This window comes from Lactuca serriola, chromosome 5, assembly GCF_051521515.1.
Source record: "Lactuca serriola cultivar US96UC23 chromosome 5, Lser_US96UC23_V15, whole genome shotgun sequence".
NCBI classification, from domain to species: Eukaryota; Viridiplantae; Streptophyta; class Magnoliopsida; order Asterales; family Asteraceae; genus Lactuca; species Lactuca serriola.
The window spans coordinates 62,681,153-62,825,331 of NC_136412.1; the positions used below are offsets into that span (position 1 = coordinate 62,681,153).

General features: G+C 37.0%; 1 protein-coding gene across 1 annotated transcript; it reads left to right on the forward strand.

The window, feature by feature from the left end:
- Window positions 1–57,469: 57,469 nt before the first annotated feature.
- Window positions 57,470–60,134, forward strand: CYCT1;3 (cyclin T 1;3). Its single transcript, XM_078998420.1, has 7 exons — window positions 57,470–57,583; window positions 58,173–58,420; window positions 58,630–58,711; window positions 58,819–58,947; window positions 59,020–59,195; window positions 59,276–59,427; window positions 59,505–60,134. Exons 2-7 carry the CDS (start codon window positions 58,185–58,187, stop codon window positions 59,921–59,923), a joined length of 1,194 nt encoding a protein of 397 aa, XP_078854546.1. The 5' UTR covers window positions 57,470–57,583; window positions 58,173–58,184; the 3' UTR covers window positions 59,924–60,134.
- Window positions 60,135–144,179: the final 84,045 nt, after the last annotated feature.

Sequence of the window (144,179 nt, forward strand, 5' to 3'; positions counted from 1 at the left end):
TTTGGACCGAACTGGACCGGCCCGACTCTTGGACCAGACCAGTTATGGAGAATATTGTAGATCGCCGACCGGACCGGATGAGTCGTTTCCGTGTCCAGCTCCATGTCCGAGTTTTCCGGTTCTTGGACCCGTTTGGACCGATACAACTTTAATTGCATAGAGTACAAGTCGTTAAAATAAGTTTTTGGGTTTGATATAACTCTTTAAAATGAATATTTTATTGGGTTTGATACGATACAACTTGTAAAAATGATTACGTTTCCGTTTCATGCATAACTAATCTACCTTGATGTTAGATTATTATAACTTGCAAAATTAATTTTCCAAATAAAAGCAACTAACATATAAATCAAGTTCACCATGATCCCTTTCATATGATTTATCTTTCAAATATACATAAAATTCATAATTATAGTCTAAGATTATAGTTAAAAAGTTGAAATATTTTAGCTTTGATAGCTCAACTTTGAAGGATTGTAACTCACTGAATATAATACCAAAATCAACAAAATTATAGTATAAGTTCATCTATAAACTGTAAACTAAATCTTGGAAAAAACCACAGGTCAATCCGATTTAAAACAAATGAGTTATGGTGGTTTAAAAAATTTCACAGATTACAAAATTTTAAAAATCTTGCTGAAAAACTAAAAATTTTCAGCTTTGATAGCTAAACTTTGAAAGATTGTAACTCATTGAATATAATACCAAAATCAACAAAAAAATAGTCTAAATTCATCTATAAACTGTAAATTAAACGTTGGACAAAACCGCATGCTAATCCGACTTAAAACGAATGCGTTATGGTTGTTAAAAAAATTTCACATATTACAAAATTTTAAAAATGTTACTGAAAAGCTGAAATTTTTCAGCTTTGATAGCTCAACTTTGAAATACTGTAACTCATTGAATATAATACCAAAATTATAGTCTAAATTCATCTACAAACTGTAAATTAAACGTTGGAAAAAACTGTGTGTCAATCCGACTTAAAACGAATGAGTTATGGTTGTTTAAAAAATTTCACAGATTATAATTTTTTTTAAAATCGGGTCCAACTGGTTTTAAACCCGGTAATAACCGGATCGGACCGGAAAAAAACCGGACCGGTTTTGATGGATTCCTAGAACCGAGAACCGGCCCGGGGGTTTAAAAAACGGTCTGGTTTGGTCTGTTTTGGTCCGGTTCACCGGTCCGGTCTGGTTCATCGGTCCGGTCCGGTCCACCAGTCCAAATGCTCACCCTTACTTGGACTAACGCCCATGTAAGGGATTTAGGCCCAATTTAGAAATTTGGGCCGTGTTTGGCCCTTGTAAGATTATTTTGGTTATTGGGCCACAATTTGGGCCTTGGGTGGCTAATTAGGATTTGGGCCTTTTGGATTGTGAGTTTGGGCCTTAGTCTTGGACCAAACTAGCTAAGGGGTAAAATGGCATTTTTACCCTAATTATGGATTGGAATCCAATTATTAATTGGATGTTATTTGGTAATGATAGCTCAGGGATTTGTCGGACCAGAAGCCAAAGATCTTTCAGCGTGATTTAGCAATTCGATGTGAATTTCGTCACTGTGTTTAGCGGGTCGAAGACACCAATGCCGACCTATGATAGGCATTGTCTGTGTGTCACTTGTATATGTATGTGCCTGTATGCTTATTGCCTGGGGCCCAATGGTTATTCTATATGATATTATCTATTATGTTTATATGAATTGTATGTGGGTGGGGCTCGTTATACTCATTGGGAGGAGCCCGTTATGCAGTTTGTGTGGGGCTCGTTATACTTGGTGGGCGGGGCCCGATGCGAGTTAGAGGGGACCCGTTATACTTATTGGGTGGGGCCCTTTGTGTGTTATATGTATGGTATGTGGTATTGTGGGGAACTCACGAAGCTTTGTGCTTATGGTTGTCAGTTTATGTTTCAGGTACTTCTAGTTCCAAAGGGAAAGGCTCGTGATGATTGTAGAGCACACACTGTGACATCCCCATTTTCACGGCCAGAAAACACCGATTTTGTTTATGCTTTGTTTGAAAATCAGAGTAAAATTTTAAATAAAAGTGTTGCAGAATTTGTCCCAAAACAAAATATGATAAAGATTTATCAAAAGCATTTCCATAGAAATGTATTTCATTAAAAGACTTGGGATGTCATGTTCGTACAGATCAAAAGTATAAAGAGTACAATATAAGCTTTACTACATTATTTCATATTTACAGGCCTATATCCGTAATCCCTCGTCCAAACATCATATCTATGCTCAAGCGTCACTACCTGTAATACATAAAACTGAGTGGGTCAGGCTTGGGAGCCTGGTGAGCACATAGGGTTTTCAACCAACAATAAATAAATTTATTAATTTCATCAATCAACAATAACCCGATTACGCGTTCCTGTTATCCTCACTTTACGTCCCTAAACACCTATCATAAGGGACCTAGTCTAAGGATCATCATCGGGATGGACACCACTGCTAAGGAGATTCCTTAACAATAAATGTCCTAAATGCAACCATGTGGGGGATGGAGTACACCGGTGAACACATCGTTCACAAACACCTATAGGTTGCGAGCCTGCTAGTGTTCCACTGGACTGTCTAGAAGAGTCCGTGGTCATCATCCATACTCCGTTAGATGACAGAATCAACAACATCAACATCGAGGCCTCTCACCATTTTATCACACATCACCTATTACATCTACCCATGTTTTACCCCAACATTTTCGTAGATATAAAATACATATACAGTTTAAATCATTGAAAACATGTATAATAATGTTCATCCAGCATAGATACCAAGTATTCAGATAATATGCACACATAGCATGTAATTTATATAAAATACTTCATATCTATGTGTAAGCTGAAAGTAACTATGCACTCACCTGGTAAGGTTGTGACTCGGCACTCGGACAGCTCTTCGTTACTTCTTAAAACAATTTTTCCTTGACCAAAACCTAGTATTAATACCAGAAGAGTTTAGTTTTAACGTTAATCGCGACTAATTAATAGTCTAGCTATTATTACTATTATATAAGCGTTAAATAACACTCAATATAACTCATAATAATAGCCCAAATAATTATTTTAAGGTCCTAATAATTTTACTATAATTAAATAAAATCTATATTAAATATAGTATAGGCGTAACTCACTTACAGCGGGTTTTTATTAAAAACCGGGCTTCGCTGGAGCAGCGTTTCCGAGCCGAAAGCTTTTCTTCTCGGAGTCGTCGGGCGCTCCGGGGCTTTCTTCTCATGATAGGGAGGTTCCCTAGACTTGGGAGGGGTTTAGGGAGGTTAGAGAGAAGTTAGAGAGAGAAAGAAAGGTTTGAAGGTGTGAGGAAATAATGAAGAGTTCATCTCTTATTTATAGGAAGTGTATAGTAAAGTAGTCTCCAAGCTTCGTCCGTAACTTTTGCATACGAGCTCCATTTTTGTCTGTCTTTTTACCGTTGAGTTCCTATTAATAAGATCTTCAAATTTCATTTAGACCTCGTTAGCTAATTCTCATTCTATCTCGGATTTACAAAACTGTATCGAATTTGTCGCGCTCGAAAAGTAGAGACTAAGCTTCGTCCATAACTTTCGCATACGAGCTCCGTTTTTGTCTTTCTTTTTACCGTTGACTTCCTATTAATGAGATCTTCAGCTCTCATTTAGACCTCGTTGGCTAATTCTCATTCTATCTCGGATTTACAAAACTGTATCGAATTCGTCGCGCTCGAAAAGTAGGGACTAAGCTTCGTCCATATCTTTCGCATACGAGCTCTATTATCAACGTTATTTATATCCACGCATTGGTATTTACGAGTACTACAAGTTTCATTTAGATCCCGTCGACTAAAAATCGATCGATCTAAAATTCAGATTTCGGGTTGTGCACTGCTATGCTAAATCTTAGAAAAATCATAACTTCCTCATACGAAGTCAGATTTGGGCGTTCTTTTTATCGATGTTCTTAGTTTAACATATTCTACGCCTTTCGTTTAGAGAGCTAAGGCTAAATCTCGCTCTATCGTAAATTCACTATTTACGCTTCCCGGTATCGTGCCGGTTCTGTCGCGAAACTTCGACGGGTCATAACTTCTTCGTTATAATTCGGATTTCGGCGTTCCTTATATCCCCGGAATCCTTGTTTCTACCACTACAACTTTATGTAGAGATATCGGGTTTATCTCACACTTTAATTTTAACGCTTATTTTTATTCTTTATTAATTATACATTTATAATTAAATAATAAGCACAATAACACAGATAATTCACATAATACTCAAATATTTCATCTTTATTACTTCAAAAAGAGTTACAATAGTTGACCTAGACTATTACATTGACAAATATGCTTAGCCCTGAAACCCGGGCGTTACAATTCTCTCCCCCTTAGGATGATTCCGTCCCGGAATCATGCATCAACAAACAGATGTGGATAGCGACTCATCATGTCATCCTCTGTTTCCCAAGTGAGATTCGGCCCATTCGAATGTTTCCATCGGACTAGCACTAAGTCGACCATCTTGCGTCGTAACTTCTTAGTCTTACGATCAACAATTGTCTCGGGCTCTTCGATCAGCCTTTTATTTTCATCCATCCTTAACTCTGAGATTAGATTTATTTCGGGAACATCTCCCGCGAATTTCCTCAAATAACACACATGGAAGGTCTTATGAATACCATTGAGTTCTTTGGGAAATTCCAGCTTGTAAGCTTGGTTCCCAATCTTTTGAAGAACTTTGAACGGTCCAATAAACCTTGGACTCAATTTTCCTCGTTTCCCAAATCGTATAAGTCCCTTACATGGTGAGACTTTTAGCAAAACCGAATCCCCAACTTCGAATGTTATCGGTCGTCTTTTCTTGTCAGCATAGCTCTTCTGACGATCCTGGGCTGCTAACATCCTTTCCCTAATCACTTTCAACTTTTCAGCAGTCTCATGGACTATCTCAGGGCCCATAAACTGCTTCTCTCCGGCTTCAAGCCAACAAGACGGCATACGAAATTTCTGTCCATACAAGGCTTGATAAGGTGTCATCTTGATGCTCGAGTGGAAACTGTTGTTGTAGGAAAATTCTACCAGAGGTAAGTGCTCGTCCCAATTCCCATGGAACTCGAGGGTACATGCTCTCAGCATATCTTCCAGTGTTTGAATCGTTCTTTCGCTTTGACCATCAGTCTGCGGATGGTAAGCAATACTCAAACACAACTTTGTACCCAACTCCTCTTGTAGACTCCTCCAAAACCTTGATGTGAAATGACTATCACGATCTGATACAATTGTAAGAGGAACACCGTGAAGTCTTACATTTTCCTTTACGTAAGCATTTGCGAGCTTATCCATAGACCACTTCTCGTTGGCTGCTATGAAGTGTGCACTCTTGGTGAAACGATCCACGACCACCCAAATCATGTCGTGACCGCTCTTTGTCCTGGGTAGTTTGGTCACAAAATCCATGGTGATGTCTTCCCATTTACCCATGGGTACAGGTAAAGGTTCTAAACTCCCATACGGTTTTTGATGTTGTGCCTTAACCCTTGCGCATGTTACGCACTCGGCCACATACTTCGCAACATCGAGCTTCATCGTCCGCCACCAATAGTAGGGTTTTAGGTCCCTATACATTTTAGTGCTACCGGGATGAATTGAGTACATGGTCTTATGTGCTTCTTCCATCAGAAGGTCTCTTATTCCTCCCGTCTTAGGTACCCAAATTCAATCTTGGAATACCTTCAGTCCTCGACTGTTTGTACCGAACACTAACGTTCTTCCCAAACGTTCTTCCTTTCGGTCATTCTTCTCTAAAGCTTCTTCCTGAGCTTTCCTGATACTTTCCACAATCATTGAGACGACTTCAATTCTCAACGCTCTTGGCCTTTTCCTTTCAAGATTGACTTTCCGACTGAGAGCATCAGCAACAACATTTGCTTTACCTGTGACAACCCGATATTTCGAGACAATATGATGGATATCAAGTCAAATTTAGGTCAAAATTTAACTTTCCTAAACTCTTATTTGGGTTAAATAAAGTAGTAGGAATCGTATCAAGGTTTTCGTACATATAAAGAACCCTAGAATCCGAGTTATAACGAAGAAGTTATGACCAACCGAAGATTCTCAGCAAAACCGGCAACACTGATAGACGTAACACAAGAAGTTTCAATACAATAATTTTTAGCCTTAGGTATCTAAATGAAAGTTTTAGATATCATTAAACCGTAAACGTACATGAAAAGAACATCCAAATCTGACTTCGTGTGAGGAAGTTATGATTTTTCTAAGTTACGGATATAGTAGTAGACAGCTAAAAACTCGAAATAGAGATTGAGAGACTTTTAGCCGAAATAAACTAAATGAGAATCGAAGGTCTCAACAATAGAAGTGCAACGGTAAAAAGTCTGACGGAAACGGACGTCGGATGAAGAAGTTATGGAACTTTAACAGACTTTTCATGTCCCGACCTATTATAATATAATATTAAAAATAAAGTCAAGATTTGCCGAGAAGTCTAAACGAAAGTTGTAGATCGTAGTCTCACCTTCGTGTGGATATAAAGAACGTCGAAAACGGAGTTCGTATGAGGAAGATATGAATTTTTTAAGTTTACTAAATAATTAAAATATAAATTTAATTCAAAATCCTGTATTATCTGAAGGAGGAGTCATCGGACCAATCCAAGTTACCCCCAGCGTACTCGGATGCTAGGCTCCGGCTCGTCCACGTTGCTCCAATGCTTCGACCGAGGATGCGCTCATGCATGACGTTGCGTACGCCCAGCGTACGCGAGGGATTCAGACCCTATATAAAGGGTGCGAGGATGCCGACCATTTTTGCTCAATTCTTCCCTTTCTCGCGCCGAAGCTCTGTGTTTCAACCCTCGGAGTCATCCCAAATGCCCGGTTTTCATATCCAAGTTGGGAGAGAAGTTTTACGCTCCCGAGATTCCCAAGAATCCCGAGAAATCCGCTTTCTCGAGTAGAAGTTCTACTCGGTTTTCGTCTCGCTTTCTTCAATCAATCAGGTGAGTTCATACCCCTATAATCGCCACTTTTAAATGTTTTATAAATGTTTTTATATGCTTTTAAGGGGGGGAATACAAGTAAAACACACAATTATTATCGTGTGTTATATAAAGTTTCATTATACACTTTTTATGAACGGAATCATATGTGATTTATAACTATTATAAGGAAACTTTCATATGCAAAATATATCACGATAACATCATATCTTTTGAAATGAAAAATGTTGTTATATATGTATAAATCAAACACCTTGCTTATACTGTATGTATATGTGTCCATCTTAGGCACTACAAAAATTATACTTTTCATAACAAGTGAGCGTTTCACTAGGGATTACTATACAAACAAGACACACTTTTAGAAAACTATAATAGGTATAGTTTTACGAGAACATCACGAACTTTTACATACTAAAAATACTATTTCAAGGAGATACATTCATATACAATAACAAACGAACATTTTCATATGTACTTCAAATCGTTTTCTCAAACGTTTTTACATGTTGAAATACTTTTAGAAACTGTCTTACAAACTATAGGTTTCCTTTTTGAATCTGTTATAGTTGTGCTTCAAACAAAGGTTTTCTCACACTTAAACTGTTTTGTCAAACGGTTTTCGATTCGATTTATAAACTGACATCAAGTCATAAATTCTTATTTATTAAACTTTTCAAAGGTTTTACAAAACTTCTTTTATGCTTTTATATTATAAATTGCATGCTCTATATGTATAGTTATATAAAAAATGTTTAAAAGACTTAGGAAGGCTATCCACCCTGTTTCCTTTTCCTCGATTTGGATGTGGTCTGATGGGATATTGGATACTCGTCCAAAGGTCGTTTTAATATTAGTTATATATCATATGTACATATATAGTCATAAATGTTCCATCAGTTAATTCAGTTCCGACACTCTTGGGTAGCAAGGGTGTATAAACCTACTTGGACACTCATCAATTACATTCTAGTAAAATATTATAGGAATAGTTTCGGGGATACAAAACATTATCCCTATTACAAGAAATCACACTAGAGTCAGTTCATTCATGAGTCTAGACTACATGCTATATGAAGGGATACTCTTACAGAGATTCCTCTTACATAGATACATTTATATGGATACTCTTATAGAGATTCCTCTTACATGGATAAATTTATATGGATACTCTTACCGAGATTCCTCTTACATGGATACACTTATAGGGATACTTTTACATAGATACTATGTGGTAAGAAACAATAAGGGACTAACCATTCCTAAACCCGACTGTTAGCAACAGAGGTAATGATCATCTACGTATATTTACGGTTAATACTTATATTAGGAAGACATTTAAGGAACTAACCATTCCTTCCACCTGCTGTTAGCTACAAAGGAAAATGAACATCTACGTATATTCACGGTGAGAACGTTTCGGCAGTCGCGATGTCGTGTTTATCCTAATACCAAAGGATAATACTTATATGGCTATATTTTCCCTATTACTTTTATTTTGTGATACATTCACGTAAACGATGAAGTAGACTATATATATTGTTAATAGTAGTCAAAAAGGGGAAAACCATCTTTGTTACAGCAAAACATACAAGTCTTCAAAACATTCAGGTCTTGGTAGAAGACTACTTTTTATACTACTAGAAAATATGGGATTTTCTAGGAGTTTTCAAAACATATACAAACAATTACATTGAACGATTTCAAATGTTATCATCAAACTTATACGAACAATGACATTAAATACTTATGAACTCACCAGCTTAAATGCTGATCTACACTTTCAAAATAACTTGTATTCTCAGGTCACCAATATATAGGTACGATGACCAGGTTTTGCGAAGACGAAGCAGTAAAGACTCGTCTTTTATTTTGATTACTTGTTGTAATGTCTTATTTCTATGAAAGAACACACATGTATTAAACTATTACTATTAATGCAATGGACGATGTTGTTGCTTGTTTACTACTTTACATTGTTGTGATACATACATGACGTCCTCCGCCCCAGAACGTTTCCGCCGTTCTTGGTTTTGGGGTGTGACATTACCTGGGTGGTAAAGTATCTCACAGTCGTAGTCCTTGAGTAGTTCTAGCCAGCGTCGTTGCCTCATGTTCAATTCTTTCTGATTAAAGAGATACTGGAGACTCTTATGATCAGTGAACAACTTGCACTTCGTGTCGTAGAGGTAATGCCTCCATATCTTTAGAGCGAAAACTACCGCTGCCAAATCCAAATCGTGAGTGGGGTAGTTCTTTTCGTGCTCTTTCAATTGTCGAGATGCGTATGCTATCACCTTTTCTCTTTGGGTCAGAACACAACCCAAACCGACTCCAGAAGTGTCACTATAAACCGCGAAATCTTCAACTCCATCGGGTAGAGAAAGTATCGGTGCTTCACATAACTTCTTCTTCAGCTTCTCGAATGCCTCATCGTGTTTTTCACTCCATGTATACGTAGCTCCTTTATGGGTCAAAGCTGTTAACGGAGCAGCTATCGAAGAAAATCCTTGGATAAATCGTTGATAATATCCGGCTAATCCTAGAAAGCTTCGAATCTCCGTGGGGCTTTTCGGACGTTCCCACTTCATCACAGCCTCGATCTTTGCGGGGTCCACCATTATTCCCTCCTGGTTAACAGCATGACCCAAGACTTGATCTTCTCGGATCCAAAAATCACACTTGGAGAACTTTTCAAAAAGCTTCTCCTTCTTTAACACTTCTAATACTTCCCGTAGATGCTTTCCATGCTCCTTTTGGCTTTTCGAGTAGATGAGAATGTCGTCGATGAACACTATCACGGATTTATCGAGGAATGGTTTACAAACCCTGTTCATCAAATCCATGAATGTTGCAGGAGCATTGGTTAGTCCAAATGACATAACCAAGAACTCATAGTGTCCATATCTTGTCCTGAATGCAGTCTTCTCAATATCCTGCTCTCTCACCTTCAGCTGATGATATCCTGACCTAAGATCGATCTTTGAGAAGTAGCTCGAACCTTGCAGCCGATCGAATAGGTCATCAATCCTCGGCAATGGATACTTGTTCTTCACCGTTGCCTTATTCAGCTCTCGGTAGTCTTACACATTCTCATACTTCCGTCCTTTTTCTTCACGAATAACACCGGAGCTCCCCAGGGTGATGAACTAGATCGAATGAACCTGTTTTCCAACAGCTCCTGAAGTTGCGTCATAAGCTCCTTCATCTCTGTCGGTGCTAATCGATAAGGTTCCTTTGCTATCGGTGTTGTTCCTGGTAACAAGTCTATACGAAATTCCACTTGCCTATCAGGTGGTAATCCGGGAAGATCTTCGAGAAAGACTTCTGGATAATCACACACAACCGGTATATTCTGCACCTCTTTCTTCTCCTTCTTAGCATCGATTACGAATGCCAAGTACGATGCACATCCTTTAGACAAACATTTCCTGGCTTTCATCAGGGATATGATTCCAGAATTCACTCTGCGCTTGTCCCCATACACCATAAATGATTCTTTTCCGGGTGGGTTCACCCTTACTATCTTTTTTCGGCATTGAATCTCAGCATCGTTGGCGCTAAGCCAATCCATACCCAAAACGATGTCGAAACCGTTTAACTCTATGGGTAATAGCTCTTTGTGGAATTTGTTTCCATTTAGGTCAATGATGATGTTCCTAATACGATTACTAATAGGTACGAATTTGCCACTGGCAACTTCTACAATCAGGGTATTATCTAGTTTTTCTACAGGCAATGCTAATTTCCCACCAAATTTATGCGACACAAAGGAGTAGTTGGCTCCGGAATCAAATAGTATATTCGCAGGAAAACCATTTACAAGAAAGGTACATGAAGCGACGTCTGCTGCCTCCTTCACAGCCTCGAGTGTCATCTGGAAGGCTCTCGCCTTCGACTTTGGTGGTATGTTGGGTCTTCCTGCCTCCTTCTTCTTCGGGCAATCCTTTGAAATGTGCCCCTCCTCGTTGCACTCATAACAGACCTTCTTAGTGAACGTGCATTCGTTGGCATAGTGCCCAGGCTTTCCACATTTGAAACAAGTGACCCCTCCGTTACACTTCCCAGAGTGCTTCTTTTTACACTTGTCACACCACTTCGCTTCTGATCCTCTTCCTCTTGAACCAGACTTCGAGAATCTACCCTTCTTACCGGACCTCAAGGATCCGTCAGATTTCCTTTTCTCTCCCACCTCCACTCTCTCCAGACCCTTCTCTCATATCTGGGTCTCCACATTCTTAGCATTCTAGATGGCGGCTTTCAGAGTGGTAGTTTGCTTGACCATTGGACCGAAGTCCGCTGGTAATCCAAGGGAAAATTTTTTAACCTTGGAGAGTTCAGTTGGAACGAGGTGAGGAACAAGCTTCATTTTCTCAGTAAAGCTTGCAGCGTATTCAGTAACGCTCATTCTTCCCTTCTTCAGATTCTAGAATTCGTTGTTGATCTCCAGAAGATCCTGCTCAGAGCAGTATTGCATCTTCAACTGTACCAGAAAATCCTCCCACGACATCTTGCTTGCTTCACCTTTGGGCATTGAATCAGCTAGTAGCTTCCACCAACTTAGTACTCCAGATTTCAACAGAGGAACCGCGAGAGCGGTCTTCTGCCTGTTGCTACACTCGCAACTCTCAAACATCGTCTCCATTTCAGAGATCCAATTCATGACTTCCACCGGTGTCGGGCTTCCAGATAGACTCGGTGGCTTGGATGCCATGAAATCCTTGTATTTTCATCCACGTCCGTCATTTCCTCCATCCTGGTGGTTTTGCCTAACTATCGGTGGGTTGGCTTGACCAACATTCCCACTGTAGTTTCCCTCCTCAGTCTGCCCTTCGTTCAACTCGGGCTGTTCAATCTGAATAGTCTCTTCCTCTCGATTTTGCTGGACCAAACGTCTGGTTTCCTCCATTTGACGATCCAACATTGCCTGGATCATCGCTTGCACTCTGGCCATCGTGACTGGCTCAGGTGCAACTTCTTCAACAACAGGTATTTGCTGAACCACTAGGGGTTGGTTCTTATCTCCATTTGCGTTCACTTTTCCGCTACGGGTCCTTGCCATCTTGATCTATACACCGAATAAGGTGAATTTAGATCTTTATTTAGGATAGACATTTAAATCGTCCTTATCACTCCGAAACGTTTACATGCTAGTTCTAATATCGTAGTCGTACGTTTAGAATCCTAAACACATAAGGATTCTAGATCCGGTCGGCAACAGACCATAGATCCGAACAAATAACAGCATATCATGCACAAAGCATTTAGCACATAAAATCATTTTAGGCACAATTCCTAAAATAAGCTAGTGCTCACACCTCACAATCATCGCTTAGCATTCTAAGTTTAAGTCTAGAAATCCTACAAATTCCTAGTTCACTTAAATTAATGCTCTGATACCAACTGTTACATCCCCATTTTCACTGCCAGAAAAGACCGATTTTGTTTATGCTTTGTTTGAAAATCAAAGTAACATTTTAAATAAAAGTGTTGCGGAATTTGTTCCAAAACAAAATATGATAAAGATTTATCAAAAGCATTTCCATAGAAATGTATTTCATTAAAGGACTTGGGATGTCATGTTCGTACAGATCAAAAGCATAAACAGTACAATATAAGCCTTACTACATTATTTCATATCTACAGGCCTATATCCGTAATCCCTCGTCCAAACATCATATCTATGCTCAAGCGCCACTACCTGTAATACATAAAACTGAGTGGGTCAGGCTTTGGAGCCTGGTGAGCACATAAGGTTTTCAACCCACAATAAAAAAGTTTATTAATTTCATCAATCAACAATAACCCGATTACCCGTTCCTGTTATCCTCACTTTACGTCCCTAAACACCCATCATAAGGGACCTAGTCTAAGGATCATCATCGAGATGGACACTACTGCTAAGGGGATTCCTTAACAATAAATGTCCTAAAGGCAACCATGAGGGGGATGGAGAACACCGGTGAACACATCGTTCACAAACACCTACAGGTTGCGAGCCTGCTAGTGTTCCACTGGACTGTCTAGAAGAGTCTGTGGTCGTCATCCATACTCCGCTAGATGACAGAATCAACAAAATCAACATCGAGGCCTCTCACCATTTTATCACACATCACCTATTACATCTACCCATGTTTTACCCCAACATTTTCGTAGATATAAAATACATATACAGTTTAAATCATTGAAAACATGTATAATAATGTTCATCCAGCATAGATACCAAGTATTCAGATAATATGCACACATAGCATGTAATTTATATAAAATACTTCATATCTATGTGTAAGCTGAAAGTAACTATGCACTCACCTGGTAAGGTTGTGACTCGGCACTCGGACAACTCTTCGTTACTTCTTAAAACAATTTTTCCTTGACCAAAACCTAGTATTAATACCAGAAGAGTTTAGTTTTAACGTTAATCGCGACTAATTAATAGTCTAGCTATTATTACTATTATATAAGCGTTAAATAACACTCAATATAACTCATAATAATAGCCCAAATAATTATTTTAAGGTCCTAATAATTTTACTATAATTAAATAAAATCTATATTAAATATAGTATAGGCGTAACTCACTTACAGCGGGTTTTTATTAAAAACCGGGCTTCGCTGGAGCAGCGTTTCCGAGCCGAAAGCTTTTCTTCTCGGAGTCGTCGGGCGCTCCGGGGCTTTCTTCTCATGATAGGGAGGTTCCCTAGACTTGGGAGGGGTTTAGGGAGGTTAGAGAGAAGTTAGAGAGAGAAAGAAAGGTTTGAAGGTGTGAGGAAATAATGAAGAGTTCATCTCTTATTTATAGGAAGTGTATAGTAAAGTAGTCTCCAAGCTTCGTCCGTAACTTTTGCATACGAGCTCCATTTTTGTCTGTCTTTTTACCGTTGAGTTCCTATTAATAATATCTTCAAATTTCATTTAGACCTCGTTAGCTAATTCTCATTCTATCTCGGATTTACAAAACTGTATCGAATTTGTCGCGCTCGAAAAGTAGAGACTAAGCTTCGTCCATAACTTTCGCATACGAGCTCCGTTTTTGTCTTTCTTTTTACCGTTGACTTCCTATTAATGAGATCTTCAGCTCTCATTTAGACCTCGTTGGCTAATTCTCATTCTATCTCGGATTTACAAAACTGTATCGAATTCGTCGCGCTCGAAAAGTAGGGACTAAGCTTCGTCCATATCTTTCGCATACGAGCTCTATTATCAACGTTATTTATATCCACGCATTGGTATTTACGAGTACTACAAGTTTCATTTAGATCCCGTCGACTAAAAATCGATCGATCTAAAATTCAGATTTCGGGTTGTGCACTGCTATGCTAAATCTTAGAAAAATCATAACTTCCTCATACGAAGTCAGATTTGGGCGTTCTTTTTATCGATGTTCTTAGTTTAACATATTCTACGCCTTTCGTTTAGAGAGCTAAGGCTAAATCTCGCTCTATCGTAAATTCACTATTTACGCTTCCCGGTATCGTGCCGGTTCTGTCGCGAAACTTCGACGGGTCATAACTTCTTCGTTATAATTCGGATTTCGGCGTTCCTTATATCCCCGGAATCCTTGTTTCTACCACTACAACTTTATGTAGAGATATCGGGTTTATCTCACACTTTAATTTTAACGCTTATTTTTATTCTTTATTAATTATACATTTATAATTAAATAATAAGCACAATAACACACATAATTCACATAATACTCAAATATTTCGTCTTTATTACTTCAAAAAGAGTTACAATAGTTGACCTACTATTACATTGACAAATATGCTTAGCCCTGAAACCCGAGCGTTACACACACCTTGTTCCACGTTTTGTGATTTACTCTGATTTCATATAATGAATGATACACTTGTTTTATTTGGATTGTATTGAGGATGTTTTTGAAATACTGATTTTATTAAATTAAAAATGAAATTTTTGGGTCTTATTTTTGGGACATTTCAAGTTGGTATCAAAGCCTTGGTTTGAGGGATTCAGACATACTCTTGGGTGTGTTTGAACTCAAACTAAGGATTTGGTTAAGTTTTTCAAAAAGAAAGGTGTTTTGAGAGACGAGTTTTCTAAGACAAGAAAGGGTGTGGTGCATGCAATCAGTCGATCTCAAGTAAGTTTTCCCAAAATACTCATACATGTTATCTAATATGAATTGATCTATGAATCTATGATTCGTATGCTAGTTAGGGCTAAGGATCTGCTCAGTTTTTGCATGATATAATGCTAGGGGATATGCCTTTTTATGCCTATTGTATGAGCTGGTAGACTTGCATGCTAGTACTTATTAGTCAATGATAGGATGGCCTGATTAGGGTATGCTTGGTTCTGGTTACTTGATGTCCGAGTGTTGCTTGCTTTGTGATTTCTAGGAGTTCTAACTAGCTTCAGCTAACTAGTAAGTAGATATGCTAAGTTACATATTATGGGAACTAAATAATTCTAGAAGGTTGGGTTCTAAATCTATTGAACAGCTCTTGTTTGATTCCAACCGTTGTAATGTGAGACCTCTCATTCGAAGAATTATCAGGTTTTAGTAATATGTAATTGTATTGTGAGCTAGTTAGAGGAAGTTAACGGGAGTTCCTTCTGCAGCTGATGGTGGAGAGCGGTGTAGAGTTTTCCCTAGGAAAACCTAGAATGAGATCTAGTGCTGGGAGCCTTATCTGTGTGGGGAAGTTGTATGGATATAAAGTGACTTGGTAGAGTCAAGGCAATCCTAGAGGAAACTACGGATAGATGTGGAATGTAGTATGCGCCCGTACTACTAGAAGCAAAGGATCCGTACTAGATTCAAGGAGAGTTGCGATGAAACCAGGAAGCTTGTGGAGTTTGTAATCCCTCGATGTATATATTTTGATGTGTATTCTGATGGTTTATATGGTCTATTTTTCAGTATGATGGCATTACGAGGAAGGCCTGTTGGCAGTTATGGTGTTGATGAAGGCTCGGGCTTAGGTTCTAGAGTCGATCAGCTAGATGACCAGACTATGGAGTTCATCTTGTCTGAGATTACGTGTTACAGTCTCGAGCGTACTCCTTTTATCTTTGGTATAGTCAATGAGTGCATTTTAGAGATTCTGGATGAACGGTTGAGCGCCTTTCGCTCTGAGATGGTAGCCTTGGTTGGGGCGCGTTCATTGACCTTCAGGGAGTTTCGAGCATGTGGATCTCTAGATTATCACGGGGCAAAGGACCCGATTGCGAGCAGGAAGTGGTCGGCGGATGTTGCTAATGCCTTCCGCACCTATAGTTGCACCGAGGGGGCAAAGGTCATACTTGCCTCCTGTCTTCTGAAGAACAAGGTACGAGATTGGTGGGAGGAGGTCGGGTGCGTAGTGGGTCATGTTGTTGTTGATTTGATGACCTGATGTGATTCTATGACCAGGTTCAGGCTGATTTCACATCGGTGATTGAGGTGCAGCAGTTGGCGCAAGAGTTTCAGGATCTCCACCAGACTACTAAGACGGTGGTTGAGATCACCGCGATGTTCCGGGAGAGGGAGCTTTTGGTTCCGCAATATGTCACGGATGAGGAGATGAAGAAGGATCGGAATCATGAGATGTTGAGGAGTGACATTTGGTAGTTTGTGAGCCGATCCAGCTGTGACAACCCGAAACTTTCATCCTATGTAATTGGTCCGCGTATTGGCTTTAAATCTTGAATTCATCATCCTTTGTAAATCTTATGGTTCCATATGCGTGTTTTGGACATAATATAGTCTAGATATGGGTCTTTGGAGGAGTTGGAAAGTGGTTTGCATCATGAAATCGGATCAAACACACCAAAAGAGGTGTGTGCGGCCACACTCTTGTGTGTACGGCCACACACCCATGTGTGCGGCCGCACACCCAACCGCATACCCTCTAGCCTCACACCCAAACCTATATATGGATGGATACCCTCTTCATTCATTCATTTGGATGCTCCTTACTCTCTCTCTACTTTCTCTCTCTAAAATCTTCAACCAAGAACACCTTGAAGGCCTCCTATTTGTGATCTAGTTCATCTTCAAGCTAATTAGTGGTAAACACTTGAATCCTAAGCCTTAAAACTCATCATGTTCATCATATTCATGGTCCCTTGAAGGTGTACGGCCGCACACCTTCATGAGGGGGCAGCACACATTCAAATCTCCTTAGTGTGAAGAGCAAACACTTCATATGGACTCACAAGAGGAGTGTACGGCCGCACACACACTATGTACGGCTGCACACACATGTGTGCAGCCTCACACACCTTTCTGGCCGCACACCCCATCCGCACACTCACTTCCAAGGCCATACACTCACTCAAATGCCCATATTTGGCCCTAAACTTGCATAGATCATTATCTTGGATCATGTGACACTTATTCTTAGTAGTTCCAAACCATAAGGGTGTTTTCCCCATCATGTTTAAGCATGAAACACCTTAGTTCTAACTCAATTATGTGTCATCACATGATTAATAGGGACCAGTGGCGTTCAGGGCATCCGTTAACACTCGAACCCTATGTTAAACTGTGAGTTCATACCCCTACCCTTTTTAAATGGTTTTTCAAGGTTTTCAGGGGGGGAATATAAGCAAATTACAAATGTTTTCAAAACATAACATTGATGAATTTCAATAAATATCTGGCAAATTATAATTATTTTTAACCCTTATGTATTATGCTGAGCATAAGCGATGATTTATCAATCACAACTATATGAAATTCAGTTAAGGAAATAACCAAACTAATCAAATTATTATGGGAAAAATTTGGGGTCCTTTAGTTCTTGTTTAATCACATACTGATGTGTATATAAAATTATTAGATAAACTATGTCTGATTCAGTTTATCTCCGTATCTTTTGAATGTATTGCCAGATAGTTTCATTATATGTATCTGTATTCACTGTATTATGCTTCATAATCTTTTGTATGTTTGATATCGTATGAGAACCCTGTGAATAGTTTAGTACTAGCTTGTGAGTTCGTCACTACCCTTTTTGGATGATCAGTAAATCCTCCCCGGAAGTGTAACCAGAGTCTCCTGGAGGGAGAGCGAGGAATTTGTGAATAGATCTATTCGGGACTGACAATCCCACACCTTAACTGCTAGCTACAGTTAGGCGGGCACGCCTGGGGTGACAAATTCTGGATATCATCCGACGTCTGACAAACGTCAAGGAGGTCTCGTTGTCGTATCAGCATGGTTACCCGACTCACAATACGTATTAATATAAGAATATTCACGGTTTGGGTTTGGGTTTGGTTTTAAATTTGATTCCATTTCATATCTACTTTCTGTTATAGTTTCTATATCTAGTTCGGGATGATAATCCCATGATTTCCAACTTGTATCTAGTACGGGATGCTAATCCCATGATTTCAACTATATCTTATACGGGATGCTAATCCCATGGTTTTCAACTATATCTTATGCGGGATGCTAATCCCATGGTTTTGAAACTATATCTAATACGGGGTGATAGACCCATGGTTAGGAATCTATATCTAGTTCGGGATGGTAGTCCCATGGATTTCAACCTATATTTTCAAGTATATCAAACTATTTTGTGTCACATACGGGATGTTAGTCCCATGGTTTTCAAACTACTTTCCATCTACAGTCACGTATATCAAAGTAATCTATATCTAATTTGGGATAGTAATCCCATGATTCTCGATATATAGTTTTATGTATTAAACTATACTCCGTGATATACAACCGGTCTTGCAATTAGGAAAATATGGGATTTTCCTGGGGTAAAATACAACTCATAATCGAATTGGTAACAAGGGTTAACTAAACTAACTTTACATAAGAAAATATGGGATTTTCTTGGATAACAAACCTTTTCGGAAAACTAAAGGAAACTCGTACATCTTATGAACTCACCAGCTTTATGCTGATTTTCAAACTGCTTGTATTCTCAGGTCCGCGTTAGACAGGTACCCAGTGATCTTTTTTTTGGTGAAGACGGAGCGTCTAGAAGGCTCGTCTCGTTTTGTTCATATAATATGTATCACACTTGTTCAATTTACTTTTGAAACAAATGTAAACTTTCATATATATATATATATATATATATATATATATATATATATATATATATATATATATATATATATATAATGTAATGTAATGGTTGTTTACTTTGATTACTATGTACATTGGATTTGATACTCAACGTGGAGTCAACCCTGGAAATGTTTCCGCCTTTGGTTTTCGGGGTGTGACAGATTGGTATCAGAGCCCTTGTTTATAGTGAACGGAGTATACCAAACCTTACATGGTATAAAACTATAAACACTAAAGGGGCTAAGCGCTCTGAACTAAAAGTATCCTTCAAAATATAAGTATTTTCAAAAAGTATAAAAGTATATCGAACCGTCGAGATCCGTAACTACAAGTAGAACAGAACATAAGTAAATGAGTGTTGTATGATGCGGTTAAACCTGGGCAGTTATGTAGTCGTGTCTAGGGTCAATATAGCCTGGCCAACTATATTCATTCGAGACACGGCCAACATGTGCTTGGGAGTGACTGTGGTACGCAGCATACCTATAACTTACCCAATACCCCAAACAACGATTCGTCGTTGTAGCGAACCATGAAATACTATGGGAGTTTTTCTCGAGTCAATCCTTTGTAGAAAATCCTCGTATACGCGTTGTTCCTTGATCATTCCTCTAGCGATAAAATTTTCTGCCTTGATAACTCTTTTTTGCTTTATCGCTTAATATGATGCTATATCTGTCTTGATGAGAAATCCTCTGTTCCGTATCTCTTGGTCCAATTCAGAGGACTTATGATCCTCTCTTTCCTGATCTTTTTAGATCACGATGCCTCCAAGGAAGAGACCCAGCTCGAGAAACACCAACAACCCTCCGCCACCACCTCCTCCTGAAATCGACCCCGTGGTATTTTAGGCAGCTGTTACCGCCGCGGTGGCAGCTGCAATGTCTCAAATGAACACCGGTGGTTCTGGTGGTTCGGGAGGTGATACTCAAAACCAAAATCAAGAGAACAGTCAGGGACACCGAAAAGAGGGTTCCTATAAAGACTTCATGAACGCGAAGCCCACATCCTTTGATGGCACTAGAGGTGTGATTTCCCTCACCCGATGGTTCGAGAAAGTCGAATCAATCTTCGAAATATGTGCCTGTTCGGAGTCTGACAAAGTAAAGTTCGTCGCCTGCACCTTCCTTGACAAAGCCCTGACTTGGTGGAACGGTCGAGTAAAATCCTTAACTCTACCTGTAGCAAATGCTATGGGTTGGGAAGCTATGAAGGAGCTTCTACTTGCAGAGTATTGCCCTCGGGGTGAAATTCAAAAACTAGAACACGAACTCTGGAACCTAAAGATGAAGGGTTCCAACATAGCCGCTTATACCTCAAGATTCGATGACCTGGCGTTACTCTGTCCGGGAATGGTTACCCCGAAGAGTAAAAAGATTGAGAGGTTCATCTGGGGGTTGACCCAGCCAAAAAAAGGAAATGTCTTGGCTGCGAAGCCAGACACCTATGACAGCGCTAAATGTCTTGCGCAAACCCTGATCGATCACGAAGACAACTTTGAAGAGGAGGCTACCACTCCCGAGCCCGTCACTAGCGGAGGTGGAAGCAAAAAGAAATTCTGGAATAAGCGGAAGGCCCAAAGTACGCAAGGGTCTTCTAAGAAACAGCAAACAGTAGCAGTCCATGCTGCTACTGCCCCTGTTGTTGTTTCAGCTGTCGGTTCCACGGCCCAAACTCCTACCAGTGGATACACCGGTACCCTTCCTTGGTGCGGTAAATGCAGCTACCATCACCGTATTCCTGGTCCATGTCGCGAAAGGATCTATGACAACTGTGACAAGAAGGGCCATCTTGCTCGAACCCGCAGAAAACCAGTCAAATCAACAAACCAATCTTCCGGATCGGGAATCAGTCCAGCCTGCTATAGTTGTGGCGAAGTAGGGCACTTCAAAAGAAATTGCCCCAAAGCAGCAACAACTAGCAACACCGGAAGAGTCCTAGCAATAGGACGAGAAGAGACAACTGCTGATCCCACTGTCGTCGCAGGTATACTCTTCTTTGACAAATCTTATACCTGCAACTCTTTTTGATTTTAGTACTAAAAGGGAAACCTGTTATCTATCCATTCGAACATCTTTCTAAACTCAATCCTTCGTTAGTAACCGAAAATGTGCACTGTCGAGATGACTAACCAATGAGATAGAGAACGCTAACTTCGTACTTGTAGATCGTATTCTCAGTCTGGAGGATTATTCTGTTCCATTCGATTTAAATGAGAAACTTTTCACGAAATACTTTGATGCTATGTTTAACATGTAATGACTGAGTCTTATTCATGTTGTTATCCTTGGTTTCAAAAGGGTCGCCTGTCTAGATCTTTTCCCCGACCGACTCTCGTGATCTTCGGCATCAAACCTTCGTATCATTTCATGCTTTAAAGCACAAGAAGTTTTTCCGATAAAAATTGCCATGCATTCCTCGTTCCTATGATCATCGGGAACCAGGAAGTCTGCAACTCTTTCCCTAAATGTCTTTCCCGAAGGATTCCTGAGAATTCCTTCCAAACGTCTAGCCTAGTCCCACATCGGCCTAATCTCTGGAAATACCTCGTAACCAAACCTTAGTAAGAAAGACGTTTCCAAAACGGTGACCAAGAATTGATATGATCACTATGGGTTAGTAGTGGTACCTTTCCGGTCAAATCATTTTCCTTGATCATGTAGCTAAGCAAAGCAGTCACACCCGTGAACTTTCCAAAAACTAAGGCAATAGGGAATTAGTCGGCACCAGAAATACCCATAGAAACCTGTCGATTCTTGGGTCCCATCGACTAATATCACAGACTTACCCATAAATTTCTTCTAAAGCCATCAAACCCTTAGCTACCCGGCTCCATGAGGATGTGCTTTCCTGTTGGAGCGTGTGTCCTGTTGATGGCTGTATCCCAGAAAAGCATGATACACTTTGGGAAGTGTAAAATACTTTCGTCGTGATACATTAGACCCTTCGTGATCCTTGTAGAATCGATTTCGTAACCTTCAAACTCTGGCTACTCTCAGAACTTAGTAATATCCATCCGGTACTTCACGTCTCGAATCCTTAGAAGTATCTACCTGACGAAACCCTAGTGATTCCTTTGAGGAGACCGAAGTTATCAAAGGTCGGAACCTCCATGGGAGAACAAATTGAGATCATGGATTGAGAGAGTCAATCTACGAAACAAAGACACATCCCGATAATGAGGGTTCGCTGGAACGCCCAGCGGAGACCGGAATTCACTTGGGAGCGCGAAGACTCAATGAAGTAGAAGTACCCACATCTCTTTCCAAATCCTTGAATTGTATCTTAATTCTGAATTTCGGGACGAAATTCCCTCTAACGGGGGGATGATGTGACAACCCGAAAATTTCATCCTATGTAATTGGTCCGAGTATTGGCTTTAAATCTTGAATTGATCATCCTTTGTAAATCTTGCGGTTCCATATGCGTGTTTTGGACATAATATAGTCTAGATATGGGTCTTTGGAGGAGTTGAAATTGTTTTGCATCATGAAATCGGATCAAACACACCAAAAGAGGTGTGTGCGGCCACACTCTTGTGTGTACGGCCACACACCCATGTGTGCGGCCGCACACCCAACCGCACACCCTCTAGCCTCACACCCAAACCTATATATGGATGGATACCCTCTTCATTCATTCATTTGGATGCTCCTTACTCTCTCTCTACTTTCTCTCTCTAAAATCTTCAACCAAGAACACCTTGAAGGCCTCCTATTTGTGATCTAGTTCATCTTCAAGCTAATTAGTGGTAAACACTTGAATCCCAAGCCTTAAAACTCATCATGTTCACCATATTCATGGTCCCTTGAAGGTGTACGGCCGCACACCTTCATGAGGGGGCAGCACACATTCAAATCTCCTTAGTGTGAAGAGCAAACACTTCATATGGACTCACAAGAGGAGTGTACGGCCGCACACACACTATGTACGGCTGCACACACATGTGTGCAGCCTCACACACCTTTCTGGCCGCACACCCCATCCGCACACTCACTTCCAAGGCCATACACTCACTCAAATGCCCATATTTGGCCCTAAACTTGCATAGATCATTATCTTGGATCATGTGACACTTATTCTTAGTAGTTCCAAACCATAAGGGTGTTTTCCCCATCATGTTTAAGCATGAAACACCTTAGTTCTAACTCAATTATGTGTCATCACATGATTAATAGGGACCAGTGGCGTTCAGGGCATCCGTTAACACTCGAACCCTATGTTAAACTGTGAGTTCATACCCCTACCCTTTTTAAATGGTTTTTCAAGGTTTTCAGGGGGGGAATATAAGCAAATTACAAATGTTTTCAAAACATAACATTGATGAATTTCAATAAATATCTGGCAAATTATAATTATTTTTAACCCTTATGTATTATGCTGAGCATAAGCGATGATTTATCAATCACAACTATATGAAATTCAGTTAAGGAAATAACCAAACTAATCAAATTATTATGGGAAAAATTTGGGGTCCTTTAGTTCTTGTTTAATCACGTACTGATGTGTATATAAAATTATTAGATAAACTATGTCTGATTCAGTTTATCTCCGTATCTTTTGAATGTATTGCCAGATAGTTTCATTATATGTATCTGTATTCACTGTATTATGCTTCATAATCTTTTGTATGTTTGATATCGTATGAGAACCCTGTGAATAGTTTAGTACTAGCTTGTGAGTTCGTCACTACCCTTTTTGGATGATCAGTAAATCCTCCCCGGAAGTGTAACCAGAGTCTCCTGGAGGGAGAGCGAGGAATTTGTGAATAGATCTATTCGGGACTGACAATCCCACACCTTAACTGCTAGCTACAGTTAGGCGGGCACGCCTGGGGTGACAAATTCTGGATATCATCCGACGTCTGAAAAACGTCAAGGAGGTCTCGTTGTCGTATCAGCATGGTTACCCGACTCACAATACGTATTAATATAAGAATATTCACGGTTTGGGTTTGGGTTTGGTTTTAAATTTGATTCCATTTCATATCTACTTTCTGTTATAGTTTCTATATCTAGTTCGGGATGATAATCCCATGATTTCCAACTTGTATCTAGTACGGGATGCTAATCCCATGATTTCAACTATATCTTATACGGGATGCTAATCCCATGGTTTTCAACTATATCTTATGCGGGATGCTAATCCCATGGTTTTGAAACTATATCTAATACGGGGTGATAGACCCATGGTTAGGAATCTATATCTAGTTCGGGATGGTAGTCCCATGGATTTCAACCTATATTTTCAAGTATATCAAACTATTTTGTGTCACATACGGGATGTTAGTCCCATGGTTTTCAAACTACTTTCCATCTACAGTCACGTATATCAAAGTAATCTATATCTAATTTGGGATAGTAATCCCATGATTCTCGATATATAGTTTTATGTATTAAACTATACTCCGTGATATACAACCGGTCTTGCAATTAGGAAAATATGGGATTTTCCTGGGGTAAAATACAACTCATAATCGAATTGGTAACAAGGGTTAACTAAACTAACTTTACATAAGAAAATATGGGATTTTCTTGGATAACAAACCTTTTCGGAAAACTAAAGGAAACTCGTACATCTTATGAACTCACCAGCTTTATGCTGATTTTCAAACTGCTTGTATTCTCAGGTCCGCGTTAGACAGGTACCCAGTGATCTTTTTTTTGGTGAAGACGGAGCGTCTAGAAGACTCGTCTCGTTTTGTTCATATAATATGTATCACACTTGTTCAATTTACTGTTGAAACAAATGTAAACTTTCATATATATATATATATATATATATATATATATATATATATGTAATGTAATGTAATGGTTGTTTACTTTGATTACTATGTGCATTGGATTTGATACTCAACGTGGAGTCAACCCCAGAAATGTTTCCGCCTTTGGTTTTCGGGGTGTGACACCAGCTGCAAGACGTTAGAAGATATGATAACCTGGGCTAGAGAGATAGAGAGAATGATCCAGAGATGGAGAGGAAGAGGAAGCCAGATGAGGTTCATATATCAGGGGTTCGGGCATGAGGCCCAAGGTTGTGGATTTGAGAGGGAAGGGCCAGCAGTTGCGGTAGGTGAGGTAGGATGCACGATGGAGCGTGCAGGGTGGGTGGTTCTGGTTGCTTCAAGTGCGGATTGACTGGTCATGTTAGCAGGCATTGTACTGTTACTACCACCATCACCCGATATCATATCTAATTTTCTTTCATTTCAATCATAAGGGGACACAAGAAGGCCCATTGTCCGAGTTTGGCTGCAGCAGGAACGGTATCAGCACCCACTCCTACAACTCTTTGGATTAAACGGCCACCATGGTTGGATAGATACACCTTGGTGAAGAGCAGGGCTTTCCAGTTGACAGCCGAAGAGACTTGTGCGGCACCATATGTGGTGACGGGTATGTATATTTTCCTTATCTCTTTATTTATATTGAATTGTTTCTTATAATTATGTGTCTTATTTTCTCGTGAATGGTATTTCTACTTTGGTATTGTTTGATTTGGGGGCTACCTGATATTTTGTGTCGCTTGCATTGAGCAAGAGGTTTGCTGGAGCTCCAGGGGAGTTGGATTGTCCTCTTGATGTCATGATTGCTGACGATAGGTCTGTTCGGGTTGCGAGGGTTCATCGGGGTTTTACCCTTCAAGTTTTTAGTGAGTAGTATTTAGTAGATTTGGCTCCCATTCCATTGCATGGGAACAAGGTTATTTTGGGCATGGATTGGTTGAGCCATAATAGGGCAGTGATTGATTGTGAGCAGCAGTTAATTTGGGTTCAGACCCCAAGTGAGGGAGAGTTAGTGGTTCATGGGGAGAGATCTCAGCATGGGCCGATTTTGTGTTCAACAACAAGGGTTAGACGTTATTTTTAGTAGGGAAGTTCCAGTTATGCCGCCTATGTTATGGATACCCTTGATAAAGGTAAGGCGACTGTGGATGATATGGAGATTATGTAGGATTACCCAGATGTGTTTCTGGAGGATTTTCATGGGGTGCCTATGGAGAGATAGGTTGAGTTCAAGATTGATTTGGTTCTTGGTGCGGCTCCGATAGCCAAAGCACCGTATCGGTTGGCTCCTTCTGAGATGTAGGAGTTGTCTATACAGTTGCAGGAGCTGTTAGACAAGGGGTTCATTCGACCAAGCAGTTTGCCTTGGGGAGCACCGATCTTGTTTGTGAAGAAGAAGGATGGGTCTCATCACATGTGCATTGACTACCGGGAGCTGAATAAGGTAACGGTGATGAACCGTTATCCATTCCCGATTATTGATGATCTTTTTGACCAGCTTCAGGGTGCATCTTGGTTCTCCAATATTGATTTGCGGTCAGGTTATCATCAAATGCGGGTTAGGGATGAGGGTGTGCAGAAGACAACTTTTCAGACTTGTTATGGACATTAGGAGTTCGTGGTGATGCCTTTTGGGCTCACCAATGCTCCAGCCGCGTTCATGGATCTCACGAACCACGAGTGCAGACCGATGTTGGATCGATCTGTGATTGTATTCATCAATGATATCTTGGTTTATTCCAAGACTCAGGAGCAGCACGAGGAAAACTTAAGGGAAGTGCTGGAGACTTTGAGGAGGGAGAGACTTTACGCAAAGTTCTCCAAGTGTGAGTTCTTGTTGCACGAGGTGCATCTTCTGGGCACCTTGTCAATCAGAATGGTATTTTGGTCGATGCGAACAAGGTTGAGGCCGTGATGTAGTGGGAGGTTCTGAGGTCTCCATCTGAGATTCAAACTTTTCTAGGTTTGGCGAGTTATTATCGGAGATGCATCCAGGATTTCTCCAAGATAGTTGTTCCATTGATCCGACTGACAAAGAAGATGGTTACATTTCGCTGGGGGTCTGAGCAACAGACAACTTTTGAGACCTTGAGACAACGGTTGTATGATGCACCGATTTTGACCCTACCAGAAGGTGTTCAGGATTTTATGGTTTATTTTGATGCATCAATCATAGGGATTGGGGAAGTGTTGATGCAGAGGGGTCACGTGATCGCTTACGCTTCAAGGCAACTGAAGCCTCATGAGGCAAATTATCCGACGCATGATTTGGAGCTGGGGGGGCGTGGTTTTTTCCATCAAAATTTGGCGGCATTACCTCAATGGGGTCCATTTTACTATTTACACGGATCACAAAATCCTGAGGTACCTGATGGATTAGTCGAATTTGAACATGTGGAAGTGTCGATAGTTGGACGTGGTAAATGATTATGATTGTGAGATCCTTTATCACACGACGGAAGGACAATGGGGTGGCCGATGATCTCAGCCACAAGGTGGTCGCGACTCCGTTTAGAGACATGTGTTTGAGGATGACCGTGATTACTCCATTGTTGGAGAGAATTCGTGAGGCTCGGGCAGAGGCTATGAAGGAAGAGCATAGATTGAGCGTACTATGGGTCAGGTGGCTTCCTTCGATTATGATAGTCGTGGATTGTTGACTCTGCATCGACGGGTTTGGGTTTTGTATTGGGGTGGTGCGCGTCAGGTTCTGATGGAGTAGGCGCACAAATCTAGGTTCTCCATTCATCTCAGGGCAACAAAGATGTATAGGGATCTTCGTCCTCATTATTGGTGGCCCTGCATGAAGCGGGATGTGGCCTGGTATGTGGAGCGGTGCTTGACTTATTGGAAAGTCAAGTCCGAGCATCAACGAAATCACGATAAGATGCATCAGTTGGAGATCCCTGTATGGAAATGGGAAGATATTACCATGGATTTTATCACGAAGCTACCCCAGACTGTGCGCAGAGTGGATTCAATTTGGGTCAACGTGGATCGTTTGACCAAGATCACGCATTTTATTCCAATTCAGGAGGTATTTCTATAGAGAAATTTGCTGAGATTTATATCAGGGAGGTTGTGGGACATCATGGGGTGCCGGTATCGGTGTTTTCTGATAGAGATGTCCGGTTTACTTCCAGGTTCTGTTGGTGCATGTAAATGCTCCACAAATAATGAGTGATTATTAGGTTGTATTTTCCGTTTATTTTGTATTGTTGGTGTAAATACTCTCCCTCCTATATAAAGGGAGAGTTGGTCATTTATTTCTTTAAGCTAGCCACTTTTACTTTTCTTAGTTAGATTACTTTTCTCACAATGTAATCTAGAGAGAGAAAGTTGGTGGGTTCTCCCACCCAAGGAGAGTTTCTCTCCCACCATGTTCCTCATGCAATATATTTTATCTCTCTTTGTTCTTAGCTCTTTTTTTTATGAACTCATAATATGTTCTTCGTGTTCATACTTCCAAAAACACGATTAATCTCGAGATATCTTACTTCCGCACTCACTGTTCGTTATAAAAATGGGTTCCTTCAATTGGTATCAGAGTCGTACCTTGAAGATCTCACGATTAGTTCAAGGGAACGACTCCCGTTCGGTGATTATCTTGTGATTTTTCCGTGTTTCTGCAAGAAAAAAAATTTCGGGTTTCAAACCGGAATTTTTTATGAGTTCTTTCTTAGTTCTATTTTCTGGGTGATTCTTTCTCAATAAAATAAATTTTGTTGCTGTTGCTGCTCGTTCTATTTATTGCTGGAAGAAGATGTTCTTAAAAGTTATTATTTTTGTTGTTGAAGAAATGAAGAAAATGGGAGAAGAAAGTATTTTTGTGGTCTCCAAAATGTTGAAGAAATTGTTCCAGGAAGTTCTCTTATTCTTGGATGAGAAGACACAATTAATGGGCTTATTTTCTTTGAAGTGGTGCTCTTTTTTTTACCTAGCAGCATGGAAATCTCCTTGAGGTATGAAATTCTTTATTCCTTATTTTCTTGTTGTGAATCTTTAATGTGAAGAAATTTGGACGTAAATTTTGTTTGTGAAAAGCATTTTGTCCTTTTTGCTCTTTTGGGTAAAGAGTAATTCACTCATAATTACCTTCCCAAGCAAAAACCATGTGGCTAAGACAAATCTGTCACACCCCCAAACCGGAACGGCGGAAGCGTTCGGGGGCGGATGACTTCATGTGGTAACGTAACAATTGAATACATAGTAAAGAAAGCAATATAACCATCATATATATAATTGAAATTTTACATTGTTAAAAGATACATGTTCAAAACCAATTACAATATGATGCCAAAATATGAATTTAAACTGGTGTCGCAACGTCCCTTCTTCAAAAGCTGTTTGTTACCTGTAATTACTGAATCTCTGGGACATACAAGTAGTTTTGAAAGAGTAGATCAGCATTTAAGCTGGCGAGTTTCATAAGTATTAAATGACAACGTTTGTATGAAATGAAATGTTTTTTTTTTGTTTGTTTGTTCCTAGAAAATCCCATATTTTCTACTAGCATAAATGTAGCCTTCTATCAAGACCAATGTTTGTTTCTAGAAAATATATGTTTTTCCGTATGTGGTTAGTGGTTTGGAAGTTCCAAAATTGTATCATAATAAGATTTTTCATGCCCAAAGTAGTTAATTTATGTACGTATAAAATTTCCAATATGTTTGAAAAACCCTGTAAATCAATGTATTTTTAATACTCCATGTGAGTTTTATAATCATGCTATTGACTAGAAATGCTTATACACAACGTTCTTCAGGCGTAGGAATGTTCTGACATTTGTCACCCCAAATGGTGTACTGTAGCTAACAGCCAGGGCGCGGGGTTGTCAATCCCATGTAGATCTATACACAAACACCATGCTCCCCCTCCAAGGGATTCTGGTATATAATACATGACTTGAAATGTGTACTCGAACGTACGTGAAGTTAATGTCTCACAAAACTTAGTATAAAACAGATTTACGTGTGAAAATGTTCGTTTGTTCTTGTATGTGAAAGTAACTTTTTGAAATAGTGTTTCTAGTATGTAAAAGTTCGTGATGTTCTCGTAAAACTATACCTATTATAGTTTTCTAAAAGTGTGTCTCGTTTGTATTGTAAACCTTAGTGAAATGCTCCCTTGTTATGAAAAGTATAACTTTTGTAGTGCCAAAAATGGACACATATACATACAGTATAAGCAGAGTGTTTGATTTATATATATAACAACATTTTCATTTCAAAAGACAAGATATTATCGTGATATGTTTTGCATACGAAAGTTTCCCTATAATAGTTATAAATCACATATGATTCCATTGATAAAAAGTGTATAATGAATCTTTACATAACACACGATAATAATCGTGTGTTTTACTTGTATTCCCCCCCTTAAAAGCATATAAAAGCATTTATAAAACATTTAAAAGTGTGGATTATAAGGGTATGAACTCACTTGAAAGATCAAAAAAGGCAAGATGAAAACCGAGCAGAATTTCGACTCGAGAAAGCGGATTTTCTCGGGATTCTCGGGAGCACAAACGACCTTCGGGACTTGATCAAGGAAATCGGGGCTTCGGGATAGCACGTGCACGGAAAACGAGGCAAGAACGCAAGAAAGTTGAGAGAAATTGAGCCATTTCTTCAGAACCCTCTCATCCTTTTTATAGGGGCTGGGAACCGCCTCGGTACGCTGGGCGTACGCGAGTACGTTGGACGTACGCGTGTGTCATGCGTGACCGCCTCCTCGAATGCCTCGGAGCTTCGGATGGGATGGGGCATAGCCTCACATAGGGGCGACGTGGACGATCCGAGGCCTAGTCCTCGAGTACGCTGGGCGTAACTCGGATCGACCTGGTGACTCCTCCTTCGGATAATGCCGAGATTAATTAATAAAATTTATATTTTATTTATTTAATAAACTTCAAAAATTCATATCTTCTTCATACGAACTCCATTTTCGACGTTCTTTATATCCACGCGTAGGTGAGACTACGCTCTACAACTTTCGTTTAGATTCCGTCGGCAAATTTTGAAATTATTTTTATTATTTATTTTTAAAAGGTCGCAGTAAGAAAATTTCGTAGAAATTCATAACTTCATTATCTGACGTCTGTTTTTGCCAGACTTTTTACCGTAGTAAAACCATTGTCGAGACCTTCGATTCTCATTTAGGTCATTTCGGCCAAAAGTCGATCGATCTCCGTTTCGAGTTTTTAGCTGTCTGTCGCTAAGCCGAACTTGGAAAAATCATAACTTCTTTATACGAAGTCAGATTTGGGCGTTCTTTTTACGTACGATCACGATTTAATGTCATCTAACGTAGTAGGTAATAAATTTGATATTTTTGGACATTTTATTTTCGAAGTTAATTTCATTATATCAAAAGTGGTTACAATACTTGACTTTTTAGGTCATTACATAGAGTTGAAATATCGGGTTGTCACAAAATCCCATCATCTTTTGTCCCATAAAAACTTCCTGTATACTCTTCATTTTGCCTTCCCAAGACCCACTTGTTGACTTAAATGCTTTACAAAATATTTCCCTTATTAAAATATGAATAAATGGCCTTTGCAGTACCATTTTTCATGAAAAAATAGCATTTTTCGTCACCTGTTCAGCCCTTTCCGAACCCCCGAACCGCAGCCAAAACTGACTACTGGAGTCCCCTGAGAAGCCTCTTACCACCCCTTCTTAGCCCTGATCCGAAGTCCCTATCCACAGCCTCGGTCAGCAGCCCTAGAACCGCAATCAATGCTTTTTGTTGCCCTAGATTCGGATCTCTGTTGTCTTGGACCGTAGCCTCGGATCCGCAGGTACCGACCCGCAGTTCGGACCACAGGCTCTCTTCTCGGTTTGGACCACAACCTGTCCTAACTGAAGGCTCGCATCTGAAGTCCCTTGCTCCTCGCACCACAACCGCTTGTCTTCCTTTGCACCGCATCGCAGCTACTGCAGTCAGCCTAGCCCGTCCGCACCCAAGACCCCCTTCCACCGCACCCACAATCTGCAACCACACCTCCGCCTCCCCCATCTGACCGCACCCTCCTTAGACCCGCAGCCCCCTCTCACTTCGGATCCTCTCTCGAGCACCCCCTCCTTCTTCCTTCAGCCACTCTCTTCAACCCCTCCCTCCTCCTCCTCCCTCCCTCTTTTCTTCCTTCTTTTTTCCTCCCTCCCCTCCTTTCTTTTAAACCCTTTTTTTCTAGACTTTTATTTTTTTTTAATTCAGTTTTTTTTTTACATTATTTTTTTTCAGCCATTTTTTTTATTTTTTAGCCAAATTTTTTTTAACACCAGTTTTTTTATTTAGTCATTTTTTTAACCAATTTTTTTTTATGAAAACCAATTATTTTTTTAACACCAATTTTTGCCACCACCTACCCATGGATTGTCACATTGGTTATTCATTTCATGCCGGTTATTATTATTGGAAGAATACTCCTACTGCAGTCGGACTTCATATTATCTTTTTGTAATGCTTGCACCGCAACGACGATTGATCAACAAAGTTGTTTCACATTCTTCACTTTATGGGATATTGTGACATGGCGCTCTTGATTTTTGGTTGATGAATCATGTATCTTGAGCATGTGGACATTATTCTCTATTGAAGACCACTTCAAGTGTTCCGGCACCGCAGTTTGGATATTTGGATATATTTTTGGCACAACAGATTTTCTCAGCACAGCTTCAACAACTATGTCACTCTCCTTCTCATTACCGCAAGAGTATTTATTTTACTCTTTCTCGTTTCTTATCGAGACCCTTCATACATCTAGGGAGAGATTCTCTTAGCTCTTGGTATCCGACACTCTCCATCCAATGATTTGTTGATTTTTGATATCCGGTCATTGGTTATCAAAAATAGGGAGAGAATATCATCCGGATTTGGTTATTATTGTTTGAGTTTGGATTTTTGAAGACTTCTGAAGACGATTATTTATTTAGTGATGCGACGTGGCACTTATTTTTGGTCTTCACGGATCAAATTTTTGGCATTACTTGATGTTTTCCGATTCAGATTATTTATTATTCGGACTCTACCATAGGATGATTTTGTGTTCGCATCTTGTTCAGTTCTTATGGTTTCACGAGTTTGGATTTGTGATATGTTGAAGACGAAGATTATTTTAGCGATGTGACGTGGCACTTATTTTTGATCCTTGGATCAAATTTTTGGCATCGCCGGACCATGTTTTTGGACTCACATTATTTTATCCGGACTACATTTTATGGATGCTTCACATTTTTAGCAGGTTATTCTTTGAAGAATTTCGGTGTATTATGATTTGAGAACTCGAGATGTTTTTCAGACTTGTGAAGCAGAAGTATTTCTTTTATTGGATCTTCTACTTGCTCATGGTGACCTCCTTCTTCGGGTGATTATGACTGGTTTGAAGATTTGGATCTTATCTTTTCTGCTTTATTGGTTGTACTTTGAAGCCGAAGACCTTCATTGTTAGAGATTCATGGCAAGTTTCAGACTTCACAGACACTTCAGAGTTTCAGAGACATTTCAGCACTTTGATCTCATTTTATTACCACACTTGCTAGTCGAATTACTGTATTATAGCCTTGTATCACTTATTGTATCTCTCATCATTTGTAAGCATTTAGGGAGAGAATCTTGGTGCATGTAAATGCTCCACAAATAATGAGTGATTATTAGGTAGTATTTTCCCTTTATTTTGTATTGTTGGTGTAAATACTCTCCATCCTATATAAAGGGAGAGTTGGTCATTTATTTCTTTAAGCTAGCCACTTTTACTTTTCTTAGTTAGATTACTTTTCTCACAATGTAATCTAGAGAGAGAAAGTTGGTGGGTTCTCCCACCCAGGGAGAGTTTCTCTCCCACCATGTTCTTCATGCAATATATTTTATCTCTCTTTGTTCTTAGTTCTTTTTTTATGAACTCATAATATGTTCTTCGTGTTCATACTTCCAAAAACACGATTAATCTCGATATATCTTACCTCCACACTCACCGTTCGTTATAAAAATAGGTTCCTTCAGGTTCCATGGCAAGTTGGGCACTCATCTCCATTTCAACACAACATTCCATTCGCAGACCGATGGTCACAATGAGCAGACTATTCAGACACTTGAGGATATGTTGCGGGTGTATGTTCTGGATTTCAGGGGGAGTTAGCATACACATCTTCCGTAAGCGGAATTTTTGTATAACAACAGTTATCACGTAAACATTGATCGACCTCCTTTCGAGATGCTCTATGGGAGAAACTTTAGGGACCCGATTTATTGGGGTGAGGTTGGTCTGTGGGTTATGGGGAGTATCGAGGTGGTACTCAAGACCACTGAGCTGATTCGACAGGTTCGGAGTAGGCTCCAGACAGCTCAACGTCAACATAAGAGTTATGTCGACGGTTGTTGGTTAGATTTAGAGTTCCAGGTAGGAGATATGGTTCTCCTAAAGGTGTCACCTTGGAAATGTGTCATCCGGTTCAGGAAGCGGGGATAGTTAGGCCCCAAGTATATTGGTCCTTTCAGGTTTTTGGCTTGGGTGGATCGGGTTAATTATCACTTGGATCATCCAGATGAGCTCAGTCAGATTCATAACATGTTCCATATCTCTCAGTTGTGGAAGTGCTTAGTGGATGATTCTATAGTGGTACCATTGGAGGATATTCAGGTGGATGACCGCATGAATAATATTGAGAGACTGGCGATTCTGTATTGGAAGACGAAAACCTTAAGGAACAAGGTTGTCCAGTTGGTGAAGGTGCAATGGCAGCATCGCAAGGGTTCGAAGTAGACTTGGGAGCCCGAAGATGAGACGAGGGAGCACTATCCACAGTTATTCGAGCAACGGACTTCGAGGATGAAGTCTGATTCAAGTTGTAACATCCAAAATTTCAAAACAATTAAAACTTTTCAAAATCACCCATTTTATTAACATTGTTGCAAAAAGGTTTTCAATACATTATTAAACAGAGTAATTTCCCAGGTTCATATCATAAAACACCAACGCGAGGAACAGTACGATCACGCCTTTGCCTTGCCACAGGCTCTTGAGAACCTGAAACATAAAACCACAACTGTAAGCTCGAAAGCTTAGTGAGATACCCCCAATATACCAACCACATATACGCCCTTCCAGGCCACGACCTTCCGGTCCATACATATCGCCTTCCGGCCCATAACATATTGCCTTCCGGCCCATAGCATAAAATGCATACATAGCATAACAAATCATAGAACGACCCTGCATACCGGGTCACACCCCAGATCTAGCAATCATACACATAACACATAATCATATAACAGTTCACAGTTAGCAATTAATCAACAGATCACATAACAAAGCATTACTCTAACCAAGATACCGGACTAACCAGTCACTAGCATAACATAATCATAGGAATCAGTCATCATACTAATTATAAACATACGCCTTTCCAGGCCATGACCTTCCGGTCCACATATTAATGCCTTCCGGCCTGTAGCATATAATGACAACTACCCGGATTCCCATCCGGTAAAAAGGGGTCGGCCTTGGTGCCATAAACCCTAACGATATAGTGAGGATAACTCACCTCGAAACTGCCGACTGAACAGATAGCTCAAGCTGCTCCGATCACTGATACGATCCCCACCTCTGAACAGTCACCAATGCACTGAACTCAAACAATAAACAACAATTACCAAAATACCCCTGGAACCACTGGTCAATCCTTGGTCAAAGACAAGGTCAAAGTCAACCCCTGACTGACCCTACTCGTCGAGTCAACCCTGTGACTCGCCGAGTCCCCATACTCAGAACTTCACTTAACCCGCGACCTAACTCGCCGAGTCACCCCAAGACTCGCCGAGTTCAACGACTCCGAGTCCACTCGCCCTTGACTCACCGATTCATTAAGATTCCCTTTCTACACGTCGAGTATCCCCTTTTTACTCGACGAGTTCCTCCTGGAAGAATCGCGGGGCCACCCCGACTCAACTCGTCGAGTCTGAAGAACAACTCGACGAGTCCCAGTTATTCTTCAAGCTACTCGCCGAGTCTGTTCATCAGACTCGTCGAGTCCATGCCATGCAGTCGATCAAACTGCTTCCTGAGATAAGTATTGTCCCGAAATACACAAGCATGGGACCCTCTGGACCTCTAAGGTCCTAATACAAGGTTATAGTCGTTTGGGGACTAGGGTAACACTTAATCTAATCACAAAGGGGTTCCATAAACCCTAATTCCATGACACATCAACATAGCAAAGCATAATTCGAATTCTTACCTGAATAATGTGCCCTCTGTGTCCCCAAATCCTCAGAACGTGACTCCCTTGCTGTTCCTTTAGCCAAGCCCTTCTCTTCCTTGCACCACAACCCTTCCAAGATCAACAATGGCCCTTAAACTTTGCTCCAGATGCACCCAATCGATTTAGGGTTCTTCTCAGAAGGCCAAAATGAACAATGACGGCCAATAAGTGCCTCTTATACGTTCCAACCTGAACGGTTAGGGTTTTCACCAAACAGCGCAGACTCGCCGAGTCCATATCTGGACTCGTCGAGTCCAGTCGCGAACCCGCGACCCGGTCTGCGATACTACTCGGCGAGTCTAGGCTCCAACTCGCCGAGTCCCTTCTTAAAACACCCCCAAATCATAGTTATATCAATATTTGAAATTCCGGGCTGTTACACAAGTGGAGGAGAATTGTAACGCTAGGATTCTGGTATGTTCCTTATTTTCCCTTTATATTAAAACTATTGCATTTGGACCTTGGAGTAGTATGTGGGGCATACCACTTGGTACGCCTAGTGTACTAGCTAAGAAGCTAGTACGCGGGGTATACCACATGGTACACTTAACGTACTAAGGAGGGAAATGATCGCGGGTGCGAGACCTCGAACCTTTGGCGTACAAGGGTTACGCTTAACGTACTCGAAGGTTAATGAAATCCTAATTTTAGGGTGTCACACCCTATATAAAGACCTTAAGTCCCTAGGGTTGGCCTCTTTACCAGCCTCCATTACCCTAAATTCCTAAGATCGACCTTTAGCCTCCATTTTTGTGTTTTTGAGCTCTTGAGAAGAAGTTGGTGTTTGCTTTGCTTATTTTGAAGAGATTGAAGAAGGTTGAAGGTTCAAAGCTTCATGGGAAACTTAGAGATCCAGAATAATCACTCATTTTACAAGTCTTTTGAGGTATCAAGTTCATCCTTTGGCTTTTGAATGCTTAAATCTCTTTATATCTTGGTTTTTAAGCTTTTGATACCTTTTTGGGTTATTTTGAGGTGTTAAGTCATTTTGGGGGCTTTTCCTTTTAGATCTGATCATGTTATGAGGTTCTTAAGCATAAAGGTGCTAGATTTATGGGGTATATGGTCACATCCATGCATTAAGTCACATATTAAGTCCTTCTTACCTATCGGAGCTTCATTAAGCCATGCATGCACGTAAAGTTAGTAACTTTACGTGATAAATCAGCTCAAGGAAGTCAAATCTAGGTTTTGGAGTAGAGTATGTATGGATTAAGAGCTAGAAATGAGATTTGGCTGAATGGGTGAGTACGTTGGGCTTATAAGCTCGTACGTGCTGCTTACAAGCCCTAAAGCGTGTACGCTTAACGTACAATCTGGGTATGCCCCGCATACTTAGCCAATTAGTATTCGCAAATTGGATCTTCGCTTTGGGCCATTCTTTTGGGATTAGATGTTTACGGCTTGTTGGGCCATCTAAATTCTTGTGTTTTTGGGCTGGGGAGATGTTGGACCTTGGATTATGGCCCATGGAAGGGATTTAGGCCTAATTTGGAAATTTGGGCGATGTTTGGGTCTTGTAGGATTATTTTGGTTATTGGGCCATGATTTGGGCCTTAGGTGGCTAATTAGGATTTGGGCATTTTGGATTGTGAGTTTAGGACTTAGTTTTAGACCAAACTAGGTAAGGGGTAAAATGGTCTTTTTACCCTAATTATGGACTGATAGTTATGGATTGGAATCTAATTATTAATTAGATGTTATTTGGTATTGATAGCTCGGGGATTTGTCAGACCAGTAGCCAGAGATCTTTTAGTGTGATCAAGCAGTTCGAGGTGAGTTTCCTCACTGTGTTTAGCGGGTCGCAGACACCAATGCCCATCCATGATTTGTTATGTTAGAATACTCATTGTCTGTGTGACACTTGTATATGTAAGTGCTTGTATGCTTACTGGGCGGGGCCCGATGGTTATTCTGTATGCTATTATTTGTTATGTTTATATAAATTGTATGTGGGCGAGACTCGTTATGCGAGTTTGGGTGGGGCCTGTTATACTCAGTGGGCGGGGCCCATTATGTATTATATACGTATGGGATGTGGTATCTTGGAGAACTCACTAAGCTTTTTGCTTTCGATTTTCAGTTTATGTTTTAGGTAGTTCCAATTCCAAAGGGAAGATCTCGGGACGATTGTAGAGCACACACCACCTCGTTCCGCGTTTTGTGATTTACTCTGATTTCATATGATGATTGGTACACTTGTTTTATTTGGATTATGTTGATGATGTTTTTGGAATACTGATTTTATTAAATTAAAAATGAAATTTTTGGGTCTTAGTTTTGGGACGTTTCACCATGTTAGTAGAGGGTGTTGAATCTATTTTCACTCCTTATATATCTTTAACGAATGTGTATTACATTCCCCCACTTGCTTTGAATCTTACATCGGTCAGTCATTTATGTAAATATGGTTGTTGGATCTTCTTTCTGATTCATTATGTTGTGTACATGACATTCGGTCTCGGAGGGTGACTGTGATAAGCCATACACTTGGGTAGCTCTATGTTTTGGAACAGGTTCATGTTGTTGATGTTGCTGCATCTAGTGTCGATTTGTCATCATTTCGTTTAAACCCTTCGTCGTCTGTTTTTTATCTTTGGCATTTCCGTTTGGGACACATGTTAGCATCTCGTTTACAGTTTTTGGTTTCCACTGGTGTGTTAGGTTCTTTGAAAATTGATGATATTTCTGTTTGTTGTGGTTGTAAATTGGGAAAATTTTTGCTTGAATATGTTTAATAAAAGTGTCACTCGTTATGTTGCTCCCTTTTGATATCGTGCATTATGTTGTGTTGGTCCATCTCTGATCACCTTTAAGTCGGGAGCTAACTATTATGTTTCATTCATTAATGATTACACTCGTTATACGTGGGTTTATTTTATGAAAAGCAGGTCTGACTTTTTCACCATGAATAGTGAATTTAGAGCTCTTATCAAGACTCAACACTCTGCTGTCATAAAGTGTTTCTAGTATGATTTGGGAGGAGAATTTACCTCCAATGATTTTAAACAGTTGTTGTCATATGATGGCACTGTGCATCAGTCATCTTGCATAGACACTCCACAACAGAATGGCATTGTAGAAAGAAAACATTAACATCTCCTAGAAACTATAAGATCCTTACTACTTTCTGCTCAAGTTACCAATATGTTTTGGGGAAAAGATGTTCATACCACCACTTACATTGTTAATCGCATTCCTACTGTGTACACTTCTAGGAAGCCTCCTTATGAAATGTTGTTTGAACAACTTCCAGATTATTCTTCATTACGAGTGTTTGGGTGTACCTGTTTTGTCTTGAAGCCTCATGTAGAGAGATAAGTTGTCTTCAAAATTAGCTCTTTGTATTTTTCTTGGATATGGTATTGTTCAGAAAGGTTATCGGTGCTATGATCCATCAAATCATAAATTGTATGTCTCTCGCATGTCACATTTTTGGAGCATATTCTGTTCTATAGCATTCCTTGTTCATTCACATGATGCAACCCGGGAGGAGCTTCTTACTAGAGATCTGTTTAGCATTGATATTGATGATCCATCACATGTCAATGATCCACCATCTGTTGTTGATCCACCATCTGTTGCTAATCCACCACCTGTCATTGATCCTCTGCCTATAGATCATCAACACCCCCTCCATCGAGGCCTTATCATAATAAGAAGTCCACAAAGCTTCCTGATTTTGTCTATTCCTTGTACTCAGTAGTGTTTACCTCCTTTATTTCTAATGTACATCGTCTCTCTGAGCCAACATCTTACAAAGAGGTCGTTTATGATCCCCTTTGGCAGACTGCTATGGATGAGGAACTTGCAGCTATTTATTAGACTCATACATGGGATCTGGTTCCGCTTCCACCCTGAAAGCACACAATTGGTTGTCGTGGGGTATATAAAATCAAAATAAAGTCTGATGGATCCTTTGAGCATTATAAATTTAGACTTGTTGCGAAAGGGTACACGCAAAAGTGTGGTATAGATTATGAGGAGAAGTTTGCTCCTGTTGCAAAAATGATGACTGTTCGGACCTTGATTTCACTTTCTTCTATTCTCCAATGAAAGATTTATCAGATGGACGTCAAGAATATGTTCTTGAACGATGATCTTCATGAGGAAGTATACATGTCTCCTCCCCTTGGTACTACTCACTAACCAGGTGAAGTTTGTCGACTTCAGAAGGCACTATATGGCCTCAAACATGCCCCTCATGCTTAGTTTGAGAAATTTTCTATGGTGATTACTTCACTTGGTTTTTAACCAAGTAACCATGACTTGGCTCTATTTGTTTGATGTACGAATGCAGGTCGGATTATTCTTTCCTTATATGTCGATGACATGATTATTACTGGTAATCATCATGATGGTATAAAGTCTTTAAAGCGTGATTTGGCTCACCATTTTGCTATGAAAGACTTGGGTTTTCTTTGTTATTTCTTTGGGATTGAAGTTGCTCAGTCTCGAAATGGTTATATTTTATCTCAAATGAAGTATATTTCAGATTTGTTTGAATGTGCACGACTCATGGATAATCGGACAGTTGATATGCCTATAGAGAGTAATGCAAAGTACTCTCCAACTAATGGTGTCCCGTTATCAGATCCAAGCCTTTATCGTACCATTATATGTAGTTTGGTTTACCTGATAGTCACTAAACCGGATATTGCTCATGCAGTTCATGTGGTTAGCTAGTTTGTCACTGCTCCTACTATTGTTCATTGAGGAGATGTTCTTCATATTTTGAGATGTCTACGTGGTACTCAGTTTCACACTCTTTTGTTTCCATCTACATCCTCTCTTGAGCTGCGTGCCTATAGTGATGCAAATTGGGATAGTGATATTTATGATCATAAGCCCACTACTGGGTATTATGTTTTCTTAGAGATTCATTGATATTATGGAAAAGAAATAAACAAGATGTTGTCTCTCGATCTTCTACAAAATCTGAGTATTGAGTCTTGGCTATCGCCACTTGTGAGATTGTTTGGTTGAGATAGCTTCTTGCAGATATGGGCGTTCACATCTCTCAGCCTACCCCTTTGTATTGTGACAACGAGAGTGCGATTGTAACATCAGGAATCTAGAAGGTAAATTATGGAAATAAAACCTCATTTCAAAAGGCCAACTTGTCGTGTTTGGGGGAAGAAACTCGACGTGTTGGAAGTGTTGGTCGAGCATGTTTTTGAAGACCAACTCGATGAGTTGGAGAGGACCAACTCGATGAGTTGGACGTGGTTTGGGAAACCCTAATTTCGGGATTTTGCACCCTATTTAAACAACTTAAACCCTAAATGTTGGCCTCATTTCCAACCACCATTGTCCTAAACCCTAACCTTGAAACCCTAAGGCATTTTTGAACGTTGTGAGACATTCTAAGTGTTTTTGTTGTGTGTTTGAAGCCATTGGAAGGAAGGGAGGCTTGGTGATAGTTGGTGATATAAGAAGGAGCTGCTAGATCTCGAATCCTTGCTTCATTTTTGACACTTTTTTGGTAAAAAGTCTCAACCTTGCTTTGTGAATTCATAGATCTCCTTTTTTGGGTTCTTTTGCATGTTTTGGTCCAAATGGAGTGGTTGTTGGGAGTTGGACGTCTCATTTGGACAAGCCCTTTCAAATCTAGGGTCCAAGGGAGTTCTTTTGGCATAAAGGTGCCAACTTTATGGTCTTAAGGGCTCCATGCATCCATTAAGCCTTTCTTCTAGCTTATTTTAACCTTTTGAGCTTCTTTTAGCCTTGCATAAGAGTAAAGTTGGAGACTTTACTTATCAATACAGCCTTAAGGGACCATATCTGCAATTTGAAGCCTTATCTTGTTGATTAAGTGGCTTAATAGATTAAGTGGGTTTGCAGACTGAAGAACTCGACGAATTCATAAGAGAAATCGGCGAGTTGGTTTGGGATTGTCCCGATTCTAATGAAAATGAGGGGAAAACTCGACGAGTTGAAGGGAACTCGGCGATTTGGATCGATTCTTCGTGATTCTGCGGTTTGCGGAGAACTCGACGTGTTGGGTCACCTGGACCGTTGACTTTGGCGTTGTCTTTGACTTTTGTCTTATGCTTTTGACCAAGTTAGTCTGAAAGGGGTGTTTGAGGTAACCTAAATTGTATTCGAGGAAAATTTGGGCTTAGGATAAGGCCTATATGGGATCGGGCCCAATTTGGAAAATTAGGCCATTAGTGGGCTTTCATGGATTTTTCTGGTTTTGGATCTTGTTGGTTTTGGGTTTGCGCTTTAGTTATGAATCTTATTGGGCAAGTGGTAAAATGGTCATTTTACCCCAAGTATGGATTTTGGATCATGGTTTGGATCCCAATTGCTAATTGGGTGATATTTTGGTATTGTTAGCTCGATGAGTTGTCAGGACATCAGTTAAGGATTTCTTGCAGTGAGCTTCAACATTCGAGGTGAGTTTCCTTACCAGGTATAGTGGGTCGAAGGTACCAAGGCCGACCCATGTTTATACTATGTTGTTAGTATATTAGTTATCTCCGTGACTCTTGAATGTGTTATGTTTATATGTTTTTCCAGGTCAAATCCCGATGTTGGGCGGGGTCCGATGGATATCTATATGCTATGTATCTTTGTGATTATTGCATGTGTATGTATTTATTATGATATATGTTATTATACATTGGGCGGGGCCCGTTTTATCGAGCTCAGCTTGATACCGGACGGGGCCTGATGTCGTACGGGGTGTGAAGCCAGGCGGGGCCCACTATATGTTATTGTATGATTGGTATATGTTATTTGGGGAACTCACTAAGCTCTGTGCTTACAGTTTTCGGTTTATGTTTCAGGTACTCCAGTTTTCAAATGAAGAGTTCGGGACAATCGTTGTGCATACACCCTTGTTTTTTGCAATATGTGATCTTTGAGAACGAACTCTGATAATTGTATTAATTGAAATACTTTTTTATGTCTAGAACAAAACTACAATAGTTTTTTGAGTATAATAAAATTGAAAATTTTTTTATCTTGAAATTTTGGGATGTTAAAAGTTGGTATTAGAGCCTTGGTTTGAGGGATTTGGGCATACTCTCGAGTGTGCCTGAACTCAAAATGAGGTTTGGTGAATTTTTTTATAAAATGACCATTTAATTAAAAAGGAGTTTCTAATCAAAGAAAGGGGTGTGATGCGTGCAATTGGTCGAGCTCAAGTAAGTGGTTCCCAAAATACCATTGTATTTTTATTATGTGATATGATTATGTGAATCGCATGGAATATTAGGGCTAAGGATCTGCTTAGTATTATGTGAAAGGAGATATGACTTTTATATTCCTGATTGTATGTACTTTAGTATTGCATGCTAGTCTGTATATCTGATAAGTAGATGGAATGGCTAGTATAGAGTATGGTTGTTAAATTTTACTTTGCCTGAATGTTTCTTGCTTTGTGCTTTGTGGGGGCTCTTAGAAATGTGAGTTAGCTACTAAGTGGATATGCCAAGTCACATGTGGCACATGCTGGATAATCTCAGAGTGATGGACTTGACCCTATTACGCGGCTCTCGTTTGAGTCCAACCATTCTAGTATTGAGTCTTTTACTCGAAGGATTATCTTATCTTTGTTGCATGTGACTATATTTATGAGGTAGTTAGTTGACATTAATGGGAATCCTTCGACGGCTAAGGGTAGGATGAGGTCGGGAAGCTAGGAAAGTCTAGGATATGCTCCAGTGGATTGGTGGTGCGGTTTAGTGGGTTTTAGTGCTTTGGCTTGAGGAAGTGACTTAGAGGATTTAGGAGGATTGTTGGGGAAAGTATGGATAGGTGTGGAAGGTAGTATTGGGCCCGTACTACTGAAAGCACAGGGTCCATACTCGAATCAGTGAAAGCCTTGGAGAATCTAAGAAGCTTGTAGGGAAGGGATTTTAGATCATGTTTTGATCATTGGCTTGTGGTATTTCAGATTGGTAATGAGCACGCATGAGGAAAGTTCAGGGTTTGGTTCCAGCTCAGGTGATGATCCAGTTAGTGGAAGGACTAACAAGATTTTGAGTTCGTGTTGGATTGAGGAGATGGAAAGTGTTTTCTGCACTAGTCCTTACCCCATAGGAACCAAGGTTCGGTTTGCCTTGGATCTCCTGTATCGGGCGACAAAGGGTTGTTGGGAATTGATTGTGCGATCTTCTTCGCCTTCTAAATTGGAGACAATGTCTTGGGAGGAGTTTGTGACCCGGTTTAGGGTAGGGATGCTCCATTTATTGCAGTTCAGCCATTGGCAAGTGAGATGGTGAGCGTGTTAAGGTACCAGGCTCTGAATGATATGGTTTCTAGGACCCGGGGGCAGGAGATCAATTTGGAGCACCTCGAGAAGAAGGGATCAGATCAGGTAAATACAGTGGAGGGTCCCTGGAAGAGACCCAAGATTTTTTATCAACGTTTGAGAGGTTAGCAGGACCGGGGATAGTGCATCACGTGTGGGAAACGACACAATGGAGTTTGTCGTTCCAAGGGTATGGGTTGCTACAAGTGTGGCAGGGTTGATCATGTCAGCAAGGATTGTCCTCAAGGGGAAAGCTCGTTATGTTTTTTCTGTAACCAAGTGGGCCACAAGAGATCTGTCTGTGCAAGAGGGAGTGGAGGAGCAGTGAGTGCACCTGCTCCGGCTATTTTGCAAATCTTTGATAGTTGACAAGGTAGGGTAGGAGCCCCAGCAGAGAGGACTCAGACTCTACAGTGTCAGACAGGAGATGTCAGGACTCCAACAGGCGATGTTGCGGGTATGTATCTTTTGCTTCCTTTCAATTTTAGCTGCATTTTGTTGTGGAAATTTTTGTTTGGTTTGGAATATTGTAACGGGTTGGGTAAGTGTATATCTGGTTTATTTCTCTGCTTATGTTTGATTTATATCTTCAAGAAATGTTATATGCCTTTTACATGCCATGAAATGTTAGTGGATTAGTAAGGGTTATTTATTGTGTAGCGGGTTGTAAGTGTTCGGGTATTATTCTGGTTTTCGTTCGGGCTCGGTCAAGGGCATCGTGTTGAAGACTTATGGTCCGGGTTCAGCAGAATGATTCTCCAGCATCGTTAGGGTTTGATGGCTTTATCATGGTGTTGGGTTGGCCTTTGGATGCGCCAAAGGAAGTGGTCTATTGTGTAGGTTTTGGTCTGAGCATCTGTTCTTTGGACTTTAGGATTTGAGTGTGGTATCATTTTATAGTATTTAGGGTTATCATTATTGTTGGGATTCGGGAAGTGCTCAGCTGGTCTTTTAGGGGTTGTGTGGTATTTAGGATGGATAGCGTTGGATCTCTAGCTGTGGTAGGCGCCGGTTGTCTGTAGATCGATCATTGGAGGGCAAGAAAGATTGGGAATCCTTCAATTCTAGTGTGCTGCAAGGACTTAGTCGAATCAAAGTGGGGGAGAATCATTCAAGAATTTAGGCGCAAGAACGGGTATGGAACTAGGATGGGTTTCGCATCCCCATGGAAAAGGCCCGTGTAATTATGGAAATACAGTTGGGACCTAGTAGAGACCGTTGGGTCAAGGTTTTGAATCTTGAGTTACAGCACTTAGTGTGTAGTCACTAAGTGATGGAGAAGGGTTCATAGGCTAGGTAGCCTAGTTATTTGGACTCTTGAGGAATGGGTGGTTGGATCAGGTGAGAAGCCGGTAGTCTCATCGATGGGTTGAGAATCTATTACCTTCTGATTTTTGGAGGGGTGTCTTGAATCATAGGATTTTGGGAGAACTTGAAGTGTAGATCTTTGGGTCTTGGATTATGAGTTGGGTACCAAATTGGTTCCTAATGAGAACTCGCATCGGGAATTACAGGTGTCTATGTGTAAGGTTTTATGTTCTAGAAGTCTTGGAATAAGGTATCTATGTGTCGAGGGAATCTATGGAGGGGTTCAGAGGTAATAAATGGTTTCAATTTATTGGCAGGTCAGGCTCCTGTGCTAGAGTGTGGCCCGATATGTGTGGGGTCAGGCTAGTAAGGGGTTCTGGATTTTCAGATAGGTTTCATTATTTGATTAGTCAAAGATTTCTTCGGGTAGTTAGCCCAGGATGGGTCAGTTCGTAAGGCTGTGGGAAGACCACAACATGTATGAACCCATGAAGTGGTAGGAAGATCGGGTATGAGGTAAGATTACAGTTGAACTTGTAGCATTCAGATTAGCATCAGGTTGATGTTGGGATGGTTTGGGTAGTTATTGCATGTGAGGCTTTCCTTCGAAAGTCATGAGGGGAGACATTACGGGAGTCTCTTGACTTAGCAACCGGGCAGGAATCCGGTAATTTCAGACAATTGGCAGAAGAATTAGGACTAGGGAGGTCTAGGTGGATTTTGGAAAGCATCCATAAGACAACTTGTTGTTTTGGGTAGTTTCAACGTTTCGGGCAGCTTTGGTGTTTCGAGCAGTTTCAGTGTTTCGGGTGGTTTCTGTGTTTCGAGCAGTATTAGCGATTTGGGTTTTTGTGTGTATGAGAAGTATCTTGGTGTTTGGGTAATACTAAGTCACACACAGCGGGATTAAATAATCTCAGGGTAATTGATCTGACCCCGTTGCACAGCTCTCGTTTGAGTCTAACCGTTGTAGGGATGAATCTTTTACTCGAATGATTATCTGAGCCTTCTGTTGAGTATAAGTGTTCTGTAAATGTATATGGTCGGTGATTTTGTTTCCTATTTGAAGCATTTCTTTGGATCAAAACTCTATAGGGTTGGCTTGGTGGTGGTTCAATGTGAGAGGTCCGACAGGGAGTCAGACCATCGATATTGTAGGTTTTGGAATTCAGGCGAGATAGGATTGGGTTTTAGTCAAATATTGAGGATTCGTTCCTCACGGGGCTTGAAGAATTGTTCAAAGGATGGGTTTAGTAGATCGAGATAGGCTGTTGTATGATCAAAGTTTGAGGGGTTATGACTGGTTTGCTATTCGTTGAGAGAGGGCATGTGTTGTTTTAGCTCGGGCGATCTGTCAGGAAGTCAGGTCATTGTAGATTTCAGGTCTCAGAAGGTAGAGGTGGTTTGCAAGGGTTGAAGGTTTGGGCGTTATTTTCAGGATAGAAGTTTCGGTTTGGGTTTTGGTTACCTTAGGAAGGTTATTTTATACGCCAAATTTCCAATCATGATCATCAAGTTGAGTGTTTTGATATGAGTGTTAATAAGGAGCGATTTCGAGGACGAAATCTAATTTAAGTGGGGGAGAGTTGTAACATCCAAAATCTAGAAGGTCAATTATGGAAATAAAACCTCATTTCTAAAGGCCAACTCGAAGAATTTAGGGGAAGAAACTTGATGTGTTGGTCGCGCGTGTTTATAAAGAAAAACTCGACGAGTTGGAGAGGACCAACTCAATGAGTTGGACGTGGTTTGGGAAACACTAATTTCGGGGTTTTGCGCCCTATTTAAATAACTTAAACCCCAAATGTTAGCCTCATTTCCAGCCACCATTGTCCTAAACCCTAACCTTGAAACCCTAAGGCATTTTTGAATGTTGTGAGCCATTTTGAGTGTTTTTGTGGTGTGTTTGAAGCCATTGGAAGGAAGGGAAGCTTGGTGAGAGTTGGTGATACAAGAAGGAGCTGCTAGATCTCGAATCCTTGCTTTATTTTCGACACTTTTCTGGTAAAAAGTCTCAACCATGTTGTGTGAATTCATAGATCTCCTTCTTAGGGTTCTTTTGCATGTTTTGGTCCATATAGAGTGGTTTTGGGGAGTTGGACGTCTCATTTGGACAAACCCTTTTAGATATAGGGCCCTAGTGAGCTCTTTTGGCATAAAGGTTCCAACTTTATGGTCTTAAGGGCTCCATGCATCCATTAAGCCTTTCTTCTAGCTTATTTTGAGCTTTTGAGCTTATTCTAGCCTTGCATAAGAGTAAAGTTGGAGACTTTACTCATCAATACAACCTTAAGGGACCAGATCTGTAATTTGAAGCCTTATCTTATTGATTAAGTGGCTTAATAGATTAAGTGGGTTTGCTGACTGAAGAACTCGACGAATTCATAAGAGAACTCAACGAGTTAGTTTGGGATTGTCCCGATTCTAATGAAAAGGAGGGGAAAACTCAACGAGTTGAAGGGAACTCGGCGAGTTGGATCGATTCTTCGTGATTCTGCGGTTTGCTGAGAACTCGATGAGTTGAATGGCCAACTCGGCGAGTTGGGGTCACCTGGACTGTTGACTTTGGCGTTGACTTTTACTTTTGTCTTATGCTTTTGACCAAGTTAGTCCGAAAGGGGTGTTTGAGATAACCTAAATTGTATTCAAGGAAAATATGGGCTTAGGATAAGGCCTATATGGGATTGGGCCCAATTTGGAAAATTAGACCATTAGTGGGCTTTCATGTGTTTTTTGGTTATGGATCTTGTTAGTTTTGGGTTTGGGCTTTAGTTATGAATCTTATTGGCGAGTGGTAAAATGGTCATTTTACCCAAAGTATGGATTTTGGATCATGGTTTGGAACCTAATTGCTAATTGGGTGATGTTTTGGTATTGTTAGCTTGAGGAGTTGTTAGGACAGCAATTAAGGATTTCTTGCAGTGAGTTTCAACATTCGAGGTGAGTTTCCTTACCAGGTTTAGCAGGTCGAAGGAACCAAGGCTGACCCATGTTTATATTATGTTGTTAGTATGCTAGTTTTCTCCGTGATTCTTGAATGTGCTGTGTTTATATGTTTTTCCAGGTCAAATCCCGATGTCGAGCGGGGCCCGATGGATATCTATTTGCTATGTATCTTTTTGATTATTGCATGTGTATGTGTTTATTTTGATATGTGTTATTGTACGTTGGGCGGGGCCCGTTTTATCGAGCTCAGCCTGATGTCGAGCGGGGCCTGATGTCGGACGGGGTTCGAAGCCAAGCGGGTCCCGATGACGGGCGGGGCCCACTATATGTTATTGTATGATTGGTATGTGGTATTTGGGGAACTTACTAAGCTTTGTGCTTACAGTTTTCGGTTTATGTTTCAGGTACTCCAGTTTTCAAATGAAGAGCTTGGGATGATCGATGTGCATACACCTGTGTTTTCTGCAATATGTGATCTTTGAGATTGAACTCTGATAATTGTGTTAATTGAAATACTTTTTTATATCTAGAACAAAACTAAAATAGTGTTTTGAGTATAATAAAAATGAAAATTTTTTTATCTTGAAATTTTTTGGCTATTACAACGATAATGATTGTCAAGAATTCAGTGTTTTGTGAGAGCATAAAACACATTGAGATTAATTTTCATTTCACACAACATCATCTCCAAAATGACACTATCTCTTTTCCTTGTGTTTCCTCCACTTTGCAGATTGTTGATATTCTTACAAAGCCATTGACTGCTGATCGATTTCATTTTCTGGTTGACAAACTCTCAATGCTTATTATTGTTGTATTGTGAGTTTGAAGGGGGATGTTAACCTAATAAGATTATAGGCTTGTTTTTATATTGGGTCTTATGTTGGCCTATTACCTAGAAAACCCTAATTAGATAGTTTGTATATTCTGTCTTTTCCTTTCATTGTATCTCGTATTTCTCATTTTATAATAGTATGAAACCTAGCCATTTTATGTATTGATAGTTTACAATAATGATAATCATCATATTTGAAACCAACCCTCAAAATCAATATACAACGAATAATTACTATAAACTTTGATAAACCAAATAATAGAGTAGTAAACATTTGAATAACCAAGAGAAAAGGGTATATAAACCCATATTAAAAGACAAGGTTCGAAAATCCATAAATCCCAAAATTCAATGAGTTTAATAACTCAAAAATTCTATCAAAAGAACGTGATAATCAAACTAGTATCAAAGGCTTAAAAACCCACAACTTATAACCAAAAAATTAATATTCTATGGTGAAGTAATGATTTAATGGTGTTCAACCACATGTGTACATACATACATAAACAAAACATCATGTAACTCGACGAATTCAGACTTTATTAAGGACCTAGGGTTTGAGAATCCAAAGTTCCATCAAAATGGTGACTCAAGCTCTACAATTCAAAATAGGATGATAGAAACACATCCAATGCTTGATTCAACACTTAGTGACCTCTAGAACTCCACGAATATATATATATATATATATATATATATATATATATATATATATATATATATATATATTCATCTTCATGCTTAATAAAAGACTCCTAACCATACCACATGACACCTTTCTACCACTCTACTTTGCACATGTCCATTTTTTAGAGTCTAACCTTTGGTTTTTTCCGCCCATCATCTATATAAATGACAAAATTGAAAAAATTAGAAAAAAAATTGAAATTTAGTCCCTTAAAATCAGCCACCAAATTAGTAAAATATGTTCATCCGTTCCTTCCCCAATCACAACTCTATCTTCTTCAATTTCTCTTATAAATTTTGGAAACAAAATCACTTATTCAAATTTTAAAGTACACAAAATCAGGAATGTCTTCATTGATATTCAACTCAATCTTAATAAATCACGATTAAAATCCGCAACCATCTCCTTATTATCTTTGTTTTTGTCTTCCAATACCCCCGACTTCCCTGCTTCATCCATCGATTTTACTGAACCACCACCTTACCTTCACTGTACACCCTACCACCACCTATGATAATCTAAACCAAACTCCAAAACACGATAGCTAAACCCACCACGTCTCTTCCACCAACGCATGACTTCCATCACTACCCAACTTTCTGTTGTATTTTGTCACTTCTTTCTCAATCTCTCTTAGTATCGACTTGATTTCCTTCCCAAGCATCTAATGGCTATTGAAAAAGATAGAACAAAAGCAGCAAATCAATGGGTTTGAAGGTAAGGTGTCTATGTTTCTAATCCTAATGGCCTTCTGGATTGTGAATCGTTTTTTCTTTTCTTTTTATTTTTTCAAAATTTTCCAAAGAAAAAGAGTGGGTGATAAAGAGAGTACAACCGAAGGGAATTTGAGAGAGAATGGGTTATGTCTCTTAGAAGCATAAACAAGCATCTAGGATGTCAAAGGAATTATAGTCTATCTATCTATCTATCTATCTCTCTCTCTCTCTCTCTCTCTCTCTCTCTACTGTTGTATGCTTTTAGTTTTATAGTTAACATTTATTGATGTCCTTTGATGAATTAGTGAGTAACTGGTAAGCACACCAGGTGTTTGTGAAAATGTCTCACATATAGTGATGTCGCGGTGAAGACATGGTGCTTAAATTGCATTCAACTCTTTGTATCCAGGTTTGTCTGCTTTGTTCTAATAATCCTAAACCTAATCCTGATCATATCAGTTTCTCAAATCACCAAGGTTATAATTGGATATGATTCTTTTTAATTACTGATCTATTCTAGATTTTTGTTAAATTTTCCTTTCTTATAGTATAAGGACTAAGTTTAAAGATCTAAATGTAGCTTTTTTCAGCCCTTCGTCTTCACCTCCAAATTGGCAAAAAAGTTATAGATGAGAGGAAAAAGGTATAACATCTAAAATATTGTTATTTAATTCGATTATGGAATCTAAATGATATCATATCCATGCATTTTTTCTTTATATAGATAGTTGGTGGTCATATCATTCATGTTAGTTTTAATTTTTTCAAATTCTATTTTTTTGATGATAATGTTTTTTATGATTCTTAGCTATTCCAATTTCACAGTTGATTGTAAAGATCCAACTTTAATCTCTTTTTATAGGAGTACTAGGCGAATGCCCGCGCATTGCGCAGAAACACCTATATAGTTGAAGTCTTTACAAATATATGATTTTTTGAATATAACAATAACGTTGTTGTTAAATTTGATATAATAATTTGTATATACTAAATTGATATAATATATTGATTATTTTGAATTATATGATAATATATATACATTTATTATAATTTCATAATCTCAATCGTTTGAATGACTTCTACCCGCGAGTTACACATGAATAAAATTAAATATAATATATGATTTGATGTTATTTATAGTTGTTTTTATTGTTAATTAATTTTTTTAAATTTATTTGCTTAATGTTTTAATTTCTATCATTATAATTATTTAAAACATCAAACAATGTTTTTTATTTTAAAGCTAACAATATAATCATTTATATAGAGTTGTTTTTAACTATTGTTATTTTAAGTTATTTTAAGCTACTTATTTGGAAACTTTTAACGATTATAAAAATATATTTAAGAAATATTTTAGTTACATTGAAATTACAATTTAGTTTTTGCTTTTATCACTACAATTTATCACTTTTAACTATTTACAAAATATTCTTTAGTTTTTTTAAATGGATCTGAAATTTATATTTGAGTTGACATTGTAATGCGCAGAAACACCTATATAGTTGAAGTCTTTACAAATATATATTTTTTTAAATATATAACACTAACTTTGTTGTTAAATTTTATATAATAATTCGTATATTAATTTGATATAATATATTGACTATTTTGAATTATATAATAATATATAAATCTATTATAACGTCATAATCTCAATCGTTTGAATTGTTGGAATAGTGTCTAAGGCTGCAACTATATTAGGCAAGTATTTGACCCGATTGTGCATGATCCTTTTGGGTTGCCTTCACCATAGCAACTTGGTAGGATGATTTATTATGAGAGAATAAATATTATTAATATATTATGAGAATAATATAAGGAATAATAATATTGGTATTTGATTAATATAAGTCATAAATTAATTAGTATTAATTTGGTGACTTAAAGAGATTAATTAAATAAGAGGGTATAAACTGTCAATTGTTTGATAGTTACACTTTAGACTGTAAATCCTTAAGAGATAAGGATTGGATGGATTCTAGAGCTTTGGATAACTCAAAATCGTCCAAGGCTTATCTATGGTAAGGATTTGGATTGCTTTAAGGAAAGGATTATCCAACTAGGGTTTAAGGTGAAACCCTTAAGGAGTCTACAAGTATAAATAGACCCTATGGCCAAAGGAAATCAGCATCTCATCTAAAGTAGAGAACCCCTGGCCGATTTCCTCCTACCCCTCTCTCTCAAATCATCTTCTTTGCTATTTGGTGTTTGTAAGCCATTAGAGAAGTGACAATTGTGACTCTAGAGCTCCAAGATAACAAGATCAAAACAAAAGATTCAAAGGTAAACTTCTAGATCTGATTTTGTATTGTTTTATACCTAATTAGTTGTTAGAAGTCTTGGATTCAAAGCATGTTTAATTAGAAAGCCTAGATCCAAGCATTAGGGTTTTGCATGCGCACATAGGAAAGTTATTATGGCCAAAATCCATCATGAATGACTTCTACTCGCGAGTTACACATCAATAAAATTAAATATTATATATGGTTTAATATTATTTATAGTTGTTATTTTTAACTAATTTTTTAAAATATATTTGCTTAATGTTTTAATTTATATCATTATAATTATTTAAAACATCAAACATTATTTTTTGATGTTAAAGGTAACAATATAATCATTTATATAGATTTATTTTTAACTATTGTTATTATAAATTATTTTAAGCTACTTATTTGAAAATTTTTAATGATTATATAAATATATTTAGGAAATATTTTAGTTAAACTGATATTACAATTTAGTTTTTTGCATTTATCACTATAATTTATCACTTTTAACTATTTACAAAATATTATTTGGTTTTTTAGTGGAACTGAAATTTATATTTAAATTGACACTGTAATGTTATATTTAAATTAACAATTTAAGTATTTTGTCCAAGCTGTTCAAAAATTGTAGCTTTAAACTGATAATGGTTTAAATGCAACAACATTTTAAATCTAATAAATTAAGTATAATATGTTAAAATTTAAAGACATAACTTTATAAATAGAAGTAATATATTATTTTAAAATTGAAATTTAGTCTATTTATGATTACATTTTAGGTTTGATATTTATTTAACCTTATTAACCAACTTACAATCATTATTAGAAAGACACTACAATTTATCACTTTTAACTATTTATTAAATAATCTTTGGGTTGTTTAAGTTAAATAAAATTTATATTTAAGTTGAGCCTATAATGTTATATTTTAATTAATAATTTAAGTATTTTATACAAATTGTTCAAAAATTATACCTTTAAAATGATAATGGTTTACATCCAACAATATATTAAAACTAATAAATTAAGTATAATATGTTAAAAGTTAAAAAACATAATTTTATAAGTAGAATTAAAGATATTATTTTAATATTGAAATTTAGTTTATATATGAATACACTTTAAATTTGATATTTATTTAACCTAACTACCAAATTATAATTATTATTATAAAGAAATTGAAAAGTCATGGGAGTTTCAAATGAATGTGGTAAAAGGAAAAAAAAATGAGGGTTTCAAATGCATGAGATTCAAGAAAAAATACTAGCTTTATAAGTATATATGATTTGATTTTTAATGACAACTCATATTGCATTGGTAAAAGCAATTGATCAAGAACAAAAACAAGTAATAATTGATGTTAGTCCAAGACCTTTCCATCTGAAATGAAATGTCAGTGTACCTTCTAAGGATATCGTATTATTAGCATATAATTTCAAAAAGAAAGAGTAACTTCCCATTCTTCTTGATAACTATCAGCAAAAGATCAGTAACTTCACATAAATATAGGAGAAACTAGAAACTCAACATGGACCCCAACACTGTTGTTAGGTGAAAGGCTAAATTGTACTTCTGGATGATGTATTTGATTACGTTGACACTTGATCAAGTTAACTCTGAAAGTTTATTTTCATTGTTTTCTAAATCTTGAATTGTGCTTAGACCCTACAAGAAATACAAAAAAAAAAAAGTTATCGTAATAATGTCTGGTTGAGATTAATAACGTGTTATTAAATTTTCCAAATGATTATTTTTCAAATCCATTCAAAGGGCTTTGCAAATGACATTTTTTTAATATCATGTTATTTACAAATCGCTTTTTAATTTATATGTTATATATGTTCAAATGGCTTTGCAAATGACATTATATTACCATTTTTTAGCATAAGGTAAAGTCTGATTTTACTTTTGAACTTTACTTGTGATGCTATAATAGTCTTTTTGCACATGTGAAGCATATCTTAGTTCGATTAATAGCATGTTATTAAAATTTGAGGTGATTATATAGCGAAGTGCTTGCATTATATTTTAGAGATTTTAGGGGTGAATCAATTTACTTTTGTTTTTTCTCCCCTTATTAGTTCTTTTGACCATGGAAAATGCATGAAATAACATCATACTTTCATTGGGTTATGGTGGAAATGTTTACAACTGATTAGTGTCATTAATTGCAAATAAATATCTATTTTATTTCGGTGTGATTATAGTTATGTAGTGGAATTTCAAACCACAATCATGAATTTTTTGACATGTAGTTATAAATATATATATATTTTTTTTTGTGTAATGGTGAACTACAAAAGAGTATGCAATAGGAAATAATTATGAGAAGTGATATAATGTTTATCAAACTTGAGGATATTGATTTTTTATATTTTCTAGAAGCTTAAAAATGTGCATTAACGATAGATTTCGAGATTATTGATGTATTCATTTCTAGATTTTTGTTACCCTGTAAATTTATTTTTGTTTACATGTATAATGTATGTTGAAGCTTTAATAATTAACATGAAGCTTTTGTTTAACTCTATATTGTTTTAGTAAGGGTGCAAAATTGCATTTTTTTTGGTCATTGACTACCCACATTTATATGATGTTATGAAGAGTCACAAAAAAAATTTGGTCATCAGATCCCGTGATTGTAAATATTTGGTCATCAACCTTTGTTAGTTCGAATGAAAGGTAGGGTTAGTGGAAACGAAAACCTTTGAGGGTTTTTTTCTTTTTTTTTTTTTTTTTTTTTTTTTTTTTTTTTTTTTTTGTGCGTGTGTGTTATTTATTATACTTAAACGTGTTTAATCATAAATTGAGAAATTTAATGAACCATATCCATTATCAAAATTATCAAAATATATTGGTGGAATAGAATAGTTTTTATTTAAGGATACTTTTTTCATGTTTGATTTTTATAATTATATATTTGATTAAACCACATAATCAATATCATTAATTAATGTTGTTCATATCTTAAAACATTTTGAAAACTAATTTAAATCTACCCTAATAAATGAAAATGATTTTGCCACATGTCATTCTCTCATAAAATTAGCCACATGTCATTTTATCATAATTTGAGATATATTTATTTTCCACTTGTCATTACTTCAATTTTCATTTTCAATATATCATTAATTTAGTTTCCATAAATTAAATCTACCATAATGACTATTAATTTCAAATTTTAAATTTCAAATTCAGTTTCAAATAAATTTACAGTTTAAACCTTTATGTTTAACATTTTGTTATAATTAATCCGTTTAGTACACATTAAACACATAATTTTAATTTATTTATTTTTTGCATGTTTTTTTTTCTGATAATTTTCACTTATTTCAATTTCAAATTCAAATAAAATTTCTATTTAATCGTTCGTACTTAACATTTTGTTTTAATCAACCCGTATAATATACGAGACTCACAACTAGTTAATAACTATATAGTTTTGAAAAAAACTAATGCATCTAAGTTTCCAAAAAAAGCACTGTTAAATATATTATTAATTGTAACGTCTCTTAACTTTCAAAATTATTTTACGTCGTCACCCGTACAGTACACGGGTTATAACCTATTATATATATATATATATATATATATATATATATATATATATATATATATATATATATATATATATATATATATATATTCAAATTTCGGATTTCAACCATGGGTTAATGTTCAACATCGCTTAAAACACAATTTCATTAAAAGATATAATGAATCAAGTATAGAATCATGAACACAACCTTAGTTTGAGCTAGGGAATCGAATACAAAACCATTATACTTACAAATTTTGGATTTGATCCTTAGATTAACTCCTAACTCAAAAGTTTGAGAGAAATTTCGTAGAGAAATACCTTCCAAGCTTGTATAACACAAATCAAATTTCTAATGCTTAAATTTCCTTCAATTTTTCCTTCAATCCTCTTCATGCCCTCTCAAATCGATATGGATTTTCTTAATGATATTTCATACAATATAATTAGTCTTTAATTATATATATATATATATATATATATATATATATATATATATATAAATTTTGTTTTATGTCATTATATTTATCATACATGTTATTGACTAATTTACAAAACACTAATACTTTATCAACTACCATCTAATTTATCAAACAAAAATACTATTTGTTGACAACTAACGAATTTAACCCTTATAAAACCTAGATTACGACCAATAAGTGGAAACAAGAACTAAGAATGTAATTTACTCTATCAAATGTCCTTATCCGTTAATCTATCATAAGTCAAGGGGCCAGTTTTACAACTCTCTCTTAAAACGTAGAGGGAAGCTGGTGATTATAGTTTCAGAAACAGAAACAAAACTAGGGTTCATTTATTGACTTTTGAAACCTGGAGGAGAAAAGAGAGGCTGTGTGGCATCTCAATTGTTAGCACTTTTCAAGTGAACAACTTCAATCGCAGATTAATGTACGTTTTGCCACAATTTCATCTTTCTTTTTCTCATTGATCGCTGTTTGTTTCTTTACAATTTTAGGTTACCTTCTTTGTACATTCTGATATAGTATCGGTTTAACATGAGCGTTAATCTGTAATCAAATTGAGTTCTTGATAATCGACATTATATTGCTAAACGGAATTGACAATTTTCTTAATCTTTGATACTAAAATTACGAGGGTAGGTATCGCCGCCTTAAGGATGAACATTAGTTTGAAAGCACCTTGCAAATCCTCTTTTCGTATATTTTTTTGGTATCTCTGTAAACATGTTTCTGAATATTGAAATCATAATGGTTATATCTGGATCTATACTGTTTCGGCATTGTTAGTTTTTTATACTGGATCAACAGAGAGTATTTCATGGAAGATGTTTCGGAAAACTTGAGCTAACATATGTTCTTATTGAGTTTCTTTACATATCTGTTCACCATAGATGCAATTAAGAGCATCAAGAACAGAGGATTTTCACATCGACATGATTCTTTCTGTTTCTTTAAGTTGTTCACACGACACATGCACAAGATACACTTTTGATACATATTGTTTTGTTTTTTTGCAGAATATCAACATAATGCATATATATGAAGCTCCAATGCAGTGTTATATTTCCCAAAAAGAAATTGCAAAAGATGCAACTGTAATTCACATATCTGAAACACCTCATCTTAATCGCAATTGGTATTTCAGCAGAAAAGAGATAGAACACAATACTCCATCAAGATCTGATGGCATTGATTACAAACAAGAGCAACATCTGAGAAAGCTATACTGCTCTTTTCTTCAAGAGCTTGGCATAGAGCTTAAAGTGTAAGCTCTTGTTTTCCTTCACTCTCATGTGAGAAGGCACATGAAATGTAAGTGTGAGAAAATAGAATTTTCCCTGATGCAAATGTTATGATCTTTTATTCACATAAAGATTACATATGGTCTCACAACTTGATACTTGTAACTCGCCTCATTATATGCTAAAAGTAAAAAATACAAAATAACAAATTTGTTATTCTTTCATCTTTCAGACCTCAGGTAACAATAGCTACATCAATGATGTTTTGTCATCGATTTTACATGCGACAATCCCATAAAAAGAATGATTGGCAGGTATATAAATCTTCTCTTCATCATCTTCTCCTCTGATTCTCTATTCTTTTCATGATTTCAAAATGAATTAATTATATAATAATTAATTAATTAATAACAATGTGTAGACAGTTGCAACTGTATGCATGTTTCTTGCATGCAAAGCTGAAGAAACACCAAGGTGGTTAGGTGAACTTGCTGTGGTTGCTTATAAGTTAATATACAAATGGGATCCTTCAGCCTCAAGGAGAATTCGGGTAAGTAACTATTATCCTTATCTTGATTCAACAATGCATTTTTTTTTCTTATGAGTTTCTTTATTTGTGTAGGAGATATATGATAAGCAAAAGGATCTAATTTTAATTGGGGAAAGACTTCTGTTAATTACTATTGCCTTTGATCTAAATATAGAGCATCCATACAAGTCACTTGTTGCTGCTCTTAAGAGATTAGCTATTACAGACAAAGAGCTTGTAAAAATCGCATGGAATTTTGTCAATGATTGGTATGTTGTAATTTGTAAATTATTATTATATTTTTTTACTCTCATTTGGTTTTATTGATATTCAAAGTATTTTCTTCTAGGCTTCGTACCTCGCTTTGTTTGCATCACAAACCCCATTACATAGCTGCTGGCTCTCTATTTCTTGCTGCCAAGGTTAAAAATGTAAAATTGCCAACAGCAAAAGGGAAGGCTTGGTGGATGGAGTTTGATGTTTCACCAAAACAGTTAGAAGGTTTATATATATTTATATATTTATATATTTTTATATATCCATAACATAACATATTAAAATCAACATATTTATTTCAGGTGTGATCCAACAAATGATGAGTTTATGGGAACAGAGTCAAAGTCAAACTGTATCTGAAATCAGCAAATCAACAACAAAATCTAATTATGTTAAAAAACAGGTTTTTGAGAATTCCTATGATACGATAAATTGTGTCGATAAAACAAGTGATACAGGTAGTGGAGTTAGTGATTGTGAACCTGTTGCTATAAAGTCTGATTCAAGTTCAAGTTGTAAGATAGTTTCAGTAGAGGGTATGAGTACAGGTGGCAATAATAGCCAGGTGGATGTGGATCGAATCAGAGAAAAAATCAAGAAAAGAAATTCTATAAAAACTATGAAAAGAAAACGTGTGGAAGAAGACATGGATGGTGATGAATGGATAGAAAGGGAATTGGAGGATGGAATTGTATTGGAATCACCGATTCCAGGGAATTAGAACCTTTTGAGATTGAGATTTTATCGTTTTGTAAGTAAAAAACAAAGAAGGTAGAGATATTTTGAATAGGTTGATTAGATTTCATGGTCTACAATGATATGATATGTTGTGTATGAGTAGTAATGAGTGAGTCCCATTTTTTTCATCATTTTTGCTTTGTTGCTTTTCTTTAAACACTTGTGATTCTTCTTTTAAATCCCATGAGTGTAAATTGGCCCAAAAAAGATACTTCATACTTTACTTATCCAATCAACTTCCACACGTAGCTTTTGCTTTCCTTTTTATTTTTTTTCAATCGCTTTTTACAACAAATGTGAAACTCGTAGACCAAACCCCAATAGATGTGGCTTCTTACAAATGAGTGAGCAAAGAAGCTTTCCTCCTTGTCGGGGCCCAAAAGCAAAATGTGTTTTACACCTATGTATAACTGATAAACTATACTGTGTTTGATATGCATTTTACTAATACTGTGCGTACGTATGTTTGTTGTATGTTTGTTTTTTCCTATTGTTATTAATCTTTTGTTTACAAAAAAAAGATAGTTTTGTTGTCAAAGAAGGATGTTTTTAAGACTTTTGAATAGTCTAATTTTATATGTTTTATGTACCTTTTTTTCTTGTGTGAGTGAGTGATTATGTGTGTATTTCATGATTTGACTATTTATAGGATTGAAGGATGTATATATAATAGCAACCTTTGAATGTTATGTGCATGGATGTAGATTTTTATTAACTTTTTTTTTTATATTGTTTGATACCTTTTTATATGGAGATGCAAGAAAGCGAAAGTCAAAAGGTGAAATGCATTTTGTAAAATGTGAAAGAAGACCAAAAGATGTACTTGTAGGTTGATGTGGAAAGATTGATGTGTACTTTTTTTTTTAATGTTTATAGTACAAAATTTATGTGTTGGTGCTTTGTCTTCTTTTAAAACCGTTTAATATCGTAATAAATTTTGTGTTTTTACTTTTCATATTAAATGCAAAGCAAACAAACAAAATGCTATGATTCTTGCATTTGCTTCTCATGCAAAGTATCATTTTGCTAAGCTCGTTAAGGAAGCATTATGTACGTTTTAACTAAAAATATATAGAGGGAAAAAGACAAATATATTCGCTTCGGCATATTTTTTGTTTTTTTATTTATTATATAACATCTAGGTCTTTTTTTATAAAAAACTAGTTGTAAGACATATATATTATATGAGTTTATTATAAAAAAATAAACAAACAAACATGAAGATCTAACAATTTAGAAATTCATTGTTCTTTATTTATTATATAATGTCTAGGTCTTTTTTTTATAAAAAAAACTAGTTGTAAGACATATATATTATATGAGTTTATTAAAAAAATAAACAAAAAAACATGAAGATCTAACAATTTAGAAATTCTAAATTTATAAGAAAAAAAAAACTATTTATTTATTAAAATTGAAGTGTTTATTTGTCTTATAAATTTAAGCTAATAATTTAAATATATAAACAACTAAATAATTGGATTCAATTTAGAAATTATAAGAAAAGTAACATTAATAAATTGAATATGTATTTATTATTACATTAATTATATTTAAATATTATATGAAATTTAATAAAATGAAAAAAAAACCACAAAATAACATATGAATATAATTTAATCTAAAATTACTGCAAAATAACATGTCAAATAATATATAAGAGGAAAACAAATGACAAAAATGTTTATTTATTTATTTAGAGTAAAAGTAAAAACAAAAAGACAAATAAAGTATCTTTATATCTATTTTTTGTATTTATCCTCTTATTCATTAGATCAAAACAAGTATCAAAATAAAAAAATAAAATAATAGATTAACATATCTTAATTTTATATGAATGTTACAAAATTCCAAAAACACTAAGTTTTCTGTGGCCGATGTCATAACCTAGGAAAGTTTCCTGTTCCTTAACTTCATATAAAAGAGAATAAATAGGTATAAAAGTAAAATCATTATTTACTATGATATGTTTACATTTAATGTTTTTTTTTTTACACATTTTCTCATTTTTATACCATTTGTTTTTCAAAAGTATCTCTTAACCTAACACTATATTTTTCATTACTAAATTATTTTGCAATATTCTTTAATAAAAATAGATTTCGCAATAATGTGAGCAATTTTACAAACCAAACAATTTTACAATATATAAAGAGAATTTTGCAATATTTTTTTAGTTTCTTTTTTGACTGGGAATTTTTATAAAACTAAGAGCTAGACCATGAAATAACAACTATAAAGGAATTAATGACATTAATTGGGTTTTGGAGCCCGGCAATACATTTAATATATAGCAAGTCTTTTGTTTCTAGTACCAAACCGTAAAGACCATATTTCTTTAACAGGCTCGACTATTCTTTCTTTTCTCTGTTTTTTTACACAAAAGATAATGAAATATCTAATACGTCAAAACACTCAACAAGTCCTGAAAAGGAATTACTTCAAGCTAGGGATGAGCATCGGAACCGGATACCCGCTTTTGGAACCGGAACCGCCTTGGAACTGCCGGTTTTGGAACTGGAACCGCTTAAGCGGTTCCGGTTCCGGTTCTCGTTTTTTCGGAACCGCTACCCGCTGGGTACCCGCCGGAACCGGTTTATATATATATATATATATATATATATATATATATATATATATATATATATATATATATATATATATATATATATATATGTGTGTGTGTGTGTGTGTGTGTGTGTGTGTGTGTTATTTATACCGATTTAGAATATATTGGTCCGATGTTATCCGTCTTTTGTCCGAATTGATTTGATTTGGATTGAACTAAATTGCGGTTTTGTCGAAAAAAGTTAACAAAATTAATGCGACCGGGTTACCCGCTCCCGAAACCGGAACCGCCGGTTCCGGGACTGGTTCCAAACATTTAAGAACTGCCTAGAGCGGTTCCGGTTCTGGTTCTAACTTTCTAGGAACCGCCGGTTCCGGTTCCGGTTTAGGTTCGCGCCAAATGAGGTGGGTACCCGCCTATGCTCCCTACTTCAAGCCCCACCACATCCTCACCCTCACAAACACAAATACAAACATAAACATAAACATGCACCCGCACCCGCCACCACTACTACCGCAATCATCGACTTACCGTCACCGCCACCATTGCCGCCACTACCAACCCACCACCATCGCCACTATCACCACCATCGCTGCCGCCACCACAACCATCGTCTCCATGACTCCATCATCCGCACTACCACTGTCACTGCCGCCGCCATTCCCACCACCAACGTCAGCACCGCCATTCTCACCACCAACGTCACCACCACCATTGCTATCCCCAACACTGCCATCACCGCCACTGTCACATCCACCACCCAACCTCCACCGCTACCGTTTTCTAAAAATGAAAACTGATAGCTAAATACAAGTTTTTTAATTTTTTCAATGAAAACCGAAAACAAAAAATAAAAATAAAAAACGAAAAATAGAAAACTAAAACTATTTTTTCGTAAGTAAATGCAGCTAAAGTGTTCACCACCCCTGCCATATTTTTAAGCCCTATAAAAGGATTTGATGCCTTTAACCGATATAACTTTTTCTTCAGTTGCAAACCTCAATCTCCACTTCTATAGAAGAATGTAATTAAACGTCACAAAAAAAAAAACAAAAAAAAAAGACTTAGCTTAGGTTATCGAGAACCTTAGAAATGGTGAGAGCCTTGAGAGGCATCATATAATTTGACATGTAGTAAATTCACATAGATATAATTTTGTGGTTGGAGGAAAAAAAAAAACAAATTTTGCAGCAAATAGTAATTCCGTAGTAGATTTATTGCCAAATTGATGGTTATTTAAAAAAATAATTACAAAAGAAAAAATTTATTGAAAAAAAAAACAAAAACTGTTATTTTATAACAGTATACCATAGTGATTAGATTTGCTTTTCTTTTTTCAAAGTAAAATTTATAGAATATTAAAAGTTTTATCTTGTGTTTTAAGTTACCACTTGTCTAAGTATCAGCAGCACATATCCAAATGGAAAGGAGTTGTAAGCATCTTTTGACAAGTATTTCACATGTTGGAGATTGGTCATGATGTGTATCTTAACATTTAATTAGTGAAAATTTTATATTTCTTCATGTCAAAGCATGAGAGAAAGTGACGTGGTGCTATTTTTATTTAGATGACATCAAATACGAATTCCTTGAAATACTTACAAAGCTGCATATGGTGACCCCTTTGATTTAATATTAAATTATTTGGTTATGAAATCTCATGCATACACATTTGGTTTGCAGATTCGGGTAGAATCTAAAGAAACTGGAACGTAGATTCTATTATTTTATGCATTTAGATGTTAAATAGACGGAATTTGATTCTGATGGAACTTTTATCTCATTGATTTTATGTTTTTTCATAGGGATGATGACATAAGGAACTCAATTATCCTTCCACTTCATTTGTATTTACTATTCCTCGCCCACTTTATTTGGATTCCTCTTTTTATCTCTTACTTACTAATTAGGGTCCGGTTAAGGGTTCGTTTGATAGTTGCTAACTGGGTTAAAACTGACTGGATTAGAAGCTGATTGGGTTAGAAGTTCTGACTAGGTTAACTTCTAACTGAAACTTGCTGTTTGATTTTACATCTGACTGATTGTACAAACTGACTATAATACCCTCAGACAACATTTTTTTTAATAATTCCTTTTATGATTTACAATTTAATTTATAAATTATCATGCTATATACAACATCATCAACTTCCATTTTACAACATTCTTTCCCATTTTACAACATTTTTTCCCCATTTTTCATGACCCTAGATAAAAAAAAATAAACAATAAAAGTAGAATTCTATAAAAATGAAAGTAAAACACAATACATTGCTATAAAAGAAAAGTTATTAACAATGTTGTAAAATGAAAGTTAAATTCTATATATTTAAAGTGAAATTACAAAACTTTATCTAAATAAGAGGGGAAAAGTGAGAACCCTCTTCAAAGTGGGGTACAATACATCATAAATACAAATTTATGCAAACAATTGTTGATTCTTGATACCAAACTGTTACTACATCAACTTCCTTGTTGAATATACATCTCCCTTGTTGGATACAAACACTTTCAATTCTACAAAAATAATAAACAGTAAAAGGTTTACTAAATCTTGGAATTGTATGACCTTTAGGATGATGAATCATAGCATATTTGATTAGCATCAGTAGATCCGACAAGCTTCAAGCTTCAGGAATGCTTTTGCAGTTGGGTTTCGATTATAATATCCTTGTTCCATACCTGAAAGCTCACTTTTGAAGAATGATTTGCCACCCTAAATCGGCGTTATATGCCATCAAGATGATATGTAAATCACGAAATTAACCCCTTTTCTAGTTTATAATCAAACAATCATAAATCTACATCTATAAACAAAAAATAGGGCAAAAAAATTAACAGAATCCAATCGTTAAGTACACAAATTACAATCGAGCAATTTCACGGAGGAGAAAAACGATTTCAACAGGAATCAATTTCATGTTCATAAACTCTAGAGGCTGTGATTTGGATGGAGATGTCCATTTCAATTTCACAAAGAATCGGTTTCAATTTCACAGAGGAGAAAAATGATTTCAATTTCAATTTAACAAAGGAGAAAAACGAATTCACAATGGGAGAAAAGAACTTACCGGTTTGGAGATCGAGGGGGGAATAAGGCGCTAAAGGAGTGCGACACCAGAGGAAGGCAACGTTGGAGGAGAAAGGCCTGCTGGAGGAAGAAGCCGTTAAGTGAGGGTCTCGTCGAATGGTGTTGGCGTTTGGAAACTGAAGTAGGAAGAAGAACCAGGCGTGGCAGAGATGAAGAACATAAGGGTTCACTGCGTCCATTTTCCAGTCAGCTATCTTTTTCTAGCGGACCGAATCAACACAAAATTGGGGACCGGGTCGTTTATTTGGACCGAGTCCAAGGGTGGAGAAGGGAAAACAAACAAGCTATTTTGGACCGAGGACCGGGTTGTAGCTTTGGATCCAGTTAGAAAGGAAATCAAACGAGCCCTAATACATATTAATTAACATTTCGGTTAGACCAAGATCTCATTTTTTATTTATATTTGTATTATGTTAAATCTTTGTTATAATAAAAAAAATCCATTATCTTTCATAGTATAAGAGTCTTAGGTTAAAACCTAGAGCTGACCACAACCCATAGTCGCCTCCATCCCCGACGACTTAATCTAATAGTTGTTGGAGGTGCCTTTACTATGCTCATTATTTTTTCTTTTTTCTTTCTCCTCCTAAATAATAATATAGCCACCATCACCAAACCAAAACTCCTTCCTCGGTTTCTTCTACTTCGAGCCTTCTTTCTCCTCCTCGGATGGCCCGTCTCCTTGGCTGACCTCTTCTTCTCTGAATCTCTTTTCCGAGTTAAACTCTTCCGATGTTGTTGTTGTCTCCCTCCGATGACACATTCTCCTCTAGGCCGCCTTAATATGCAATTGTCTCTCTCTCCCCCTTCCCCCTCTCTCTTTCTTTCTTTTTTTCTTTCTTTCTTTCTTTCTTTCTCTCTCTTTCTCTCTCTTTCTCTCTCTCTTTATATATATATATATATATATATATATATATATATATATATATATATATATATATATATATATATATATATATATATATATATAGAAGAGTTCAAATGAGAACAATTATGAAATCGAGAAATGCAAGAACAAACTTGGGCCACATATTTAAAATATGTCGCTTAAGCGCTCCAGAGTACCTGGACGACAACATAGATAATATTCATATATGAATAAGTATATTCAAATATGAATAAATATATTCATATACGAATAGTATGTTTATATATGAATAAGTATATTCACATATGAATAATTATACACTTATTCATATATGAATAAGTATGTGTCTATTTACAAGTGATTATTCATATATGAATATGGCGGTTGGTATATAAGATAGAAGTGGCGGTAGCAGTGGCGGTGGCAGGGGTAGGAGTGGTAGTGGTTACGGTAGCGGCGGTAATGGTGGCAACGGTGGCAAATATGGTGGCAGTAGGGATGGAAGAACTTATGGTGGTGGTGATAGTGGTTGTGGCGGCATCGATGGGCGACAGAGTTGTTGGTGACGATAACAAATATTCATATACGGATAAGTATATACTTACTCGTATAAGTATATATGAAAAAGTATATTCATATATGAATAAGTGTGTGTCTATTTTCAAGTGATTTTTCATATATGCATATGGCGGTTGTTGACAGAGGTGGTGCCGGTGGTAAGGGTAGCGTTGGCGGTGGCAGTCGAGGTATTGGTGACAATGGTTGGTGGCAACGTTGGTAGAGATGGTGGTGGTAGGGGTGGATGAGGAGGAGGTGGTATCAGTAGTGGTGGTGGTGTCAGTGGGTGTGACGATGACAACAACGGAGGTGGTGTTGGCAGAGGTTGTGGTGATGGTGGTGGAAGAGGTGGTCATGGTGATGTGGCAAATGTGGTGGTAGAGGTAGTGAAGGTGGTGGCGGCGAAGAAGATGATAGGTGGTGGATTCATATGTTAATATAATCACATTTATATTCACATATTAATATTACCTTCTCCCGTCACATAGGTACACTGTAGCGTTTTGCAGCAAAAATAAATATATGGTCTAGATTTGTTTTCGATTTTTACATTACATAATTTTTCTTATTTGAACATTATATATATATATATATATATATATATATATATATATATATATATATATATATATATATTCAGGATGCTTTGCAATCCAAATATTCGTGAGAACCCAAAAACCTTTTTTATTGTAGAGTTTTTTCAAAAATAAATATAAATTATGTGCTTCTAAAACATCATAATATAAGAACTTTTGTTTAAATAATTAAAAAAATAAAATGTATATAAGAAATGTGCATATATACACATTTGTGTTGTAGATATTTGCATTACATGGTATGTATATATGTATATTTCATATATACACATTCGTTTTGAAAGTAGTTTAAACAAAAATTTAAGTTTTTGTGGTATATATATATATATATATATATATATATATATATATATATATATATATAGAGAGAGAGAGAGAGAGAGAGAGAGAGAGATCTACATAAAAATGGTTATCTAGTTCTTATGAGAATTGACTCTGTCCGACGTAACTCGAACTCTATTTCTTTCTCGCTGCCTTTCTTCGGGCTCCTCAGTCGCCGACTTCATTGTCGTCGCCGATCCTCTCTTCCTCTACAATGGAATCGCCTCTGGCAGCCCCTTCTTTTCTCTTCTTCTCCAACGAGCAGTCATTGTTAGATGTCATCATCAAAGTTCTACCACCGCTGCTTCTACGCCTTCATATATGTTTGTATGTTTTATTGTTTTGTTTATTTTGTTTTCCAATTTCAATCGTCCGTTCCTAGTCAAATTGCGAAAGGATGTTAGTGATTATGTCTAGGCTAAAAGCCCATTTGTATTCCTATTAAGGTTTAAGTTAGGCCAAAAACTCGCATTATATTCCTATTTATATGAGGAAAAATCTTTTTTATTGTAAAACAATCCATTATCTTTCACTATTTGTTGATCGCTCGATTTCATTTTTCTCATTATTTGTATGATTTATTGAATTCCTCTTGTGGAATAGCTATTTATCATAATATTGATTAGAAGTGTGAGATGCAATCTCAATTTTTGGATGAAAAAAATTATATGTATAATTACGTGACATTATCTAATTAATATTTATTAATTTTAATAGTAGATCTATACTATCTAATAAATAAAAAATATATTTACCACATGATACATTTTAGAGACTTAAAGGTTTTTTCTTTTATTTTATTCTTTTTTTTTTTTTTTTACATTCATTCTAATGATACCCTGTGTCATCTCACAATCATTCTCTATTAATTTTTTAAAACTTGTAACTTGTCTAATTAGTGAATATAATCATATTTTATTTCATTATTTATAGGTTTTGACTTTAAATAAATAAATTAGCTAATTAAAAATTTTCATTTAATGTACCCTAAATCAACAAAAAATGTATTCATTTTGTATTTTGAAATCGAAACTTTAGCTTCATTTCAAATTAAAATACCGATAATCCATATCAATCAATAACCCATAAAAATGAAACTTTTTTTTTTTATTTTGAAATTTTAAATCAATTAATTTATATATTGTAATTAATACAACATATAATCTTTCTATTTATTGATTAGGATCCAAAATAATTTGGTATCTAAGTTTTTTCATATTCAATTTACTCTATAAATACTATTATTCTTATTCTTTTGACTCACACAATTTTGGATACTAAGATTTTAGTTTCAGGCATACAGTGAACCAAATGCAGACTTGAAAACTAGGATGTTTAAGAGAATTTACGTATATTTAGGTTCATTGAAGCTAGTTTTTAAGGTAGGTTTAAGAGATTTTTTAGGACTTGATGGAGATTTCATGAAGGGCCCTTACCCTGGACATGTTTTCACTGTTGTGGGTCTTGATTCCACTAATGGGATCTACCCACTAGCATATGCCATAACTAAAGCGGAGACCACAAGCTCATGGAGTTGGTTTCAAGAGTGTCTAGGTGAAGATTTGGAACTTTCTTCAAAATCAAACTTCACATTCATTTCTGACAGGCAAAAGGTAAATGTTCTTATGATACTTGTTTTTAATATTTCCTTTACAAACTAACATATTTGTTACTTGTTATTAAATGGATAATACATGTTATTTCCAAGCTATTCCTTAGTGTTGAGCACTGGTTGTGTTGAAGACATATTCATGAGATCATGAAGCTACAATTGAGGGGGAAGGAACACAAGGATCATGTGTGTCAATGTGAAACAACAACAATAGTTAGTCACTTTGATAGATTCATGGAAGATTTTAAAAAGTTCAATTCAAAGGTATATGACTGGTTAATGGGTATTCCACCAATACATTGGGCAAGAGCACATATGTCAGGTACATTTACCATTATATTGTATATTAGGTGTTCAGTTTTATATATCCTTATTTTTTTACTAAAAGCATATTTGTTGCATTGTACAGGAATAACAGATTATATATATATATATATATATATATATATATATATATATATATATATATATATATATATATATATATATATATATATAGAGTCAAGATCAAATAAGAAGGAAATTTTTGGTAGGAAGGTAAGAAGTTTTTTTTCTACATATTTTTTTCGCGAACAAACAAAATGAATCATTAGATGATTCATTTGTAAGATGATTCACAAGAAAAAATTCTCAAAAAAACATCTCGATGATTCATTTATACAATGATTTTGTTGTTATTCTCTAAAATTGTCATAAAAGTGAATTTTTTCTTAATTTAGTTAAAAATGAATCATAAAGATGTTTTTTTGGAAATTTTTTCTTGTGAATCATCTTACAAATGAATCATCTAGTGATTCATTTATTTTGTTCGTCAAAAAAATATGTAGAAAAAAAACTTCTTACCTTCCCACAAAAAAAAAATTCTTACCGGATCTATATCCTATATATATATATATATATATATATATATATATATATATATATATATATATGCTGAATAATTTATGTGAAGTTTTCAACTCAAAAGTTGATAGATGCTCGAGGAAAACCTATAATTACATGTTTAGAGTACTGTAACATCTCGATAATTATAAGGTTCATATTGCATGCATGGGCTTGATCTAATTCAGTGTGGAGGTTTTTCAAACCTAGAACCTTTAATTTCCAGCTTGGTGTTGGAGGAAAGGCTCGAATGTGGGGAATTCATATTTTGAACACTCATCGTTCAGTGCATGAAGTTGGATGTGGATGCCAAGTCGAAAGCAAGACATTCCAGGGAGAACGCAGGGCGTTCGCCATCTGCACTCAAAAACCCTAAGTGTTCACTATTTAAATAACTTAAGACCCAAGGCTCTTCATTCTTTCAGCCTCCACTGTACCTTAAGCCTCATTTCAAAACCCTAACCCTCATTGTGAGTGTGTAAGCATGGAAGACCATCTTTAAGTGTATTTTGGTGTTCTTGAAGGAGAGTGATCACCTTGGAGTCTCATTGATCAAGGAAGAGCTTTTAGATCCAGGTTCTCCAGCTCATTTGCAAGTATCAGAAAGTATAAAGTTTCTATATTGCTATCTTATAGCTTAAGATCTAGATTAGGGCTTGTTGTTCTTCTTATGATCATGTGGAAGCTCTTTGGGAGTTTGAGCCACTCCAAAAGCCCAAGATTGCAGATCCACACATTTTTGAGTTGTTAAAGTCATAAAAATGGTAACTTGATGGTTGAGGACCAACCATGCAAAGGTTTGGGTCTTGATTTATGGATTGGAAGCTTTAATGAATATTAGGTCCTTTTGGGCCATGCAAAGGTGCCAAGTTGAAGACTTTATGGCTTAAGATACTGATAGGAAGCTATTTTCAAGATTTGAACTTTGGACATAAGGTGTTAAGACATAAATGTAATTTTTGATCCCTGGTCGGGAATGCAACGCGTTCATCTTGGGAACGTCGTGCACTCCGGCGTAGAGTCACGATCAACGGTCAGGAAACGAATGCCCAACGTTCCACAGGGGAACACCCAGCGTTCAGACCAATAGTTGGCTTCTTGGGCTTGTTCATGTTGGGCTTCGGACTTGGATTGGAGTTTTTGCGTGTTAGGCTTTTTGGTTAGAGGGTTCTTAGAGTTTGGACGTTTGTTTGGTCATGTCTAGTTGGGCTAAGATTTTGTATTGGGCCTTGGTGGGCCCAATGGTTTTGGAATTTAGGGGGCCCAATAGGCTTGGACCTTTGGGTCATCGGAGAATTATTATTAGACCAGGAGTTGTTGGGCTTTTAGGTAAGGCCCATATGGGGTTGGGCCTAATTTGGAAAGTTGGGCCATTAATGGGCTTTTATGGATCTTCTAGTTTTGGGCTTGGTTGGTTTGGGCTTGGGCCTTGGTTATGAGTCTTGATGGGCGAGAGGTAAAATGGTTATTTTACCCCAAGTTTGGTTTAAGGATCATGGTTTGGAATTATGTGGCTAATTGAATGTTGTTTTGGTAATTGTTAGTCTGGGAAATCGTCAGGGCAGCAGTTAGTGATTTCGTGCAGTGAGCTTCAACAATTGAGGTGAGTTTCCTCACTGTTGTATGGATCGAAGGCACCAACGCCAGCCTATTTTGCTTATGTATTGTAGGAAGACCCGGGGGTTAGCCCTTGACATTATGTATGAAAGACTAGGAGGCAGCTCCTGGCACATTGTATGCAAGACCGGAGTCTAAACTCTGGCAAGTAATTAGTTAAGTGGTATTATTTGTATGCTAGTTGTCTTTGTGATGTTTGCATGGAAGACCAGGAGGTTGCTCTTGGCACTTGTCTGTAAGACCTGGGGTTGTGGCCCCTAACCTTGCAATAATGACCATGAGGTGGCTCGTGGCATAATGGCAAGACTATGTGCGTCACATAGTACCTTTATTGTTTATGATATATGATTGATACGTATGGCTCGCGATTATGTATGGCATGTATGGATCGTTTGATATGTATGGTATGTGGCATTTGGGGAACTCACTAAGCTTTGTGCTTATGTTTTTATTTTTGGTTTCAGGTACTCTAGTTTTCAAATGAAAGGGGCTCGGGACGATTGCAGCGCATACACCCGTGATTTTCGCAAAATGTGACCTATGGGATTAGACTCTGATAATTGTTTAATCGAAATGCTTTTCAATGTTTGGAACAAAGTTATTAAAGTGTTTTTACTGTATTAAAAAATGGAAATTTTTACCTTGGATTTTTGGGTCGTTACAAGTACATTAGGGAATACTTAATGAAAAGGATTTTTATTGTGCAAAATATGATAGATAAGTTTAAATGGCCACTTACCCCAGCAACCACAAAACTTTTAGAGGTAGTTAAGAAATATGATTCTCAATACACTTGCATATTTAATGGTCTTAATATGACTCAAGTTACTAGGACATGGGGGAGGGGGATCAATTTGTGGTTAATTTGAGGGACAATAATTATAGTTGCAGGCACTAAGAACTTACTGGGATTCCTTGCTCTCATCTTGTTAGTGCCATTTGGGATAAGACTGAGCATGGGGCCAAAAATGTCCCACCTCTTGACGAGTAGGTACATCCACATTATATTTTTAGCACATGGAATGCAATGTACATGTATAAAGTTAAGTTTATCAATGGAAGAAGCATGTGGCCAAGGTCAAATTACCCCATAACACTGACACCCCCAAGCATACTAAACATATAAACAATATTTAGTTTCTAAGTTAATATACATTTATAGTGTTTTAACATTTATACAAGTTGTAGTTGGGGATACCAAAAAAGAAGAGAAAGAAAGCTGAAAATGAACCAAATAATCAAGGTAAAAGTTTGAGCAGGAAGTTTCTTATAATGACTTGTAGAAAATGCCATAACAAGGGTCATAACTATAGGAGTTGTAAGGTACAAGGGGACAAAATGAAGTCGGAAATGTGGTTGCAGGGGGCAAGAAGCATAACAAGGTAAAAAAACAGGGAGATGGCAAGAAATAGGAGGTCAAAATGAAGGAAAAAGTTATTTATTGTCATTATAGTTTTCAAAACTATTTATTTTATGTTGTTTATTTTGGTACCTTAGAATGCTCAAACTAAGTCAATTCTTGTGTGTTTTGATCTTTTGTTGGTATTATGTTACATTAGGGTACTGTACTAAGTTGGTTCTTATGGTTATGATATGTTTGGGTGCTAGATCTTTTGATCTTTTGTTGGTATTATGACTTTACACTTTAAGGTTATGGAATGTAGTTTATGTAAAATTTTTCACTTTGTTTGAACATTTCTAGTGTTGCTATTGCTGGGTTTTATACAACTAATCCTATGTGTGCATGCAACCCTAGTTTGGATCTATGTTTTCACTATTAAACATACAACAAATGAACATAAAAGGAAACCCTAGCATGCATCTAATATTTTGAAAATAAAAAACAAAAGGGATTAGAATACATACCTTTGTTGCTATATAGTAATAACAACTAAATCTTGAAGTTCCTTTGCTCTTGAGAATAAGTACCACAAATGTAGTACCTCTAATGGCTCACAAACACATAAGAGTGAAAGGATGAATATGAGAGAGAGAGAGAGGAGAGAATTTAACTAGCTCTAGAAATCGTCTCTTCTAGGGTTTCTCAATGGGTGGGATGAATTCTTAAGCCTAAGGGTCTATTTATACTTGAGGCCAGCTAGGGTTTCAGGGTGGAAACCATAATCCCTTAGCTTAAGGCCTAAGCAAGTCCATGGACCTCCTTGCATTAGGCCTTGGAGGAAAACTCCTAGATCCTTCTAGGATTTTTGGCCTAGCCCTAATAAGGGTGATCCAATGGCCCAAAACCTCAACTATCAAATAATTACAAAACAACCCCTATACTTTTAATCAGTTCCTTTAATCCCAAAATTAATTCCAAATTAATTTCTGATTAAATACTAATTAAATATGATTCCAAATTAATATATTATTCATATAATATATTAACAAATCATATTTATTCCCCAATTTATTATTCTTAATAATAAATCAGCCTCTCTCCTCAACAGTCATCCTGTCTAGTCACTAGTGTGAAGGCAACCCAAAAGGATCATGCTACTATCGGGTCAAGTACATTCCATTTATAGTTATGGGCTTAGACACCTAATCCAATAGTCTCCCACTTTGATAAGTCTAATAACTATAATTGCCAATGTAACTTCAAAATCCGATTAGCAATCGTAGCTCTCAATAGCCGCTGTCGAACTCTGACCTAGTTAATGACACGTCCTTTAGATAAGGGATCGTATAGTCCTCCATTCATAAGATATCGTGTGGAAAAATTACATGGAACATAGTCATACTTATTTTCCAACAGTTTGTTTCTCGATCTCTGATTTTTTTGAAATAGAACTTAATTGAACACATCAATTCAGTCTTGACCGGGCCCGACACATAAGTCAAACCAAATCATCGAGGGGCCCAAGATATAGCTTTTACCCTCATAGGATAAAAGGAATAGATAAACTTGGACTTATATGCTTGTACTATTTACTCATCAAATCATACACAACAATACGTTTTATAACATCAAGTTACTGATGCGTTTACGCATTATCAATGCACAAACAACTCGTAAACAACAACTCATATATCTAGGTTTAAAGACTATATGAATATTATCATCTCACAATCACTCGTGATTAAATTCCATGAAGTGATTCATTTGAGTGCGGGTTTAATCCAATACTCAAATCTTATTTCAGGAGCACTCATGAACGTTGCAACAAACTTTTGCTATGTCTAGACGCTTAGACAATCTACAAGCCAATTCATGACAGTCTTCTTTCATACTTACTTCCAACATATTATCGAATGTGGATAATTTAAATAATCTTATTATTTAGGAAGTCAAAACATGCAAAGTGAAACAATAGTAAATAATTAACACAAGACAATAATTTTACTTATAAATAAAACTCCTTTATTTAATCATCAAATGTTAATTACAATTTATCTATTACAAGTTTCTAAAACTATCTAATCATTAAAACTAATATCGTCCTTCAGCCCAATGCTCCTAGCGTGCTGCAAGTGCTTAACCCTACTCAGTCCCTTCGTAAGGGGATCTGTTGAGTTCTCCTCTGACGATACCCTCTTTACTACGAGGAGTCCCTCTTCTACCCGATGTCTAATGAAATGATATTTTCTGTCGATATGTCTGGATCTGCCATGATCCCTCGGTTCCCTTGTCAAGGCAACCGCGCCTTCGTTATCATAGAAAATCTCCATAGGCTCCTTTATGGCCGGTATAACTCCAAGGTCTCTGATGAAGTTCTTCAGCCATATTTCCTCGTTTGATGCTTCGCTTGCTGCTATGTATTCTGATTCACACGTGAATCAACTACGGTCTCCTGCTTGGAACTTTTCCATGTCACTGCTCCTCCATTCAGGGTAAAGACCCAGCCCGACTGCGAGCGAAAATTATCCCGGTCAGTTTGAAAACTAGTGTTACTATACCCTCGCACTCTCAAGTCATCGCTCCCACCGAGGATAAGGAACCATTTCTTAGTCCTTCGTAGGTACTTAAGAATATTCTATACTGCGATCCAATGTGCTCTACCAGGGTTCCCTTGATATCTACTGACCATGCTCAAAGCGAAGGCCACATTAGGGCGAGTATGCGTCATAACATACATGATCGAGCCAACAACAGAAGCATAAGGTATGCGGATCATCTTTGCTATCTCATCTTCGGTACTCGGGCTTTGAGTCTTACTCAACTTGGTATTGCTTTGGATTGACAAATCCCCTTTCTTCGAATTCTCCATACTAAAACGTTTCAATACTTTATCCAAGTAAGTACTTTGACTAAGTCCTATTAGTCTTTTACTCCTATTTCTCACTATCCTTATCCCTAGAATATAAGCAGCTTCTCCGAGGTACTTCATAGCGAAGCACTTCCCAAGCCAAGACTTAACCTCCTGCAATGTTGGGACGTCGTTTCCTATGAGTAGTATGTCATTGAAATACAAAAAAAGAAAGCTAACTATACTCCCACTGGCTTTGACATATACACAAGACTCATCCTCGCTTCTCAAAAAGCCAAAATCTTTGACTTTCTCATCGAAACAAAGATTCCATCTACGAGATGTTTGTTTCAATCCATAAATGGATTTCTCAAGCTTACACACTCTATTAGGGTGCTTCGCATCGACAAAACCCTCTGGCTGACTCATGTAAGCTTCCTCAGACAACTTCCCATTAAGGAAAGTGGTTTTGACATCCATTTTCCATATTTCATAATCATGAAACGCAGCTATGGCTAGCATAACCCTTGTAGATTTAATCTTTGCTACTGGTGAGAAGGTCTCATCATAGTCAACTCCGAGAATTTGAGTAAAGTCGTTCCCAGCCAGTCGCTTCTTATACATGTGTACTTTCCCATCCATGTCGGTCTTCTTCTTGAAGTTCCATTTGCACCTGACAATCTTACGACCCGGTACATTGTCAACTAAGTTCCAAACTTGATTGTCATACACAGACTGAATCTCGCTGTCCATAGCCTCTTTCCACTTTGTAGACTCCGGGCCTATCATGGCTTCCTTCTAGTTGTTAGGTCCATCCAAATTTATTAGTGTACTATCACTAATAAACGTATCACCCTCAACAGTTATATGGAAACCATATAATACGGGCGGAACACTAACTCTACTGGATCATCTAAGAGGTAAGGACTCGTCAATCGGTTCAACAGGAGTTTCCTCCTCGGGTTGAGTGCTAGTGTTAGAGGTTCCTTCATCGCTTGATTCTTGAAGCTTTTAAAGATCAATTTGCCTCCCACTGTCCTCTTGGCATATGATTTCTCGCTCTCGGAAAACCGCTCTCCTCGCAACGAAGACAACATTGTCACTCGGTCTATAGAAGAGATATCCAAATGACTTTTGTGGATAGCCGATGAAAATACACCGCTCACTACGAGGCTCGAGCTTGTCATGAGTCTCTCGTCTTACGAAATCCTTGTAGCCCCAAACCTTGATATGTGACAACAAGGGAGCTTTCCATGTCCACATCTCGTGAGGTGTTTTGGCAACCTTCTTAGTCGGGATTAGATTTAGGATATGGGTGGCCGTCTCTAAGGCATACCCCCAGAATGAGATAGGTAACGAAGCCCGACTCATCATGGAACAATCTATTGGATTAGTGTCTAAGGCTGTAACTATATTTGGTAAGTACTTGACCCGGTTGTGCATGGTCCTTTTGGGTTGCCTTCACCATAACAACTTGACAAGGTGATTTATATAGAGAGAAGAGATATTATTATTATTATTATTATTAATGTATTATAAGAATAATATGTTAAAGGAATAATAATATTATTTGATTGATATAAGTCATAAATTAATTAGGAATTAATTTGGTGACTTAAAGAGATTAATTGAATAAAGGGGCATAAACTGTCAAATATGTGATAGTTGTGTTTTGGGCTATGAATCCTTATGGATATGGGAAGGGACGATTTTAAGGATATGGATATCTTAGAAATCGTCCAAGGCCTTATCTAGAAGGATCTTTGGATTGCTTTGAGGCTAAGTTATCCAATTAGGGTTTAAGGTGAAACCCTAGGAGCTCATAGTATAAATAGACCCTTAGGGTTGGAGAAATCGGATACTCTATGTTTTTGAGGAAACCCTAGAACCGATTTCTCACCTCTCTCCCTCTCTCAAATCATCTTCTTGCTAGTAGGTGTTTGTAAGCCATTAGAGGAGTGACAATTGTGACTCTAAGCTCCAAGGAAAAGAAGTTTTCAAGCAAGTAACTCAAGGTATTCTTCTAGATTTGATTTCATATGTTATGAATTGTTTGTTTACACTAGATCTATGATTCAAAGTCTTGGATACAAAGCATGTTCAATTAGAGAAACCTAGATCCAAGCATTAGGGTTTGCATGTGCACATAGGAAAGTTCTTATGGCTCAAACCCATCAGTGGTATCAGAGCCTTGATTGGTTTCAATTGAATGTGATGCTTAATTGTTTTGCTTGCTGAAAATTGTTTTTCTTGGCTTCTGCCCGACCCAACTCGGCGAGTCAGTGTCTGGACTTGACGAGTCCAAAGCTGACTCGGCGAGTCCGAGCGTCAGGCAGAGGATATTTCGGGATTTTGTTGCTGTTTTGTCTTGGATTTGATACCTAAATCGTTTTGTTATGTTAAAAATCCAAATTTTGACTTAATTTAATAATTATCCTTGACATAACAATAGATAATTTCAAATCTTTTGAATATTGGTTATTTATATGATAAATATGGACTATTTAAAATTATTTGGTAATTATCTAATGACTAAAATTGGATTAGGTCAAATATAGATAATTATGAAATTAGTTATTTGAATTATTTGTTATTTGATCCCTTTAGTTTTGAAAAGTTGAAAATTTGTCCTGAAGTTTTGAGATTTGAATTTTGTGATTAAAAGTTTAATTTAGAAGAATTTAAATTTCAACCCCTAGACTTTTACAAGTTTAAAATTCAACCCTATACTATTATATTATTAAAAGCTTATTGAATATATATAAGTATAATTAAAATGCTAGTCTTACCGTTAGTAGGCCTCATTCACGAAGCCGGTCTATAAGGTGGGTATAAGGTTGCTGCCTATAAAATGACGCTTAATGGGTGTACACTCACACCCACCGCTTGCTTGACTGGTGGAGGGTTGTTAGCCGAACGGGTAGGATAGGGCAATCCTCTCTTCATTAATAAGTATAATGAATCTATATAAAGTAACTAAATGTTTTTACAAATTCCCAAGCCTAGTTACTTTAGGAAAAAGTGAAATTGATGCAATCCCATGAAATTACACTTTGCACCCTTGCTAAGAAGTTAGTGGAGCGTGTGTGGTTTACCGACACACTAATTGGTTCTAAGAAAAGGTGGCAAGGGTGATTCATTGTTTATTTTAGTTCGATGGAGCGTGGGTGGTTTACCGGCACATCGAATAGGTGATTGTAACAATGAAGGCACCGTGTAGATTTGTATGGTTATTCACACCCACTTTGTGATCCTCGGTATCCCAGTCACAAACGAGAGGGGCATATCGAGATTTAAACATGCCATTGGAAAGTTCAATGAATCTCCAAGAAAATCTAGGAATTCTCAATGCATTTAAAACTTAAGGTTATGTTTTCATGGTGAAGAATTAGTGAATCGTCATTCACTTACCTCCAAATTATTTGCGTGTTGGATTACGACATCCCTTTTCTAATATGTAAATAATGTTGTTGGGTCCTAGCCCTAATTTTTCATTTTGGGTGTTTAATTAGGGATTCAATTCTAATCAAACTTTGTCCTTTCTATTTGTAGATGTTGAACGCAAACAACGCTGCTGCTAACTCATTCACGTTAATGAGTCTTTGCCAAAAGGTGACTTTCAATGGATCTAACTTTAGCGAGTTGATAAGATACATTCGCACGATCGCACGCTACGAGGACAAAGAGTATGTCCTCAACGAAAAGCTCGAGAAGGTCAACCCAGAAATCGCTACTCCCAAAGAGATGGTTGTCTTTGAGACCCATGAACGTGATGCAACGAAGGTCCATTGCATTATGATAGCCACAATGAACCAAGAGTTCCAAAATTCCTATGAGGACATGTATCCGTATGAAATGCATCAAGACTTAATGGAGAGGTACCATCAAAGCGCGAGGCAAGAGCACTATGAGATCATCACGAATATGATCACTGCTAAAATGGGAAGTGGAGAATCTCTTACCATGCACCTAAAAAATATGCAAAGATATGTTGATCGTCTTCGCAAGCTAAATGTTAACTTTGGGGAGGATTTGGCCATCGACATTGTTTTTCACTCCTTTCCCTCATGCTACAACCAATTTAAGATGACCTACCACATGAACAAGGAAGAGGTCACCCTAAGCAAACTCCAAGGGCTCCTAAGGACTGCTGAGAGCAACCTAAAGGACAAGTCTGTTGCACCAACTCCCAATCCATCCGCTGCTCCTGTTTTGGCTATAGGGCATGGAAGGGGCAAGAAGAGGAAGGCTCCGTCAAAGAGCCACCGCAAGGGAAAGTCCCAAGATGGTTCCTCTTCTAGTGGGACCAAGGTTGATCCTGCTAAGCCCAACCCTAACCCAAAGGAGGCAGAGTGCCATCATTGTTACAAAATAGGGCATTGGAAGAGAAGCTGCCCAGAATATCTGCAAGCCATCAAGGATGGAAAGATCAAGCCATCTTTTGCAGGTATTTACACAATTAAATATAATGATTCATCTCATGCTATTTCTTGGGTTCTTGATACAGGGTGTGGTTACCACATTTATTCTAATTTGCAGGGACTAGGAAGAAATAGGGATGTGGAGCTTGGAAGAATAAATCTAATCATGGGGAACAGAAGATCGTCGCCTGTTACCAAGATTGGAGTGTATTCTTTAATTCTTAGTAATGGATTGAATTTAGATTTAAATAATTGTTGCTACTCGCCAGATATGGCAAGAAACATCATCTCATTTCATGGTTTATTTAGACAAGGATTTAGATATTCATTTAATAATGAGAATGGTTCTATTTATGCTTATCTAAATGGTGTTTTATACTTTGAAGCAATGCCTTGTAATGGAATTTATGAAACTGTTATGGTTATAGATAACCTAGGAAATGATGTATTGTGTATAGATTCTTCCAATGGTATGGATAAAGCATCTTTGTGGCATTGTCATCTTGGACATGTCAACAAGAAGCGCATAGCCCAACTCCAAAAGGATGGAGTGTTGGAGTCATTCGAACTTAGGGAAGATGACACGTGTGAATCTTGTTTACTTGGAAAGATGACCAAGTTACCCTTCACTGGCACTTGTGAGAGGGGTGAGGGTTTATTGGATCTCATACATACCGATGTATGTGGGCCCTTTAGATCCACCACAAAGGATAGGAACCGCTTCTACGTGACTTTCACCAATGATTATAGTAGATATGGGTATATTTACTTAATCAAGCACAAGTCGGAAACGTTTGAAAAGTTCAAAGAGTTCAAAAATGAAGTGGAGAATCAATTGGGCAGGAAAATCAAGATGCTTCGATCCGATCGAGGAGGAGAGTACCTAGGTCTTGAATTCCACGACTATCTCAAGGGATGCGGAATAGTTTCCCAATTGACGCCACCTAGGACACCGCAGTTGAATGGTATGGCAGAAAGGCGTAATCAAACCTTGTTAAACATGGTCCGTTCTATGATGAGTCGTGCTTCACTACCTATCTCGTTCTGGGGGTATGCCTTAGAGACTGCCACCCATATCCTTAACCGAGTCCCTACAAAGAAGGTTGCCAAAACACCTCACGAGATGTGGACAGGGAAAGCTCCCTTGTTGGCACATATCAAGGTTTGGGGCTGTGAGGTTTTTGTAAGACGAGAGACTCACGACAAGCTCGAACCTCGTAGTGAGCGATGCATTTTCATCGGATACCCGCAGAGATCCTTTGGATATCTCTTCTATAGACCGAGTGTCAATGTTGTCTTCGTTGCGAGAAGAGGGGTTTTCCGAGAGCGAGAACTCATAAGCCAAGGAGACAGTGGGAGACAGATCGATCTTGAAGAGATTCAAGAGTCGAGTGATGAAGGAACCTCTACCGCTGGCGCTCAACCCGAGGAGGAAACTCCGGTTGAACCAATTGATGAGTCCTTACCTCTTAGACGTTCCAAAAGAGTTAGAGTTCAACCCCAGTTTTATGGTTTTCATATTACTACCAAAAGGGACACGTATATTAGTGATGGTACACTAATAAATCTAGATGAACCTAATATCTATAAGGAAGCCATGGCAGGCCCAGAGTCTGGAAAATGGAAAGAGGCGATGGACAATGGGATTCAGTCCATGTATGACAACCAAGTTTGGAATTTGGTTGACAATGTTCCCGGACGTAAGACGGTTGGGTGCAAATGGATCTTCAAGAAGAAGACCGACGTGGATGGGAATGTGCACACGTATAAGGCACGACTGGTGGCGAATGGCTTTACTCAAACTCCTGGATTTGACTATGATGAGACCTTCTCACCAGTTGCGAAGATAAAATCTATTAGGGTGATGCTAGCCATTGCTGCATTTCATGATTATGAGATATGGCAAATGGATGTCAAGACCGCTTTTCTTAATGGAAAGTTGGCTGAGGATGTTTACATGGCTCAGCTAGAAGGTTTGTCGATGCCAAGCATCCCAATAGAGTGTGCAAGCTTGAAAAGTCCATTTATGGACTTAAGCAAGCATCTCGCAGATGGAATCTTTGCTTTGATGAGAAAGTCAAAGAGTTTGGATTTGTACGAAGCGAAGATGAATCATGTGTATATGTCAAAGCCAGTAGGAGTATAGTTAGATTCCTCGTTTTGTATGTCGATGACATACTGCTCATGGGAAACGACATCCCGACTTTGCAGGAAGTTAAGTCCTGGCTCGGGAAGTGTTTCGCTATGAAGGACCTCGGAGAGGCTTCCTATATTTTGGGAATAAGGATAGTGAGAGAACGAAGTAAGAGACTAATAGGACTTAGTCAGAATACTTACTTAGATAAAGTACTAAAACGTTTTAGTATGGAAAACTCGAAGAAGGGAGAACTACCGATACAAAGTAATGCCAAGTTGAGTAAGACTCAAAGTCCGAGTACCAAAGCCGAGATAGCTGAGATGAGCTGAGTACGTTACGCTTCCGCAGTTGGCTCGATCATGTACGCTATGACTTGTACTCGCCCTGATGTGGCCTTTGCTTTGAGCATGGTCAGTAGATATCAAGGGAACCCTGGCAGAGCTCATTAGATTGCGGTTAAGAATATCCTTAAGTACCTTCGGAGGACCAAGGAATGGTTTCTAGTCCTCGGAGGGAGTGATGACTTAAAGGTGCGAGGGTATAGTGGCGCCAATTTCCAGACCGACAGGGACAACTACCGTTCGCAGTCGGGCTGGGTCTTTACCCTTAATGGAGGAGCAGTAACTTGGAAAAGTTCCAAGCAAGAAACTGTAGCTGATTCAACATGCGAATCAGAGTATATTGCAGCGAGCGAAGCGTCAAAGGAGGCGATATGGTTGAAGAACTTCATTGGTGACCTTGGAGTTGTGCCTGCCATAAAGGAGCCAATGGAAATTTTATGTGATAATGAAGGAGCGGTTGCCTTGACCAAGGAACCGAGGGATCATGGTAGATCTCGGCATATTGACAAAAAATATCACTTTATTAGACATCGAGTAGAAGAAGGACACCTCGTGGTTAAGAGGATATCATCAGAAGATAACCCAACAAATCCTCTTACGAAGGGACTAAGTAGGGTTAAGCACTTGCAGCATGCTAGGAGTATTGGGCTGAAGGATGATATTAGTTTAGATTAGATAGTTTGGAAACTTGTAATAGATAAATGTAATTGTCATTTGATGATTAAATAAAGGAGTATTATTTAACAGTTTTGTCTTATGTTAATTGTTTAACTATTGTTTCACTTTGCATGTTTTGACTTCCAGAATAATTGAGTTTATTAAGAATAATCGAATTATTCAAACAATCCACAATCGTTCATATGTTGGAAGTAGGTATGAATGAAGATTGTCATGAATTGGTGTGTAGATTGTCTAAATGGTATTAGACCTAGCAAAGGTTTGCTACAACGTTCATGAGTGCTTATGAACAAGTTTTGAGCATTGGAATAAACCCGCGCTTGCTGGAATCACCTTATGGAATGTACCACAAGTGATCGCAAGACAATAATATCATATGGTCTTAAAACCTAGATATATGGTTTATTATTTACTAATTGGTTGTGCATTGATAATGCGTGCGAAACCGCATCAGTAAATTGATGTTATAAAACGCATTGTTGTGTATAGTTGATTAGTGGATAAGTAAATGCATATAAGTCGAAGTTTATCTGTTACTTTTATGCTATCACGGCCGCTCGATGATTTGATTTGACTTATGTGTCGGGCCCGGTCAGGACTGAATTGATGTGTTCAGTTAAGTTCTATGTCAAATAAATCTGAGATCGAGAAAATAATTGCTAGACAATAAGTATGAAAAATGTTTCATGAGATTATCTGCACGATATCAAAATAGAGGACTGTACGATCCCTTATCTAAAGGACAGGATACTGATAAGATCAGAGTTGACAACGTCTTTGAGAGCTAAGATTGCTAATCGGATTGTGTTTGCATTTATAGTTACTAGACTTATCCAAGTGGGAGACTGTTGGATTAGTGTCTAAGGCTGTAATTATATTTGGTAAGTACTTGACCCGGTTGTGCATGGTCCTTTTGGGTTGCCTTCACCATAACAACTTGACAAGGTGATTTATATAGAGAGAAGAGATATTATTATTATTAATGTATTATAAGAATAATATGTTAAAGGAATAATAATATTATTTGATTGATATAAGTCATAAATTAATTAGGAATTAATTTGGTGACTTAAAGAGATTAATTGAATAAAGGGGCATAAACTGTCAAATGTGTGATAGTTGTGTTTTGGGCTATGAATCCTTATGGATATGGGAAGGGACGATTTTAAGGATATGGATATCTTAGAAATCGTCCAAGGCCTTATCTAGAAGGATCTTTGGATTTCTTTGAGGCTAAGTTATCCAATTAGGGTTTAAGGTGAAACCCTAGGAGCTCATAGTATAAATAGACCCTTAGGGTTGGAGAAATCAGATACTCTATGTTTTTGAGGAAACCCTAGAGCCGATTTCTCACCTCTCTCACTCTCTCAAATCATCTTCTTGCTAGTAGGTGTTTGTAAGCCATTAGAGGAGTGAAAATTATGACTCTAAGCTCCAAGGAAAAGAAGTTTTCAAGCAAGTAACTCAAGGTATTCTTCTAGATCTGATTTCATATGTTATGAATTGTTTGTTTACACTAGATCTATGATTCAAAGTCTTGGATACAAAGCATGTTCAATTAGAGAAACCTAGATCCAAGAATTAGGGTTTGCATGTGAACATAGGAAAGTTCTTATGGCTCAAACCCATCATGATCTACGTCCAACAAGGTTCGAGTATGCCTCTCAGCTACACCTTTCAACTACAGTGTCCTAGGTGGCGTCAATTGCGAAACAATTCCGCATTCCTTGAGGTAGTCGTGGAATTTAAGACTAAGGTACTCACCTCCTCGATCAGATCGGAGCATCTTAATTTTCTTGACCAACTGATTCTCCATTTCTTGCTTGAACTCTTTGAACTGTTCAAAGGTTTCCAATTTGTGCTTGATTAAGTAGCTATACCCATATCTGCTATAATCATCGGTACTAGTCACGTAGAAGCGGTTTGCATCCCGTATGGCGGATCTAAAGGGCCCACACACATCGCTGTGTATGAGATCCAATAAACCCTCACCCTTTTCACAAGTATCGGTGAAGGGTAACTTGGTCATCTTTTCAAGTAAACAAGACTCACACGTGTGATCATCCCTTAGGTCGAATGACTCCAACAGTCCATTCTTTTGGAGTTGGGCTATGCGCTTCTTGTTTACATGTACAAGACGGCAATGAATGCCTTATCCAAACCATTGGAAGAATCGATATGCAAAACATCATTTCCTAAGTTATCTACAACCATCACAGTTTCATATATACCATTATAAGGCAATGCTTCAAAATAGAAAGTACCATTAAATAAAGCATTAATAGAACCAGTTTCATTATTGAATGAAAATCTAAAACCTTGTTTATAAAAACCATGTAAATAAATAATGTTTTGTGTCATTTCTGACGAATAGCAACAGTTATTCAAATCTAAACCTAACCCACTACTAAGCACTAAATAGTAAACTTGAATCTTGGTGACAGGCGACACTTTCCTATTCCCCCATGACCAAGTTTATCTTCCCATGCTCCACATCCTTACTTCTTCTTAGACCCTACAAATCAGAACAAATGTGAAAACCACATCCTGTATCGAGGACCCAAGACATAGCATGTGATGAGTTCTTAGATATAATAGTATAAATACCTATGAAGGAGGGCTTTATCTTCCCGTCCTTGATGTCCTGCAGGTACTTTGGGCAGCTTCGTTTCCAATGCCCGTTGTCGTGGCAGTGGAAGCACCCTGCATCCTTCGGGTTTGAAGAGGGAGCAACGGGACCAGCCTTGGTTCCACTAGAAGAGGTACCATCATGGGACTTTCCCTTATGGTGGCTCTTAGAATGAGCCTTCCTCTTCTTTCCCTTTCCTTGCCTAATAGCCAAGACGGGGGCAACAACAACAGGAGTAGATGCAACATATTTGCCTTTCAGACTACTCTCAGTAGTCCTTAGCAGGCCTTGAAGCTTGCTCAGAGTGACCTCCTCCTTTTTCATATGGTAGGTCATACGAAACTGGTCGTAACAAGGAGGCAACGAGTGTAGAATGATATCTATGGCCAACTCCTCATCGAAGTTAACATTTAACTTCAGCAAGCGGTCCACGTATCTCTACATTTTCTGCAGGTGGGACGTGATGGACTCTCCATCCTTCATTTTGGTAGTGATCATTGCAACGATGATCTCATACCATTCCTGCTTAGCACTTTGATGGTACATTTCCATCAAATATTGGTTCATCTCGTAGGGATAGTAGTCCCCGTATGACTTTTGGAGTTCAGCAGTCATTGTTGCGAGCATGATGCAATGAACCTTTATAGCATCTCGCTCATGAGCCTCGTAGGCAACAATCTCTTCGGGAGTAGCAGTGTTCACATTAACCTCCTTCAGCTCCTTGTCGAGAACATACTCCTTGTCCTCGTAGCGGATGACCATTCAGATATTGCGGATCCAATCATTGAAGTTGGACCTATCAAAAATCACCCTCCCACACAAGTTCATGAGTGAGAATTAGCCGGAGGGGGTTAAGCCAGAAGCGTTGTTGGTTGAAGTAGACATCTGAAAAGAAAAAGAGACAAAGTTTGATTAGATAAGAATCCCCAATTTAACACCCAAATGAAAAATTAGGGCTAGGACCCAACACAATTATTTACAATTCAGAAGAGGGATGTCGTAATCTAATTGCAAATAATTTGAAGGTAAGTGAATGATGATTCACTAATTTCCACCATGAAAAACGAAAAGGATTTTTAAGTTTTATATGAATTGAAATTCCTAGATTCTTTTGAGATTCATTGAACTTTTCAATGGCATGTTTAAATCTCGATATGCCCTTCAAGTTTGTGACTGGGACACTGAGGATCACAAACAAGGTGTGAATAAGCATGCACATGTACTTGGTACTCTCAATGTCATTTACCACCTAATCAATGTGTCGGTTAACCACACACGCTCCATTGATCTATGATAAACATCCATGTACCCTTTTCCACCTTTTCTAGTCCCAAATTAGCGTGCTGGTTAACCACACACGCTCCACTAACGACTTGGCAGAGTGCAAAGTGTAATTTCATGGAATAACATCATTTTCACATTTTTCCTAAAGTAACTAAGATTGGGAATTTTATAAAAAACATTTAGTTACTTTATTAATCATTATACTTTTAATGAGGAATTAGTTGCCCTATCCTACCCGTTCGACTAACGACCCTCCACCAATCAAGGAAGCGGTGGGTGAGAGTGGACACCCATTAAACTGCAATTCTATAGGTAGCAACCTTATACCCCCGTTATAGATTGGCTTCGTGAATGAGGCCTACTAACGGTAAGACTAGCTTAATCTTTTATATATATATATATATATATATATATATATATATATAATTATAATCTTATAATATGATAATAGCATAAGGGTGTATTTTAAACATTTCAAAATACTAGGGTTTTAATAAAATTTAAAATTTTAGAAAATTAATACTTTTTAATTTTAAAATCTTAAATATTAAAACTTTGATTTAATAATTATCCAAAATTAAACAATTAATATAAATTAATAAATCTTGGAGGATTATCCATTAAATTAAACAATTAATTTAATTTAATCCCTTTATCCCCTAAAATTTGAAAATTTGGGATGGGATAATTCAAAGATCTTTAATTATCTATTTAAACAATTAAAGGGATAATTACAAAAGATAACATTATCCTAATCCCTAAAATCTTGGAAGCTTATCTTGGGGAATAAGGCATTTTCGAAAACCCTAGGGTCAGACAACCCTAATTTTGAAATTTTAATGCCAAAGGAAAGGGTTCATGAAACCCTAACAAAATTCGAAAACTAGGGTTTTGGAACCCTAATTTTGAAAATCCAAGCCCTATGGTTTATTATCCATAAAACCTAATTTGTCAAACTCATACTTTTGTATCAAATCCAGTTGAAAACAAAAACCAAAGGCTCTGATACCACTGCTGGGTTTTATACAAAAAATCCTATTTGTGTATGCAACCCTAGTATGGATCTATGTATTCACTATTAGACATACAACAAATGAACACAAAAGGAAACCCTAGCGTGTATCTAATATTTTGAAAATAAAAAACAAAAGGGATTAGAATACATACCTTTGTTGCTATATAGTAATAATAACTAAATCTTGAAGTTCCTTTGCTCTTAAGAACACTCTAGAAATCGTCTCTTCTAGGGTTTCTCAAGGGGTGGGACGAATTATTAAGCCTAGGGGGTCTATTTATACTTGACCGCCAACTAGGGTTTTAGGGTGGAAACCCTAATCCTTTAGCTAAAGGCCTAAGCAAGTCCATGGACCTCCTTGCATTAGGCCTTGGACGAAAACTCCTAGATCCTTCTAGGATTTTCGGCCTAGCCCTAATAAGGGTGATCCAATAGTCCAAAGCCTCAACTATCAAATAATTACAAAACAACCCCTGTACTTTTAATCAGTTCCTTTAATCCCAAAATTAATTCCAAATTAACTTTTGATTAAATACTAATTAATAATATGATTCCAAATTAATATATTATTCATATAATATATTAACAAATCATATTTATTCCCCAATTTATTATTCTTAATAATAAATCAGCCTCTCTCCTCAATAGTCATCCTGTCTAGTCAATAGTGTGAAGGCAACCCAAAAGGACCATGCTATTATCGGGTCAAGTACATCCCATTTATAGTTATGGGCTTAGACACCTAATCCAACAGCTATGGCTCTACAATGATCAACACATGAAATTACAAAATTTACACATTATACAACAATGGTCTAAACAAATGACTGAACATGCTCATATTAACACAAAAACTTTCACTTTTATATTTAATACTTTCATGGATTTACAAAGTTCATAAAGTTGCAGACCATCTACTTCTTACACCTATATAAAATTTTCCAATAAAACAGTACCATCCGAATATCAGGTATTATTATTATTTCTCTTAACTTTATCAAAAGTTGCACAATTGTCCCTTGAGGAAAAAGGCTTCACATTTTGGCTGCACGTTGGGCGTACGCGCAACGTACTCATGTAATGTGGTAACGCGGATGATCTGCTAGTACGATGGTCATACGTGTGGTACGTCGATCGTACTAGCCCAATCACTAAATTGTAATGTTAAGGGTTGCTTACTATTTAAACAACCTTATATCCCCTTTGGACTATTCTTATCAGTCACCATTCCCTCCTCAAACCATATTCCAAGTCTAAGTTGTTTATGTGAGTTTTGGGAGCTTATTGAGTGATTTTGGTGCATATTGTTGAAGAAGGGGGCTAGAGAAGAAGGAGTTGTTGCTTGCAAGCTTGTAGATCCAGAAACCTTTCGTCATTGTGCATCTTTTTCAGGTATAAAGTCCATACATTGATGAGTTTCCTATTTGATCTCCATGGTTGAGTACTTGAGTTTTATGAGCTTTTTGTCCCCAAGATTGGACCTTTATGAGTTTGGAGGACTCAAGAGAATATTAGTTGTCCTTTCATGCGTTTTAGGACTTGTAGATTCATAAAAATGGTTGCTTGATCATTCCTTATGGCCCATGAATGAGTAAGTAACTTAGAGTGTGATGGAAGTTAAAGTTTGTAGCATTGGGTCCTTCCTAGCCATGCAAAGGATTAAAGTCGACGACTTTATGGATTAAGACACCTTAGGACGGTCAGATTTGAAGTTGGGTTAGTTGTCTTAGCTGATTAAGACACAAAGTTGGTGAAAGATGAATTAGACGGAGTACGTCGGGCGTACTCCTGGCTACGCCCTGCGTAGGCGGTTCCATCCCCGATTGGTCGCTGATCATGTAGTATGCCCTGTGTAAGGAAAAGTAGTGCTGGGCAGTTGACTTTCGTTGACTTTGGACTTTTGGTCAAGATTTAGGGTTTTAGACAATGAGAAGGGAAAAATGGTCTTTTTTCCCTTAACGGACTTAGTTATGGGATTTGGACTTATGAGTTGAGTTTTGGACCTTAATTATTCATTAGGGTTAATTATTTCGTTGACTAGGCAGAGTCTAGTTTCGACAGTTCGAGTGTGAGATTTACTTGTTGTCATTATTAGGTGAGTCTCCTCACTTGTTCTTACCGGTGTGGTAGAATAGTTGTCTTTGTGATGACCAGTTGGGTCTAACTATTATTCTGTAGTATGTTGTTTATGTGTGACTGATACTGCGGATAGTCTCCAGGGTTGCTGATAACCCATAGGGGGTACTGTTGCCCACTAGGACTACTGGTAGTCCCCAGGGTTACTGATAACCCATATATGTTTATTTTTGTTGTGTTGTATATGGTATCTTGGGGAACTCACTAAGCTTTGTGCTTACATTTGTTGATTTATGTGTTTCAAGTACTTCTGAGGACCACAGGAAGGCGAATGTCTGATTGTACACACTCGCTGGGAGATTTGTTATTGGAACAGTTTGAGAACTCTGATATATTGTGATAATGGTTGTTTTAGATAATTATGTGTTTGATAACTCTGTTTGTGAAACTTTATTTTGGTAAACTAAAAATGAAAATTTTGGTCTAAGATTTTAGGTGTTACAAAAACCTAGGTCTATATGGTTGTAGACTAAAAGGTTTCCCAAATAAAAGGCATTACATTCATACATACAAACATTTGTTACATCCATAACAATCAAAAGAACATGATATTCAGACTAATACTATTATATATTACATCCCTAACAAGCAAAAGAAACATTATCTTCAAACTAATATTATTTTTGTACATATACATCAAAAAGAAAACCCAACTAAAAACAAGTATCATCTTCATTTTTTTGCTTCCAAATTTGTTTGCAACAAAGATTCCTCAAGTTTTTTCTTTGATCTTAGCAAACCTGGAATGACAACCGCAACCCTATGACACATAGGCTCATCAAACCATACAATGAAACCGCAACTGCTAAGACATTTCCAAAACCTACGACCAGGGTTGAGATCCGTCCATGATGTCACTATAGATGCTGGGCTTCACAAAAACAATTCATCATTGTTAAACAAAGTTTCATAAAAAAGTACTCAAGAAGAGAGAAGAGAAATAAAAGAATGAGAGAAGTAAACGAGAGATATCTGTTCTTTATAGGGAAAATCTTTTACAGGTGTTAGAAAGATATGAGATAGAAGGGATAAGCAAAAAACCAAAATACCCTCGTGAGAGGGTTACGTGAGGTTGATAAACAACACAAATCAAACGTAGTCAATTATAAGGACTGTCAGTGCAACAATTTGGAACCACAAGGACCATATTCATTCAAAATTCCTCATAAGGACTAACTTTGGTCTTCTGTGCCAACCACATGGACCATCTATGTCATTTTGTCTTAACTAGACAATATAACATATGGGTTCGAAGGATTAGTACTTAGTAGAGTCTAACTCGTTCATCCTAATTAACTACTTGTACTCTTGGGAAATCTTCAGAAAAGTCCTAATATTTCACCATAATTTACGAAAAAGTCCCAAACTAAAATTGGTTTATGAAAAAGTCCCGATTACCGGGAAAAATGACGATTTGACCCTTTTTTTCCGGTTTAGCGGTTTCAATACTTACCCAGTTTCATTAAAGTCTCATTATTTTACCATAATTTTCATTAAAGTCTCATTATTTTACCATAATTTGGGACTTATTCGTAAATTATGGTAAAACAATGAGACTTTATTAAAACCGGGTAAGTAATGAAACCAGTAAACCGGGGAAATAGGGTCAAATCGTTGTTTTTACCGGTAATTGGGACTTTTTCGTAAACAAATTTTAGTTTGGAACTTTTTCGTAAATTAAGGTAAAATATTGAGACTTTTCTGAAGAATTTCCTAAATGTCCTTATGAAATATGTACCGTCGCATATAATATACTCCCCCACCAATAATATACTACCCCACCCAAATAAAAATATACAATACTTTTTAGTTATTTAATGTAACTTTAACAATATTTTAGCTAGAATTAACTTATATATCTATTTATTAATTAATACAAGATATCGATTGGGAAAACATTTGATGAGAACATCCAAAGGTGACTTTTTACATTTTCTTTTCTAGAAAACATTATAGATATTTTTGATTAATATAAAATTATTAAAAATTCTTTTAAAAAGTAATTATTTTATAAAAATTCAACTTTTGTAACTTGTATTCATTTAGATTTAAGAAAGCAACTTTATGATAATATTTAAGAGAATGGAGCTTTGAATGATTTTTGTGTGGGCATATATTCTCCTTTGTCTTCTTCTTGGACAGACCTTCAAATCCTCAAAACTTTACAACCCCTTTCCACATATATTCACTTTTCTTTTTCTTTCAGTCTTAACTGTTTTGTTTTAGATTTCAAATATTACTCTTACTTTTTAATATGGTTTTCAACAGGTAACTCTTAACACCTATAATTACATATTTACAATGAAATGAGAGGTAATCATAATTTAAATATATAGTTTTGGTGTGGCTTGCAGGTTGGGCGCTATTTTGTGCACCTCTAGTGATGAGTAACAAAATTTTTGAATGGTGATTTGGTGCATCAGATAGTGACATTCGATAGGACAGAATGTCATAATCCCAATGAACCCGAGTTCAATCCCCCTTCGAAGAAATAACATCATCATTAGCAATCCAGTTTCCTAATAAGATGTTTCATTGCTTTGGACATAAGAGGTTTCATTGCTTTGGACATATGGTTTTTGTTAGGAGGGTGATATATATATATATATATATATATATATATATATATATATATATATATATATATATATATATATATATATATATAATTGGCAGGGGTATAATTATTGACTATAGGTGGGTTGAATTTAGAGTCACCGTTATAAAACTATAGTTTTTAACTAAATTATTTGGATAATCATAAAAATGACAATATAGATTTTTATGATTTTAAAAAATACCAAGAATTTACCATTTCACAAATTTTACTATGTAACCGGAATAAGTTTTTTTTGGAACCAATATGTGATGTATACCCGTCCATTAATTTAATCTCCTTATTTAAGGGAAATCCAAAATGTTGACCACATTCTAAAACCACATTTGAACACTCTTAAATTAGACTAGGGACCAACTATGGAATCATAGGAGATTAATGTGTACAATGTAAGTTGTTATAATTTTAATGTTCGTGCAGTGTTTGTTTCTGATTGCCTATCAAGTAGTTAACAACCAAAAAATCAATGTATGAAATGAAAACTCTTCCCCAAAATGTAAGAAACTAGTCCAAATTGGAAACCCTACTCCGAACAGGAATCCATTTTGTAGTAGCTGTGTGCATTATTGGTGGTTATTTCCATGGTCAAGTGTTATTAAGTTAAAAATTGATGTTCAATGAAGATTATATATGAAATACAAAGAACTTGTTTGAAATGGTATAAATTTTACGTAAGAATGTGAACTTTGTATGTGTTATGTAGTAGTTAGATTATGTTGGCCATGGTTATAATAGTTAGTTAAAACAGTGCTTGAATTAAAAACTTGAAGAACTTGTCTAAAATTGTATCATTTTTGAATTAAGATGGGATTTTCGTAGTCATAATAATCCAAAACGATACAAACACTAATATATCATTGTGATACAAATACTAATATTTCAATTTCATATGATAACAATCAATTCAATTTCATACATCATTCCAAAACGATATAAGGATCTTACATACTATTTCATCACATGATTACTCTTAAAAAAACATCAAAATAACAAAAACACAAAAAGACTTTTAGCCCAACGGTATCCGGTATTACCATTTCACTTGGAGGTCGAGGGTTTAAGTCTCGCAGTGGACATAAATAGAATAATTTAGAAGCAGTTTAATATATTTGCTGTTTTAAAAATAAATAAATAAATAAATAACATGGCTTGAATAGAATACAACATTATCATCTACAAACAGATTTATTTCTTTGTTGGCACACATAAATTTGAGAGCTTGAACCACTTGATCTATATGCATGCTCGTTCTTCTTCTATTAACTTATCTAAAGTTGAATCTCCCTTATATGCTACTTTTGAACCTAAATAATTGGGTGCCACTTAAGCAAATCAACACGTAACAATACTCGATCAATCGAAAATGTATATTTAAGGGAAAATCTAATACGAAATCTGAAATGAGTTATCTAAAATCCAAACCCCCTGTCCGAAATGAATTTTAGACATCATGAACATTTTGAGAAATATGTTAAAAACTGGTTAAATATAGATAAATGGCCATTTTTGGATGACCTGTTTTGACATATACCTAAATTATTACAATTTTGGTCTAAATGATTTCCATTTTTAGTCTAACTCTAAAATAATTAACATTCCACTTAGATGTGCTTTTAGTATTATTAAAATATTGCAATATACATAATTCCCCACGTATATATTAGGCTATTGTGACATCATTAAATCAATTATTAACCATTGTGATCAACTTTTTGGTTTTTTATAAGATCGATCATTACACATAATACAAGATAATATAATATAATATAACTTTTATAATTTCTAAAGAAAATGAAAAGGGAAGCAGCCTTATGCTTTTGGGAGGGGTCAAGTTCTTTTAAGTTTTGACCGGCCCAATATTTGTCGGGTCTCTTTTCAATTTAAGAATAAATTAGAAATCAACTATAATTATTTTAAAATCATCAAATGATATCATACATTTTAATCACATCTTTTAGGTTTTAATTTTTAGGAAAATAAGATTTACTATTGCAAAATTAAGTACGAAATACCAAAAATGTATGTTTATTAAATGTTGCAAAGTTATATCCGGTAGATCCATATGATGTTTTATTTTCCAGATTATGAACTATGGTTACAAATGGACAAAAGCGCCATGACCTCAGACTCCGAGGATATTTGAAAAAATTGAAGTTTAATTGTGATCATTTAACACCGGGAAGAGCCGAAGAGCCATCATAAAATCTTTTCATTTTAGTTTTTAGATTGAAACATTAAGATTAAGATCATATATAAAAAGTGTATATTTAAAGAATTGATAAAGACATATGTCTTCTTGAAAGACCTTATAGAATCGAAGAACAAGATCAATGTATTTCGAATTGATTGAAAACATTGTGGAGCCAATGTGGGACACGTTCAAGAGCCTACCGGTTTAGATAAATATCCGAATGTAATCATATGTTATTAATAACCAAATTTATGTAATGCCTCTAAATGTGTATTGTTCTATAAGAACACAATGTGTGTATGTGGGTAGGTTTAAGCGATAACAAAAATGAAGGTTGAAAACTGCTAGACGAATATTCAATATTGGTCATCAATATTAGAATGATATTGTTTTGGAAAATATAATTGTATATATTAAAAAAATATAGTTTTTTATCTATAAATGTACATTCATATCAATATGATATTTTTTTATAAAAATATATTTTTTTATATATTTTATCACATGTGATTAAAATTTTAATCTTATTTTATTATAAATCCTTCATTCATTATATTATTCACAAATGAATAAAAATCATATAAATAGCTTATTCACATATGAATACCGGATAAGTTATAAAAAAAATGATGCACAATTTATTCATATTTGAATGAAACACATGACGATAGTTTTCTAAAATGTTGATCAACAGAGAACAATAATTAATGAATTTAGATATATTTGGTTATTTTTTTTTCGAGATATTAAAATGTTGAAAATTATGTGATCGCGTTTCGTTTCTATGTTTTCTACTTTGTTTTTTGTTCTCGTTTGAACCTTTCTATATATGTTTATTTTGCTTTAGGAGGTTGGTTCACGGGTACAACCATCGAACTGCCTCCTATTTTAATGCGTGTTGGACCAATCAATATACCAATAATAAAATCTTCGGTCACTGTAATGGGTGGAATGCATCGCATAAAAAAGGGAGCATTAGTTGGATATGGTACATCAATACATGTTCATATGCCCACTCCAATATTGTCTAACTTTGTTAACTCCTCATTCTCAACCCATATCTTCTTTGAGGCTGGTCCGGATTGTTGACCAAATTCTATTGTGAACTTGTAAAAGCCATAGAATAATGTAGAGAAATCGTTAGAACGTGTATTTTATATCCCCAAAAGATAGGAAAGTGTTTTATAATAATAAATAATAACCTTTCAAAAATAATGAGATTAAAAGGAGTAAATCAGTCCATGAACAGATTGCAACACCAAGAATATAACCAAAATGAAAACTTTAAAAGTGTTACTGATGGTATTAGGTATGTGAACTATGCAGTGACTAGTGAAACATTGTGTAGGTTGACTCGAGTGAGACTATCTCTTATTCCATATCTAGAAGAGTTTTTAATGTTCCTTTAATAAGGCGAGTTCATTTTTCTATGGTTATGTTTTCGTGTGTATATTTAGTATGTTTGATGTAAGATTTTAGTTGTGTCCATAACATTAATATGTTTAATGTAAGACTATGGTTGTGTCCACATTAATATATTTAATGTAAGACTATGGTAGTATCCATCACATTAATATGTTTGATGTAAGACTATGGTTGTGTCCATAACATTTTCAGGATAGATACAATACTATGGTTGTGTCCATAGAATTTTCATGATTAATGTAAGACTATATCAGAGGTTATAGCAATCTAAATTGTATGTAATTGTGTGTCTCGTTACATGTAATATCTTGTATAGACATTTTAGGCTCATTAGTCATTTTCGCTTACCAGTTGTTTATTAAAAATTTTAAGGGAAAGGACATAATTTGACTGCTAGGATCTCTTGCATACTTAATTAAGAAAATTTATGGTTGTAAGTTAATTCATTATAATATTTATGATGATGTAACTTGGGTTTTTCGACTTCCACATTTTGTTATAATATAAATCTTTTATTAAACCATGATAAAAATGTTTTATGAATAGTTCATGGAATGAAATCATGAAGGTTTTCTTTTACAAATAATTTTGAAATATACTAAAATAATTGGGTCGTTACAATGATTAAGTCTACTCTGGAATTGTTTTCAATTCACCAAATTTCCTCTTACAATATTTAATGTCTACATGTTATGAGATCAGAAAAGACACGAAGGTTGAAGCGTCGAAAAAATATATTGTAAAAGGGCTTTAAAAGGTCAAAAGTAGATGCATCAAAAGGAAAACCAATTTGTTTGGTTTGGTATATATGATACATATTTTGAGCTTAGAGACTTTTTAAGTAGAAATCGAGCTCTGTGAGAAGATTGTGTGTGATGCTTGTTTAAACATCACACTTAGTTCATATTTAAAACTTTAAATGTCTATAGTCGAAGAATTCGTGAACCGCCAAATATATCCATATCTTTCTTAAAGCAAATATTTGACCGCTACACCTTCTACTATTTGAGCACCATAACTGAAATTACACAGTTATAGACCCTAACTGTGTGGCCATATCTTAGCTATATTATTGATGAAATCGGGTACACTTTAAAATGTTCCCCTGATTAACATATAAAATCAATGATTTTGGGGGTTCAATATATGAGAAATAACCCCAGTGACTATATAAGGCTAAAACCAATAGATGAATGGGTAACGGTAACAATAACACGTACATTTATCCTATTTACAATAGACGTGCATGTATCAGACTATAAAAACCCACTTTTTTAGGGATTAATTTTTATTGAAAAACTAAATTTATCAAAATTAATCATTTTTTGTTCACTAAAAATAGACACTCATATTGACATAAAATAAACTTCTTTTCTTTAAAATTTGAGGAGTGATGCATATGAATATATATATATATATATATATATATATATATATATATATATATATATATATATATATATATATATATATATATATATATATATTAGTCATATCTAGAATATTAAGAGGTATAAGTTACAAAGCTTATTGTACAAATCAATTATACATAAATAAATCGTTAATACTTCCCAAAAGTTTGAAGCCTTGAATTAAGGAAGGTTATTAAGAAAATTAATTTCGAGCAAAATGAAAATTTTAAACTATTTAACTCATGTATATAAAAAAGTTTATATTTCTTAAAAATAGACATCCATATTAATTAATTTATATAAAATGTATAAAAAGCTAATATAAATATAAGGTCTAAACATAAATATTTTATTTAAAATTGTGATTTTTTAATACGTAATAACTAATAATAAAATCTAAACATTATTCGTCAAAAGAGTTGTTTATCGTCACTACTTTGCGTGGGCACACACATACACACATACAGACAAATATATATATATATATATATATATATATATATATATATATATATATATATATATATATATAGGGTTAGGTTAATGTGGATGAACAACTATTGTGCGGACGTGTGGACAGTGTTATTCCATGAGAATTACTAAAAGAATAAATTGTTTAGTAATGTGAATATATTCAACCTCAGACAATTCTTGTCATTTCCATTCATTCTCACTAATTCTTATTCATTTTTGTTCCCACGCATCGTTTTTCACTCATTTTCATTCTTGTAGAATACGACTCAATAAACATCCTGACAGAATGTGAATAATAATAAAAAATCTATAATAACCTTATAGTTGATTTAATTGGTGAAAATGCGTAATAATGACAATAATTATGTAAGATTGAACGTATTCGCATTGTCAAAGAACATTTTTTATTTGTCATTTCTCATAGAATAGCACTGTCCATACGTCCGCACAATAGATGTCAATCCACATTTTAACTTAGCTATATATATATATATATATATATATATATATACACACACACACACACATACACACACACACACACACACACACAGAGAGAGAGAGAGAGAGAGAGAGAGAGAGAGAGAGAATAAAGTTCAATAACAAACTCCACTTTAGGGAGCGAACCAACGAACTGTATATCTTTTTTTCCATTGAGCAACACCCACACCAGCCTCTTCTCTCTTAGAGATTGATCGCAGGTTATGTCCGTCTTTTCTCAACCTCTTTAATCAATCTCAACCCTTCCCTTCTCCCTAATTGATCACATATCCCTCTTCTTTTTCTTCTTGAGTTTTAATTCGATTGTAAGGAATACCAAAGAACAAGGCAGATGGTCAGAGATGGTGCAATGCATTGCATCGAGATTTTTAATTGTACAAGTATAGAGATTTATGGAGAATAGTGTTGAGAATAATGTTGATATCGAAAGTGAAAGAGGAGAAAAAAACAATGCATCAATAAAACGCATAGCTTTTTTTTTCAAAGCTTCATTTTCAGTGACACCCCTCAACGAATTCACCTTTCCTTTCCTTTTTAAAGCATGCTTGAAGCTCAAACTACTCCCTCATGGACAAATGCTTCACGTCAATCTCATAAAATCTGGGTTTAATTCAGATATATACACAACCACATCCCCCACCGATATGTATTCATTTCATGGAAAGCGCACTCTAGGTGTTCGACGAAATTACTGAACCAAATACAACATTGATCACCGTCTTCATATATGGGTTTTCCCAAAATGGGTATTACAAGAAATTTTTGGACATTTTAGGTGTGTTAGTGAGTATGGACTAAACCCCGATTCTGCCATCATTGCTAGCTTGTTGTCTAGTTGTGACAATGACCTAAAAGATGGCCTCCACATTCACTGCTGGGCTTTCAAGATTGGTGTTGAAACAGACATTTATGTAGCAACATCCCTTGTGGCAATGTACTCTAACTATAAAAATCCTGAATGAGAAAATCGAGGAAAAGTGACTTTTTATCTGTTTGAATCATTGGTTTAAGTTTTCAAAAGCTAAAAAAGAATCAGCCTAAATCAACAAATTACATGAAGCTGATGAATTTGCACTGTTTTTATTAGAAACATTCTTTGATCTTCATTAGTTCCTTTTCGAAATGATTAATATTATGATTTGGTGTTCTTCTTTAGGTTGATTTGGAACACAACCAATATCGATCGTTTCAAGGCTTTACATGTTTGATGCAAATATCTACTAGTAGAAAAGATTTTATTGTGGATACATTGAAACTAAGGTGTTGTTTGTTGTTTGGAAAAAACCTCTTCAGACCTCTTATTGTTGCGCGACGTAGAACACGCGCAACACTTTTCATCTCGCAACTGTTTGTTTTTCAGATGTCTTCGGGTTAAAAAACAACTGCATGTGTTCTTCTTGGCGCAACACTTGTTTGGCCTCTTCCTACCTCTTCCTACCTCTTCTTCTACTTTTTTTCTTGCTAAAATATTGATTATATATTGCTGAAATCTTATTTCACATTTTTTTTCCTTTTTTTTTTGTTTATTCGTGTTCAATTTTTTTTCTTTTTTTTATATTGAATAATAATAATTTGTTGATGAAATATCATCATTTTATGCTAAAATATTTTTATTTTTTTGTTAAACTATCATTATTTTTTTTGCTGAAATATCATAAATTTTTGCCAAAATGTCTTACATTATTAAAATTTTGGTATTAAAAAACTATTTTGGATTATAAAATCAGCTTATTTTAATTTTTTAATATCTGTAGCAACATGCAGATGTTAAAAAAAACAAACACGCTTCTTATTACAGTCTGCAGCCTTTTGGTCCACCTCTTCTACTACAGAGAACTACAGAGGTGGTCCGCAAACTTTATGAATTTTTGATTTAAAAAAACAAATAACACCTAAGGGTTTACATTGGTCCATATCTCTGATAGGTTTTCAAATATCCTACCAAAAGAAAGGTAAGAAAATATGTACAAAAAGACACCAAAACTTCAACTATTTTTTAACACTACAATCTATATCAGTGTAACGGCAGGATCCTGGTATGTATTTTAAATCAAATTATACATTTTTGCAATGGGACTCGACGAGTTGGAGGCCCCAAAATCGTCGAGTAGGAATGGAATTTGGACGCGAGACTTGAAGTCTACTCGACGAGTTGAGAGCCTCAACTCGACGAGTAGGGCTACTAGAGTGAAACCCTAATATTCAGGGTTCTGAACCCTATTTAAACACCTTAACCTCCAAAGGTTGGCCTCATTTGCAGCCTCCATCACCCTAAACCCTAGCCAGGAAACCCTAATCCATCTTTGAGTGTTTTGAGCCATTGTTGTGTGTTCTTGGTGATTTTGAAGCTTGAGAAGGAAAGAGAAGCTTGAAGATTCAAGAGGGAGCCAGTGAATCTAGAAGTTGAGTTGCATTTCTGACTCATTTGAGGTATAAAGTTGATACCTTGGCTTTCCATTTCTTAGATCTTCATTTAGGGTTGTATTTTGTCACTTTTGGGCTCTATTGAAGTCATTTTCAGGATTTTAGTGTATCATGAAGTTTTTACGTTAGATCTAGGCACCCATAAGCTTATGAAGCATAAAGTTTCCAGCTTTATCAAGCCTTGGCCCTTCCTCATGCCCTAGACCTCTTATATGGCTTAGTTTTGGTGGTGCTAGCTTCATGACACCATGCATGAACGTAAAGTTTGCAACTTTACGTGGTAACTTAGTCCTAGGGGACCAAATATATGGTTTGGAAGCATTGAACTCGATTGGAAGTGACTGAATGGATTTAGAGTAAGGGGGACTCGTCGAGTTGTTCATCCAACTCGGCGAGTTGGGTCGTGGTTCCCTAACCTTTTCTGTTACTGAGCAAACTCGTCGAACCTAGGAGATAACTCGACGAGTTGGCCTTGGATTTTGGGTTTCGAAGATTGAAGAACTAGACGAGTTCAAGGATGAACTCAGTGAGTTGTGAGCAAAATGTCCCGACTCTGTTATGAGGAGGAACTCGACGAGTTCATGAAAGAACTCGACGAGTTGGATCGAGATTTCCAGGGTTATATGGATTATGGAACTCGACGAGTTGATTGACCAACTCGGTGAGTTGAGTCAACCAGGATGTTGACTTTGACTAGGAAGTTGACTTTGACTTTGACCATTGACCAAAGGTGACCCTTAGAAGGGTTATGAGTATGAAAAGGGTAATTAAAGGAAATGCTTACGTGTAGGAGTCCGAAAAGGATTGATTTCAGAGTAGGAGATTTTGCAGCTATTTCCTAGTTATCGAGGTGAGTTACCTTCCACTATGAGTGGGTCGAAGGAACTAATGCTGGCCCACTAGTATTGATTATAGTTGATATGATTGTCTTTGTGATAATTGTCTGGTATACCACTATCTGTTATGCTATATGTGCTAGCATGTTATGTTATTATGTGATAGTGGTACGAGTGAAATAGTCCGTGGTTACCGGTTGAAAGAGACCAATGGGGAGGCCAGCACACAGATATGCTAGGCAGTATATGATTTATATGTATATGCTAGGGTATTATGTGGTAGTGTTAGGGGTGAAATAGTCTCCGATTACCGGTTGAAAGAGACTGAAGGGGAGGCCCGCACCCAGATATGCTAGGCAGCTACCGGTTGAAAGAGGCCGAAGGGGAGGCCAGTACCCAAATATGCTAGGCAGTTACCAGTTGAAAGAGACTGAAGGAGAGGCCAACACCCATATATGCTAGGCGTTATGTGATTATATGGTATGTGGTATGATGGGAGAACTCACTAAGCTTTGTGCTTATAGTTTTCAATTTTTATTCCAGGTGCTTCTTCTTCGAAGGGAAAGGAGCCGACACGATAGCAGCGCATTGCACACATGATTTTCTGCACATGAGATTCTTGAGATTTGTACTCTGAAATTATTTTCCTATGATAGATTTTTGAGATGGTTGACTTATGATTTTCATGATATGCGATAACATTGATGGCATTTTCAGTAATATGTTTTATGAATCTTTAAATTAAAAATGAAATTTTTGGTCTTGAAATTTGGGATGTTACAAGTTGGTATCAGAGTCTTGGTTTGAGGGATTTAGACACACCTTCGAGGGTATCTGGACTCAAATCGAGGGTTTGAAAGATTTTTACAGGAAAATAATTTTCTAAAAATTAAAATAAAGAGTTGTGAGAACGAACAAGGTGTGTGATGTGTGCAATCGGTCAAGCTCAAGTAAGTTTTCTCCAAGATACCCATGCATGTTTGTTATGATATATGATATGATTATGAGAACTGCATGCAATATTAGGGCTAAGGATCTAGGAAGGATGCCTTGTATGCCTACTGTATGTGTATGAGAATTGCATGCTAGATTAGGGCTAAGGATCTAGGAAAATTCCTGATATGCCTGCTGTATGCGCTTATTGATTTTCATGATAGCCCTGATTAGTCAGCGATATGATAGCCTGATTAGGATATGCTTGGTTTTGGTTACTCAATGCCCGAATGCTACTTGCTTTGTGCTTTTAGGAGTTCTAGTTATCTTTAACTAACTAGTAAATAAATACGCTAAGTTACATATTACGAGGACTAAATAATTTCAGAAATTTAGGTTTAGCCCAGTTTCGCAGCTCTCATTTCAGGCTAACCGTTGTTGGGACAGACCTCTCGTTCAAAGAATTATCTAGACTTAGTGATATTTAATGGTATTCGCGAGCTAGGTTTGGATAGGTAGCAGGGACTTCTTATGCAGCTGATGGCAGAGAGTGGGTTGGAGGTTACCCTAGGGTAAGCTTAGGATGAGATTAGTGCAGTGAGCAATAATAGTGAAATGGACTTGGTGAAGTCAAGACAATCCTTGAGGAAAGTATGGATATATGTGGAAAGTAGTATGGGCCCGTACTAATGAAAGCAGAGGATCCGTACTCGAGTCAAGGAGGGTTGAGATAGAACCAGGGAACTTGTAGAGTGTGTGAGACCTCTCGAGATTATGTATGAATCTGACAATTATGTGTTTTGTTTCGGAATGTTGGTGATGCATCACGGAGCAGGATATTCAAGGTTTGGATCAGGTTCAGGTTCAAGTTCGGGTGCAAGTTCGGAGCCAGTTGATGTTGGGCTACGTGAGTTCATCGTGTCTGAGATTATGAGAGGCATACTTGAGGCGACCCCTATGATTTTCGGGTCGATCAAGGAAGGGATCATTGAGATGATGTAGGATCGCCTTAGGGCATTCCGCAGTGACATGGCGTCTAGCTAGTTAGGGACGCACATCAAGGACTTTAGGGGATGTGGTGTGCCAGACTTTGTGAAGGACCCCATTGTGGCCAGGAGTTGGATTGCAGACATCTAGTCTGTACAGTTGACAAACTTCTGCCCCGAGGGGTCGAAGGTCCGGTATGCTGCAGGATGTTTGAGAGACAGAGCTAGAGACTAGTGGGAGGCAGTTATTGATTCATTGGGAGCCCCAGCCATTGAGGCTATGACCTGGTCAGACTTTGTGACTAGGTTTAGGGCTGAGTTTGCGCCGGCTGTGGAGCTTCAGCAATTGGCCAGGGAGTTTCTGGATATAAGGCATATGACTGAGTTAGTGGTGGAGATTACCGCCAAGTTTAGGGAGAGGGCGTTACTAGTGCCTCAGTACGCGGGCGATGAGGAGATGAAGAAGACCCGGTACCATGAAATGCTGAGAGCTGACATTCGGAAACATGTCAGCTACTCGACATGACTGACTTTGGATGACATGATAGCGAGGGCTAGGGAGAAGGAGATTGATATAGAGCATATCAGGAAGAGGAAGGCGGAGACTGGGCAGGCTACTGGGGTTTTGCAGAAGAAAACCAAGGGATTCGACTCTAGGTCGAAGGGCCAGCAGGGCCGGGGCCGCTGTGGGAAATACGGCAAGTTGCATGAGGGAGTTTATAGAGATGGGGGATCGGGTTGATATAAGTGCGGCAAGACGGGGCACTTTGGAAGGGATTGTACTACCCCTACCCCCACCTTTCAGACATCAGACCTGATTTGCTTTCATTGCAATCACAAGGGCCATAAAAAGGCCAACTGCCCGAGATTGACATCAGGAGCGCCAATGGCGGCGCCAGCTCTAGCGATCCTACAGATTACAGATGGCCGACAGGGCAAGACAGATGCTCTAGTGGTGAGGAGCCGAGCCTTCCAACTGACCGCCGAGGAGGCGCGTGCCGCATTGGATGTGGTGACGGGTATGTTTTCTTCTCATTAACTCTTATTACATGTTAGCTATGATATTTATGTTTTACGTTTTATATGTTTTGTTTAGGATCGTTCCATGTGAATGGTATCCTAGTAAAGGTGTTATTTGACTCGGAGGCTACCCGATCATTTGTCTCTCTTGCATTTAGCAATAGGTTTTCTAAGTCTTTGGGTATGTTGGATTGTCCATTAGAGGTCAAGATTGCTGACGACCGATCTGTCCGGGCATCAGAGGTCTTCAGAGATTGCGTCTTGATGTTGTACGACGAGCGGTATCTTGTGGATTTGGTTCCCATTCCTTTGAGGGGGAACAAGGTTATCATAGGTATGGACTGGTTGAGCCCTAATGGCGTGGTGATCGACTGTGCGTAGCAGTTGGTACGCGTCAGGACCCCAAGTAGGGGAGAGCCGGTGATTCAGGGCAAGAGGCTGCGACGTGGACCAACTATGTGTTCGGCAACAAGGACTAGGCGCTACCTGCAACAAGGTTGTGCAGGGTATGTCGCATACGTTATGGATACCCGGGAGGCAGGTAAGGCGACCGTGAGTGATGTGCAAGGGATGCGAGAGTATCTAGACGTATTTCCAGAGGATTTGCCTGTGATACCTCCGGAGAGACAAGTGGAGTTCAGGATCGACCTAGTCCCTGGTGCGGCTCTGATAGCCAAGGCACCATACCGGTTGGTGTTGGGTTTTATGTACTCTGACATCCCTATGGTGCACATACAACCCTAATTCTTTGGATCTAAGTTTTCTCTAATTATACATGCAATATTCCTTTTCCAAAGCATGAAGCCTAACTAGTATGCAACTTTGATATATGTATCATGAAAACTAGTTAGAAGATTACCTTTTGATGTAGCTTGTAGAACTTGGCCTTAAAAGAGCTTTGCACCCAAAGTGTGATGTCTTAAACAAGTGACAAACACCAAAAACAATTAGATGAATATAAGAGAGGTTTAGGAGACACAAAATCGGCTAGTCCTTCTTGGAATGCAAGCAGTGTCCTATTTTAGAGCTTAGGGTACACATTTATAATGTAGAATACAAAGAGTCTTTTGTAACCCTAATTCTTACACTTGAACTTATGGTCCACCAATTGATTTGGATTATCACTTAATGGACTTTCACATAAGCTTAGTCCAACACAAACCAATCATGGATCATTAGCCCAAACCATACATTTTACTGATTTACATAATCAGTCCCTATATATTTAATCAGTCTCTTTTGATCACTAAATTAATTCTTGATCAATACTAATTAAATAATATGATTTCTCAATCAATATATTATTCTTATAATATATTACTAAATCACAAATAACCTCTTTCTCAAATACCCATCTTATCAAATTGTTCTGGTGAAGGCAACCTGAAATGTACCATGCTACTATCGGGTCAAGTACATACTAATTATAGTTATGGGCTTAGACAACTAATCCAACAGTCTCCCATTTGGATAAGTCTAATAACTATAACTGCCAATGTAACTTCAAAATCCAATTAGCAATCGTAGCTCTCAAAAAGCCGCTGTCGAACTCTGATGCGTCCATTAGATAAGGGATCATATAATCCTATGCTCTTCAAGATATCGTGCGGAAAAATACATGGAACATAGTCATACTTATTGTCCTGCAGTTTGTTTCCCCTATTTTTGATTTGTTTGACATAGAACTTAATTGAACACATCAATTTAGCTATGACTGGGCCCGACACATAAGTCAAACCAAAATCATCGAGGGGCCCAAGATATCGCTTTTAATCCTCTTAGGATAAAAGGAACATATAAACTTCGACTTATATGCTTGTACTAACTACTCATTAAATCATACACAATAATACGTTTTATAACTTCAAGTTACTGATGTGGTTTCGTACTATCAATGCACAACCAAATCATAATCAACAACTCATATATCTTGGTTTGAAGATTATACGATATTATTGTCTCACAATTACTCGTGATAAATTCCAGGAAGTGATTCATGTAAGCATGGGTTTAGTCCAGTAATCAAATCTTATTTTAAAAGCACTCATGAATGTTTGTAGCGAACTTTTGCAATGTCTAACACCTTAGAAAATCTTACAAAAACCCATTCATGACAGTCTGCTTTCACAACCTACTTCCAAAGTATGATCGACAATGGATAGTTTGAATAATCTTATTATTTTGGAAGTCAAACATGCAAAAATGAAACAATAGTAAATGATTCACACAAGATAGTATCTTTACTTATAAATAAAACTCCTTTTATTCAATCATCAAATATCAATTACATTTTAGCTATTACAAGTTTCTAAATGTATATCTAATCATTAAAACTAATATCATCCTTCAGCTTGATACTCCTAGCGTGCTGCAAGTGCTTAACCCTACGCAGTCCCTTTGTAAGGGGATCTGTTGGGTTCTCCTATGACGATACGCCCTTCATTATTAGGAGTCCTTCTTCTACTCAATTTCTTATGAAATGATATTTCCCGTCGATGTTCCTGGATCTTCCATGATCCCTTGGTTCCTTGACTAAGGCGATCGCACCCTCATTGTCACAGGAAATCTCCGTAGGCTCCTTTATATCTGGTACAACTCCATGGTGTCTGATGTGTGTAAAACCAACTAGTTTTAATCCTACTAACTTAGACACAAAATAAACACACGAAAGGCAGTGTACCTATCGATTAGTAATATAGTTCAAGCAAGTAGGGTATCGAACACAGGGAACGGTAAACAATTAAAATAAATGCTAATATTATATAAATAAAACAAATAACAAAATGGGGGGTTTTCTCTAGTTTTACAAGACTAGAAACTTAATTAGAATAACCAACACACAAATTAACTAACTAGCAACTAAAACAATTAATTACCAACTAAATTCAATAGTAAAGAGGACTTCTGTTTAGGTACGACTCATTTGTTCCCATGGATGATTTTAATGTATCGGATTAATTCTTCATTGGCTACCGATTAAGATAATTAGGTTCACGTTCGCTATTCCTAATTCTTAGAAAACAAATTAACTCAAGCAATGGCCAGTTGTCTAAATTAACGGGTTTCCTAGATTATTGATTCGGGTTAAGTAAGACTTGTAATGGTTAATTAAATTGACCCTTCAATTAACCTATTGCTGATGTTCATCAAACAATCTCACACATTAACTTACCTATCTTCTAGTTAATTCTAGTTTCACATTCGTTATTCCTAGACATACAACTATGTGGTCACAATAAATCATATGAAATTAATAACTAAGAGATGTTCATACAACTTAATTACTAATTTATTAACAGAAGAATAGTTATTGTCAACACATAAGGTTCTTTAACAAGCTTAACAAAACATAATTACCAATTAAAAATAATCCTACTCAAATAATCAATCCATGTTCACAAAATTGTCTACCCTAACAGAAGAATAAGTTTTTAGCTCATGATTGCAGTAAACATAAACTCAAAAACAAAATCAAAGTATGTAAACATGATTCAAATCAAAAAGTTACTAAGAATAAACCAAAATTGTCTTGATTCTCTTCACAATTGAATGTAGGGTTGATTCTTCAGTTCCTCACGACCTAGCAGCACTTCCAATCGTTTCTCAGCCTCCTAGGGTTTCTCTCCATGCTAGGGTATCGATCTGAAAGTCCATTTATATAGATTTTCACAAAACAGAGGCTACTCGGCGAGTCCAGTGACCTACTCGGCGAGTCCGTCACTTAAAACCCGTGTACGGCAAGTCAGCGCGTCCAGAATCGCGAAACTTCTGACCAACTCGGCGAGTAATCGACCCTACTCGCCGAGTACGTTTCGAATCAGCATCTTCTCAAAACACAAAAGTCGTCCGAAATTGTATCTACTTTTCAGAACATTTTGAATCTCGTCAATCGGAGTTACGGTTCATGAGATATGGCCAAAACACTAACGAGGGGTCAAGCTGTCCAGCAACATCCTTCTTTCTTCAAAATCCAAGATCCAAGCCTCCAATCGCTAGTTCCGCTTCCTTTTCTATCCGAGCATGTAATTGTTGCTGAAAAATGAAATTATAAACTAATTAAGCACCTTTTGTTCATTAAATGAGATAAAAACAACATAAAGTATTAAGATAATGCATGAATTTTATAACTAAATATGCCCATATCAAAATACCCCACACTTGACTTTTGCTTGCCCCCAAGCAAAACTGAATTTTAGCACACTAATATCACATAAAACAATCCCAATTGAACCCAGCCATTATGCCAAGACCGCAACGCATGCATTTGTGTCTAATAGATTTCCTAAGGAACCCCCCATACTCTAAATACTTACAATCCTCATAAACATTCGCCCACTTTTTCCGAACAATGCTCATTTTATGCATCCCTCCGAATCCATCCTCAGAAAACCTCTTAACCTCAAGGTATTTTTGGTTGAGCAACCCAAGCATACATAATCTAGACAATTACAATTTATGATACCACATTGGAGCTCTTTGGAATTCTTCACTTCTTTGACATTTGATCTTTGATTTCTTTGAATTCACCACCTTATTGTTTGATTTTTGGTATCTTCAACTTTTTGAATTTCTTCGGAATTTTCGATCTTTTGATCTTCACTTTAACTTTGATGCTCCAAAAATTCTTCAACTTTTCTTGTAATTCTGTCTCTCTTTTTTTTAACATGTAACTCACTTTTTTTTTTCACTCAAAACCCTACATGCTTAAGCAAGGCCGCTCAACTTCAACCTTTATTGGTTAACGATAATAATTTTCCTGGATACATTTCTGGTACACGATGCTAAACATATTGCATCCTTCAAACTAAGCGAGGTCGTGTTTTTGTCCCATGATTTCACTAGAATAAGGAAGCCACAAATGCACTAGAACGTATATAGGCTCAACTAAACATTTGAGTTTTCATGCAATCATCAAATATAATACTAGCATGGAATCCTAATTGCTTTACCAAAATTTTCTAAATTAGCCCTAGCAATTTTAATGCAAAAATTTCAAAATTTATCATAAATTAACTAAAATTTTAACTAATTTAACCAACCCCCTACCCCACACTTAATTTATGCAATGTCCCCATTGCATATTATGCATGATAAAGAACAATAAAAATAAGAAGAGAATTGGAACAAACTCCCCTGGGATAGTAGTGGCGAGGTTGATATTTCGTCTTTAAGCTCCATCTTCAATTGACTTTAGACATGGGAACAGCTCATCCATGTCTTGGGTGTCAAAATCTCGCGTGGTATAGCTCCAATTATAAGAGAAAAACTCTTGGAAATGCTCGGAAAATGATCTTCAAAGAATAGAACCAATGCCCATATCAAATGTCATCAAATCTTCAGCTCAAAAGTAAGAAGAATGAGCGACTCGTCGAGTAAGTATGTAGACTCGCCGAGTTGAAGCGTAAATGGCAGAAGAATCGTGAATTTTCACACGGACTCGGCGAGTCCATAAGATGCACTCGGCGAGTAGACCGCTGTGTGACAAAAAGTTATTTTGCCCAAGTCCGTTTATGATGTATGGGGGTTATATAAACGAATAATTTCCCTCATTTTTCTTCAGGGAATAAACACTCTATAACCCTTCTATCAATTGGACTCATAGCTTGACTCAAAACTTCGTTTCCTCTCTCGCCTAGACTCGATTTCTCGCTTCGTCAACCTTGACTCTAGACCCACACATGTAATCCTAAGCTTCAAACTGAAAAGATCAAAACAACACACAAGTAATAGAAAAAGGAAAACAAACATCAAAATTAAATTCCTAAATTACCCTAATAAACTATAAGTTTAAAAAGAAAAAGAAAAGCAAACTCTAATGACGGGTTGCCTCCCGCAAGCGCTTCTTTTTGTGCGAGTCTTGAGCTGGACTCCCAACTTAATAAACTTTCAATAAACTCAATGCCAATCCATCCGTTGCATTGAATATTTTCTTTGGTGGACCAATTTGTAAAATTTGGCTATTTGCTTCAAAAATTGGCCAAACGAGCTTCAATTCATATAACCCAAGAATCTTGATAAGGGTTGGAACCGGTTGGATACTAATCAAAAATGGATCGTGCTTCAGAACATTCTCCAAAGTTGGAGTCGTCACCCCATGCTTCGAAACACAAACCGGAAGAACAGGGGGCCATGTCTTGGTAATGGTCAAACCACAACTTGGTTCCTGCAATTCAGCTTGTTCTTGTTCTTCGTCCGACCTCTCTGCTAACAACCTTTCCAGCTCCTCCAAATCTCTTTCTGGATTAAATTCTTCATCTTGTAACTTTAGCTCTTGTGACTCAAATTGTTCTTGATCGTTAGACAAGATGTTATCTAACCATCTATCAAATTTCTTCAAATCTTCATCCGAGTCATATTCCTCATCTTCCTGCTCAATTTCCTGCACTACTTCCTCAAGAAAAGCATCAAAAGCATCGAGATTTGGAAAATACATACTAAATAAAAATAAAAATAAAAATAAAAAATTAAACTAAATAAAAAAATTAATCAACAAATAAAAAAAATAATAACAATTAGCAAATAAAATTAACTATTTAGAACCGTTCCCCGGCAACGGCGCCAAAAACTTGATGTGTGTAAAACCAACTAGTTTTAATCCTACTAACTTAGACACAAAATAAACACACGAAAGGCAGTGTACCTATCGATTAGTAATATAGTTCAAGCAAGTAGGGTATCGAACACAGGGAACGGTAAACAATTAAAATAAATGCTAATATTATATAAATAAAACAAATAACAAAATGGGGGTTTTCTCTAGTTTTACAAGACTAGAAACTTAATTAGAATAACCAACACACAAATTAACTAACTAGCAACTAAAACAATTAATTACCAACTAAATTCAATAGTAAAGAGGACTTCTGTTTAGGTACGACTCATTTGTTCCCATGGATGATTTTAATGTATCAGATTAATTCTTCATTGGCTACCGATTAAGATAATTAGGTTCACATTCGCTATTCCTAATTCTTAGAAAACAAATTAACTCAAGCAATGGCCAGTTGTCTAAATTAACGGGTTTCCTAGATTATTGATTCGGGTTAAGTAAGACTTGTAATGGTTAATTAAATTGACCCTTCAATTAACCTATTGCTGATGTTCATCAAACAATCTCACACATTAACTTACCTATCTTCTAGTTAATTCTAGTTTCACATTCGTTATTCCTAGACATACAACTATGTGGTCACAATAAATCATATGAAATTAATAACTAAGAGATGTTCATACAACTTAATTACTAATTTATTAACAGAAGAATAGTTATTGTCAACACATAAGGTTCTTTAACAAGCTTAACAAAACATAATTACCAATTAAAAATAATCCTACTCAAATAATCAATCCATGTTCACAAAATTGTCTACCCTAACAGAAGAATAAGTTTTTAGCTCATGATTGCAGTAAACATAAACTCAAAAACAAAATCAAAGTATGTAAACATGATTCAAATCAAAAAGTTACTAAGAATAAACCAAAATTGTCTTGATTCTCTTCACAATTGAATGTAGGGTTGATTCTTCAGTTCCTCACGACCTAGCAGCACTTCCAATCGTTTCTCAGCCTCCTAGGGTTTCTCTCCATGCTAGGGTATCGATCTGAAAGTCCCTTTATATAGATTTTCACAAAACAGAGGCTACTCGGTGAGTCCAGTGACCTACTCGGCGAGTCCGTCACTTAAAACCCGTGTACGACAAGTCAGCGCGTCCAGAATCGCGAAACTTTTGACCAACTCGGCGAGTAATCGACCCTACTCGCCGAGTACGTTTCGAATCAGCATCTTCTCAAAACACAAAAGTCGTCCGAAATTGTGTCTACTTTTCAGAACATTTTGAATCTCGTCAATCGGAGTTACGGTTCATGAGATATGGCCAAAACACTAACGAGGGGTCAAGCTGTCCAGCAACATCCTTCTTTCTTCAAAATCCAAGATCCAAGCCTCCAATCGCTAGTTCCGCTTCCTTTTCTATCCGAGCATGTAATTGTTGCTGAAAAATGAAATTATAAACTAATTAAGCACCTTTTGTTCATTAAATGAGATAAAAACAACATAAAGTATTAAGATAATGCATGAATTTTATAACTAAATATACCCATATCAAAATACCCCACACTTGACTTTTGCTTACCCCCAAGCAAATCTGAATTTTAGCACACTAATATCACATAAAACAATCCCAATTGAACCCAGCCATTATGCCAAGACCGCAACGCATGCATTTGTGTCTAATAGATTTCCTAAGGAACCCCCCATACTCTAAATACTTACAATCCTCATAAACATTCGCCCACTTTTTCCGAACAATGCTCATTTTATGCATCCCTCCGAATCCATCCTCAGAAAACCTCTTAACCTCAAGGTATTTTTGGTTGAGCAACCCAAGCATACATAATCTAGACAATTACAATTTATGATACCACATTGGAGCTCTTTGGAATTCTTCACTTCTTTGACATTTGATCTTTGATTTCTTTGAATTCACCACCTTATTGTTTGATTTTTGGTATCTTCAACTTTTTGAATTTCTTCGGAATTTTCGATCTTTTGATCTTCACTTTAACTTTGATGCTCCAAAAATTCTTCAACTTTTCTTGTAATTCTGTCTCTCTTTTTTTTAACATGTAACTCACTTTTTTTTTCACTCAAAACCCTACATGCTTAAGCAAGGCCGCTCAACTTCAACCTTTATTGGTTAACGATAATAATTTTCCTGGATACATTTCTGGTACACGATGCTAAACATATTGCATCCTTCAAACTAAGCGAGGTCGTGTTTTTGTCCCATGATTTCACTAGAATAAGGAAGCCACAAATGCACTAGAACGTATATAGGCTCAACTAAACATTTGAGTTTTCATGCAATCATCAAATATAATACTAGCATGGAATCCTAATTGCTTTACCAAAATTTTCTAAATTAGCCCTAGCAATTTTAATGCAAAAATTTCAAAATTTATCATAAATTAACTAAAATTTTAACTAATTTAACCAACCCCCTACCCCACACTTAATTTATGCAATGTCCCCATTGCATATTATGCATGATAAAGAACAATAAAAATAAGAAGAGAATTGGAACAAACTCCCCTGGGATAGTAGTGGCGAGGTTGATATTTCGTCTTTAAGCTCCATCTTCAATTGACTTTAGACATGGGAACAGCTCATCCATGTCTTGGGTGTCAAAATCTCGCGTGGTATAGCTCCAATTATAAGAGAAAAACTCTTGGAAATGCTCGGAAAATGATCTTCAAAGAATAGAACCAATGCCCATATCAAATGTCATCAAATCTTCAGCTCAAAAGTAAGAAGAATGAGCGACTCGTCGAGTAAGTATGTAGACTCGCCGAGTTGAAGCGTAAATGGCAGAAGAATCGTGAATTTTCACACGGACTCGGCGAGTCCATAAGATGCACTCGGCGAGTAGACCGCTGTGTGACAAAAAGTTATTTTGCCCAAGTCCGTTTATGATGTATGGGGGTTATATAAACGAATAATTTCCCTCATTTTTCTTCAGGGAATAAACACTCTATAACCCTTCTATCAATTGGACTCATAGCTTGACTCAAAACTTCGTTTCCTCTCTCGCCTAGACTCGATTTCTCGCTTCGTCAACCTTGACTCTAGACCCACACATGTAATCCTAAGCTTCAAACTGAAAAGATCAAAACAACACACAAGTAATAGAAAAAGGAAAACAAACATCAAAATTAAATTCCTAAATTACCCTAATAAACTATAAGTTTAAAAAGAAAAAGAAAAGCAAACTCTAATGACGGGTTGCCTCCCGCAAGCGCTTCTTTTTGTGCGAGTCTTGAGCTGGACTCCCAACTTAATAAACTTTCAATAAACTCAATGCCAATCCATCCGTTGCATTGAATATTTTCTTTGGTGGACCAATTTGTAAAATTTGGCTATTTGCTTCAAAAATTGGCCAAACGAGCTTCAATTCATATAACCCAAGAATCTTGATAAGGGTTGGAACCGGTTGGATACTAATCAAAAATGGATCGTGCTTCAGAACATTCTCCAAAGTTGGAGTCGTCACCCCATGCTTCGAAACACAAACCGGAAGAACAGGGGGCCATGTCTTGGTAATGGTCAAACCACAACTTGGTTCCTGCAATTCAGCTTGTTCTTGTTCTTCGTCCGACCTCTCTGCTAACAACCTTTCCAGCTCCTCCAAATCTCTTTCTGGATTAAATTCTTCATCTTGTAACTTTAGCTCTTGTGACTCAAATTGTTCTTGATCGTTAGACAAGATGTTATCTAACCATCTATCAAATTTCTTCAAATCTTCATCCGAGTCATATTCCTCATCTTCCTGCTCAATTTCCTGCACTACTTCCTCAAGAAAAGCATCAAAAGCATCGAGATTTGGAAAATACATACTAAATAAAAATAAAAATAAAAATAAAAAATTAAACTAAATAAAAAAATTAATCAACAAATAAAAAAAATAATAACAATTAGCAAATAAAATTAACTATTTAGAACCGTTCCCCGGCAACGGCGCCAAAAACTTGATGTGTGTAAAACCAACTAGTTTTAATCCTACTAACTTAGACACAAAATAAACACACGAAAGGCAGTGTACCTATCGATTAGTAATATAGTTCAAGCAAGTAGGGTATCGAACACAGGGAACGGTAAACAATTAAAATAAATGCTAATATTATATAAATAAAACAAATAACAAAATGGGGGTTTTCTCTAGTTTTACAAGACTAGAAACTTAATTAGAATAACCAACACACAAATTAACTAACTAGCAACTAAAACAATTAATTACCAACTAAATTCAATAGTAAAGAGGACTTCTGTTTAGGTACGACTCATTTGTTCCCATGGATGATTTTAATGTATCAGATTAATTCTTCATTGGCTACCGATTAAGATAATTAGGTTCACATTCGCTATTCCTAATTCTTAGAAAACAAATTAACTCAAGCAATGGCCAGTTGTCTAAATTAACGGGTTTCCTAGATTATTGATTCGGGTTAAGTAAGACTTGTAATGGTTAATTAAATTGACCCTTCAATTAACCTATTGCTGATGTTCATCAAACAATCTCACACATTAACTTACCTATCTTCTAGTTAATTCTAGTTTCACATTCGTTATTCCTAGACATACAACTATGTGGTCACAATAAATCATATGAAATTAATAACTAAGAGATGTTCATACAACTTAATTACTAATTTATTAACAGAAGAATAGTTATTGTCAACACATAAGGTTCTTTAACAAGCTTAACAAAACATAATTACCAATTAAAAATAATCCTACTCAAATAATCAATCCATGTTCACAAAATTGTCTACCCTAACAGAAGAATAAGTTTTTAGCTCATGATTGCAGTAAACATAAACTCAAAAACAAAATCAAAGTATGTAAACATGATTCAAATCAAAAAGTTACTAAGAATAAACCAAAATTGTCTTGATTCTCTTCACAATTGAATGTAGGGTTGATTCTTCAGTTCCTCACGACCTAGCAGCACTTCCAATCGTTTCTCAGCCTCCTAGGGTTTCTCTCCATGCTAGGGTATCGATCTGAAAGTCCCTTTATATAGATTTTCACAAAACAGAGGCTACTCGGTGAGTCCAGTGACCTACTCGGCGAGTCCGTCACTTAAAACCCGTGTACGACAAGTCAGCGCGTCCAGAATCGCGAAACTTTTGACCAACTCGGCGAGTAATCGACCCTACTCGCCGAGTACGTTTCGAATCAGCATCTTCTCAAAACACAAAAGTCGTCCGAAATTGTGTCTACTTTTCAGAACATTTTGAATCTCGTCAATCGGAGTTACGGTTCATGAGATATGGCCAAAACACTAACGAGGGGTCAAGCTGTCCAGCAACATCCTTCTTTCTTCAAAATCCAAGATCCAAGCCTCCAATCGCTAGTTCCGCTTCCTTTTCTATCCGAGCATGTAATTGTTGCTGAAAAATGAAATTATAAACTAATTAAGCACCTTTTGTTCATTAAATGAGATAAAAACAACATAAAGTATTAAGATAATGCATGAATTTTATAACTAAATATACCCATATCAAAATACCCCACACTTGACTTTTGCTTACCCCCAAGCAAATCTGAATTTTAGCACACTAATATCACATAAAACAATCCCAATTGAACCCAGCCATTATGCCAAGACCGCAACGCATGCATTTGTGTCTAATAGATTTCCTAAGGAACCCCCCATACTCTAAATACTTACAATCCTCATAAACATTCGCCCACTTTTTCCGAACAATGCTCATTTTATGCATCCCTCCGAATCCATCCTCAGAAAACCTCTTAACCTCAAGGTATTTTTGGTTGAGCAACCCAAGCATACATAATCTAGACAATTACAATTTATGATACCACATTGGAGCTCTTTGGAATTCTTCACTTCTTTGACATTTGATCTTTGATTTCTTTGAATTCACCACCTTATTGTTTGATTTTTGGTATCTTCAACTTTTTGAATTTCTTCGGAATTTTCGATCTTTTGATCTTCACTTTAACTTTGATGCTCCAAAAATTCTTCAACTTTTCTTGTAATTCTGTCTCTCTTTTTTTTAACATGTAACTCACTTTTTTTTTCACTCAAAACCCTACATGCTTAAGCAAGGCCGCTCAACTTCAACCTTTATTGGTTAACGATAATAATTTTCCTGGATACATTTCTGGTACACGATGCTAAACATATTGCATCCTTCAAACTAAGCGAGGTCGTGTTTTTGTCCCATGATTTCACTAGAATAAGGAAGCCACAAATGCACTAGAACGTATATAGGCTCAACTAAACATTTGAGTTTTCATGCAATCATCAAATATAATACTAGCATGGAATCCTAATTGCTTTACCAAAATTTTCTAAATTAGCCCTAGCAATTTTAATGCAAAAATTTCAAAATTTATCATAAATTAACTAAAATTTTAACTAATTTAACCAACCCCCTACCCCACACTTAATTTATGCAATGTCCCCATTGCATATTATGCATGATAAAGAACAATAAAAATAAGAAGAGAATTGGAACAAACTCCCCTGGGATAGTAGTGGCGAGGTTGATATTTCGTCTTTAAGCTCCATCTTCAATTGACTTTAGACATGGGAACAACTCATCCATGTCTTGGGTGTCAAAATCTCGCGTGGTATAGCTCCAATTATAAGAGAAAAACTCTTGGAAATGCTCGGAAAATGATCTTCAAAGAATAGAACCAATGCCCATATCAAATGTCATCAAATCTTCAGCTCAAAAGTAAGAAGAATGAGCGACTCGTCGAGTAAGTATGTAGACTCGCCGAGTTGAAGCGTAAATGGCAGAAGAATCGTGAATTTTCACACGGACTCGGCGAGTCCATAAGATGCACTCGGCGAGTAGACCGCTGTGTGACAAAAAGTTATTTTGCCCAAGTCCGTTTATGATGTATGGGGGTTATATAAACGAATAATTTCCCTCATTTTTCTTCAGGGAATAAACACTCTATAACCCTTCTATCAATTGGACTCATAGCTTGACTCAAAACTTCGTTTCCTCTCTCGCCTAGACTCGATTTCTCGCTTCGTCAACCTTGACTCTAGACCCACACATGTAATCCTAAGCTTCAAACTGAAAAGATCAAAACAACACACAAGTAATAGAAAAAGGAAAACAAACATCAAAATTAAATTCCTAAATTACCCTAATAAACTATAAGTTTAAAAAGAAAAAGAAAAGCAAACTCTAATGACGGGTTGCCTCCCGCAAGCGCTTCTTTTTGTGCGAGTCTTGAGCTGGACTCCCAACTTAATAAACTTTCAATAAACTCAATGCCAATCCATCCGTTGCATTGAATATTTTCTTTGGTGGACCAATTTGTAAAATTTGGCTATTTGCTTCAAAAATTGGCCAAACGAGCTTCAATTCATATAACCCAAGAATCTTGATAAGGGTTGGAACCGGTTGGATACTAATCAAAAATGGATCGTGCTTCAGAACATTCTCCAAAGTTGGAGTCGTCACCCCATGCTTCGAAACACAAACCGGAAGAACAGGGGGCCATGTCTTGGTAATGGTCAAACCACAACTTGGTTCCTGCAATTCAGCTTGTTCTTGTTCTTCGTCCGACCTCTCTGCTAACAACCTTTCCAGCTCCTCCAAATCTCTTTCTGGATTAAATTCTTCATCTTGTAACTTTAGCTCTTGTGACTCAAATTGTTCTTGATCGTTAGACAAGATGTTATCTAACCATCTATCAAATTTCTTCAAATCTTCATCCGAGTCATATTCCTCATCTTCCTGCTCAATTTCCTGCACTACTTCCTCAAGAAAAGCATCAAAAGCATCGAGATTTGGAAAATACATACTAAATAAAAATAAAAATAAAAATAAAAAATTAAACTAAATAAAAAAATTAATCAACAAATAAAAAAAATAATAAAAATTAGCAAATAAAATTAACTATTTAGAACCGTTCCCCGGCAACGGCGCCAAAAACTTGATGTGTGTAAAACCAACTAGTTTTAATCCTACTAACTTAGACACAAAATAAACACACGAAAGGCAGTGTACCTATCGATTAGTAATATAGTTCAAGCAAGTAGGGTATCGAACACAGGGAACGGTAAACAATTAAAATAAATGCTAATATTATATAAATAAAACAAATAACAAAATGGGGGTTTTCTCTAGTTTTACAAGACTAGAAACTTAATTAGAATAACCAACACACAAATTAACTAACTAGCAACTAAAACAATTAATTACCAACTAAATTCAATAGTAAAGAGGACTTCTGTTTAGGTACGACTCATTTGTTCCCATGGATGATTTTAATGTATCAGATTAATTCTTCATTGGCTACCGATTAAGATAATTAGGTTCACATTCGCTATTCCTAATTCTTAGAAAACAAATTAACTCAAGCAATGGCCAGTTGTCTAAATTAACGGGTTTCCTAGATTATTGATTCGGGTTAAGTAAGACTTGTAATGGTTAATTAAATTGACCCTTCAATTAACCTATTGCTGATGTTCATCAAACAATCTCACACATTAACTTACCTATCTTCTAGTTAATTCTAGTTTCACATTCGTTATTCCTAGACATACAACTATGTGGTCACAATAAATCATATGAAATTAATAACTAAGAGATGTTCATACAACTTAATTACTAATTTATTAACAGAAGAATAGTTATTGTCAACACATAAGGTTCTTTAACAAGCTTAACAAAACATAATTACCAATTAAAAATAATCCTACTCAAATAATCAATCCATGTTCACAAAATTGTCTACCCTAACAGAAGAATAAGTTTTTAGCTCATGATTGCAGTAAACATAAACTCAAAAACAAAATCAAAGTATGTAAACATGATTCAAATCAAAAAGTTACTAAGAATAAACCAAAATTGTCTTGATTCTCTTCACAATTGAATGTAGGGTTGATTCTTCAGTTCCTCACGACCTAGCAGCACTTCCAATCGTTTCTCAGCCTCCTAGGGTTTCTCTCCATGCTAGGGTATCGATCTGAAAGTCCCTTTATATAGATTTTCACAAAACAGAGGCTACTCGGTGAGTCCAGTGACCTACTCGGCGAGTCCGTCACTTAAAACCCGTGTACGACAAGTCAGCGCGTCCAGAATCGCGAAACTTTTGACCAACTCGGCGAGTAATCGACCCTACTCGCCGAGTACGTTTCGAATCAGCATCTTCTCAAAACACAAAAGTCGTCCGAAATTGTGTCTACTTTTCAGAACATTTTGAATCTCGTCAATCGGAGTTACGGTTCATGAGATATGGCCAAAACACTAACGAGGGGTCAAGCTGTCCAGCAACATCCTTCTTTCTTCAAAATCCAAGATCCAAGCCTCCAATCGCTAGTTCCGCTTCCTTTTCTATCCGAGCATGTAATTGTTGCTGAAAAATGAAATTATAAACTAATTAAGCACCTTTTGTTCATTAAATGAGATAAAAACAACATAAAGTATTAAGATAATGCATGAATTTTATAACTAAATATACCCATATCAAAATACCCCACACTTGACTTTTGCTTACCCCCAAGCAAATCTGAATTTTAGCACACTAATATCACATAAAACAATCCCAATTGAACCCAGCCATTATGCCAAGACCGCAACGCATGCATTTGTGTCTAATAGATTTCCTAAGGAACCCCCCATACTCTAAATACTTACAATCCTCATAAACATTCGCCCACTTTTTCCGAACAATGCTCATTTTATGCATCCCTCCGAATCCATCCTCAGAAAACCTCTTAACCTCAAGGTATTTTTGGTTGAGCAACCCAAGCATACATAATCTAGACAATTACAATTTATGATACCACATTGGAGCTCTTTGGAATTCTTCACTTCTTTGACATTTGATCTTTGATTTCTTTGAATTCACCACCTTATTGTTTGATTTTTGGTATCTTCAACTTTTTGAATTTCTTCGGAATTTTCGATCTTTTGATCTTCACTTTAACTTTGATGCTCCAAAAATTCTTCAACTTTTCTTGTAATTCTGTCTCTCTTTTTTTTAACATGTAACTCACTTTTTTTTTTCACTCAAAACCCTACATGCTTAAGCAAGGCCGCTCAACTTCAACCTTTATTGGTTAACGATAATAATTTTCCTGGATACATTTCTGGTACACGATGCTAAACATATTGCATCCTTCAAACTAAGCGAGGTCGTGTTTTTGTCCCATGATTTCACTAGAATAAGGAAGCCACAAATGCACTAGAACGTATATAGGCTCAACTAAACATTTGAGTTTTCATGCAATCATCAAATATAATACTAGCATGGAATCCTAATTGCTTTACCAAAATTTTCTAAATTAGCCCTAGCAATTTTAATGCAAAAATTTCAAAATTTATCATAAATTAACTAAAATTTTAACTAATTTAACCAACCCCCTACCCCACACTTAATTTATGCAATGTCCCCATTGCATATTATGCATGATAAAGAACAATAAAAATAAGAAGAGAATTGACAAAACCCTCTAGATGCTTGTTTTAATCCAAACTCTTTGACTTCCTCATCGAAACAAAGATTCCATCTGCGAGATGCTTGTTTTAATCCATAAATGGAATTCTCAAGCTTACACACTCTATTAGGGTACTTTGCCTTGACAAAACCCTCTAGATGACTCATGTAAACATCTTCAGCCAACTTCTCATTAAGGAAAGCAGTTTTGATATCCATTTTCCATATTTCATAATCATGAAATGTAGCTATGGCTAGCATAACCGTTATATATTTAATCTTTGCTACTGGTGACAAGGTCTCGTCATAGTCAACTCCAGGAGTTTGAGTAAAGCCCTACACAACCAATCGCGCCTTATAAGTGTGTACTTTCCCATCCATGTCGGTTTTCTTCTTGAAGATCAATTTGCACCCAACCGTCTTACGACCTGGTATATTTGTCAACCAAGTTCCAAACTTGATTGTCATACATGGACTGAATCTCATTGTCCATTGCCTCTTTCCATTTTGGAGACTCGGGGCCTGCCATGGCTTCCTTGTAGTTGTTAGGTTCATCCAAATTTATCAATGTACTATCACTGATAAACGTATCACCTTCAGCTGTTATATGAAAACCATATAACACAAGTGGAACACCAACTCTAGTGGAATGTCTCAGAGGTATGAAATCGTCAACTGGTTCAACTGGAGTTTCCTCCTCTGATTGAGTGCTAGTGTTTGAGGTTCCTTCATCACTTAACTCTTGAAGCTCTTCAAGGTCAATTCGCCTCCCACTGTCCTCTTGGCATATAAGTTCTCTTTCACGGAAAACCCCTCTCCTTGCAATGAAAACAACATTGTCACTCGGTCTATAGAAGAGATATCCAAAGGATTTCTATGCGCAACCGATGAAAATACATCGCTCACTACGAGGTTCGAGCTTGTCGTGAGTCTCTCGTCTTATAAAAGCCTCGCAACCCCAAAACTTGATATGTGCTAATGAGGGAACCTTCCATGTCCACATTTCATAAGGTGTTTTGGCAACCTTCTTAGTTTGGACTAGATTAAGGATATAGGTGGCAACCTCTAAGGCATACCCCCATAATTAGATAGGCAACGAAGCTCAACTCATTAGGAACGAACCATGTCCAACAAGGTTCGATTTCGCCTCTTAGCCACACCATTAAGCTGTGGTGTCCTAGGTGGCGTCAATTGTGAAACAATTCCAAATTCCTTAAGATAGTCATGAAAATTGATACTAAGATACTCACCACCTCGATCGGATTGGATCATATTTATCTTCCTGCCCAATTGATTCTCCCCTTCTTGTTTAAACTCTTTGAATTTATCAAAGGTTTCTGAACTAAGCTTGATTAAGTTGATATACCCATATCTGCTATAATCATCAGTAAAAGTCACATAGAAGCGGTTAGCATCCCTTGTGGCGGATCTGAAGGGTCCACACACATCGTTGTGTATGAGATCCACAAAACTCTCACCCTTTGTACAAGAACCAGTGAAGGGTGACTTGGTCATCTTTCCAAGCAAACAAGATTCACATATGTCATCCGACTTTAAGTCACATGACTCCAACATCCATCCTTTTGGAGTTAGTCATTACGCTTCTTGTTGACATGTCCAAGACGACAATGCCATAAGCATGCTTTATCCAAACCATTGGACGAATCGATATACAACACATTATTTCATATGTTATCTACAACCATCGCAGTTTCATATATGCCATTACAAGGCAATGTTTCAAACTAAAATTTACCATTATAATAAGTATTAATACCACCAATCTCATTATTTAATGTAAAAGTAAAACCTTGTTCATACAAACCATGAAATAAAATAATATTGCTCACGATATCAGGTGAGTAGCAACAATTATTCAATTCTAAATTTAACCCACTACTAAGAAATAAAGAATAAACTCCAATCTTACTGACAGGCGACACTTTTCTATTCCCCATGATCAAGTTCATCTTCCCATGCTCCACATCCCTACTTCTTTTTAGACCCTGCAAATCAGAAAAAATGTGAAAACCACATCCTGTATCAAGGACCCAAGAATTAGCATGTGATGAGTTATTAGACATAACAGTGTAAATACATGCGAAGGTGGGCTTGATCTTCCCATCCTTTATGTCCTGCAAGTATTTGGGGCAGCTTCGTTTCTAGTGCCCTTTTTTTTTGATGAAAATGGAAGCCTTCTGCTTCCTTTGGATTGCAAGAGAGTTTAGCAGAACCAAATTTGGTCCCACTAGAAGAGGATCCATCATGGGACTTTCCCTTGTGGCTCTTGGAAGGAGTCTTCCTCTTCTTTCCCTTCCCATGTCCAATTTCCAAGACAGGGGCATCAGTAGTAGGAGTAGGCACAACTGATTTATATTTTAAACTGCTTTCAGCAGTTCTCAAAAGGCCCTGAAGCTTGCTTAGAGTGACTTCCTCTTTGTTCATATGATAGGTCATTCTGAACTGATCATAACAAGGAGGTAATGAGTGTAGGATAATGTCAATAGTCAAGTCTTCATCGAAGTTCACATTCAACTTCAACAAGCGGTCCACAAACCTTTGCATCTTTTGCAAGTGGGCCGTGATGGACTCTCCCTCCTTTATTTTTGTTGTGATCATGGAGGCTATGATTTCATACCTTTCCTTCCGAGCACTTTTATGGTACCTTTCCGTAAAATCTTGGTGCATCTCATAGGGCCAAAATTCCTCATAGGACTTTTGAAGTTTAGTAGTCATGGTAGCAATCATGATACACGACGCCTATATCGTGTCTCTCTCATGAGCCTTATATTCAGCAATCTGTTTAGGAGTGGTAGTGTTTTCATCAATCTCTTTTACCTCTTTATCGAGAACATATTCTTTGTCCTCGTAGTGAATGTCCATGTGAATGTTTTGAATCCAGTCATTGAAGTTCGATCCATCAAAGATGACCCTCCCACATAAGTTCATGAGGGAGAAAGAGCCATAAGCAGTTGAGTTTGAAGTAGACATCTGAAAAGAAAGACAAAGTTTAGATTAGATAAAGATCCTTAATATAACACCCAAATGAAATATTAAGGCTAGGATCCAACACAATATTCTACAATTCGGAAGAGGGATGCCGTAATCCAATTGGAAAATATTTGAAGGTAGGTAAATGACGATTTACCAATTTCCACCATGAAAAACGAAAATGAAGATTAAGTTTTAAATGAATTGAAATTCCTAGATTCTTTGAGATTCATTGAACTTTTCAATGGCTTGTTTAAATCTTGATTATGCCCTTCAAGTTTGTGACCGGGATACCGAGGATCACAAACAAGGTGTGAATAACCATGCAAATTTGCTTGGTACTCTTAATGTTACTTATCACCTAATCAATGTGCCGGTTAACCACATACGCTCCACAAATGACTTAACAAGGTGCAAAGTGCAATTTCATGGAATAGCACCATTTTCACATTTTTCCTAAAGTAACCGAGATTGGGAATTTATAAAAGTTTAGTTACTTTATATTATCATTATACTTATTAATGAGGATTAATGTTCTATCCTACTAATTTGGCTAACGACCCTCCACCATTCGAGGAAGCGGTAGGTGAGAGTGGACATCCATTCAATCGCCATTTTATAGGCAATTTCCTTATACCCCCTTGTAGACTGGCTTCGTGAATGAGGCCTACTAATGGTAAGACTGACTTGTCTTATACACATATATATAAGTATTAAACTTTAATATTATAATAGTATAGGGTTGAATTTTAAACTTTTAGAATTCTAGGGTTTGGAATTAATGTTTCATAAATGAGTGTTTCCAAACTCCAAAACTTGAGGGCAAGTTTTGAAACTCTTAAAAACCTCTTAGGATTTTTAGAATTTATGTTACATAAATGAGACTTTCCAAGTTCCATACCTTGAGGACAAGTTATGAAACTCTTCAAGACCTTTGGAATTCTATAGCTTAAAAGGTTAATGTTTCATGAATGAGACTTTTCATATTCCATAGCTTGAGGACAAGTTATGAAACTCTTCTGGAAACATTTAGATCAAATTTAACAAATACAATTATCATATAATTTATCATTTACCAATTTGATCTAATACTAGTCATATAGCAAAATAATTTCAAATTCTACAAATAATTAGTTTTTCGCAAAATCAATTAATTATCTTAAAATTTGACAATCGTAATGTTATTGGATGAGGATAACCATTACCATATCATTAAAAATGAATTTTATGAACCAAAACAGTTTGTGGTAATGATCCTAATCAAAAAAAGGCCAAAAACTCGAAAAATATGCCAACTGATGATCCAACTCGTCGAGCCAGGCTATGGACTCATCGAGTTCACGGTCAGATCATCCAACTCGTCGAGTTCCATGATGGGACTCGACGAGTCCAGCAGTCAGATAGCAAAAATCATAATTTTTCAACTTTGAAAATAATAGAATTGAATCTCTATAATAGAAAACACCCATAGCTTTGATACCATTGTTGGGTTTTACGTACTCTAACATCCCTATGGTGCACATACAACCCTAATGCTTTGGATCTAGGTTTTCTCTAACTATACATGTAATATTCCTTTTCCAAAGCATGAAGCCTAATTAGCATGCAACCTTGATATATGTATCATAAAAACTAGTTAAAAGATTACCTTTTGATGTAGCTTGTAGAACTTGGCCTTAAAAGAGTTTAGCACCCCAAGTGTCATGCCTCAAACAAGTCACAAACACCAATAAGGTTCGCTGGAACGCCAAGGGAGGACCTGAATTCACTTGGGAGCGTGAGGATCAGTGAAACTGAAATATCCTCATCCCTTTTACTTGATTGTTCGTAGCTACTTCCTTGCCTAAACTCTAACTTCGGGACGAAATTCCCTCTCACGGGGGGATCATATGACAACCCGAAATTTCCTATCCTGTACAGTCAAACACTTCATTGAAATTCAAACTTACTCCTGCTAACTTTTAGCACAGTTTAGAGTCCGTTTGAGCATCCTGATCTTTAATACATCAAAGAATCAAATTCTAGAATGGGTCAACTAGGGTTCCAAACCACCAATCAAGCCTTAAACCCTCAAATGAGGAGTTTACGACCATGATACCATGAGTTTATGGCCGTAAACTCATATGGCCGTAAACTCCATGCCTATATAAGAAAAACTTAGCCATTTTTCATTCATTCTTGCCATTTCAAGCCTAGAACTCGGGTTTGCTCTCAAGTATCATCCACTTTCCATCCTTAGATCATCAAAAGTGTAAGTATTCTATCCCTTGATTAGTTGATACACCTCTTCATCTAGCATCCTCTCATGATTCCATCTATGAAAATCATGTTTTCATGGATCTTCAAGTTTCACCAAGAACACTAAGAACACACACTAGTGTTCTTGGCCAAAACTGACAATTTCCATCTTCTAGATCGTAAGTACTCTTCCCTATACTTCATATCTAGTTAGGAATCATGCTTAGAGACTTGAAAACATCAAGAACACAAGGAAAAAAGGATTTTACGGCGAAGCCATCTCCCATGGCGTAAACCCCTTAAAGGGTACCATTTTGGCCATCAACCTTCCTAGATTCAAGGCCTGTGACCCAGAACCCTTCCTTGATGATTGTAGGACCTTAAACTACTCTTATAAACATAAATGGCCATGTGTTTACGACTGTAAAATCCTTTGGGCCGTAAACTCATCATAAGCCTCATTAGAAGTGGTACTTCTCATACTAGTGTAGAGAAAAAGTCCCTAAAGCTTCCTTAGCCTTCAAACTTACACTTTTACATGAGTCACCATGAGTTTACGGTTGTAAACTCCCTTGGGCTGTAAACCCATGGCCGTAAACTCATGTGAATGCCATTCTACCCTCCTTTGATGAATCACATGTGATTTAACACTTCATGTCAATACCCTTTGGCACAATAGATTGCTTTCCATATCCTAGGGTGTTTTACTTGCTTAATTAGTTGTTTAAATACTAGTTGTATGCATACATATATCAATATATGTTAAATAGGATTCGTGTGTTGTGTTCAAGTCTTTACTTGACACTTAGCATCCTACCGAGCACTTTCCTCCGAACCACTCACTACAGGGGAGTTCATAACCCTTAATTAACCTTTTAAATATTTTTAAATGCTTTTATGGGGGGGGGGGGGGAATACAAGTTGAATCGTACTAGTTAGTATATCAATCACATGTGATTAATAACTAGCACACAAATGGATTTCACTATACTTTTAGCTGTTTCACCAAACAAACTACTTCAAAATGATTTCTCAAATGCTTTTACATGTTAAACTTTTTATCAAACTTGTTTTCCATACTAAATCTTTCCTTTCAAATTCTGTCAAAACTGTGTTTCAAAAAAAGGATTTCTTATACTTTAAACTATTTATGTCAACAAACTGCTTTTAAATCGTTTTATAAATTGACATCAAGTCATCGATTTTATTATTAAACTCTTCAATTGTTTTACAAAACTTCTTTTAAACTTTTATATTGTCAAATGCATGCCTATATATGTATAGTTATGTAAGTAATGTTTAAAGGACTTAGGACTGCTAACTTGCTTTAATTCCTTTTCGTTGTTTGGATGGGGTGTGACAATAGTCAATTTCGGGTCAGGTCAAAGTCAAACAAAGTCAATGAGTAAAACCGGTCGACTCAATTAAACCTTGTATATTAGGGTTTACGTTATGTAATTACTTTACAACTCACTATTTTAATGTGAAAGCATAATTTGGAAATTCGTGTGTTTAATTTTCCTTAGCCTTGATAGTGCTAAACAATGAACTAAAGCGATCAAACACTATTTCACACTCACCGGGAGTGTGTAGTACACTAAAACATGGCTTAACGGGGTTTACAAACCTTGCGTTGCGAAGCCGGATACTTAAGAAGGTCATAAATAGAACCTCTCTTAAATCTCTTTCACTCTATCTCTCCATATTAGAAATCTCTCCCAAATCTCTCCAAGTATGTCAAATCTCTCCAAGTATGTCAAATCTCTCCCAAATCTCTCCTAGAATTTGAAATCTCTCCCAAATCTCTCTCCGTATGTGAAATCTCTCCAAGTATGTCAAATCTCTCCCAAATCTCTCCAAGTATTTCAAATCTTTCCCAAATCTCTCCAAAAATATGGAATCTCTCCGAAATCTCTCTCAAAAGTTTCCGTAACTTTTCGTAATCATTTGGGCCATCCCGACCCTTAACCGGGTCAAAAACGGCTTGAAACGGGGTAAAAACGAGTAAAACAGGCTTAAGGACCCGAAACCTACTCTATAGGGCCGAAAGTCCTCTTAAGGACCGAACTGCTGAGAAGCGAACCCTAGGTCCGAACCCGAAGCCTCAGGACCGAACCTGAAGCCTTCGGGCCCGAACCTCGCACAAGGAACCGAAGCCACCTCAGACCAAAGCTACATTCATCCTATTTCGCCTCTTACCCTCTTTTGCTTCATTTTGCCTTCGGCCCATGACCAGAAAGGACCGAACCTCCGCCAGGACCGAGAGGTCTCGTAGGAAACCCAATTTTTCCCGGTTTTCGACTACAACTTCATTTTAGCTTTGTTTTTCATCGTTTTAACGCGGGATTTTCACCCGAAACTTTATTTTAACATTTAGGGACCCATATCTACTAATTTCCCACGTTTTTGGGGATAAAACCTTATCCATGAAGAGTGGGTGAAGTATAAAGGTTGAGTGTTGACTTTTCTTTGTATTATGACACAAGCAACCACCATACCCACTCCATGACTAACCAACACTCCTCCCCACCATCCCTACTCACTTCCTTGTACCTTTCCATCAATATCAGCCCCTCCCACGTTCTAAGAGTTGGAACAAATCAACCTCTCTCCTCATTTTCACTCACTTGCTCTCATTTCACCAAAAATCAAACACAACTTTTCTCTCAAAATTTTTCTCTCTATTTCGAGAATCCAAGGCTGATCATCAAGCTTTATTATACTCTTGGTAAGTATAATTCATCCTCCTTGTGATTATTACACTTCATTCTACTCCAATCATCGATTGATTACACAAACTCCATCACTTTGATGTTAGATTCTCGAAAATCTTCAAGGCATCTTCAAGTGTTCTTGAGTTGAACACTTCCCTTCTTCGACATTCATCTATTGAAATCACATAAGGTGAGTTCATACCCCTACATTTTCATGTTTTCTTAAGTTTAAGGGGGGGGGGGATACAAGTTAAATCATCAAGAAATCAATTAAACTTTCCCAACAACTTTCATCAGAAAAGTTGGACTTCAACCACGAACTATTTTGGACAACCTAAACATTTTAGTTTTCAAAAATGTACAAGGTGCAAGTAGTTCAAGTCTTTAGCTTTAAAATGGTTACTTGCACATCTCCATACGATTTTTCTACAATTTATGGTGATTTTTACAATACTGCGTATCATTTCAAACATCAATCCAGACCAGTCTGTGATTATGGACTTGTTCACACAAGTTAGAGGTCACTAAAAATCATGAGAAAAATTATAGAGAAACTAGACTCATTTTCCAAACTCTCAGAATTTAGGAATTCTGATTTGGACATTTGATGATTTTCCTACAAATTTTCTAAGAACAGTGATAGAAAATGTTACCAACAGAAAAATGCTATCAATTTCAATTCACCTTGTAACATGTTGAGCAAGGTGTATATCTTTGTGTGATTATATGTTATTGAAATGTACATTTTTGTCTTAGTATATAGACATACATCAGTTAACAAATGGAGTTTTCTAGATAAAGCATACAAATAACAATTTGTTATAATCAAAGTACATGAATTTCATACAAACATTTGAATAAAGTATGTTAAGTATGGTTTACGTACATTACCACTACTACCCTTGTTTTGATAAACTATAATAGGTATAGTTTATGATACATCACATAACACACTCATACAAAAAGGGTACAGTTATACAAAAAGAGATTTTCATTACATTACGCGTGAATTCGTTAATGACTTTTGTGAGACATTCACTTCACTTTACCAACAAGTCCTGTATTGTAACCAGAGTCTCCTGGAGGGAGAGCATGATAGTTGTATATAGATCTATATTGGGATTGACAAACCCACACTTGAGCTGCTTGCAACAGCTAGACCGGCAGGTCTGAGGTGACATATGTCATAACATTTCTGACGCCTGAAGAACGTCGTTTCAGGCCACCTAGGTCATAGCATGGTTATAATAACTCACATTAAGTATTAACAAACATAGAATTTATGGGGATTTCACCGAAATATAACGAGTTTATGTCAATTTAAACTTGCATTGTGTTACTATAAATATGAAAAATTATTTGTACATTCCGGTCTTTGGGTTTTAAGACTACATTTACACATTAATGAAAATATTGGATTTTGTGGAACGGACACTACTTTTAAAAGAAAAGGATTTCATAATTGCATACAAAAACTTATGAACTCACCAACCTTTGAGTTGACACTTTTTCAAACCACTTGTATTCTCAGGGAATCACTAAACAGGTAATCAAGTGCTTTTGAGGATGGGACGTTAAGGCGTCAAACATTTCACATTTTTTCAACATATTGTAATTGATTTGGAAACATGTAATTCATACAATGATGTAACTTTTTCAATTATATATATGTTTGTTGTGTTTGCTTAAATCACTATTGCAATTATTGTTATGATGCTATACATGAAGTCCTCCACCCTCGGACGTTTCCGCCATCCTTGGTTTGGGGGTGTGACAGATTGGTATCAGAGCACGGTTTATAGTGAATTAATTATATCAAGCCGCATAAGATATACAAACTATAAACACATTTGGGACTAAAAGTCTCTGATTTTAAAACATTTTAAGGGGATATACTTTTAGAAAATAAATAGTTTTCTCGTTTAAAGTATAGATACATGCATTACATACTCGCATAGTGTCATAACTAAGAGAACATAAAGTAAAAGAAGAGGAGTTGTACACTGTGAGTATGCCTTAGTATATGTGAATCAAGTCTGGGAGGGATATATCCTGATCAACTATATCTATCCGAGAAGTGACTTACACATACCGGGGGATAGTCACAATGGGCAACAATTCTAACCACCTAACTACACCCTATACAGAACAATCTAGGAATAAAATCTAAACACTTAAAATACTATAGGAGTATTTTATGTTGCTATAGCGTAATATTATTATTACCCGTTTCAACGCTTCTTACCCCCTATTCTCGTACAAACGATATGGAAGGTGTTCATCTACCAGGAGATCCATACTTTCCTAATCAGGGAAATGCCGGATGGGTTGAAGAAGAGCCCGAAGAGCTGATTGAAGAGGATCCCGAAGAGGAACTCGAAGAGGCGCCAGAGGAAGAAGAAGAAGAAGAAGAAGAAAAAGAAGAGGACGTCAAGGTAGACATGGATGAAGACGAAAGTGAAGAGGAACCAGAGGTCATCAATCCTCCTTATATAGCCAGAGTTCCCGCCAACCGATACGACTACTTCGGACCCGTACCTCGATAGGTGACCACGATTGAAGGATAGGGTCACCGGCAACGACAATGATCACCATACAGAGGTCAACGAGGTTTCTATGACCTCATCCACGGAGGACCAGCCGATAGAGCTCACCTAGTCATGACTCAACAGATAGCAATCATGGATGATCGCGGTAGGATGACGACCGATCGAGTCCGGGAACTTAGTGCCATCATAGAGTCTACCACTGCTCGCACTAGAGACCTGAAGCGGGACTCCCACTACGGAGATCAACTCATTCAGGACCTTCTCGCTGCTCGAGCGGAAGCAAGGGAGTACCGGGAAAGATACTTGGCGCTTGAGGAGAGAATGGTTGCAACCGAGCGGAGATTAGCAGAACTGCAAGGCGCATCGACATCGTCCCAAGCTCCATCGGGGAAGGATCGTCGTGAGTAGGACTCATTACTACTCACACATCATCGTAGTATAGGTTTATGATCATGCGTTGGTGATACTCTTTTGTATGTAGGTTGACCCCACGATTAAGTGATTACACTAGTCAAAGGGCTTTTGTGCTGCCAAAGATCATCTTTTATTTTGATGTAATGTGGACCCCTATGAGATCAAACTTTCCCCAAAACATTATGTACTAAAAATTTATCAATGAATTTCGCATGCATTTTACTTCATTTGATGTTGACATGAGATTTTAATATGAAGTATTACAAACAAATTTACAACTGATAACTCTAAGATTTTTAAGTGTACCTTGTTGTTATGTGTAATTAAAGAAGTAATCGACCTAGAAATGGGGAGTCCGCCTTATGACTTGTTCGTTGTTTGGTTGTGGACTTAGGACAGACTCATTAGTATCAACAGCTTATTAAAATTTTAATTACACATAACTGGGGCACGTCGAGTGAATCCTAGGAGTGGGTCTGACACGGAACCGAACACATGACTCCGTTGAGTCACCACTATTTAATTCATAAGTTTAATAGCATAAAATTTTTCTATGAATTACTTGCTAATGCAAACATATGGAAGTCTGGAAATAATATACTTGGAAACCAATGAACTAATTTCACGACACTCGACTTATCCAATTACTGAAAGACTTATGTCCCTTTCATCTTTGAAAATTCTATGACAGAAAAATGCCACCTCGTAGATCTGCTAGACGCGCTGAGAGAACGCAAATAAATTCACCCCCGCCGCCTCCCCAGTATGATCCCCTATGTTCCAGGCTGCGGTTACAGCCGTAGTGGTAGCTGCTATGTCCCAAATTAGCACCGACGGTGCCAGGAGGACAGGGACCGGTATTAACATCTCTACTCAAGGGGATAGCCAAGGGCGTTTGAGAGAATGTTCCTATAAAGACTTCACTAATGGCAAACCCGATTCTTTCAATGGAAGCGGTGGCATCATCGTTTTGATGCAGTGTTTCGAGAAGACTGAATCCGTCTTCAAGATCCGCGCATGCCCCGAAACAGACAAAGTGAAATTTGCAGCTTGCACTTTCTCCGGCAGGGCACTCACTTGGTGGAACAGCCACATAAAATCATTGACACTCTCCGTGGCTAACTCGTTAAGTTGGGAAGATTTGAAAACCATGATGCTGAAGGAATATTGCCCAAGGGGTGAGGTGCAAAAATTAGAACAAGAACTGTGGAACCTCAAGATGACGGGCTCTGATCTTGCAGCCTATACCGCCCGATTCAATGATCTAGCACTCCTCTGTCCTGCGATGGTTACCCCGAAAAACAAGAAGGTGGAACGATACCTCTGGGGCCTATCACCCCAAATTCAGGATAGCATGCTGGCCTCAAGGCCAACCACTTTTGACAGTGCCAAGGAGCTGGCACAAAAACTCATTGATCATCGGGCCAGCCATGCCATGGTGCCAACCACCTCCGATCAAGCAAAGGGAGGGAACAACAAGAGAAAGTTCTGGAACAATAAAAAGAAGCAACCAGTGCAGGACCCCACAAAGAAACAACAAACTGTTGCTGTCCGTGCTGCCACTACTGCTACCACTCCAGCACCACCGAAGCAATATGCTGGAAATCTCCCTAAGTGCAACAAGTGAAACTTCCACCACAATGGTGCTTGTCGGGAAATGCACTGCAAAAACTGCATCAAGAAAGGGCAAACCGCTCATTTCTGTAAAGCGCCAGCATGACCTAACAACCAAGTTGCCAATGCGGGGGCAAGCCAAACCTGCTAAGGATGTGGTGAAGCAGGACACTTTAGGAGAAACTGCCCCAAAACACAAACTCCTAATGCTGGTGGTGTAGGGAGAGTCCTGGCAATAGGACACGGGGAAGCAGTCAAGGATCCTACAGTTACCGGTACGTTCCTCCTCAATAACTCTTATGCATGCGTACTTTTCGATTGTGGGGAAGAAAGGAGTTTCGTGAACCATCAATTCAAACATTTACTTAAACAAAATCCCCAGTAATTAAAAGATTCATACGTCGTAGAAATGGCAAACGGAAAGGTTGAGCATGCTAATGATATTTACATAGGGTGTACCCTCACTCTAGACATCCATTCGTTCAAAATCGATCTAATGCCAGTCACAATAAAAAGTTTCGACATCATCATTGGTATGGATTGGTTAAGTTCTAATCGTGCCGACATTTTATGTTACGAAAGGGTCGTCCGCCTTAATCTGCCAAATGGCGAAACTCTTCTCGTCTACGGCGATAAACCCAGTACAAATCTACAAATCATTTCTTGCGTCAAGGCTCAAAAGTATCTCCGAAAAGGAATACCATGCCCTCTTAGCCCACGTCGTAGATAAGAATCAAGGGGTGAAGGATATCAAAGACATTCCGGAAGTGTGAAACTTCCCTGACGTATTCCCAGAAGATTTGCCAGGTGTACCGCTCGCACGACAAGTCGAATTTCGAATCGACTTGGTTCCCGGTGCTACCCCCGTAGCCAAAGCACCATATCGCCTCGCACCGGCAGAAATGCAAGAACTGTCTAGTCAATGGAGTGAACTATTAAGCAAGGGATTCATCAGACCGAGCTTTTCACCCTGGGGAGCATCAGTCGTATTTGTGAAAAAGAAGGATGGATCCTTTCGCATGTGCATCGACTATCGAGAGTTAAACAAACTTACCGTCAAGAATCGATATCCCCTACCCCGTATCGACTACCTCTTCAACCAACTTCAGGGAGCAAGGTATTTTTCGAAAATCGACTTGAGGTCGGGTTACCATCAACTGCGAGTTCAAGAGGATGATATTCCTAAGACTGCTTCCAGAATGCGCTACAGCCATTACGAATTTGTGGTGATGCCCTTTGGTCTAACAAACGCACCTGCGGTGTTCATGGATCTGATGAACCAAGTGTGTCGACCCTTCCTTGACAAATTTGTGATCGTATTCATCGACGACATCTTGGTCTATTCGCGAAGCAAAGAAAAGCACAGCCAACATCTGCGACTAGTATTGGAACTCTAAGAACTGAGAAAATTTATGCTAAATTTTCAAAATGCGAATTTTGGCTCCGAGAAGTGGGATTCCTTGGCCACGTAATTAGCGAGAGAGGGATACATGTGGATCCCTCAAAGATCAAAGCGATCGAAAGCTGGTCAGCACCTACAACGCTGACAGAAATCCGACAATTCTTAGGACTCGCTGGATACTATCGAAGATTCATCCAAAACTTCTCCAAGATCACTAAAACACTCACCACCTTGACTCAGAAAGGTGTGATGTTTAAGTGGGGAGATAAAAAAGAAGCCGCCTTCCAAACGTTAAAACAAGCCCTATGTAGCACACCGGTCTTGTCTCTTCCAGAAGGAACTGATGACTTCGTGGTATATTGCGATGCTTCAAATCAAGGCCTCGGATGCGTGCTCATGCAGAGAGGGAAGGTCATCACTTACGTGTCAAGACAACTTAAGACACATGAAGTTAATTATACTACCCATGACCTCGAACTGGGAGCGGTAGTGTTCGCCTTAAAGATCTGGAGGCACTACCTCTACGGCACAAAATGCATTATCTTCACTGATCACAAAAGTCTTCAGCATATCCTCAATCAAAAAGAGCTCAACATGTGGCAATGAAGATGGGTTGAGCTGCTGAATGGCTACGAGTGCAAAGTTCGCTACCACCCGGGCACGGCCAACGTAGTGGCCGATGCCCTAAGCAGGAAGGAATATTCGGGCCGCCGAGTAAAATCCTTCACCATGAAAATCCATTCCCACCTGAACATGCAAATAAAGGAAGCTCAACTTGAAGCCTTGAAACCAGAAAATGTGACAGGTGAGACATTAAGAGGGATGGATAAAAACGTAGAAGTCAAGGATGATGGAGCACGTTATCTCATGAATTGGATCTGGATGCCAAAGTTTGGTGGGTTGCGAGACGTCGTCATGAATGAAGCACACAAGAATCAATATTCCATCCATCCAGGGTCGGATAAGATGTATCTAGACCTCAAAAAGTTATACTGGTGGCTGAACATGAAAGCCGATATTACTACTTATGTGGGCAAGTGTCTGACTTGCGCCAAGGTCAAGGTGGAATACCAGAAACCCTCAGGACTACTACAACAACCTGATATACCTGAGTGGAAGTGGTAATGGATAACCATGGACTTCAGAACCAAGCTGCCTAAGACGTCAGGCGGGCTTGATACCATATGGGTAATCGTAGACAAATTGACCAAGTCTGCACACTTCCTGTCAATAAAGGAAACCGACAAGATGGAGAAGTTAACCAGGACGTACATCAAGGAGATTGTGCTACTGCATGGTGTACCAATATCCATTATCTCCGACCAAGATAGTAGATTCACCTCGCGATTTTGGTAGTCTCTACAGCAGTCTCTGGGAACTAGGACTACATCATAGGGATGTAGGTCAAACCCTTGAGAACTTATTCCTACTCCTTTCATGAATGATCGAAATACATCTAGGTTCAACCATAATCACTCATGAAATCATTTTCTTTCATATAACAAAATCATGTCGTCATCCAGAAATAGTCAGTGGAACAACGAAACCCCTATCCTTCATATCGACGTTGCTACATTCCAAGCCGCGGTCGCAGCTGTCCTTGCTAACCTCAGCGCTAACAACACAAGAAAGGATGGCAAGGGAGTTGACAATTCCGATTGTTATATCGATCCGGGAAGTCAACAAATGATAACAGTCACAGACTTGCAAAGCCGTAAAACCGAGACTAGGAAACGAAAGCGTCAAGCCGAAAAGGAGCACAAGCGATCCCAAAGACTTGCCATCCAACAACAACAAGTGGAAACCCCTGCCATTCCAGCACCGATCAGACTATACGAGGGAAAACTCCCGAAGTGTGACAAGTGTAGCTTTCATCGTAATGGGGCTTGCCACGAAATGCAATGTTGCAATTGCCACAAGATAGGGCACCATGCTCGTAGCTTTGGAGCACCAGCACAACCCGTCACTCAAGTCCCTGACGTCGGAGTCGACCAGGCTTGCAAAGTTTACGGTGAAATCGGATGCTTTAAAAGGAATTGTTCAAAAAGGAGGAATAACGAAAGCAACCGTGTCCACATAACTCCGACCCGACACATCACTTCCACCACCGATGCTGGTGAAAGCCAGATATGTCACCAATGCGGTGAGATAGGACACCTAAAGAAGGATTGTCCAATAACAAAGAACTATGGCGTAGACGGAAAGATACTAAGGATCACCGCCACATGAGAGACTACTCCGGATCCACGTTGAAATTTTGGTGTGTTATGTGGCGTCAATGTTAGACTTTTAAACTTTTGAATACTAGTGCAACTAGAGTTTTATCTTTTGCGAGACCCCATCAGTGTTAGGGACTCTTGTGCTGCTGTACTTACTTTTAGCAGTATATCTTGTTCGCAGCTGTAGTATCGTAGATGAAACTATAGTACTAAAACTCTTTCATAGGTTGCACCGCTTTGTTTTGTAACACCTTCTTAAAATAGTCTAATGCCAGTTATTCCGAGTAGTCCGACATTGTCATTTGACTTGAGTCAATTCGATCCTGACAGTGCCAGTTTTGTGTGAAAAATTCTTTCCCCGTAATCGACATTCTAACGAAACCGTCATTCCAGAACTCTGAGGTACTCGTGCTTAGAGTGCCTTATGTTTCGTAATTTTCCCGAAGTAACCCCAACAAAACTCTCCGGAATACCACTCGTACAGTACGTCAAGTTTAATGCCAAGGACCTATACGGTTGATCCATCGCAGAAGAATGTATATGCAAGGATGGTATATAATCAAGGTTCTACAAGTTTAGAATTGATGATTCTGATTTAACTTCTTTTCCTTGTTTGGACGTGAGCTTAAAGAAGAATCATTTATTCGACTACCTTTTCAATCTTAATTATATACGACTCGTATACGCGAGACTGTGATTGATGAACCAAGTATGACTTCTAATATGAACTTCAGGACGGAGACTGCCCAAAACTACGAGTGATCATGCTGCCATCCGGATAAACTTAGAATCCAATCAAATGTCTTCTCGCCGAGCAGGGATAAGAGATGTAGATAAACAGAAGTACCTATCCTATTCCTTACTCTGTAAGAAATCATACTTTCTTTTGGATCTCCCCGATATCTTTCCAGAAGAACTCCCAAAATTACCTTTAGTATATGGAGCTGAGATCCGAGTATCACCAGTTACGAGTGTTAGAGGTGGATGTCCCGAAGACGGCCTTCCGAACTCGTTGCGGACACTACGAGTCCGTAGTGATACCTCTTTGATAAGACCAATGCGCCCATAGAGATCATGGACCGTGAGGTCAAGCAGACGAAACAAAGTCGCACCCTAATAGCGATGGTTCGCTAGAACGCCAAGGGAGGACCTGAATTCACTTGGGAGTGTGAGGATCAGTGAAACTGAAATATCGTCATCCCTTTTACTTGATTGTTCGTAGCTACTTCCTTGCCTAAACTCTAATTTCGGGACGAAATTCCCTCTCACAGGGGGATGATATGACAACCCAAAATTTCCTATCCTGTACAGTCAAACACTTCATTGAATTTCAAACTTACTCCTGCTAACTTTTAGCACAATTTAGAGTCCGTTTGAGCATCCTGATCTTTAATACATCAAAGAATCAAATTCTAGAATGGGTCAACTAGGGTTCCAAACCACCAATCAAGCCTTAAAACCTCAAATGAGGAGTTTATGGCCATGAGACCATGAGTTTACAACCGTAAACTCATGGGGCCGAATACTCCATGCCTATATAAGAAAAACTTAGCCATTTTTCATTCATTCTTGCCATTTCAAGCCTAGAACTTGGGTTTGCTCTCAAGTATAAACCACTTTCCATCCTTAGATCATCAAAAGTGTAAGTATTCTATCCCTTGATTAGTTGATACACCTCTTAATCTAGCATCCTCTCATGATTCCATCAATGAAAATCATGTTTTCATTGATCTTCAAGTTTCAGCAAGAACACCAAGAACACACACTAGTGTTCTTGGCCAAAACCGACCATTTCCATATTCTAGATCGTAAGTACTCTTCCCTATACTTCATATCTAGTTAGGAATCATTCTTAGAGACTTGAAAACATCAAGAACACAAGGACAAAAGGAGTTTACGGCCAAGCCATCTCCCATGGCCGTAAACCCCTTAAAGGGTACCATTTTGGCCATCATACCCTTCTAGATGCAAGGCTTGTGACCCATAACCCTTCCTTGATGATTGTAGAACCTTAAACTACTCTCATAAACATAAATGGCCATGAGTTTATGGCTGTAAAATCCTTTGGGCCGTAAACTCATCATAAGCCTCATTAGAAGTGGTACTTCTCATACTAGTGTAGAGCAAAAGTCCCTAAAGCTTCCCTAGACTTCAAAATTAAACTTTTACATGAGTGACCTTGAATTTATGGTCGTAAACTCCCTTGGGCCGTAAACCCATGGCCGTAAACTCATGTGAGTGCCATTTTACCCTCCTTTGATGAATCACATGTGATTCAACACTTCATGTCAATACCCTTTGGCACAATAGATTGTTTTCCATATCCTAGGGTGTTTTACTTGCTTAATTAGTTGTTTAAATACTAATTGTATGCATACATATATCAATATATGTTAAATAGGATTCGTGTGTTGTGTTCAAGTCTTCACTTGACACTTAGCATCCTACCGAGCACTTTCCTCCGAACCACTCACTACAGGTGAGTTCATACCCCTTAATTAATCTTTTAAATGTTTTTAAATGCTTTTATGGGGGGGGGGGGAGGGAATACAAGTTGAATCGTACTAGTTATTATATCAATCACATGTGATTAATAACTAGCACACAAATGGATTTCACTATACTTTTAGCTGTTTCGCCAAACAAACTACTTCAAAATGATTTCTCAAAAGCTTTTACATGTTAAACTCTGTATCAAACTTGTTTTCTACACTAAATCTTTCCTTTCAAATTCTGTCAAAACTGTGTTTCAAACAAAGGATTTCTTATACTTTAAACTATTTGTGTCAACAAACTGCTTTTAAGTTGTTTTATAAATTGACATCAAGTCATCGATTTTATTATTAAACTCTTTAAATGTTTTCCAAAACTTCTTTTAAACTTTTATATTTTCAAATGCATGCCTATATATGTATAGTTATGTAAGTAATGTTTAAAGGACTTAGGACTGCTAACTCGCTTTAATTCCTTTTCCTTGTTTGGATGTGGCCTTAGGGTATCGGTTATTTGTGCAAATGTCGTCTAAATATTAGTTACATATTATGTATACATATGTAGACATAAAAGTTCTATCAGTCAGTTCAGTACCTTTGGGTATCAAAGACATACTTTTGTTCATTCATATACATACATTACTAGTAAACTATAATAGATATAGTTTAGATGTATACTACTTACTATTACTAGTACAAGGTAATACACAAGAGTCGGTTCATTCATGAGTCTATACAAATATACTACACACTATATGAAGAGACACTAATTCACTCTATATGAAGAGACACTAATACAGACTATATGAAGAGACACTAATACACACTATATGAAGAGACACTATTACATACTATATGAAGAGATGCTATTACATACTAAACAAAGAATACTGGACAGAGAATACTAGACAGGGAATACTAGACAAAGAATACTATACATAGAATATTATTACTATAACAAGATTCAAAGATAACATAATGTGAGATACTACTTCATGACACATCGACCATTTCGTTATGTCACGTTTTGTAACCAGAATCTCCTGGAGGGAGAGCGTGAGTTTGCGTATAGATCTATACTGGATTGACTATCCTACACCTTTGTTGTTTGCTACAGTGGGACTTGCAAGTCTACAGGTGCCAAATGTCATTTCTTCCGACGTCTTTCATCGTCGTGTTATAGTCAGATTAGTATGGTTACAATCAGATCACATTTTGCCTTAATTAAACCATTGGTTTTAAGGTAGTTATTACTTTAGTGATTAATACAAATAATACTATAGTACACATATACATTTTCCCATTATATTCAAATTGTGATCTTTTCACATAAAGGGTAATATAAGGCTATATTTTGATAATAATAGTTAGACATGGGAAAAACCTTCCTTCTTTCAGAGAAGCAAACCTTCAAAATAGTCGGGTCTTGGTAGAAGACTACCTTTTATACTAATAGGAAATATAGAATTTTCTAGGGTTTTCATACTTATACAAAATTTCTCACTAAACATTTACAAGTCTTTTCTTTACAGTTTTACTAATCAATGACACTAAATTTTTTATGAAATCACCAGCTTAAATGCTGATCTGTGCTTTCAAAATAACTTGTATTCTCAGGTCAACAGTAGACAGGTACGATGACCAGGTTTTTGAGAAGACGGAGCAGTCAAGACTCGTCTTTTATTTTGATTACGTATTTTCATGTCTTATTCTATAAAAGAATACACATGTATTAAAATTTTACTATTAATGCAATGGATGATGTTGTTGCTTGTTTACTACTTTGCATTGTTGTGATACTTTACATGACGTCCTCCGCCCCAGAACGTTTCCGTCGTTCTTGGTTTTGGGGTGTGACACAAATTCACGATTAATTATTGGATCTCAGTAGGTATCATATCTGCAAGTGAACCACCACTCGAAGCGTTGATTGGTTGCCTTTCCATTGGATTCAGGCCTTCACGGACATTTTAAGATAGCAGATAGTCACTGATCCCGTGCTGTGGACATCTGACCAACAACTTCTTGAAACGCTCCCAATAGGTATGAAGGGTTTCTATTTTTCCTTGCTTTATGGCAAGGGTTTCTCTGCGAAGTTTGGACACTTTTGCTTCTGGAAAATATTTCTCTAGAAAATGTTTGGCTAGCTCGTTAGTTGTTGATCTAGAAGGGAGATCATACACCACTCTTTTGATGCGTCTTCGACAGAAAAAGGGAAAGCCTTTAACTTGATCTGGTCTTTAGTTATAGTGTGTGGCTTCATCCCATAACATACTACGTGAAACTCCTTAAGAAACTTGTGCGAATCTTCGTTCTCAAGGCCTTGGAAATTTTGAAGCAGATGAATCAAGGTAGACTTCAGCTCAAAGTTTTGAGCTTCAGGGAAAGTGATACACAAAGGTTGTTGTGTAACATCTTGTGTCACCCATTCACAAAGATTCGTTTCTTCTTCTTCTTCTCCATGAACACTCATAGCTGGTTCTGTTTCAGGATCTGAATAAGAAGATTCAGGTGTTTCAGATTTGATGGAAGATGTGGGTGGGTAATTTTTAAATGGACTGTGGGAAGGTGAAGATGGAGGTGCTTTGGGAAAAGATGAGAAGGTTGTATCAGGTTTGTTCCACAAGGGAGTGCCTTGTGGATTTGTTTGCCTTGGAGATGGAAAAAATGTTGATTCTAAAAAACCCTTTAACTTTTTCTGCTGAAGTGCTTATTTTTTGAGTTTCCTTGTTGTGTTCTCTATCTCCGGATCAATCTTTAGTGGAGTACCTATACGTGTAGATCTTGACATAAAACGATTAGTGTTTTTCGAGTCCCCGGTAACGACGCCAATTTGTTAACAGTGTGTCGCA